The sequence below is a fragment of the Oryzias latipes genome, chromosome 15 (genome assembly GCF_053564925.1).
Source record: "Oryzias latipes strain Hd-rR chromosome 15, Olatipes_Hd-rR_3.1".
Classification (NCBI taxonomy): domain Eukaryota; kingdom Metazoa; phylum Chordata; class Actinopteri; order Beloniformes; family Adrianichthyidae; genus Oryzias; species Oryzias latipes.
The window spans coordinates 24,780,340-24,908,474 of NC_136251.1; the positions used below are offsets into that span (position 1 = coordinate 24,780,340).

Below are 128,135 nucleotides of genomic sequence, written 5' to 3' on the forward strand. Positions count from 1 at the left end.
TACCCTACTGCGCTGCACGCGCTCTCTACTCTTTCTTACACACAGGTGCACGGCCCCAGCACATTCACATCCCCATTCCACAACAGTGGGTGCAGACGATCCCCGTTCCAATGCCTTCTTAAAATGAGAAGATTCTTATTTTGCTGGTTCCTTTGTGAAAATGAATTTAATAATGCAAAAAGAGCTCCGCTGTTGACAACACTGTTGTTGACATCCATTGTTAATGTTAGCTACTTCCGCAAACAACAAGTGACGTTGTTCACCATTGAGTACTCTTCTGAGCATGCGGGTCACTTCTGGGTCATTTCACGTTCACACAGGAGATCACAAAATTTCGGATTTAATTGGAAATGTGAACGGCCTTGCAAAATAAATTGGATTTTTTCAAAAAACGGAACTCAGCATTAAGCCCTGCTGTATAAACGTAGCCTTATTGTCAGACTAACTAGTATTCAGAGATTATTAAGCTTAATTTTAATTTGTTTAAATTAAACTTAATAACAATAACAATTAGTTGTTAGTAGGCTGCTAGAAGTTAAAGTTGGGGTAACTATGGTGCACTGGGGTTCTGTCCTCTTTTTTCATCTACTTCTACCCTCTTTCTCTCCTCTTTTCTTGATTGTTATTCATCATTTAGTTCTCCATACCTCTGTTTGGTGCAGTGCGATTCATGTACTGTCCCTCTTTCCCTCTCCCCTCCGGGCGAGTGGGAGTGCTTTTCAGATTCCAGTTGGCTCATCCGTGCTCCTGTACCTGACCATACTGCTCCTACACCTGGCTGTGGATCCTGTCTCCGGCTCGACTCGCGCCCCCGACTGTCCCCCCCAACTCCGTCTGGATGAAGCTCGTCTGCTGGACTTTAAATATGTAGTTGTAGAATTAGATAAGTCAATTCTTCTCTATGAGTTCTGGTCTGGCCTGTCCGTCCTGGGGGAGGATCCCTCCTTCATGTGTGCACCCCTGAGGTTTCTTTTCTAAGGGTAGGGATGTTCAGTTTAGTATAGTCAGTTTGTAAGTTCAATTTAGTATTTTTCTGTTGAATTCTATGTATTCATGATCCTTTTGATTTTATGTTTTACTTTTTCAATTACCGATACGAAGCCCATCGTGATGACGTTGTTGTGAATTTGGGCTATACATTGGGCCACATTTCATCCTCAATGCTCTCATCGATGAAGGAAGGTTGTCATGATCCGAAGACGAAACAGACCCAGTTGCTGAAACCCGGAAGGAGGACAAAGGCAAGTGGTGTGGTAAGTATTAGATCTATTTTGGTCCGATGTGGTCAGGAGGTTCGGTGTGGCTGAAGGCTCAGGTGTAGTAACGCTCGAGGCGTGGCTTGAGGCTTTGAAGTGGTTTTGGAGTTCGTGGCGTGGCAGGAGGTCTTGGCGAGCGGCGAGGCTCAAGATCTCGAGGATGTAGGTTCCCACAGGCGGTTCAGGAATGAAGCAGCTGCTCGTGAAGTGTTCTGACTCAGGTGACTCTCGTGGCATGAATTCCTGAGGCAAAAACAAAACAGAGTTAACGAGGGACGAGACAAGGGGGCAAGACGTGGATTGAAGGATATATTAGGCACTATCAGGGTTTAACGAACTGGCGAGTTGAGTAGTCACAGCTGGTGAGTCAGGAGCAGAGCAGAGCTGGGAAGGGGAGGAGAGCTGACAGAGGCACCATGACAAAGGTTTTCCCCAAAATATCACCATGCACATCCTTTTTCTTTATATGGCTCACTCAGCCAGTCCCCTTTGCAGAAAAGCAGCCCAAAGCATGAAGTTTCCACCCCTATGCTTCACAGCAGGTATGGTGTTCTACGGATGGAACTTTGTATTCTTCCCCCTCCAAACCTGGCAAGTGGCATTTATAAAAGAAGATTCCCATTTTGGTCTCATCTGACCACACGACATTCTCTAAATCCTCCTCTGGTTCATCTATGTGGTTCATCTATATGGATTTAGTATGTAAACTTGTAATCTTTATTTAATAGCTTGGTAGTATGACTCAACTGAACAGTTTTCAGGAGTTTAGGAGGCTGCTGGATCGTTCTGACCAGCCTGGGAAGCAGGGAAACCAAATGGAAGATCAATGGAGGCTGAAGGTAAATGGAGGCTGGGGTCATGACACAAAGTAGAACATAGAACTCCAGTCCAAGGTATCCAATACAAGCCCACCAGCCTACATCCAAACCCAAAGTACAGAATAAAGGTCAGGCTGACAGGAAAACTACTCTCAGGTCAGGACAGAAAACCAGGTCACCAAACCATGCAAGAACAGGAGACAAAGTAACACACTGAAGGCAAGGCACACATATACACACTGGTACCAAATGAGTAAACACAGGGAGGATTAAATAGATGAACATACAGGTGAAGTGGGAGAAGCCAGGTGCAGAGAGCAAGAATAGTGGAGAAAAGGAAGAGAGCAACTCAGCTAAGACATAAACATTCCATCAGATGTTGCATTGAGCCCTACGTGGAGAGGGATTGTCAGTGATCTTACAATGCTTCCATTTTTTAATAACTGCTCCAACAGTTGATCTCTTCTCACCAGGCTACTTGGTCTTGTTCTTGTGTGCCATCCTGTCCCTTGTGTCCTTTGACACCTCGTTGGTCTTGGTGGAAAGAATGCAGTCTGATTGTTTAAGTGTGGGCAGGGGTCTTATTATACGTTCAGTTCAGATAAGTTCATAAATATATAGGTATTAGTGACAGCTATATAGTATTTCTTTGTTTGTTTTTTTATTAAAATATTCTTTAATTTTCAGATTTGTTCTTGTTTTTAATTTCTAAACCTCTCAATGTTTTTATAGGTTTTAATTTGACTAATTATGCAGGAAACCAATCAATTTCATTTAGTTAAATAATTTAAAAATAAACAAAATCCTTTAAATCTCTATGGCTTTCCATCTCCGATAAGTTAATATTCAACACAACCCTAAAAAATGAATGTGTATCATAAACAAACAGATAAACAAACACGAGCATAAATAGAGCAAGCATTTTGATAGCACTTAGAATATTGACTCTTTCTCTAAATGTTAGAGGGATTGAGATCAATAATGCATTAGAATGTATATGGATGCAGCAGAAGCAGCCGCATCCTGCTGTCGCGCACGCACCCGCGCGCCCGCCCGTGCGCTCATTCCCTCTCCCCGCCGAGCTCTTCTGTGCTGTGCGGTCTATGGTCCAACACAACACGAGTGATCGGTTGTCGGTTTCAGCACGGGACAGATCCTGCAGCCGCTCGGTGCAGCATGGCGACAGAGGTAGGACATCCCCCGCGTGCCTGTTAGTATTCCAGGACGGATCCACTGCGCCCTCAGCCAAGCAGGCGGAAAACGCAGTGCTGAAAACTGAATGTGATGCTTGTTGTGGCGCATGTGACTAAATCAGCTGAATGAATTAGGTGGATATGTTAAGTTTTTAAGGAAATTCGTCTATTATTTTTTTCCTGGTTCTTTATTTGCCAGTTAGCTCTTAACAGCATCAAAGAGTTTCTCCACCTTCTTTCCTGTGATGATGATCTGGTCAGTACCATGGTTAGAGACAACCTGTTCTACTTTGGAATCAGGTTTGAGGCTTTGCTGCTGCATTTAACAGAAATCATGGCTCACTTAGGGCAATTTAACATTTGCACTATTTCCTGTCTCCATGACTTTGACACGGTCAGGTAAATATTGATGTTATTCTTGTGTTTTTCAGGCAGAACGCAACTAGTTGCCTCAAACACAATCAACAGCACTTGCTATTTTTAGCTCCAGTAATGCCTGGTCACTGGCAGGTCAGCAGTATGTCTTTTCCCCCCTTATTTGTCCTTGTTCAGGTGTCTTAAAACTAAAAACGTGGCAGCATTAGTTATAACGGTGATCTTACCGTAGGAGACAGCGACTGTTTACAAAAGCAACCTCCAGCCTGCAGAGAAATGTCTGAGAGAACACTGTGCATGTGTCAGCAGTCCACTGAAGATGTCATTTAAAGATGATGGCACTGCAGGTAAGAGTGCTTTGGACAGGGAGCTGGAAAATATTCATATAAGTTTTTTTCCCCCCTCTTTTTTTGCATGAAATCACCAGAGTCTTCTAAAATCAGTAAATCATGTCCAAGACCGACTTTTTTATGAGTCCATCAATATTTATTGCCTTTTCAAAAAAAATGATAATCAGTTTCCTGTTTGGTAAGCATCACTTGGGGATGAGTTGGTCTGCAGTATCACACGCCAAAACAGCAGATGATAGAATCAAGTGGCTGAGTAGCGATCAGGTTGTTCTGCAGATGGTTTGCATGGATTGTCTCTACATCCAGGACCCCTGACAGATCTACCTCTCAGTCTGTAGCTGGCTCCGGCTGAAGTGTTTCACTGCTGAGGATGAATGTGCCAAAGGGAGACTGGCAGTGGAGGAGCTCCCCAGAGAAACAGTGGTCTACCTTTTTCCAAAAGAAATGTTTCCTCCTCATGCTTTGTGCCCACGGTTCCTTCTATTCCACCTAGATTTTGATTCACAGGACACCTGGCTAAATCAGCCTTTCTGAAGAAAACCTGCTTTTAATGGCAGGGGAGCAGTTATAATAAAGGGAGGAAAATAGAATGCTGTCAGGAAGAAAAATGCAGGAAGAGCTGTGAGATTAAAATGAAAACTTGAGTCAATTTACAACAAACGGTGGCTGTGTACCATTGACGTTTGCCCACTGACAGCACTCACCCACGTCACTATGAGCTGCTTGTGTTGGTGGGACTTAACTAGGAAATATGTTTTGCCACCAAGACATACTATAAGAGCTAGGTATGGTGAATTTTATAGGGTCACTGTTTAAAATCACAACCTATTATGTCTTTACGTACATCCTTGCCCTACATTTATAGTTTCATACAGGCATGTTTTAAAATAGGTTTTGCAGACAAACTCATAGCTTTACAGCCTGACACAGAATAGTGATTTGTTTTTCAGAATCTAAACTTTTAATTTGGCTCTGAATGTGAATAAATAAAAATTTTCAATAAATGTCCAACACATTTGAGACATGATTTTTAAAAATACAATGAAGTCAATTAGACAAACACCAGAAGGCGTCAGTTCATTTTTACAGAGCAGACGTTCGAGCAACACTTTTCCAACGCGGGTAGTTCATTCATTCATTCATTCATCTTCGTTTTGTCCCTTTTGGGGTCACGGGGCTGCCAGAGCCTATCCCGGTCACTTGTGGGTGAAGGCAGGGGACACCCTGGATAGGTTGCCAGTCTGTCGCAGGCCCACTATCACACACCCATGCACTTTCATAGTCTCACCTATGGACAATTCAGAGTGACCAATTAACCTATAAAGCATGTTTTTGGACGGTGGGAGGAACACGGTGAGTTCGAAACATAATCAAACCGGTTACACCTGATATTAGAGAATAAACTTAGCTTCCAGTTTAAGTCAGTACAAAAATACAACATAAGTTTTGAAGAGAAAATATATAAATAAAATACCATAAGCATTTTATATTAACTTGTTTAAAAATAGAAGGCACCTAAAGCTTTGGTAATATTTTTAAATAGTTAACTCATAATATTCATAATCCAAAAACTTCTCTTTGGAGGAGCCTCCATCTTGCACAGAATAGTTCCAAAAAACAAACAAAAAAATAAATGAGGTAATTTCTAAATTCCCAGGGCACAATACAATAAAAAACAGTGTGGCATCCAGAACACCAAACAGCCAGAAGCTTGAACACATTTTACATCCTTCAGGAAGTTTTTTCCATCTACTTTTTTGTCCCTTCTTTTTTATTATGTTAATCAAAAGTCTTTCCTTAATTCCTTAATTTAGATTTTTTTTCAAACATTGGTATAGTCTCATTTGATTTTGTCAAGAATTTGTGGTGTTGGTTCAAATTGTAGGCAACTGAGCTTGTTGACAGAAATGTAAACATTTAACAGAAAACAATTAACATGAGAGAACCAAGAGCATAACAATAGGAACTGAAAACCCGACACTTAAATAGACAGAGGACCATTAACACAATTCAGGACACCTGTGGGTAATTGACAACCTAAACCTGCTGTGAGGAGAACAGATAATGAAAAGAACCAAAGAAATGTTATTAAACTGAAGCACACTAGAGCAGTGGTCCCCAACCTTTTTGTCACCGCGGACCGGTACAACGCGGTGTTGTTTTCTTTTTTTTAATCTTTATAATCTTTTTTTTCATTCTTGAAAAATGAACATTTTAGTTTCTACAACTTTAATTTACTTTATATTTGCCTATTTGTAGATTTGAGAAATAACAAAAGCACAGTTTAAGTCCTGCCTGTATTATGAACAATACAGATACTTGTTTAGAATGGTTGCAGCGCTGCACTCTCTGTCTAACTCTTATAAACGATGCTGAACTGTGTGCTGATGATTGCATCTATTTATAGAGCGACTTGTTCATCACGATGCCCTAAAGATAGAATCTGTCTTAAGGAAGGAAAAAAAGAGATCTGGCTTTGAGACGTTTGTGGTTGTTGGGGGAAGAAAATAGGAACTTGGATACTATTCCTGATTATGAGGGATGTTCTCAAAATAGAGATGAAAGGCTGATTCTGTGCTCACATGGGCTATCTTTGGCTTTACCCTGAGATCCTGACAGTATGAAGGATGTTGGTCAACAGTCGGTGATAAAAACGGAAAGATATAAATCTGCATTTGAAGTTAAACGTTTTTTTTTCTTCTATTAAACTATCCTTTTTATAGGAATCTTAGACTTTGAAATTACTGTGACTTCTGGTTGTTTCCCTCTTCCATTTGTGTCTGGGTCTTTTCATCCCCAACTCTCTATACACCCCCTGTATCACTAATTACCATCCTCTTGTGGGCAGTTATTTAGATCAGCAGGGAATAGATTTTACTGGCTGTTTGGGTGTAAACTGTACCACCAAAGTGCTGTAAAGAGAAGTCTTTGAGAGTGGGATTAAAGCAGCGGGGCTTACTGCTTTTAGAGGAACGCAGTGAGGAAATTTGCACTGCTGTTGACCTGGTATTTTTCCAATCATACTTTGTGCTGTGAATCACTGATGTGTCATTTTAAGTATAAATGCACACACACACACACTCAAAAAAATGTTAAGGACTGTGCTGGAATGGGTTTATGTTTTTTAGAAAGATTTGTTTATCTTCACTTATTAAAGTGCAGTTTGGGGCCAAAAGGGCAATGGAGTTCAAAGGTTTACTAAGATTTGGGGGGAAAAAGATAACAAAGAGCACTTCTCTCATACTAATATTTGATGCTTATCTCCTCAGTTTCACAACCTCCAAGAGATGCAGCACTGTGCATCACTGGTTACTAAGGTCTTCATACAGAGAGACTACAGTGAAGGAACTGTCTGTCGATTCCAAACCAAGTTCCCATCAGAGCTTAACATCAGAGTGAGTCCACATCAATACATTCATAGGCACACTGTGCATATCTTAAAGCTAATTTCACCTAAAACAACTCTCACAACATCCAGCTTTAATGCTTAAATGTATTTAAGGTGTGTGATTTTTCTATTTTATCTATTCATTGTATCCACATTTTATTTGTTTGTTTTTGGCAATTAAAATTCTCAAAATTCACCAAGAAATGTAAGCAACACTGAAGAGCAAAATTCAAAATATGTTGTTCAAATACATATAATCTTCAAAACAACCTAATTTTAAGGAGTTTTATTGTTAATAACACGTGTATCAATGTTTTTTACACAGATTGAGAGAACTTTGCTGGAGGAAACGGTGAAGACTCTCAACTCCTATTACATGGAAGCTGAGAAGATTGGAGGCCAGTCGTACATGGAGGGATGTCTGGCTTGTGCAACAGCTTACATTGTCTTCCTCTGCATGGAGACACGCTATGAGAAGGTACAACATGTAAACACAGCAACATCTTTGCTCACAGGGACCTCTCCCAAGTCTGCAACACAGATGTTGTAAAACTTGCATAAAATGAAAAGAAAACATTAGAACCACTGATATAAAATAAAATAAAAATCAACACTGACTTGTGTTTAAAAGGCCTGTATCGTGCAAAATCAACTTTTTGAGCTTTTAAGTGTATTACAATATCAACTATCTTTTGATCTATTTTAAAAGAGTTCGCAGTGATCTTTTAATTCGGATGATGCTGTTTTTAAGCAAAATCCACAAACCTGTTGTTTTCTAGGACAGTGCAGGAGTTCATTGGAAATTCGCCACTGAGTTATGGGCAGGACCATTGGGGCGGCGTGAGACGGCCTCTACTGTACTTCCCATGATTCCTTTTTTTACACTCTTCCTCACTAGCTTACAGCCCTTCACAACCTCAACCTAACATTACCAATGCAACAAAAATGCCGACCAATATCAGAGCTATCAAGCTCTACAGATTTCAGCTCGGACGAGGAAAACAAAGACTTACATGGATCTATTTGTCTACAACTGGATGCAAAAGAATGGAACAGAGCAGGGAGCTTGTGGCTTGTCGTAATAGCTTTTGCGTCGCACATAATAGCTTTTTCCAACTACTTGTTTTGTCTGCTCCTGATTCACAAGGATTTGAGGTTGTTGTTTTTTTTGCTGTAGTTTGAAACACTACCATTAAAGCTTTTAGTTTGGATGTCTGCATTGGGCAAGCTTACCCAATACCCTCAAACAACATTTTAAAGTTAGACATGATTGCTGTGCACAGCAAACCTAATGAACCTTTGAAGGAATTCTTAGAAGATGGGCTCTACTTAAAACAGAAGGTCCGTCTGCAGCAGCTGGGACCATGTTCGTGTAAAGTAGCAGCATGGCCACTGGTAAATATTTAAACAACAGCTGGTTTAAGAGGAGATTAAATGTTTGCATGTTGATTTGATTGTTTCATTCTGGCACTGCTGTTTGTCTGCAAGGCTTTAAACCTTGAAGTTGAAGTTCATGTTGGTCCACAAAGGAAGACATGCCCCAGCTTGGTTCTGCTGAACGTTGCTGCATTTCAGATCTGTTCATGTAACCAACTTGAGCAAGAGTGGGGTGTGAGTCTGGTTCTTCATTTTCAGATAAATCAAAACATGTTCATGAACACAATAAGCTTGATTAATCCTCCTAAGAGAAAACCGCCTGTTTTCTAGATAAAACCAGAGAGTCTTGAATCCTCAGAGTCGTGTGAGCCACTGCATCAGTCAGCGTCATCTTTTCACATTTTCTAAACACTTTTACATCAAACGTGGAGAAGCAAAAGGAAAAAAACATTAAAGGAGAATTTGCTGCGTTGAAGCTATGCAGAAACAGCTCAGTCTAAATCACCTTTCATCTCCATGTCAGCTATTGATGCTCCGCTGAGATGTTCAGATGCTATCAACTCCACACAAGAGTTGTTTACTTACCTGTTTAACTTTATGAATGTTGCCATGATTGAAGATGATAACATATACCCACCCAAGTTGAAGCTTTGTGGGCAAATACAGATCAGAAAGCAGAATCATGGGAGAACCTGACATGTTGCACTATCAAAGAGAACTGATTGTTTCAGCATGTCAGAACAGGTGAGAACAAACAGTCAGAAAACATCTTTTATGAAGAGTTTTATTTCCCCTGAAATATCCTAAATCAGGGGAAAATGAAATGTGAAAATACAAAGCTAGGTTAAACCAAATTAAAAGAAAAACAGTTTTTTTTATATATATATATACATATATGTATTGGAACTAAAATGATTAAGTTTTGAACTATAGTTTTATCTAATTCCATTAAACTAAGTAATTAGCTAACTGGAATTGTGTTGTTTACATGAAGGATTATTTACCTAAATATTTTTACAGTTTTCCAAAAAGCTTGTCTAATGTTTCACAGTAAGTAGACTGTAAGTAAAAAAATAATGTACTTGTGTTTTTTCTTTTTGACAGAGTGGATTTTTGTTGTCACACCACTGTCATAAAGATTGTAAAATTGCTTTCATTGAGTTTTGATCAGCTTTTTTTCCTGACTCTGACACTGGGATGTAGATGCTGTCGGCCAAAGAGGACTAGACTCATTTTAAAAACCAGTGAACCAAATTTCCTCCTGATATGTGCAGAAACCTGATCATTCGCTGCAAGAAACCTCTGACCTCTGTGCTCGCTAATAAGGCTTTTGCTGCGTCTTTCAAACAAAAGGGTTCAAATACTTTTCCCCCTCCATGAAAAGGAAAATAAATTCTTCAAAGTCGTTTTTTTTCTTTTCCTTTTTTGTGTGTGATTTTCAATCTCTCACTGTTCAAATTAACCTACCACAAGAACGACACACTGTTTTTAAGTGAAAATCAGCAAGGGAAAAACTCAAAAACGTATCTCCTCCACTGTAGGTCATGGATTATGACTTTAGTTTCCAAGTGTGCAGCTATATGCTGGCTGCAAAAGTCAAATTTTAAATACAATATTTACCCCGTTAACTAAAACCAAGCTGTCCCAATTTGTCAAACAAAAGTTATTTGAGCAAATTTTAAGGCAGAACAGCCAGTTTTGAAAGAAAATTGATGTTTAATGTCAGTCAAGATTATTCATTACTTATATTTACCAGTTTAATTTGCTCAGCTATGACATTTGTCTGAATTAGCCTTTTTTGACTAAAAACTAAAGCTCCCAAAAGGTGGAAAAATCACATTTATCCAGCTGTGACCAATGAGTGGTTTGAAAGTATGTGTGAAAAATGATGGCTGTTTTGATAGAATAATGGTATCTTATGTTTGGATCATAACCTTTTGAAAAAATAAAGAAAAGCAAAGACTGGCATTTGAAGGGCTTTTCACAGCTATGTACAAAAAAGACAAAAAGCTCATTTCTTCCAGTTTCTTTACTTTGTTCTCTAAATATGAGACATTTTTATTTCTTAAGCCTTTTAGCCCATGTTGAGGTTCTCACTTTCTCCTGGTTATTACACAGATTATATTGCAACAGATGGATTAAAGCTGTTTTAATTTTACCGTCTCAAAAGTCTAGAATCCCTTTAAAGACAACCTTTCATGTTTTCTCATCTTTTATACTCACGTTTCAGGTTCTGAAGAAGATATCTGGCTACATTCAAGAGCAGAATGAGAAGATCTACGCTCCTCGAGGTCTGCTGCTCACAGACCCCGTAGAGAGAGGGATGAGGGTTGTATCCTTCACTCATCTGCTGCTTTTTCTCTGTTCACAGATGTAATAAACACTTGATATCACCCATCTTCTTTCAGAATTATTTTGTCTTATCTAGATAGCCAAAACAAAACTATCCTAGTCTAAAGGCATAGATCCTTGACATAAATTGTCTTCTCAGCTGGAGGTCAGCATTTTTGAGGACCAGGGCTCAGCGGGCTCCAGTCCCAGCAGCACCCTGTCATCAGACAGCAGTGCTCGATGACAGGAGGGGCAGCGCCAGGCTTACGGGTACCACCACAGGGGCAGCGGGACACTCACCAACATCCGTATGTTGAAACATGAAAGCACCAGGTTCTAGAATATCTGGAAAAGAAAAAGGCAAGGAGGTGATCTGCAGCATTTACACTGTACCTGCTGGGGCCTTCAACTTATCAGGAAAGGCTGTTGACACAAACACACTGGATATTTAGCAGAGATAACAAACACAGGTGAACACACCCATGCGGCTGGAATATATAGGTTCTATCATCCCATTTTTCTTTTTTTTTTTTTCGTTCCGAAATGTTATTTTGCGTAGGTCTGTGTTAAAGAAGACAACTAAGACCAAAGGGAAGAGTTGTTTTTAATTTTGGAACAATTGTCAAGACATTCTGGTGGAAATGTACCAACCATCTTGGAGGATCGTTTGTCCTCCGTTCTTCCTGATTCCTGCATTTGGATCAGGTGGTTGAATCTCTTTGAAAACAAGCAAATTGGGCCTACCGTGAGATTATGCTCCCTTCACATGCATTTGAATTATTTATCCTCCTTATTCCCTACAGTGAATACCAATGATCCAAATCACAGCTGCAGGTCACACTCGTACACACACAGTCACAGATGCATGCATGCATGCAATTCCACTGAAGGTTGATGGCATGTGCACACGTCACACAGACAATTACAATAAGTGGCCGTAACTTCCTGCACAGATATGGGCTCTGCTGGTGTTGCAGTCAGCTCATTTGGAGCAAATCACTGCTCAGTTGTGTTGTATGAGCATAGCTTGTACGAGAAATTGGGAATTTTTCTGCATTTGCAAAATGAGTCAAATGCAGCGAGTATCACCCTCAAACCTTTTTTGACTTAAAATAAATTTGAGGTTTGAAACCTGTGGCTGCTTTTTAACATTAGAGCAAATCACTGTTAGTGTGACCAACAGTGTTTGTCAGCTATTTTGCTCTCCACACAGTATGTCTATGACAGTGCAGACACATTAAATATATACCACGGCAGAATACTGCAGTTTTTTTTAGACAGCACATTCCCAGCTGTTCCCATGGTGACTTTGTATGATCACAAAAGCCTCATTTGATCAAGATTGTGACAAAAAAATACCTACAGAATGCCTTAGACTTGCTGAAAAGTAAACAGAGGGAAGCTCGTTTTCTGTATTTCCCTACTTCCCTACTAATTTGAGGGGAAATTGAGATTTTAAATGTTGAAAGAGAAAAGTTCATGATAAATAATGAGAAAGATATGTTTGACCTTATCTTACACTTTGCTGAAAATCCTATATTTTAAATCTTATATAAAAAAAAAGAAACGATTTATTCAAATCGTTTGCAGCAATGTATAAAGGCTTCCCTGTTTTGTGCTGTAAAGATGCACAGAGCTCCCTGAGGTTTTTACCTTAAATAGCAAAAATGTGTTTGCTGGACAACAGCAACCATCAGATTAGTGTGTCATTGTAGAGTGGGAGTGCAGATGTTAATGAGAGGCCTATGTTGATACTGTAGCAGCTACATAGAAAATACATCAAATCTCCTGAAAAAATTATGTAGGGATTCTCATATTTATATCAAAATTGTTTTGGATCATTATTAATATTACTTTTCTTTTAATTACATCATCTGATTCAGGGTTTCAGTGGCATTTCCCCCAATTCAACCATATCTGTTGTGAGCACATGTGTGTGCCAAAAAACATATCTATACGCTAAAAGCTTCTGACTCAACAAACTGGCAGAACTCATGATGTTTTGCTTCATTCCAGGTGATAGTTTGATTCAAGCGTTATTGCCTGGATGACTGAGTTCAACCGACACTCGTGTTTTACCACAGCAGCTCAGATCAGTTGTGCTTGTGTTCAGCCTCCTGTGCTTTTTTGTTTTGTTTTTGATGCCTTCATGTTTCATCCCGGTGGACTGGATATCCAACCTGGAGCTGATGGTCTGACTAAATAAAAAAAGTATATTACTCAAACGTCAATTAAGATTCTCAAATTTATGTAAATGAACTGTACAGGGTACAGAGTTTTAATATATTCATCATGTAAAAAATGTACATTAAAAATGTAATTACAATGCATCCTTACTTAAGCCTTTTTGGGTGCTGAAAACTTGAGGTTTGAATGTTTGTCTTTAAATTTTTAGCAAACTAGAAAGCAAATAACGTTTTTGAAGCTCCGTCACTTGCCCGTTTTGAAAAAAATAAACATGTTTTCTGTTTATTCAAATTGTTGATTATGTAGCTTGTTATATAGATGGTAGTGATGATGTCAATCCTACTGGCAAAAAAAGAGACAGCAATTGATGAATCCTCAGGGGAACGTTTCACCAAATTTAAAGGACATTAAAGGAAGAGCATGAAATGAGTGCAGCATTCTAGACAAACTCATTACATCTTTTATAAATAGTCAGGAGAGTTTCTGTGACATGTGATCTTTGGGGGAAAAAAAGTCACTTTCATATAAATATGTTTTATACCTGCAGCATTAGTACATGTGTGCACCGTGCAAAAGAGAAGTCAGTCAAATTTAAAAATGTATCAAAACTTCTGATGTAATGAAGGTTTAACCATTTTAGTTAAGGCTAACCATTTTTAAATAAATATTATTTCAAATAAGTGGTAATTTAATGCAAAGGCCTATTTACTGTTGAGGTTTGGTTTATTGCTAAGTAACTATGCATTTCTGTTTGAAGCATCAGAACAGGCTGGGAAATGTGCAAAAGATTTCTTAAGGTGACACTAAAATGAATCCCTTTTTTAAACTCACATGCACCATGTGTTCACTTTCAAGTCTTTAAATATTCAGACACATTTAACTGAACTGCAGAAAAAGGATTCCATCAATTTGTACACAGTTCAGGTATAGGATTTTATTATTTATTCCACCTGTTATCTCAAGAAACAGAATTCTTTTTTATAGAAAGATGTATTTTTAGAAAAAATCTAAACACAGACATTATAGGATGGTTCTAGAGTTTCAATTTTTTCTTTTCTTTAAGTGTTTGCACCGTATTTGCACATATTGGGAAAGTGAGTAATAGCAAATACTGATATTGTTGAGTAAATGTCCTTCGGAGATTATGGGGTAAATTCGATCATTGTACATGTGCCGTTTTACTTTGTAAGATTAACCTTGGTATCCACTTTTGAGGAAAAATCTCAAACCTGAAAGCTGTGCCAAGCAAGAATTGTACAGTTTATTTATTTCACAATGTCCTTTTTTGTGTATTTATCATGTACTGTGTCTGAAAGTCTGTTAAGTCAGACTCTTGGAAAAATCATTGAGCAAATAACGTGTGTTTGATAAACTATGGCTTGACATTGCCCAACAGTGCAACACAAAATGCAAAGTCTTCCTTAAATGTGAAAACTCTGTGTAATCTTTGTACAAATATTTTTGACTGTCTCTGCGTAATGATTTGTTAATTTCAGAAAGACCCAGAATGCATTGATATTTTGTGCATACACAAGGCAGCTCCAGATGAAAGTCTTTCAATGGTCCCGTTTGTGCTGCAGAGAATGAAATTATTTTATACTGTTTATGTGTTTACAGATATTGATGTACAGCACATTTAAAAAGACTGTTGCAATTCCTGTTCAAAGAAAGATGTGTTTGTCTGTATAAAAAGATTAATAAAGTCTGTGAGAAAGTTCAAAAAGGGTTGTAATCTATTACTTGGCCTTTTTCAAGGCTAGCCATAATACATTTAAATCAAGCTTCTGAGACATCATTTGCATTGGACAACATATTTGTGGGTTCCCTTACCTTGATTTTTGTTGCCAAAAGTGTTCATTGTATAAATTCAATTCAAATTAAATGCCTCAGTGAAATTGTTGTATACATCAACAATGTCTCTGGGATTAAATATAATTTTTTTAACCATATGTGATAGATAATCTACAAATGCACTTATCCAAGGCAAATCAACTTGTGCCCAAGTATGTCTTTTGTTTCTTTATTTTTAAATGTCAAATATAAATTTATAGAAGTCTGGTGCAGATCTAGTGTGATCACTAAAATCTGGCGAGACAAGGCATGGCAGCTATTCTTGTGGAGCACTTCTTGTACTTGCAAATCAAAGTTGTAAAATGCATAAGCTTTTGCCGCCTTAAGAGGAATAGAAACAGAACAAAAAAGACAAAGCTATGCTAAAAAAGTGTCATGACATTTTCCCAGGGAGCATACTGGATGAACAGCAGAGGCCCAAAAGTGGTAACCTGAGGCACTCCGCATAACTTCCAGATTAATGATCACAAATGGAAACAACATTAACTATCTTCAGGATAAGATCTGACCCAAGTCAGACACCACAGAATTCCAATAATATTCAGGTCTATGGACTGAGATGGGAATTCCAAAATGTTGTACTTGTTCCTCTGCATAAAGGCCTTAGTAGAATTTGAGTGGTGTTTAGGATCGTTGTCTCATTGAAGTATCCAGCCCTGGCGCAACTTCAACTTTGTCCCTGTTTCTTGAACATTGTGTGCAAGAATCTGTTGATACTGACATGAATCCATGACCTTCAACATCAACAAGATTTCCAGTACCTGAACTGGACTCACAGGCCCACACCATGATGGAACCACAACCAAGTTTTACTGCGAGTAGCAGGTGTTTATCTTAAAATGCTTTGCTCCTCTTGTCCAAATAGCTCAATTTTAATTTCATCAGTCCACAGCATCTTATTCCAAAATGAAGTGCAAGCGACTGTGTTTGGCATGTGTGCAGAAAAGACTTCCGTCGCATTACTCTCCCATACAGCATCTCCTTGTGCAAAGTGCGCTGAATAGTTGATCGGTACACAGTGACGCCATATCATATCAAGATCATGTTGTAGGTCTGTGGAGGTGGTTTGTGGGTTGAGTTTGACTGTTCTCACCATCCTTCACCTCTGCTTATCTGAGATTTTTGTTGGCCTGCCACTCTGGGCCTTAACCAAAACTGTGCCTGTGGTCTTCCATTTCCTTACTATGTTCCGCACAGTGGAAACTGACAGCTGAAATTTCTGAGCTAGCTTCATGTATCCTTCCCCTAAACAGAGATGTTGAACAATCTATGTTTTCAGGTCATTAAATAACTGTTTTGAGCCTCTCATGATGCCATTCTTCAGAGAAGAAGCAAAAGGAGAACAACTTGGAAATTGCCACCTTAAATACCCTTTGTCATGATCTGCTTCACCTGTGTATCTAGGTCAAGGGTCAATGGGCTTACCAAACAAATTTTGTGTTCCAATAATTAGTGCTGAAAGTATTGAAATCAATAAAACAACACAGGTGCCCAAATGTATGCAGCTGCCTACTTCTGTTTAAGCATTTATTGCACACTTTCCTTAAATCCTTTGAACTTCTTCTCACTTCTCAAATATCACTGCGTTTGTGTGCTATATGATATTTTTACCTAAAATTGCTGATCCGGAAACCAATGATTTATGAAGGAAAAACTTGGAAATGATTAGGGGTGTCCAAACTTTTACGCAAGACTGCGTCAAAGGAGACAACTGCGTCATAGTGTACTCAGTGTATTCAGGCCACGGAGCTGCAAGCTCCTTGCACGTGGGAGTGGCTAAATAAAACAATTTTGGGAAATTGTGGATGGGGATTTTTTACAGAGGAGATGTGGATCAAACAACTCTGCATGACACGCTTAACTTTTGATGAACTGTGTAATGCTGTGGGACCTCTTGTGACGCCTCCTGTGCAGTGCCCAAGGTAGCCAGTTAACGCTTGTGCTATCCTGGGCACTTTACCATCGGGAGTTGGGTCATCTAGACCCACTAGACAGTGCGCTGAACCTTTTTTCTTCAATGATTTGTGATCTTCACTGGTGTCCATGGATTACATGTAATATTTCCACCTTCATCCACCTTTGTCATGGTAGGAATAACATGTCGATGTAAGGGTGGGGTCATCTGAGATAGCACAAGGGTTTAAGCACATTGCCATTGCTATCTACAAACTGGCTACCTGGGCAGAGTTGTTGGTCACATGACTCATTACAAGCGAAAAAAGTGTTTCCATTGCAGTTTTGCGAAATATTTCTATTTTTATACGCCTCAAAACCACTTCCACCAAGTGTGAAAACCTTTTTTCGATAAAATCATAGATTTTTCAAATTTGGCATGTTTCCATTAGGCAAATTTAGTATCACAAATCTAATTTACGCAATGTCATGGTCAATGGAAATGCAGCTATAGACTGATTATTATCATGGAAGCAGAAACGCATGAACGTTAGACAGACTGAAACAGCATAGCACAGACAAGCAAAGGCTGGCACAGCTCCTTCACTGCACACAAATGGCCTTTATTGCCTTCAAGACAACTGTTGCTGAAGTTGATTCAAGAGTCTTGGAGAGCTCTAGCTCTTCAACACAGTACCTTTCTGTTATCCCGTCTCCACAGCGTTTCTGCTCTTTCCTAACTTGTTCTTTCAACAACCAGCAGAAGGGAAGTGGTTTGCTTAATGTTTTTTCCTTTTTGTTTTCTTTGTCTGAGATGGAAAGAGTCACTTTCTGTTATTGATAGTTTAAAATGTTTATTCTTAAATATGAGAGAGGATCTGTATTCCATGCCTCTGGTGTTCCAGAAATATTTGAGCTGGCAGCAAGGCCTGGGAAATGGACGACATTCATTACACTAGGCTGGACAACTGTCTAAAATGGATTAAACATGCCGCAAGAGAGTCTCCCGCTATCGCACAAAAACCGTTATTACAAGAAAGGCATGATGACATTTGGATGATGAAACAGACACACAAATGCACTTTTTGTTTCATTTGTCAGAAGAAAGAAAATCTCTTTTTATGCTCAGTCAAGCCTCCCAAACATTTATCTACATCTACCAAAATTCAAGATGTGTAATGATATGATGTCATCCAACAAACAAAATGCTCGATTTCCACTGTTATCTTAAAAGCACAGATATTCTTTTGCAGCCACACAGACCTTTTTGATGGATTGTTTGAACATGTCTGGACATTATAAGGGGATTTACAGAATTGTTTTGAGAAATACCCCAGTGACACTGTAGAGCCGAGATGTTTTGGAGATTTGGGTAAGTATGATTCAGGATTCTGTTTGAGGTCAGAACTAGGGGTGTGTATTAGCAAGAGTCTGGTGATACAATAAGTTTCCCGATGTGCGCCTCACAATACGATACGTATCCCAATATTGTACAGGAACACATTTTCTTTCTTTTTTTAAAAATATAACTTAGAAAAAACTACCAACATTTCAATACGTCTTCCATTGCAATAAAATTGTCAAATTCAGTTTATTTAATGATCACAATGTTAATTCCTGCAACTGTATCTCATATATAAGTTGCTTTTACCCAGGCAAACTCATAGTGCTTTGATTTTGATACCAATGTCTGATTTCCACAACAAAATATTATTCAGTATAAGAAAAAAAATGAAATTAATGTGCCTTAACAAATAATGTTTTAAAAGTATGATTGTTGAAATAAAATGCTTTATATTTTCAATATCGCTTAATGTAGCTTCTCCAATACGGTGTTTCAAAAATAAAAGGGGGGGGGGGGGGGTAATTATTTTCAGAAAGAATAGAGTGTGATGATGAGGCAGCCTGACAGCGGGAAAGAAAGTTACTTTAAAGATGCTTTGTCTTCCCTCCACCGCTGCAGGCCACGCGGAAGTAAACTAGTAACGGTCATCGCCACGATGTTGGCCTTTTTTTTTAAAGTGTTCTACACATCACTCTGATCAATCAGGTCGCTTAACAAGAATCTATTGCTGGGAGGTTCTGCAGAACTTTGGCCCGCTTTGCCGATAGCATTTTGGCTGATGCTCCGTGCATTGGCTGCTGTGAAGCTGCAGCGCAACACTCGTTCTTATCTGAGTCCGCTACAAAGCACCGCAATCCACGTTTTTATCTGATAGTGGCAGGAACCTGGCAGAGTTTTGGTTCGGTACCCTTTCTAAGTAAAAACTAAGTGGTTCAAGTCTCATAACAGCCTGCGTGTCCGTGTAGCATGATCGAAACTCTGTTGCACTTTCTGCACGTATTTGTCAGAACCCAGTCCATGTGTAGACAGGTGTATAGAAGGACCTGAAAGATCCTCACTGCATTTGTTCCTTTAACTTACAATAAATTGTGACATGAGGTGATGATTTAACAAGTCTAACAACAAAATGCATCAAAACACAAACTTTATCACCACAGTTTGTGAAAAAACGTCGCTATTTAATAAATATCAGACATTTTCTCGATATGTTCTGCAGAAAAAGACTAAATTGTTCCTCTCATACTGACTTGAAGAGAAAAAAAATACAGACTCATCGTTTATGAATATTAATTTAATTTTTTTATTTAAATCTTTTTGCGCCCAGCAGCTTTCAGTGATATTGTCCCTTATCAAACTTTTACATTAGCTTCACTTTGAACAAAAACATCAGCATCCAGCTTTCATTGACACTGTACTGTGCTGGCTCACAGCGTGACAATGCATTCACAGAAAGTATCTGATCATAATTTGGGGTGAAGCGTGGGATGTTGAATTACGCTGTGGCACACAGACAGATGTTTGCCAAAAGGTTCAAAGGTTTCGTGACAGAAGCTTTCTTATCTTTGAAGAAACTTGCTTCCTTTTGGTGGCACAGCTTCACTAATCTCACGGGAAGATAAGTCAAACGCTGCATGAGCACCGAAAATGCAAACATCACTGCAGCATAAAAGAATTCATTATGGGAAAATATGATGAACATGCATAAAGAAATGTTTAGTTTAGCTTTCTCCCTTGTTGCAGAAACGTCACAACCTGCTGTCCTATTGTATAAGAATGTAAAATGGCACATTTTCCCTCTAATGCATTTCTAATGAAAATGTAGTTAATAATATAAAACATCTCAGCAAGCAGATGACCATCATTTTTTTACGCTGAAACATCTAGATGTTTCAGTATTTAAATGTTTAAAAGACTGGCCATGTGTCTCCATAATCATTTTTTATGATGAAAGCCTGAGCTCTATATTTGAAACATGATTTTCAGGAAGTTCCACATGCAGAAAGCTTTTACTGTCAGGGTCTCGGTTAGCACATCGACACATTTAAGGCAGAGACTTTTGTAATAAAAAACATTGGATGAGTGGAGAAGAAGACTGTATGAAACACTATTTTCAAAGAGGAGCTATTTAAATGCAGTCAATCAATTTGAATCAAATGTGTTTATGAGTTTTTGATAAACTCATAGATAACAAGCATATGCCTGTGTTTTACAGCGATCCAGAGAAAATGTTGATGCTCTGCTTTTTCATTTTTAACACAAAACAAACTTTGCTTGGTTTCCTTTTAAAAAATATTACCCCTCAATATTCAATTTTTGGTGGCATTTCTGCTAAAAATGGGGCTGCACGGTGGCGCAGTGGTTAGCGCTCTTGCCTCACAGCAAGAAGGCCCCTGGTTCAAGTCCCGGCTGGGGGACATGAAAAATACATCAATGGGGGACCTTTCTGTGTGGAGTTTGCATGTTCTCCCCGTGTATGCGTGGGTTTTCTCCGGGATCTCCTGCTTCCTCCCACTGTCCAAAAACATGCTTCATAGGTTAATTGGCAACTCTAAATTGTCCATAGGTGTGAGTGTGAGAGTGCATGGGTGTGTGATTGTGGATGTTCTACCCTGCGACAGACTGGCGACCTGTCCAGGGCATCCCCTGCCTACGCCCAAGTAGCCGGGATAGGCTCCGGCAGCCCCGTGACCCCGAAAGGGACAAAGCGGTACAGAAAATGAATTTCTGCAAATCCGACTTTCACAATAAAACAAAAAGTTCTAGAGAACAGTTTCACAAATCCAAGGAGGTCATTCCACTGATCTACTGAAGGAACAAAACTCTCGGAAGTTGAAAAACTCTATGAGTTGGAGGGAAAAAAAAGGGGGAAACAATCACTTTTTACAACATGAACCTGTAAATAAATATAAACAAATATCAATAGCCATACAACCTCGTATTGTATTTCAAGGGAACTCCTCATCAATGTCATCAAACATACAATAGAATACAAAATAAAGACATAAACAACTCAAGGTGCTTTTTGTAGGTAAAGAAAAAAAAGGAAGACACGTTTAGCATTACCCATATCTTTTCCTGAAAAACTAAATCAATCGGAATTACCAAAGAGTTCTGCTTTCATACTCAAGCAGCTGCAGCTGCTGTCGATGCAGCAGAACAGTCAATTTTGACGCTCTCAAATTCAGCTGACATTTTTTCTCATCAGACTAATTTTAAGGTAGGTGTGGGTAACGCTAATGCTTGATAATAACACGTGCATTTGCGGAAAGTAGATAAGAGAATTTCCTTCTAGTCAGGGTGAAGATCTAAACACAAATGGGCTTCAGACAAGATCTTCTGCTGGACTCCTCCAAAATTCACACATGGCCGCTGTGTTGCCGGTTTGATTGCACCTGGAAACATCTTGGCTTGACAGCTGGAGTTTCTTGGATACATATTGTAAGATTTGGCACTCCAGACACAGACTGCATCTTATGCATCCCAGGATGCATCTCTTGACAGCAATTTTTAGGAGCTTTACTTAGTAATTATTTCCTACATTCTTTGTGTACTTACTAGCTAAATGCATGATCATAGCATGAAGAATAAGAACAATTAGAAAAAAAAAGGGAGGCTTTTGATGAAGCAAGTTTTGACGGACTTTCTGAAAAACTATCAAAGCCTCCACTTATAGGCTGGTGTGTTTATTTTGCTGACACATAAAGCAGAACAACACCCAGAGCCACGATGAGTGATTTTAATTGTTTGAGTACATCCATCATCGCGTTTTTATTGAACTTTCACGGTCGGACACCTTTTCATTTTCTTGGAAACAATGACAAAAAAAGAAAGTTTGGCCTCAAAACGTTAACTGAAGTGTTTCAGGTCTTTAGACGATTTAGTTATAACTCATTAACCAGCCCTTCTAATGCTACGTACACGGCAGGAACGTGATGAGTGTTCAAGAAGCAGCTGAACGCAGGCTTCATGAACACGCTTTGAGCGACTCTCGTGACCCGACACTAATGCACATGCACACAGTTGGAAGACGCTTGGTGCTAAATGTTAAAGCAGTATAAATCTCGTGCCTTGTGCTACAGGCTTTTCCTTTCCCAGCTCTATTCCGATATATAAGACGCGCTGTAATATAATCCTGTCGAGCCATATTCCTTAATTATAAATTTCTCCTTAATGATCACTTTTTAAACAGATGGCAGTTCTGTGAATTGAAAAGAACGCTACCAACTCCGAATACCCTGATTGGTCAAAGTTCAACTGGTTTAACTTTCAACATAGGTTCAGTGGTCGCTTGTTTTGTATGTAGAGCCCAAAAAAAGACTTAAAACTTGCCAAGCGACATGTGAACGCAAGAGTTTTGATCGCAAAAGCTCCAAACACACGTTAAAGCGCATTTACATAGACTTCTCATTGGAACTGGTTACTTGAACATGTGTCACGTGCCCAGTGTGAACATGGCTGGAGAGGTTGAGTGTGTGAAGCTCTGCCTATAGAGCTACGTAAATCTGCATGAAGTGTATAGATCCTATAAATAAATAGGAATAGATTTCATTGCCAAATAAAGTGGCTACAATGGATACCTTTGTTCTGTTGCAGCAACAACCAGTTGTAAGTCAACAGGTTTTCAACTATATTTAATTTTTATTTTTACTGGTAATTAACCTCATTTGCTAAAAGATATATTTTTTATAAAACATGAACTGTGCAAATTAAAGTTTTTCATAAAAAAATCAAATTCTCCATGAGTTTTTTTTTTAAATCTCCCTACCTTTGTAAACAGCAGAGATCTCATTTAACTTTACCTTTATGGCCTTTTACCTTTCAAAGTCTCACATAAAGATTCAAAGAAAATACCAAAAGAGGATTTCATAAATTGTTATTGTATCTTTAAATTCGTATATTCCCATCATGAACTGTGCAGTACTTCCAATGCTCATCTTTTCTGTTATTCTCCTTGTAGTTGATGGCTGCTCCTTATTGTTGGTGTCTTCAGCGAACTCTTAGAACCCTTTGGATCCATTCCTGCGCTGACTCTAACTTCAGGTTCCATGAGGATGAGTGTCAGGTGATGAAGGGGCCCCAAAGTGACACAATTTTGTCTGATATATGTTGCTCCCCGTCATGCCCGTCCATATGGTTCTTTAAAGTCCAGAGAGGAGTGGGAGCTACAAGGTGACAAAACAGCAGCAGCAACAAGGGGATAGTACTGTATATACCTAATGGATCCTTAGAGAAGAAGGAAGAGAAGTTTTTTTCTATGAAAAATTGTAATTTTAGAGTTTCTGTACATCCACGTTTAGGAGTGGAGAGGAGAAAACTGAGGCAGCTACAGCAGTCCTGTTTGCAGATGGGCAGAGATGAGAGGAAGAGTATAGAGGAGCAGCATGTGGAAAGGGCTGCGTTCTCCAGAAGACCGAGTTCCTCCAAAGTAAGCCACCTGGGCTGCAAAGAAAAGGAAGCACCAGAGAAAAAGTTTTTCAAAAGGACAACTCCTTCACACAAAGAGGTCGGTCATGCAAGACAGCAGGTGCACAGTGGGGTTTTGGATAGTGCAGGGGTCTGCAACCCATGGCTCCGGAGCCAAATGTGGCTCTTTCATCCTTTTGTTGTGGCTCCCTGTGACTTTGGAAAATAATGAGTATTTTATAATAATTACATTTTATTTTAGTTTGTTCATTTTTCATGGCATTTCAAAGACGCTGCTGGTACGAAGCGCGTGCCACGTACAGGTACGAAGCGCGTGCCATGTACGAAACAGCTTCCTTGATGAGCTCGTATTTATCGGGCGAGACCTGCAGAGCTGGTAGCAGGAGGAGACACGCGGGGCGGCTTCAATAAACACTCCGATCTTCTGCCGGGAACTTGACGTGCCGTGGGGCAGAGATCGACTCGCTGATGACAGACTGAAAGTTCGCGCCAGTGTTGCCAGATAGAGTCCCAGTTTTCCAGCCCAGAAGTCATCTGAAAACCGCCAGACCCAGCCAAAAGCCGCCCAACACAACTTTTGTTGATGTTTTTTTTCGTACTGGACTGATTTAGCAAAATAAAATATTTTTCTAAATAAAAGATAGTTCAGACTAATAATAAAATGTGTACAATATTGAATATTTCTTCAGCGGAGCGCCTTCTTCCATTCATTTCCTTAACCCGCTCTATCCCCGCTATAACCTGCGTCCGGCTCTTTCATCCTTGTGCTTCGTTGGAGCGCCCCGACTATCGTGTCATCCTGCTATGACCGTATTTTGCGCTCCCTGTGTAAAATACACTGAGGAGCGCGGGGGAAACAAATCTCAGCTGCAGAGGATATGAACAGGTGAACAGGTAGAGAGGAAAAGCAGGTAGAGAGGCGGGGGAGGGGCTTTGGCTTCAAACTCTGTCATAGATGCAAACACGGGCGTCAGATTCAGACGCAGCTTTCCCTGCGGTAGTTGAAGCAGAGACTTTCCCCAGGATGATTTTATGAACTCAAACATGGAAACATGATTACCAAGTAGAACTCTTCAAAATAATAAACCTGATCTCTCCACATTCTCCGTGTCTACCATGCATTGATGCACACATCGCTCCATGCAGCGATCAGACCATAATTTCAGCCCGTACTTCTCAGTGAGGATTTTGATTGGCTGGTGGATTTTTAAGAAGTACTTTTTTTTTTTAATCTTTTCTGGCCCGCGATCTACACTCATGTCCTTGAAGATCGACGTAATGAGCACCCTTGAATAATATATACATGCATAATATATATAATGACGTAAAATCGGGTTGTGGCTCCAGGTACTTTCTTTTTTATTAGGGGCGGTCCCAAATGGCTCTTTGAGTAAAAAAGGTTGCCGACCCCTGGGATAGTGGGATGTTAGCATCTCAAACTTCACACATTTTCGTCTCTGGCTGCACTTCTTTGTGATGCAGCTGAGTATCTATCTGGATCACTCACCCACACAGGCGGACCCATCATCATTGGGCTCAAAACCCTGGTTGCATCTTCTCCTGGCACGGCACTTATAGCTGCCATAGGTGTTTGTGCAGACGGGGCGTTCAGGGGGGCACACAGAGGGGAACTGGGTACATTCATCTTTATCTGAGGGAGGGGAGGGTCAGGGAGACAAGACTCAAAGCAACCTGAACTAGGAGGGATCAACAGGTTAACGACGGCTCCCAGCTTACCTGTGCAACGGCCATTCTCGTTCAGAGAAAACCCGTGACCACACTACAAGACAAAGTCAGCACAAAGCAACACTCCTCACTACTCTCCAAAGGGAAACAACAATGAACACAGAAGATGTACTTTTCACATTCAAACCAGGTTAAGAGTCACTGTTGAAAAAAAAAGAAAGACAAAATAGCTCAACTAGTTTTGTTTTCTTACTTGGTGCTTATTCGGTTGCACGGGGGTGTAGTGTTAGGACTCACGCAAAACAGGGAAAATATGGATCGAAAGCATATTTTTGAATCCAAATTGCCTCTAGGTTTGAGTATGTGCATGAAGTTAGTGGGCCAGTGATGAACTGGCAACTCATTCAGGACGTACCCCACCTTTGTAGTCAGGATTTGGGATAGGCTCCAGGGACCTTTCAATCCCAAAAAGGGATTAAGTGGATCTGGAAAATGGATGGACGCTACATCCTTTATTTTCTTTGCAAAACTAAAGCATTTTGGTTGCTTGATAAGCCAACAGCATTCATAGTGGGGGGGGGGGGACAGACAGATTTTTAGAGTTCCCACACTTGGAAAACAAACCAAAAGTTAACTCTGAGGCCGGACCTTATTTAATGGCAGCCCTTAACCCTTTAACACCAGAGATGTCGCTGACGACACCTGTATAACACATATTCGAAATGCAACACACAACTAACTAACTTGTGTCAAAAGCTGGTTTATGTGAATTCCAGAAGCTCTTTGGCCCATTTAAATGTCGCATATTACCACAAAGCTTCAGAATCCGCCAGACTAAATACTTGCATCAACGATGGAAGAGTTACGGTAGTCAAAAGAGTGTCAACACTGGAACTAAAGCTCCGGGGATAAAGGGTTCACTCTTGACTAGTGTTTTATGACTGATTGAGTCCAATCCCATTCTACAGAACAAAGTTTAAGTGTTCCCACACATATTCACGTTTCAGTATTCAAATTGGCATCAGCTGACTAGGTGACGGCCGGAAAATATACGGAAACACTGAGGAAGATAATCGCTGAGAATAATTATCATCCGGATGAACGAATGATAGAGGAAACCGGCCTCTTCTGGAAGAAGATGCCCTCTTGCACTGAACTAATGAACGAGGAAGCACAGGCTCCTGGTTTTAAGGGACCCTCCTAATGTGTGTTATGCGCTACAGCACAGTCTATTGCTCTGAATTAAAAAAAAAAACTCTTTATGTTCCGATGTTCTGTAATAAATGTTTTACAAAGCATCTGAAATGTTTCAGAAGTGATTTTGAGGAGTAAGGATCGGTGATGGACATTCTTCGGCTTTGGGGGTGGGTGGGGTTGGGGTGGTTCTCCTCTTTCGCGGATTTTGCACAATCGCAAGTTTCCCTGGTCTCTAACCCCCGCGAATATGGGGGCAAAACTGTACTCTTCTATATCTTTCATCATGTGATTTACCTTCATTTCCACCGTTGGAGTGACTTCCTCCTCATCTCTTGGATAGTGGATCTCCAGCACTGAGTTAATTTCAGAAGCCTCAAGTGGCCGGGCAACTGATCGTCCATCAGGCCAGTACACCTCCACGGTTGTGGCCGTATCCTTACCTGTGCAGGCAAGTGTCAGTCAAAGCAGAGAAGGATGACACAAAAAATATCATCCTTATCTCCCTTTTCCTGACTCTCTTCATGGACAGAGCAGTACTCTTCTTTTTTCCATCAACTGTTTTAATCAACCATAAAGAAAGATCGCCCCCTGAGGCCCCCTCAGTGGCCCTTAATTAAAGTGGCATTTCTAATGTAAACAGATCTTCAGTTGGCCTGCCAGGCAGGTGTGCTGTCTGAGGGCCAGGGAATATTTCAGCTGCTGTGCACCCGAATGACGCACTCTCATGTTAGAGGCGACTCTATCTCAAATTTCCACCACAATCAAAAGAGGCTACAGCACAATAGGGATAGAAGAGAGGGAACAATATGAAGGCTCAATCTTGCTGCAGCTTGAGTAACCGTCCAGACGAGAATTGGCTCACTGAGAAGGGCAATTTTTACCCCATTAGATCAGACGAAGGAAAGTCCTAGCTAAGTGTTTCATCTCTTTTGTTTCTTTTTCAGCAAAATAAAAGGTTTGGCGGACACTGCTAAGTTTTTCAGAAATCCTTTAGGATTTTAAAGGCTATTTTGCACAAATCCTTAGGTTATAATAAGAGAGATGAACAACTCTCTTTGCAAGCCCCTTGCAGGAGCACATGTGGTTTGTTGCGATGTTTGATCTCTGCCCAGTTCTAAGGCTCTTGAAACGCAATCTTACCAAGGCCAAAGTGGGCCACAGGCTCCATCTCACAAAGGTAGCCTGAGCCTCCATCAATAATCCGTGTGTGTGGGCCGCTCTTCTTTGTGTACACTACCACCTTAGCTCCTCTTGCAAAAGCACCAAACTTGGTGCGAGGAATCACTCGCAGCCAGGAGCTGGTGAGACCCTAACAGAGAAGAATGAGGAAAATGAGGGGAAGGGGGGGTGTAAACTTAAAATCCTACAAGGTGCTAACACTCACACCCTCACCTGGTTGACTTTGTAGACAGAAAGTGGCTGTGCCGCACTTTCACCGTGTGACACGATCAGGTCCAGACGACCATCTCCATCAACGTCTGCAGCCACGGCACCTGGAGATTCATCACAGTCACGTGGGAGTCGAACACTTGAGAAAACAGTCTGTACAATATTCATTTTCCTCATGCTGGAAAACGTGCCCATCAATCAGCCTTAATGTGGAGTAGGAAAGTGGAACTCTGCTGCCATCTATTGGTATAATTTGTAAATGGCACATGTGGGTGTAAAGCCCATACATGCAGGACTTATAGGGTTTTTTATGCATTATTGTGTATGCTTCCAAGAGTTTGATATGTGAGTAACTAATGTCTTATTTTGTCTTACCAGTTCCTCGTCCCTCAGGCTCTGCTGCCTCCCCAATATTTAGCTCTTCAATCTGAGGGTCACCATGTTCTCTCCTGCTTACCCTGTTAAAGACCATTAATAGAGAAAATGTTGCAGAAATGTTCAGCATATTAGAAAAGGGATTGAAAATATACAACACATTTTATTTTCTCTGTAAAATTTCTGAGTATTTCTACAATAGTACATGACAGTGTTCTGTTCAGTTGAAATCATTTTTGTAATCCACATTTTGAAGTATTCTGCGAGAAATGCAATGACATTTGATTTTTTTTTTTGTTTAATTTATTTTTATTTTTAAAGTCTCCTGAAGCTGACATCTGCAGAGACTAAAACAATAATTTATTTTGTTTCCACATTTTTTTTCATGTATACAACTTTATATAAACTCTATTACAATCATGTATATTAGGATCATAGCAGAAAAGGCCTCAAATTACCATAACCTCTTTGGGAATCATGGGAAATCATCTTTCAAGTTTACAATATTATTTTTGCTAATTTACCATTTTATTGTTCAAATTTTGAATAATTCCGTTAAGTTTACAATGTAAACTTTTGAGTTTCAAATTTCCAATGTCTTGTTTTCAAATTTTCTTTTTCTTTTTTTCTAAATGTTCAATCTGTTTTTTTCATTCACTTTCAACTGATCCAAATTTGACTCCATACCTGCTCTTTAATGTGCTGTTACAGAACACTTTTTCCTCAGCAAAATATTTATTCTTTTTAGAAAATAATCAAAGGAAGTCTGTTGAGGTGTTTTTTTATTTATTTATTTTTAATCGTTCAGAGTCAGAGAGCAGAATAAATTAGCTAAATTATCTGTATTGGAAAGAATAGAGGAGCCACAAGCCGTGAAGCATTAACCCCTGTCACACCAGAAAAAAACTGATTTCTTTGCACATTGAAGGAAAAGTCTGATCCAGGTAATCTTTCATCCGTTTGACTGAATTTTGCGCCAAAAATTCTGCCAGGTCAGATTCTTATTCAGACAGGGGTGGTTTCATTTTGCCATCAATCAACTGATACGTATCTGACGTTATATTTTGAGCACTGAGTTCATTAATGTTATCTGCAAAAGGAAACCAAACCGTGAGCCAAAAAGAGACCCAAAACTGTCTTAATGAAAGATTCATCCATGTGTGGAGGAGGAGGCGGAACGCCAGACACGATAACTATCCTTAACTGGGAATTTCAAATTCCCCTCAGCTTTCACACCCCTCTTAAGAATATTAAACCAAGACAAAAAAAAGTCTGTTAAGTTGACAATAAAAGTAACAGTCATACTGCATGAAATCTGTCTTGTACCTGAAGAGCCTGTTGGCAGAAGGGCCTCTGTAAGCGATGTTGTTGAAGAAAACCTCCAGCTCGTTGTCATTGTCAAAGTCGGCAGTGATTACAGTCCGAACTGGTGAGGGCATGGAAAACTTCTGGGAGGCTATGTCCTTAAAAACATGTTTCATAAGCAAACATGCATGTTAATCTAAAAGTTTAAGATCAATCTGGTAAAAACAACCTGATCCTGGGAAATCTCCAAAAAATGCTTATTTTCCTTTCTATGAACCTTTGCTTCAATGCATTCATTTATTATACATAATGCATCCGAATCAAAGAGATGTTTATTTTGTCTGATGGAGGTGCTGTCTGTCCTAACAGAAAAGAGGAAAAGCAATTGCTGATTAGAGAAGACATAGTTGTCCTTTTTTTAATCAGTGGTTTTTTGCTGAAGAGTTTTCCCTGGTATAAATAAGTATGTTAATTCAACCTGATTTTATTTACATTTTTGTTTTAGAGCAGCTGCACAGTAAGTAGCATAAACAGATGTGTGCTACAACTCACAGCACTGCGTTAAAGAAACCAGAAGAAAGGAAGTGTGCTTATTCATTAAAAAATGCAAAAAGGTTTCTCCTGTATGATGCTGTATGAGGCGTAAAAGTTGCCACACACAGTACACAGATTTACACAGTAAATCTGTGTTAGCTGCTATCAACGTCACACAAATGTGGTTCACAACATCCCATCTGGAGCTTCATGAAACCTCAACATGTCCGGAATTCTTATCACAAGAAGAAACAGTTGTTAAAAAAGAATATATAGCTTTTACCCCAAAAAAAAAAAGAAAGTTTCAAAAAAGCTCAAACTTTGTGTTTTTTTTAACTAGAAATGCATTTTTTTCTCACAATTTTAAAATCTTTCTCTTGTCTACAATGAATGCATTTCTAAATAGAAAAATCCCTGTTATATAATACAGGTGGGAATAAGGAAGCTATGGTTTCTGTCATAACACTGTTATGCATGTATATCTATTTCTTATAAAGTTACATTTGTAAACAGAGGAGAATATTACACGGCCTGCATCATAACATCATCTAGGTTGAGAGTTTTCCTTATGATTTAGACATGGTTTACTCAGACATTTCAGTCAAAAGCCATGAGTATAACAACAGAGCTGCTTTTCTTTCTGTGGCATAAATAAATGTCCTTCTTTTCTCCTACAAAGGAGTATCTGTGGCAGAGAAAGTTTTAGGCTAAGAAAGTAACAGATATCTTCCAGCTTTGGTGACAAAGTGATGGGTTTTGGTGATTTATAGAGCAGCTCTTAGTTTCCCACAGTATTTACTCCCTGTTTTAATTATAAGGCTCATAAAGCTTTGGGGGTAAGAGACGCCCACGACAACCTCCTTCTCAGGTGAAGGAGAGGAGAGGCCATCTGATTTTCTGAGTGGAAGACGGGGACACTTCTAAATTTTTCCCTTAGTTTTAGACTAGAAGTACTTTTTAAACCAATTCTCAGATGTGAGCATTATATTTGGTAGCTCCTGGTTAATTAGAGAATATATAAATATTTTTAATGAAAACGGAAAAAGAAATGAATGGAAACTAGATATTTTTTGGCCCTTTTTATTACTTTGTTGTACATAAAAATTATTTGAAAATGTTAAAAAGGCAAATTAACATAAATTGTCTCATATCCTCCATACATCTATTTATGTGTATAGAGTATACGTAGGTGCAAGTATTCCTAGTTCAATGAAAATGTACCTAATACAGTTTAATTAAAGAATAAAGAGGCCTAATCGGCACTTTCCACATAAAGGGAAGCTGCTGTTTCAGCCCAATTTAATAGCCAGTTTACTGAAGTGATACAGCAGCTTTATTATGCATGCCAAAGGTTAGCACATATACTGGAAGTGCCAGCGTGTGTGCCTGTAAGGGCTCTTAAATATGTTGTGGGCTGGTGATTTAACAATCTTGTTCAGGAAAAAAATAAATAAAAGAAAACACTCCCGGTCAATTCTGTAAGTGTGCGTAGAAGTGAGTTGAAGACATGTGTGTGCCGGTGTGATGGAACTGTCTCCAGGCTGTCACACATGAACCCCTTACCTGACCCCTATAAAGATGCCTCCGGTGACGTTTATCTCTTGGGTAAAGGATGTGGGCGCAGGCAGTGACGGGTGGATCACAGAGCATGAAACCTCCAGAGATTTACATGGAGCTCTACTCATCTTTGTCGCTGCTGCTGCTCAGGGAAGAAGCGAGAGCAGACGACAGATGTGCACAGCTGGCTATTTTATTTTATTTTATTTTTTTACAGGGGTCTCCTGTCATCCCTGTTCGAGTAAATCACAATTTAAGTGTCCTTAAATACCGCTACAAGCTCGTTTAGCCTTAAAACTGATAACTCATCAGATTGGTTGTGTTTGTGCTGCTTGCTTGTTAGACATTGATTTTAGTTTGAAAGGGCAAATGCGGATCAGCAAACTCTCCCAAATGCATACATCAGCAGCTGTAATTGACTCTCTGACAGAGGGAATAATTAGCTGAACCCACTCAGTTAGTTGTAGTTACTCTGGATTATTCACGGTTCTGCCTGTAAGCATCAGCTATAATAACACATTTAATAAAACAAACTGCCCCACTTGACATTATTCTGCATAAGAAAATACCATCAAAGATATTAGCAATTTTCAGATATCTAGAAATGTGAGATTTTTTTAACTGAATAGTATCCACTTAAATAGAATAAGAACGTGGATTCAACTCAGGGTCGTCAAATTATCTCCTTAATTAAAATTAATTAATTACAGACAAATTAGCACATGTTTTTAATTGCAGTAATCTCATTTTTAATGTATAACTATTATCTGTTATGTAAGGGATAATGACCACCGTTATAAAAAATAAAAGCAGACGTCCAAAGGTTGCTTCGGAAGTCTATAAATTTCTCATAATGGACAAGTAGAAGGGCATTAGCCCACTTATACTATGGTCACTTACGAAAGAAAGAAATATTTAATCAAAAGTACTTTAATGCTGCCATTTTTTTAAGTCTTTTTCTTTTCACAAAAAGCGCATTATTTGATTCGTGGTGGGATGCATTGTCATGGTAACGGCTACCAAGCCTGCATCAACCTCACTCTGCAGCAGCCGAGAAAAGTGGTTTATATCCCGATCCTCGTGAAAGTTAAACAAGGGAAAGTTCATCTCTTTCTGCTGGTTTTTGTCCTGATGATGAAGCAAAGGTTTGTGTCAAAGAAACAAAGTTTAAAGACTCAAGTTATGTCCGAATCCCTTCACTACTCACTACATAGTGCACTATATAGTGCAGTCGCTATTTTGTAGTGCTGTCCAAATCTACAATTTCAATATCGAGTGTCCTAAAAATTTCCCAGAAGTCTCTGCAAAAAAATCTGTGTGCATCGATGTTCACTGGATTGGCGAATATAGACCAGAATGCATTGCATTCTAAGACTTCTAGCAAAAAATGTATTTACGTGTATTTTTTTAATAAACCATCAACGTAATCATCTTCAGAAAAACAGTGGATTTATAAATGAGGTCACAAAACGCTCACATCAATGAGATTTTCCCTTCGTGAAATCAATGACGTCATATTCATCATTTAATTAAAAAGTAGTGAGCCTGGTGTCCGAATTGCTTTTAAATTCCAGGGCTCTACATAGTCCCCTGCACTATATAGTTTTTTAGTAGTTAGGGATTTAGGGTGGGAATTCAATTCCTCTGGTGTCACCTCCTCGTGTCTCATCTCCTCCTTCTTTTCTCTCTTTCTTTTCCCCTTAAATATGATCAAATTCCTTAAATACGTATAAGGAAACTATGAAATAACCTATGTAATTTTCTACCATCTTGCTGTAGTGTGGAACTGTGGAATGAGGTTATGTCAACATATGTATTATAACATTAATAAGAAGTTACTTGTCAACATTTTTTTGATTGCCCAGAAAACTGTTCCTACCGTTTGTTTTTCTGGATTTGTTAAATCAGACCACCCTGAATCTAATGTTTTTTGTTTGTTTGTTTTGTTTTGCTCTTTCTTCATTGGTCAAGACGGAAAAAATCTCTCTTGGTGGCGCAAAAGTGAAGGTTGGAGGTCTGTTATAGTAAAACAAATATAATCAAGCCACTTTTCAGTTATATTTTCATCTTTTTTTAAATGAAAATACCTAAAATTTTCCTTTTCACAGCAAATACTATGCTAGATTAAAAATAAATTAATTAACATTTCATAATTAATTAATCACTCAAAAATAAATCGCATGACAGCACTTTTAAAAATCGATTTGAATGAAAATAATCTCAGTATAAATTGGAACATGGGCAATCCAAACTCAAGGCCAAACCATAATAAATCTGCAAAATAACCCACATTTTATGATGTGCTTCAGAGGTGCAGGTGAGGGCAGAAGACTCCAGGCTGCACCACCTGTAGTAGAATAATAAAGTGATGTGCACCACTCGTTTCAGACCGGATAACACACGTCGGGACTCTGGATGAGGTTTCAAAGCCACACTTGTGCATGTGTGCAGCTTCTTCGGCTTTCACAGCCTTTTCGCTCCACTGTCTGCAGCTGCTTCCTGTTCGGGCAGCAGCAAGAGCGATGCTTGCAGGTCCAGAATATACTGAGCTCGGCAAAAATGCAAACCGTGTGCTTCAGTGTGTTCATTATCACGCTCACAAATCCACATACGTTTATGATCACTTTGATGAAGTTTGTGTCAGACCTGGTTTGATGACTGTAATAATTGTTTTTTTCCTTATGTTGCTATGAGCCCTTCTGCTGTTTTTACAAGGCTAAGTATGAGTATTGATCTGTTTAACATAAGCCTTCAAAGCCAAACATTTGGACCAGATCAACTCATTTGGAGCATTAAGGCCTATTTTATGAACAATGCTGAACCAAGGTTCTGCTTCTGTCGTTAAAAATCAATTATGGTCCACCTTGAATTTCTGCTTGCGGTTATTCAGTTGAATGTACAGTCGGTGAGGCCCATTCCAGTTCCCATAGACGATGTCTGTCCTGCCATCACGGTTGAAGTCTGCCAAGGCCACACCTCTCCCATGCTGCATTGGGTCTTCCACACCTGAGAATTTGAATGATGTTTTTTACCAGTTGACAAAGAAACATTAAGCATTTCTGTCAATACTTGACGAAGCAGAAATCAAATGGATGGACTTTAGGCTTCTCGTTGACAAAACGAAATAATAAGACCTTATTTTGCTTTTCTAGCATAGCTTAAAGACCCACTATGACCATCTTTTGAGCTATTTTTTATGATTATGATTATGCCGTTTTTAACCCAAAAGAAAAATCTGTTTTGTTTTCTGGGACATAGTTTCTGCAGAGCAGCTGTAGTTTAGTAGAAATTTGCCTCAGAGCTGTGGGCGGGACTGTTGGCGGGGAGCGACCCTGCCCCTTTACCCTCTCCATTCCTGACAGCTTTCTGTTTAAGCAGAGCAGGGAGCTTGTGGTCCACCTAGCATATTTTCTACATCACAAATAAGCTCTTTTTACAGACTGCATTTTTTCATCTGCTCCGAATTCACAGTGATATGAATGAAGAAATACTCCGAAATGCAATTTAGAGGATTTTTTTCTTTCATGTCCTACATCACCAGAAAAAGAACGTTAAAAGCACCAGTAATTCAATATTCATCAGAGTGGGTCTTTGAATTGGTCCAAAAGACCAGTCTTTAGGTGCCAGAGTCGGGCCTCAAGACTAAAACTACTTTTTCAGACACAATACCAGGCCCCTTTGAGTCCATTTACACTTTTGCAAGAAAGCCCCTCCTTAAGAGCAGGTGCTCTTACCAGCCTGTTGTGCCACATCAGTAAAAGTTCCATCTCCGTTATTCCTGAACAGGAAGTTAGATCCATACTCATTGTCGCAGAAAATGTCCGACAAGGTCTGACTGACAATGGGTCCGACCACGACTCCTCTTCCTCCTGCAAAGGTGGAGACAGTGGAACGAGGCTCAGCAGTAAGAGAAACTTAGTCGGCTAAACTGAGAGAGAACAGACATCTTTGGAAAGAAATAAAAAGGTAAGATAAGTGAAACAATGAGTGCAACAGAGGGAGAGCGATCAGCTCTATATTAGGCGTGAATGGTGAGGGATCATTACTGTCTCTCCGGGCCATTTGCTCTAAGTGTAGCGGGATTTTCTGCTGACACAGACACCGTTTCTGATGGGCCACACACCCACAAACGCAGGTACAACAATCTACAGTGTAAGCACAGGCAAAACATACAAGCACAGCAATGCAACCCATCAATGTTCTGAATGAAACAACAACTTAGCAGAATCTTTTCCTTTAACTAAAACATCCATTGGAATATTGGGCACAGTTTTCACCTAGAGATTTTACAGGAACTTTCTATAAAGTGAAGTATCTGGATAAAGTGTTTCATTTCAGGCCAGCAGAGTTTAATTATGAAGTTGAAAGGGCTCTGATTGCCCTTCCTGTATGTGGAGGCAGTGCTGTGAGCCAGGACTGATTTACTGGCTCGCTCCATCAGCCCAGACAAATATAATTCGCCCCCTGTGGCCATAAACTACTAATGTCTATCCAGAGATATGTAACCATCAGATATACAACTTCACTGGCCGTCTCTGCGCCCTGATTAACGGCAGTTTGATGGCCAAGCCGTCTGCCATTTATCATTCACATTAAATTTGGGCTAGCTCAGTCTGCACCATTGGTGGATCAGGTGATGTCCTTTATGCAGAAAAGATCTGAAGATGATGAAGATTCATTCTTCTGTTACCGAACACAAAGTCATGTCAAGTTTGCGTAATGTAGGACAGCTTTAGCATTAAGGAATTCTCCCGGATCAGAAGGAAACTGTAGTTTTAGATTTGCTTTGGGTTTTTAAAGGTTTACTTTGATTATTATCTCTGAGAAAAACAAAAATGAAAAAGCAAAGTTACAAGTTTTGCATACTTAAATAAAGCTTTAAAAAGTTATTTTAACTTAAAAAAATTACTATTTGTTGTTCATTGGTTTAGAGGTTTTCATATTTTTTTGTATGTGCAAAAATATGAATAAAATGAAAGCATGGAGACAGACACTAAACAAACAAAATAGTTAAAAATATTGATGCAATTAGTGCATATTTTAAATACCACAATAAATAAAATAAATGTTACAATAATAGACGACATTGACTTTTTCTCTTTATTTTAATCATACTGCATGTTTATGTAGTTGGGATAAAGTGACGTTTACTCATTTTGCACACAGAGAGTATGGAGTTTAGAGTATCACAAAAAATCAATAATTCTAGTCCACTGAGATTTCATTAAAAAAAATACTTAAAACAATTGGCTTGGGAGAATGATTTGATTTTTTTATAATGGCAAAAAAACATCTTAAATGTAATTACAAAAAAAGGAAGGTTTGCCTTTGAAAAGTTAAAGAAATCAAAATTAAATAAAGTTGCTGAAATTTAATTGGTTTGGAAATCAATTGAGGATGTGTAAGACATTAAAAAAGTCCCTGATCTGCATTTCTACAAGAAGTATGAGCAAATTTAGTGTCTAATTTATCCAGTTATAAAAAAAGGAACCCACATAGGCTTGTTTTTACATGCTACCGGTGTGACCTGAGGCGCCATTGTTCAAACTCTATGGGTACAGAGGACACATGCTCCTCTGCAGATGCTGGTGTAAATCCTTCTGACATCCTGTCAAAACGACATCAGCCTGATCCACGCCACACAAACCCGTCAGGTCTTCATACCCACCTATTAGTTTGTTGACTCCAGCCTGCTCCGCCACGTTGGAGAGGGCAACTACGCCCTGGGACAGGTCGCTGGCTGCCTCGTCCATTTCTATGAGGGCGTGAGGGCCAACATCTCCACTGGCATAATTAGCGATGTAGATAGCATATCGGCCTGTTCCCTGTGTGAAAAAACAGCTTAAGAAGGGCAGCTATAATAATGACATTATTGTTTATTAATATTATTGATTTCATCTGTTAAAGGATAACTGAACAGTAAATCAACTTGAAGTCAGCCTCCGATCTGTCTTGTTGTGTTACCCTTTAAGACAGTAGATTCTAATGGTACAAATAATTAAATAATTATATCATTAATCATAATCTTAGTCTTTATTTAAAAAAGAAACAGTTATAGAAATAAAGATAATACACATGCACATTCAGAAAACATATTTTTATATAATCATGGTTATTTCTAGACTTTGCTTTATCTGTTCATTCATCTATTAACCTTTAAATGGCTCCATAAGCCTCAATGGTGCACAATTTGTTTTGAATGCACAGTTTCTCAGTACAAACATCTCAGTTTTAGAGAGATATTTGCTCAGTCAGCTGTGATGTGGGCATATGACTGTCTTCAAGTCAACAGTAAAGCCTTGGTCACCACTGGCCTAACAGCTATTGGGGGGAAAATGGCCAAACCTGTACAGGACAACGTAGGTCTCCCGCATGAAATATTAAGTTTGCAGACCGCTCGAGGATCCTGTAGAGCAAAAATGTTCCTGTATGTTTTTTTTATCCTACAGGCATGTTGTGGGCAACAGATTGTAGCAAATACTCACATGACACGCAAGGGCCAGTAACCCAATAACCCACACCACACAACCCCTGTTTGGGTGCATTTAAGGCTTTAGGAGTAACATCACAACATCGTTAAACTCATGATTTGATCTATTTTAAAATAATTTCTAGTAGTCTTTTAATTACGATTATTCAGTTTTTAGCCAAAACGTAGTCGTTTTCTAGGACATAATTCTTGCAAAGCGGCAGGTGTTCTTCAGAAATTCACCTCTGAGTTGTGGGCGGGACTAATGGCACAGAGTAAACCTGCCCCCTTCCAATCATATATTTGTTTGCATGCTCTCCCGCTAGCTTACAGCCCCCCACTCCCCAAACCTATCATTACCAGTGCACTAAAATGGCAAGTAATATCAGAGCTATCCATTCGTACAGTTTGGAGCCAGATGCCAGCTGGGATGAGGAAAACTAAGACATACATGGATCAAGTCGTCTACAAGTGGATGTAACAGATTGGAATGGAGCATGAAAGCTTCTGGCTTGCCGTAGTAGCTTCACCGCCACGCCTACAAGCTTTTTACAACAGCGTTTTTGTGTCTGCTCCTGATTCAGCACAATTTAAAAAAGAAATGCTCAGAAATACAATTTTAAGGCCCGTACACACCGGGACGAATATTCGCCAGGCGTTATTCGCCAGCGTTTTTCGCCACGTTTTTTGTGTTCACACCCAGGCGATTTTCGCTGACGATGAGCCGAGCGAACATGCAATTTCATTTCCTGACATTAGATGGCGCTTAATGTAAACAGAAATACTCCTGTACACAGTGTGTAAAAACACACACACATGCACACACACACTCTCTCAAACACACATACATGCACACACATTTTGCAAGGAAGGTGGGACCTAGGACCATCTGTCCCCTGCCTCTTCCCTGGTGGGGGGTACGGGCCCCTTTGCAACGGCGGCTGTGTCCCCGGGGTGCTGGCTTCCTGGGCCCAGTGGTGCTCTCTCCGCGCGGTGGGGGGGTTCACATTACATCTGAGCCGGGGGTGTCTGGTCCCTGGGGGGTGGGTTCTGGTCCTTGCTCCTGAGTGCTGGGCCCCGCCAAATTTCCAACTGTGGCCGAGCCTGGTCGGGCCATATTTACAACACCCCTTGTGGGCCCTCTTTTTTCCCCTGGGTTCCCCCCTTCTGGGCGGGGGCGGCGGGCCCCTGCCTCGCTCCTCCCTGGACCAACCGTGGGCCGGGCGGATGGCTGCCTGGAGTGCGGAGTGGGTCTCCCTTGGGGGGTCCTGGCCCGTACCTGGGGTTGGGGCGGGGGGATGCCCGGAACTCCTGGGTGGTGGTGGGGTGCTCGTCTGGGGCTGTGGGCGTCCTTCTCCGGTGGGGCCCTGCGTTGGGTTCTCCCGGCGCGGCGGGGGGGCTGCTCTCCTGGTTGGGCTGGGGCGGCGCCCTCTTTCCCTCCGTGCCTCCCTGCTCTCTGGCTCTGGAGGCCTTGCGGCGGCCCTGCTGGCCCTGGCCTGGGTGGCGGGCTTGGTCGCCCGGGCGGCGGTTGTTCCCTGCCGGTTCCCGTGTGGCGTTGGGGGGAATCCGGCTGCCGCTGCTGGTGCGGTGGGGGTCTTGGGGTGGGGATGGCTGGGCACTCTCCCTCCTTCTTTTCACGTTCCACCATCCATTTTAGAAGAACATAAACACTCACCTGAGCACAGGTGTTAGCTCAACAGACTGAATGACTGAAATATTTCACACTAGTTGGTTTTAAGGCATAAGTATGCGTGTGAACACTATCTGTTTTGTGTACATGTCGACAGGTGGACATTTTTGCAACTAACAGGTGTGTTTATAACATTTGAGTGTGTGTGTGGACAGGCTCCGCCCTTTTTTTTTTTTTTTTTTTTTACATTTGAACCTTACCATAATGATTAACAACCAGTAAACTTGTTGCTTTATGCTGCTTCATGGTCTTATCCCCCTTCCCCTCCTATTATCACCCCCTACCCCCCCTCTCTCTAACGTCCCTCTCTCTTCTTCCCCTCTTTCCTTTTCCGTCCGGTCCAACACCAAAGATTTTCAGACATGTTTGAAATTAATAAAGTTTGGCCTCAATTACAAAAGGGGTTTATTCAGACATACCTTTGGTTTGTCTGAAGATTAATAACCCCTCTTGTTAAAGTAAAATATGTCCAACCCAAGAGGCCCTCAGCTCTCATCTGTCTGCCTAGCTGTTGGACAGGACAAGTTTAAAAAAAAAAAAAAAAAAAAAAAAAAAAAAAAAGAAATACTCCTGTACACAAGGTGGCGCTGCGCATCTTTACGATTCTTAAAGTCGCTTTTCACTCAGAAGAAGAGAGCAAGTATTTACGCGCTTATCAGAATAATACAAAGAAAACATGAATATTTCAAGCATCAGTAGCTCCAACTGGTACTTGGTAAGGGGATATTTTAGAATGTCCGTCATTATTTCTTCGCGGCAGTGTAGACGCTACTTGGCGTCTATCTTCTTCGCTGGTATGTGTGCTCAGCAAGGCAGTTTTGTGTTTGAGCGCCCCCAAGTTGTGTTTTACTGTAACTTCAGAAGCTCCAGACACGTGTGCAAAAGCGCCATTCTCATTGGTCGAATAGATTTCGACGCGACGCGTCGAAAAAAAAAAACGAACCCGAGGCGTTTTTTTTTTTTTGACGCTTTGGCGCGTGGCGTTTTTTCTCGTCGGTGTGCACACTCACATTGGTGCCCTTTGTTTAGTCACGAGGCGTTAAACGTCGGCGAAAATCGCCGGCGAAATTCGTCCCGGTGTGAACGGGCCTTAAGGTTTAATTTTTTTATACATGTCCTCCAAGGTAAGAAAAATGCAACAAAATGTGTTAAAAACACCAAAAATTTGATTTTCATCGCAGCTCCGGTAACCACTGTGCCCTGATCAGACCAAAAGCAGGGGGTGGTTATGGATGGGTGAATGGAATATAGATCATAAGAAAAATAACTTTAATGGATCTCCCTGGTATCTATCACTCTTGCTCATTGTCAAAATTTAACGTCCTAATTTGAGCTGTTTGCCAAATAATCAATACTCAAACAGATTGTGTTTGCAAACAGCATCAACAATTCTAATCTGTTTTTCCAACGTGTAAAAACTTCAACAGCGCTGACATTTTGACTCGACATCATTTTCTAGTTGACGCGTTCAAAGTCATCTCATTGTGCCGGGAGCTTCTCTTTCAGGTAAAGTCATGGCATTTAAAGGGAGAGACTTTATCAGCTCTTTTGGGCTAAAAAAGTCTTAATCGCTTCAGACTTGGCAATCCTGGCATTTTATCCCTGATTACAACATATATAACACCAGATTTATCTTAAAGAATTTTATTTTTGCTTTCTCTTCAAACATTATGAACCTCTTTTGCGACAGACCCTTTCTGTTTTTCCTTTATCTCAGCTTACCCTGTTTCTTGCCCCTTACCCTTTTTCCTCGCCCTGTCTCCGTGGCTCTGCCTCCCTTTGGAGATTAATTTCACACTCCATTATCAGTCAGAGTCCCCTGCAGACACAAACTTACAGACGGAACTACACTAATAGACTACATACTCAGTTTCAATGAGCTTTCCCACCAGGCCTAACGCATTTCCATCAATAAAAGCACATTTGCTGATCCACTCTCAAATAAAAGCCATTCCACCGTTTGTGTTCACCTTACTAAAATTCTACCAGACAAGGAAGGTAAACGAGCCTGGTCGGAGTGAATTTTAGATCACATCCTACTGTGCACGACACACATATGCACACTCAAAGACACAGAAAATCAACGGGAAGAAATGAGCTGGCGGCTACAGGCTCTTATTTAAGAAACTTAAAAGTCAATGATTTTTCTAGAAGTTCTAACCCAGGGCTAATTTCTTCCACTGCGACTGACAGTGTGAATAATATGATATGCATGCCTCAAACGTGTGTGTGCAACATCCATGTCCTTTTTTTTTCTTCGCTGCCATTTGTAATTTTGCTTTTTTGTAACATATTTCTGTTATTTGTGCATTTAAAGCCCGGTTATATCCTGCAGCTGCCAATTGAAAGTGAACTAATTCATCAGTTGAATGAGAAAACCTTAAACGCATCAGCTTTTTTAAAGGAATAATGGGATGCCACCATCAAAGAGACAGAATGGGTGACACTGAATACTTGGATGACAAATGCTTTGTGTTAAATGATAACGTAGCATATTTATGAGTAAACTTTTCTTACAAATGTTCCAATAAAACATGTTCAGCAATAGGAACGGGCACAGATCAGTTCTTTGGCTTCTTCTAAAAGAATTATGCCATTAAAAGGAGATTATCGTTCCAATCTCTTTGGCACCTGCACATCCTATCAGCGAGATAAAAGTGGGGTTTGAAATTTATTGTAATCCTTGCTGTCCTCTTCTCCACCATTACTGGCTTTCTTCCATTCTGTGGGAAGAGGTGAGAGCTGTGTTTGTGTTTGTGTGGAACTGCAGATAACAGACAAAAAAACGGATGAGTCTGTTGGTGGAAAAATGAGGAAGAAACATGGAAAAAAAGCTGAAAACTGTAGCGACTACTCCCTTCACCTTGTATGGTGCACTGTGAAACAAATGAGCCTTTTCCTCCGTAATTACACTTCTATGGACAGAAGAAGGAAAATGGCACACCATTCCCCCAAATGAACTGTCATAGCACATGCTGAGAAGGAAGGCATAAGCATTGCATGAGTTATCACTGATAAAGAACCGAAGCTGTGTGCTTAAGACTCCTCGGAGTGTGTGAGATATCCACACTGTGTTTACTCTACATAAGTGTGGGTTGGTGTGTTACCTTTCTGTCCACACAGGCCACTGATCGTCCCGCCATCGGGTTGGCTACGTCTCTGTGCTCATTGATGTCATCATTTAAAAGATCCTCAAAGCGTCCATTCCTAAACTTGAACAGCTTGTCAGAATATGTTGCTCGACCTGAGACACATGCAGGTGATTTTTATTAAACCATAACGTAAAATAGGTGGAACTGGATGCATAGGAGTTGTTTAGGGTTAAAATGTGAAAAAGGTGTGCAGATCTTTATAGAGCCCCCTAGATGTGGGGCTTTTTATATACAACATCAGACTCAGTGAAAAAACTGTAAAAACCACAGCCATCAACACAAAACAATTGAATTTGAGGATGTTCACAAACCCAAGAATGCTACAGAAATATTTTTTACACGAAATATAGGGTTGTTTTTAGCTACGGTACTTCAATCGTATTTTTACCACTTGAATTAAAAACAAATGATGGATTATCTGCTTTCAAAATATATCTAAATTCGGACACTTGTTTTCTGATCTTGTCTGACTTATCTCATGTTTTGACAAAGATCATATAAACAGAAGGTCAGTCCCTGCTTCTGCAAGTTGACTCCCTTAAAAAGATAAGAGGTCTGTAATGTTCATCAGAGGTACTCTTCAGACAGGATGTAAAAAAAACAATCCTAGGAAACCACATTGTTTGATTTTACAATACATTATTTGTGTAATGGTGCAGAAAATATATATTTGGTCTATAACAAAAGTTCATCTCAATACTTTGTCATGTGACCCTGGTTTACAATGACAGAGGTCAAATGTTTCCTGTAGGTCTTCACCAGGTTTGTACTGTAGCTGCTATTTTTGGCAGATTCTTCAATGCAGATCTTCTCAAGAGCTGTGATGTTTTGGGGATGCCGTTAGGGAAAATGGACTTTGAACTCCTTCCACAGATTTTTTTATTGGATTGAGGTCTGGAGGGTGGCTAGAACACTCCAGAACCTTGAAATGCTTTTTAAAAAGGCACTCCATTGATCCTTGACATGCTGGAAGATCCAGCCATGTTTAATTCCCAATCTTCTCACAGATGAAAAGAGCTTTTTGCCCAAAATCTCACCATGCATGGCCCCATTCATCCTTTCCTTAATACAGATCAGCCGACCTGTCCCCATTGCAGAAAAGCAGCACCAAAGTATAATGCTTCCACCCCTATGCTTTACAGTTGGTGTGGAGTTCTTAGAATGCAACTCAGCCCTCTGTCCATCCAAACACAGCAAGTGGTGTTTATAACAAAGATTTCCATTTTGGTCTCACTTGACCCCATGATATTCTTCCAATCCTCATCTGGATTACCCAGATAGTCTCTGGCAGACTTTAAATAGGCATGGACATGTGATGATTTAAGGAGGGGGACATTCAGAGGACTGCAAGCTTTAAATCCATGACTACATTGTGTGTTATTGACCTTTACTGTGGTACCAGCTGTCATCAGGTCAATGACCAGTTCTTCCTGTGTAGGTCTGGGCTGCTTCCTCCTCATTCTCAAGATAATTTGTGCACCAGCAGGTGAGATCTTTCATGTAGCCCTAGGGGTGGAGGGAGATTGTCAGTGATCTTCCATTTTCTAACAATTGCTCCAACCGTTGATCTCCTCTTATCAAGCTGTTTGCTTATTGTAGATTGGTTCATCAAAGTCTTGTTCAGGTGCCCTTTGACAGCTCTGTGGTCTTGATCATGGTGAAAGAGTTTCAGTTTGACTGTTTAAGGACAGGTGTCTTTTCTACAGATAATCAGGTCAAACGGTTGCTATTAATACAGTTATCAAGTGAAGGTTAAAAGAACTTCTTAGAAGAAGGTCTGAGAAGGACAGATTTCTTGCTTGTTTCTAGAAGCTAAATATTTTCTGCACCCATTATATACTTACAATGAGATTTCCTTCTTTTATATTCCATTTAAAAAATATCGAATTGTTCCTTCGAAGAATAGTACAGACCTCTCATCTTTTCAAGTGGGATAACTTGAGGAATCTGTGTCTAACAAATACTTTTTTACCACACTCTATAGCCCCTGTAGTTGTGAAGATCTGGTACGTCGTTTTGGACAAGAGACAGCTCTAAAAAATAACTTATTATTGTTTGAAGTGGACGGAGAAGTGTTTGCTCTCTGTAATTCTCTACATGATTAATAGTAGCACTAGTCGTATCTGTTATCTGATGACGCCTGCGATAAGATAGACCTAAGTAACTGCTGAAATATTCTCCTTTTGGTTTATATATAATAAAGAATAGCCACTGTGTTGGTGAGTTCTGTATGCATTTACCAGAGAAGGCATTATTGGTGTTAAGGACGTAAATCTCCTCCCGTCCGTCCCCATCTATGTCACAGGCTGTTACTCCAATGGCGTTGCCTTGACGGTCTCTCAAGGCATAAAATGGTGAACTGCGGTCATCTACAGCAATATTTACAAGCTTTTTTCTGTGCTTGTCATACTTCAGCACCAGGTTGGGGCCGTTATAGCTGTCAACAAGTAGAAAAAGGAGGACATCTTTACCACACTAGCAGTGAAGAGTTTTATGTTTTGAAATTTACTTTTATTAATTAAACTGATCTAAATGTTGTATTGAATTTATTTAAGTATTAAACTGTAAATGAATTGACACATATGGAAACAAAGTATTCTGGAGCCGGAATCAAGTTAAACAGAAAGTTCCTATGGTGTAACTGATTCCCTCTCTGTCACTCTTAATTGGTAATACCAACTTTTACAGCTCAACTGGATGGTATGGTGGATTGGATTAAAACTGATATGCATATATATTTATATATATACATATATATACATATGAAACCTCATATATATATATATATATTTTATACATCTGCGTATGTATGTATGTATATATATATATATATATATATATATATATATATATATATATATATATATATATATATATATATATATATATACAACCTTACATATATATATATATACAACCTTACATATATATATATATATATATATATATATATATATATATATATATATATATATATATATATACATATATATATATATATACATATATATATGTACGGATATATACACACATATATGTGTGTGCAGTGCAAGTCCAAGATATCGCAAATTTATCGATAGCGCGATATCAATAAATAAATCGTAACCTTAGATGTACTAAAACAATCTTATGGCAGCTTGAAGTATTAAACAAATCAAATAAATCCCTTTAGGCATTTGACCAATGTGATGGACTCCTTTACATCATTGACCAATCAGATGGAGCCCTTTCATGTTAGATGTTTGCCTTCTATCTAGACGAGGGTCATTTGGAGTGTAATTAGGTTATGTTGACTTTTATTTGAATTAAACTGTTGCAGGAAAATAAAAAATGGCGCATTTAGTTGTTTTGCAATTTGTTAATTTATCGCAAATTACATCGTTTTCCTCACATCACGCTGCCGTAATATATATTAATAAATATATATTAATTGTGACTTGTGAATATATATATATATATATATATATATATATATATATATATATATATATATATATATATCAATTGTGACTTGTGAATATATATATTCTCATGTAAATGATGCCATTATAATTACTCTCCATCATAAAATTACATATTTGTACTTAATGTACTTAATGACGCATTTTTAAGCCTTTCAGTTTTTAATGTTGTAAAAAAAAAAATTACCAGGATTTTTATACCTAGTTTTTAGCTTTTTTATCTGTATATGGATTGTACCTTTTATGTATGAATTTCTGATTGTTTTCTTATTATGTCCATTATAAAATAATTCAATATACATGGAATCCATGACATATTAAATCCATTAAATGGGAAATTTTTATCAAAATGAGTTTAATTATTTGCTTGAAAAAGGACTGGGAGGAAGCGTGTAAGGGTTCTGTAGTTTAGTTTGTTTTTTAGGTTGTTTTTGGTCATGTTCTGAGTTGTTCTTTGTAAGTCACACCAGCTTCAGGTTAATCAAGATTCACAGCTGTCTTCATTTCTGTAAATTGCTCTCAGCCTATATAAGTGTCTGGTTTTCAAGTCTTCTGATCTTTTCTGGTTTGCCACCTATTTGTGTTGTCAAATGTCAGGTTATTTATCAACTGTTTTAGTTTCTGCCACCAAGCCTTGTCTCCTGCATATCTTGACAGTGTTTAAAAAAAAGAAAGTTATATTAGGAAGTATTTTCCTAAAGCCAAAGCATTGCTGGGCAAAAACATTTTGTGAAACTATCCCTTTGGATAATACTGAGAATTGTATTTTATTTCTTAAATCACAATTCTGCTTGATGCATACATATTCTTATTAGTTTTTTTTTTTTAATTTTATCAATACATGAAGATAATTTTAAACTACCTGCTTCCATCATCTACAGTAATGTTTTTCTGCCCTCACAGAAGCATCATATTGAAGCTGTAGCAAATCCATTTTTTCACATAATTATAGAAGCTTCAAACTATTAAAAGGTTAAAAAGCTAAAAAGCAGTAAATAATTAGAATCTTATTTATTTACAAATTCCTAGCTTTTAAAAAAGTCTGTTTAATCCAGCATTTTAAAATCCCCTTTAATTAAAAGCATATACCTTCCTGCAGTATCAGTTTTATTCATTTTAATTCAAATTTAATTTGTACACGTAGATTTTGGAGTGTTAGCTGTGCAGTGAATGCACATCACTGTAAAACAGGATTGAGCGTGACAAAAAATATTTATATTCTTGTAGGATATAAATATTGACGACATTTGGATAGAAGATTGAAATAATAAAAACTTTAAAGTTTATTATTATTCCATGAGTACTGGAGGTCAGCAACAACTATGTAATATAAACTAAATAGAAGCAATTCATGCGAAAGATTCTCCTAATGGCAAAATGAAATTACATCCTCTATGAGGCTTTGGGATGATCTCCTGCCTGGGATACCTGCTGAATAGGATGTTTTGGCTAAATGACTTTTAGTAAGCATGCTCATTTGGTCTCATCTGTATTCTGTAAAGCAATAAGAAACTCATTGCAGCTTCACTGGATTGAGTTAGGCTTGCAAAACGGCTCCCATCAAAGGTCTTCCATTCAATCACATCCATTTTCATCAGCTGTGTGAGTCACGGGGAACCTTATCATTTTGTGTCTCTTTTTTTTTTTTTTTTTTTAGCCTTTACCTTGGAAAACTTCCAGTCCTTAGAATGAGATAATTCTCACATGGTTGTGTTTGTGTAGAATAATTACAATAATAAGTAGCCATCAGTGGCTCTAAACTTTTCTCACCCAGCCACAAATGTCTCCAGGTCCCCGTCTCCGTCTACATCCGTGACGGCCATACCGTAGTTGAGCTGGGTGGGGTTATTTTCGTAGTCTGGTGGGAGTATAGTCTTGGTTATAGCTGAGAACATGGGTTCTGATCGTTGAGCCGAATGAGCAGGAAGGAAGAAAAGCAGCCACCACATTCTAACCTGAGGAGCACAACACGTTTTATAGACTTTACCATTATTTATTTTTTCTTTTGTCTGTTAAATCCATTTTTCAAATTGGATGCCTCCCTCTGAAACCAGTCGACTTAAACCTCAAAGGCCACACTCTTCACCTGAACCACACCTCTTCTGCAAACTGTGTAAAGGAGAACCCAATAAAATCAATTTACAAACAGTGTCTTTATGCTAACTCCACAAAACCAACATGGAGCAAACACCACCAGTTCTGCTGTACTAAGACAAGCAGACGAAGATGTACCACTGCAATCAGCCGTGTTCTGCAGCGTTGGATCTAAAACCCATCACATGTAGACATGCTGAGGAATTTCTGGACAGAAAATCTATACATAGAGCAGAGCATTATGTTGTGCAAAGGAAAAACCAAGATGACCCGATACAACAGGCCCAATGTGCCGTTTCTTCAAAGACAAAGACCTATCGTGCCCTTTTTTTTTTTTTATTCTTTTTGAGGTGGTAATAGGGCTTTGTGATGTATATGTGCTTTTTTTAGTGGAGCAAAAGGTGAACAAAGAGGAATTGATTCCGTGTTTGCAGGCAGGTAGTGATGGTGCCTCTAACTCAGAAAAAGAAGAAAACAACTGCGGGTGAGACAGTAAAGAAAAGGGTCACCTTCTAAATTTTTACGCCACACACTCTCACACTAAATGGTGTTTACAAGCTGACAACTTGATTTTCTTGCGGGTGGATTTATGAATGCAGCCTTAGTCATTCCATTCCTGATGCCATTGAGACGCTCCCGTCGCCGCTTCAGCCCTGCCGCAGATTCTCCCTTTCAGATCCCAGTGGCCAGGTGATATATGGCTCCTTAATGTCTCCTTCAACAATCCCATTTAAGATAAAACTACTCTGCTGTTTGAGTAATACTCTCAAAATGCAGTGATGGGGAGCCCTCTCAGCTGACACCGGCTGATGCTGAAGAGCACGGCGACAATACACTTTGGAGAGGAGGGGTGGCTCTTAGCAGAAGGGGTTAATTAACCCCAGTTTTTCCTCATTGCAGCAGGAGGTGATGACAAATGAGCTGGTCAGTTCATGTCTACAGAAAGCAGTTTTAGAGAGCCAGTAATGTACTGTGTGATAGATGGGAGCAGAGAGTTATACATTTAAGTGGAAGAACAAGAAAATGCAATAAGAGGAAAACAGACGATACCTTTTTTTTCCCCCAATGCTTGGAAAAACAGGAGACTTTTTGTTGAAACAAGATGAAATACACATGTGACTTTGCAGAACATTGCCCACAAAACCTAAACATTCAGCTTAACCACTTGAGATGAACAAGGGAAAAAAATGATTGCACTCCTATGGGTTTAACAACTGCAAGGTTGGTAATAATGATGGGAAACATCCCATAAAGTAATATGTAGTAAACCAGTCAAAGACCGTGAAATAGCCAAGGCTAAAAAAAAGAAAAAGTCATTTGAAGCAGAGAAAGATTTTTGATTTGGTTATTTGTATGGATGATATGAGCCCATTAACACAACGTGCAACATCAGCATGTGCTTTCTGGAGCATCACTATTCTAGCTCTGATCCTGATAGCACTGCGACAAAGACCTGCAACATCTTCACTTACAAGCACACATACTTTAAGAAGCTCTCCCCTGTGAAGGACATCCTCACTGCAGCGCGCGCGCGCGCACACACACGCACCAAGTGATGCCACGCTGACATCAATATCAACTTCTGAACAGAGCAGCAAAGAATCAAACAGCTGTACAAGTTTCAACAAAAACTGTTTGAAATATTTGTCTTCAATTAAACTAAACAAAAACTAACATTTTTCATTTATTTTCTTAAATGCATAATGCAACCATCTATATAATTAAAAAATCGTTTTATAATTGTATCTTATGAACTACAAAAACGTCACTTTTGGAACATCAGATACAATTAAACAGTTGCAGTAATTATGATTTTTTTTTTAAAGATAATCTAGTTTAGATCATCACTATTTCTGCAACTTTAGTTTGAATCTTTCAGACCAAAAAAAAGCTTCAATAACAATCATAAGAGAACAGAAAACGGTTGAATTGTGCTCAGGTCCCGAGCAACTTTCTTTGCCTAGGATCCACAGGCGGAGTGCAACATTTCCCAGATCCCAGAGGAGACGGAACCACCACCACCACCACCACCACCACCAGCAGCAGCAGCAGCAGCAGCTGCTGCAGCTGCGAGCGCAGGTACTCACGGATGGAGCGGTGCAAGTCCAGCAAATCCTGCAGGAACTGACACGCGGGCGACAGACGCGGGAAAGACGGAGCTCCTGCCCGCTGTTAACACCACACTTTTTTTTCTCCGCACTTACTCGCTTTACACAACTTCCAAAAGATTTGCTTTATGAAATCAGTGGTCTGAGACTTTAGCCAATCAGGGAGCAGCTTGCTCAACATCCATAGGGTGTAGGGGCGAATCAGGGAGCGCGGAGGCAGTTGGTGGGCGTGTCCCCAGGTGTTCGTTTCTGTTTTTGAGCAAATAAAAAGTAGTTTCAAAAATCGTGATATTTGGGGATTTTCCTTTCACTTTTCTGTTATTTAACCATAAACAGATTTTTTAAAGTTTGTTTTACTTGTTTCGTTTCAGCACAGGGTATTATAACTCTTTTTTTTTTTCAACTCAACTATTTTCAAAGCGCAAAACAAAATTTTACAATTTTGGTTAGGTTTTCAAAACTTTTTAAAAAGAAATTTTAATTTTTTGTTGGGGCAAATTAAAATCATGGTCGCACACACCTGTTTGTCATGTTTGTTAATTTGTGAGACAACAACTAAATTGGGCCACTTTTTGGTTGATTGTTTGTTTGTTTAGGAAACTGGAAGAAAAAAAGGCATTTGAATGTGTTCCTACTATTTAATAGATAAAATTTAAATTAAAAAAATAATTAAATGTAAATTTTAAATTAAATGTAAAGAGCTGAGATCCTCTAATCTTATGTGGGTCATTTGACCTGATGGCCCGATTTAGTTGTCAACCCAATGCAAAGAATATAAGTATTTTCCTAAGGGCTATGTTTTGTGCCTAAAAGAAAACATTTAAGTTCTTTTTTGTGATGCCATGAGAAAGAAAACACATGGAATTTGATAATGATGTTTGTGTTAACTGTTGAAAAATGCTCATTTGTTGTAAACATGAGCTAACAACCATTACCAATGTAAACTGACTCTTGTTCCAACGAGCAAAGGCTAGTGTGTGACTGTGTTTGAGGGGAGTTTGCAGGTTTACAGCTGCCAGATGTATAATTCTTATATCATGGTTGACTGAGTCCAACTGCTTATAGACCTCACGATGAAAAAAGGTTGTGTGTGCATGTGTGTGTGTGTGTGTTGCGTTTCAGGCAGGTGAAATGAGATGTCCACATCCCAAGGACGTCTCCCACCATAATTTAAACTCACTGGGGCTGGAAGACTTCAAACCGAAAGTGCTGAAGTCATAAAACTCTGCTCATCTGTCTTAACTGTTATTGTCTGTGATCTTGCTGGTGCCAGCCTGCAGGCTGGTGGCTGAATATCCAGGGGTCCAAGAAGCCAAAGGCAATAGGATGAAGCTTGCTTGCCATTAGTCACTCCAAACTGTTAAAGTTATGGAATCAAAGAAAAAACTCAGCTTTTGGTCCGTTTTGCTTGTCACAGAGGTTATACTCCTTAAAAATAAAAACACCAGTTTTGAAGTTGCGCTCCCCTCAGCTGCTTGTTTCCTGATCTACAGTCTCCTCCATTAATCAGGTTATTTATGTGGGCACAATGAGATGTCTGTCAGTCCTCAGCTGACAGACATCACAGTGGTGGTGCGACTTTCAGGTGGACAGTGAATTTTGTTTCCTTCTTTGGGACGTACTTATGTAAATATGTTGTGTTGTAACAAGAGACTGTCTCCATCAGGTATGCATACGCATTCTTCTTCATCACCTCACATCACCTTACTCTGGCTTATTGTCAATGTCACCCCCCACCTCCCCACCCATTAAAATCAAGCTCCTTCAGGGAGAGGATGAGTGTGATAAAAATGTGGGAAGTGATGGGCTTTTACAGCATGAGGAAGAGTCCCCTTTCCTCTTTAAGGGTTGTTGGAAGATGTATAGCGCTACATGGTGATGAATCCCCTCTGCTCTGGATATGAGAACCTCTTTCTCATATCATTACGCTTTAGTAATGCTCCCACCGGTGTGTCCCTCCTTGTAGAGTTGACATTTATTCCCAGAGTTAACAGGTTTGACTTCACCTCTGCAGCTATTCTGTTTTTTGTTTTTCTTTTCTCTTTTATTGTTTGGTAAAAATGTTCAGTAATTTAGCTTTTTTGACACTGTTGTCCAAAATTGGCTCAAAAACCCCCATTAAAAATGTTTTTTTTTTACTTGTGTGTGAAATTTGCAAAAGTAGAAAAAGGACCCTCAGAGTCTCAATTTCAGTGTCTCAATCAGACTGTATGCTCAAACCCATAAATCCCAGAATGCATTGTTTCTCCACACACTGTCTGGGCAGGCTAGTGATTAATGCACACCTTTAAATTCCACACCTTCAATTTTTACTAACACAAGGTTGCTGTTAAAACGTGATAGATCTAAGCTTTGTCCAAGTCTGATGCAATTATGCTTTAATAGATTTTACAGAATGTGTTGCAGTAGTCCAGGGGAAAATCAGCACGTGTTAAAAAATAAACAAAATATGGAAGAAAAACAAAAAAAAAATAAAATAAGTCACAAAGATTTCCTGATGGCATAGTTACTTAATTTACATAGCACCTTACGTCCACAAAAAGCTTTAATGTGCTTCACTGAGATGAAAACAGAAGTTGGAGAAAAAGCAAAATTCCACAAAGAAATTAGCTTTCATTTCTTGTCTGTGTAAAGTTTTGCATAAACTTGAAACCTATCTGAAGGGAATCAAATGAAATAATAATTTTAAGTTGTTATTTTTCACATGACGGATCTGTAATCAATAATTCATTTTTCCTGTGTTTGTTTTTATCATTTGTTTAATCATTTGTCGAGCAGTGACAAGGGCTTATCTCACCAATCTTAACATGGATTTTCAAAGTAAAATATCAAACTAATAGACACTTCTAAAACAAAACTTATTTTCTTTAGTAAATGTGCTTTTTTTGTAGATTAGTCTATAGGGGACTTTTTTTTATTTATTTTTTACTGTTTGTGTTTTGTTTTTTTTTATTTCCTTTTATACTTAACCTGAAACGATTTGATTTCCACATAGATGAGCTTCAGCTCTGAACTTTGAACTTAACACTTGTGCCGTGCTTCATTCAAACCTCCAGGGTGTGCATGCATGTGTTACTTCATGCATTGCTGCTTCTGCAGATACGGCATTGCTTTGCTCTCTTCCCAACACACACACAAAGGACTATAGGTTTTGCCAGGGTCCTTCATAGATCAGCCTCCCCTGACAGCTCTCTTAAATGTCTTTGGCAGCCCTCCAACCCCAGGCTCTGCCCCTCTCTGTTCCTGCACCTTTCCCTCTTTGACCAAGTCTCTGATGGATGCTGTCGTATTTCTCTGTGTCTCTGCTCTGGAGTGTGCCCATAACCACTTGGCCCTGTAATGCAAGGCACAATCTGGATATACCCCATTAAGTGTCACCCTGTGATTGACCCCGTTTCTCCACGCTCACCTCACAGAGGAGCACGCTCATCACGGAGGCTGAGGTTAACCAGCTACTTTGAAGTCAAGACAAATGTTTGGAGGATTCTAAGAAAACCTGTTCTTACTGCTTTGGACTGAACATATTGCATTCCTTTAAGACTGAGTACCACTGCTGACAATAAGTCACATGATCTGCTTTTGTAGCTGCAGTTTGACAAATTGTCAGTCTTCTGTTGCATCCTCTCAACCCGGTTTTCCTCCTGACTGTTAAGAATTGCACTTTTGTGTTTTCCTCACCTTTTCCAGTCTCAAATTTTTTTATACCACACGCTTTTATAAACACTTCTTGCTTCGCTATCAATCACATTTTTTAATTTCATGTATGAATATGTGATTTATGTTGCACAGGCAAGAGATATAAATCTATTTTGCGGCAGGAGGGGGTGGAGGGGGTAGGAGTGCTGATGTCCCCTTATTGATTGGCTAGCTTAATAGTGTTTGTTCTTTATAGCTGATCACAGGAAATAAAGCAAATAAATAGTTGAGAATGAGCGCAGGCACCGTGATGCTCACGAGGATGTGAAAGAGATGGAGTGTGGAGGAAAGGGTGGGAATGGAACGCAGCGGATGAAGAATCAAGAGGAAGGAAAACAGCTGAAACATCATAAAACATCAGGGATACATGGAATATCCGTCGTATCTACTGATGAGCTGACAGCAGTCATTTTGTGTAAAATTTTGAAATCCTTCAGCTCATCCACACACGAAGAAGTAATACTTGAACAAACTTTTTATTTTCTGGTGGAACATGAAGTCACATGATGTTTTCATCACTCGTACAAGATTGAGCATACAATGCTCCTGGCTTGTTTCTTTGTGTGAGAAAAATGTTAACCTTCTTTGACATCTGGGTGCAGAATCTTGACAGAATACCATTATTTATTTATTTTGTTTGTGAATTTAGAAGCCGCACGGTCAGATGTCAGTCTTGAGTCACCCCGTTTCTGTTAATGCAGAATGTCAGGCCATTATTCGCTCTGAGACACTTTTGAAATTGTCAAAGAAAGTGTCAAATTGATTTGAAAACCAAACATTGCATGGTGCCCAACACAAAGCTGTCTTTAAGAATTCTAAATTGCATTTGCTTATTGCTTTAGAGGAACGAAAACAAAAATCACTTCATAAAAAACAATTAAAGTCACAATCATGTTTAGTTGCTACTATGTCATCCTAATTACTGCCGTATTTGTTAGCCTCCAGGTGCCAAACTTTCATCATAACTAATTGAAAGAAATGCTAAAAAGACCTCAGAAGGTGACCTCACCTTCTGCTAACTTGCTCCACACAGAAAGGTGGAGATGAGGGCATAAATCCAGCCCATTAGCTCCCAGCTTTCCCTGATGACAGTTCCCGCCCTGCGGCTGATGTAAACCAAACTTTGCTTCAGGAGATGAAGAAGCCTGTCATACAGCTGCATCCACCTCAGCCTGTGTCACCCTCCCACTGCAATCCTCCAACATTAATAGCAAATCAATTCTAAATGAGGGATGAGAGAAACAAGTTTTAAAGGGGGGGGGGGGGGGTAGACAGAAAATGCTTAAAAGCACATTTAAGGGATAAGAATTTATTTTTTATTTGTTTGCAGGCTGCCGTTGTTGTTTATGTGCGAAAGAGAAGTATCATAAACAGAACTTTATTTTTTTATACTAGACTTCAAATGCAGCTGGTTACTTGCCTTAAAACACCAAAGGTTTTTCCTCAACACAACCCTTTTTTTCTCTTTTTTTAAGACATCGTTTGGCTTAGCCAGCTCTTCACAAATGACCTTATAAAAGATGAAAATTCACATATTTTCTGTTTGGACTGACTGCATAACACATCTTGGTATTGTTTATCAATGAAAGGGTAGGCTTTACTTATTTTATTTTTGCCCCTGCTTCCTCATTTTTAAGCAATTTGTTTTCAAAGAAGTTTGGTCCCATTTTATGTAATTATTTCTTTTTTCTTTTAATATCATTATATTTAGTATTAGTCCTATTTATTAATTTATTACTGAAAATGTGAGAAATTTAGTTTTTATTTTGACAAATCCCCAAATAAATCAATTTATGCTACAGTTTACTGCTTTGAGTGATTGGGGGGAAAAAAGGCAGAAATTATTACATTTTAATAGAAAGTCATTACTAGGAATTAACCCTTGAAGGGTCAGTAATTTTTAAAATTGATTATTAATTTCTCTTATTTTTTCATTAAAAAAAACATTGTAACAAAGCTACATAAAGTGGCCCATCACTGGTCTAGCTCAGTCAACAAGCTGTCCCTCCTCATGTGCTCCTGTCGCCGTCTCCTCACTGAGGTAATCAGGCATTCTCCTGCAAGCCAATTCCTGCTCAGGAGTGCATGTGGCGCTCTCTGCGGAAATTCATCTTTTGGTTTAATTTCAGGCCTATTGATCGTGGACCGCTTTACGACTGCATGACATCCATAATCACAACAATGGGATGACAGCGCAGATAAATAATGTGGCTAAGGCACTGGGAGAGGTAGGGATGTGAGGATGAAGGGGAAGCAGGATTGAAAATAAAAAATAGAGCCAGATTCAATCTCTTACTGTGTTCTGTTTTAATTACTAAACTCCACCCTCATCTGTTAGCTGACTGATCTCCCTTCAGAGATTACAAATTAGTTATTCTTTTAAAGTTATATTATATCTGGTAATAAATATGCTTATTTAAGGGTCTGCTTGTCTGTAATTACCTAAGTAATGTAAAGATATGTAATCGTTACAAGTGGACTTGAATTTCGTCTTTGATCAATTAAGTGCATTCAAAGCTAAAAATAACAGATGCAAATAGTTTGTACAAACTGAACACATGGTTACACAAGCAGAAATATGGGAATATTCAAATATAAGGTGCTTTAGTTATGTAAATTTTACAACACATTGCTCAGGCAGGCATTAATAAAACGGGGAGAAGAAAGGATGCCCTTTTATGATGCATTTACCAGGATAGAGCTGAAGAGAAATTATTTGTTTAGAAAAATCTGTGCAATAATTGCACATATTTTTGTTTTTATTTCATTCAAAAAGACACTGCAGTCATAATCTGTGCATATACTTTAGATTTTCAGCATGCTGCTATGTGAAAATGGATATTTCAGAGCTCATAGGTCAGTGAGGCTAAGTTTAGGTGTAAATAAACTTTACTTGAGACAAGATGCTGAAGGTTTTTCAGATGGGGACACAACAAAGAACTGCTCAAAACATTTTAATTCAATTCAGTTCAGTTTTATTCATATTGCCCACTATTGAAACACGGTTGTCTTAACGGGTTTACACCAGCAACAACACACACACAAAGGACTATAGGTAAGTCAGTAGCAGAAAAAAAAGAAACGCAAGGAATGTACACATGAAGAGGGGATCCTCTACCAGGATGGACAGGCGATGTACCAGGACTGTTAAAGAAGAATTCTTTTATGTAACACCACAACTACGTGTTTAAATAGTGTAGCAGATGGGCTTCATTCAGATAAAACGGGGATGGTCAGGGCACGACGAGCCAGAGGTGAGGTCTACGGCCAAGGACAACAGCGCAGATGAGCCAGAGGTGAGGTCTACGGCCAAGGATGGGAGCAGGAGCACAGACGAGCCAACTGAAATCTGGAAATCACTTTTGTCCGCATTGCTATTTGGACATTTTAAACTTTCATATATATCTATATCTATATCTATATATCTATATATCAATAATAACAATCCACAGAACTAATCTCTAGAAAATAAACAAGTGGCAGGAAATTGTGCAATGGCAAAAATCTATCATTAAAATCAGAATTTCGAAAATAAATGTCAGTTATAAGGTCAGAGTTAAAAACAGAAAATCCAAAACAGTCAAAGTTGTAAAGTCCAAAGAAGGAAAAGAAAACTGGAGATGGTTAAAAACATCCATAAAGAAATAAACAAGGGTATGGCAGCATAATGTTTTATTTTAATTAGGGTTGTGCTTATGTCAAGCCCCTGAAAAGACCAGCAGTATTTTTTAACACCCTTTTACATAAATTAAAGAGATGGAACACATACAGCAGTCGAGGATAGTCATGCAGTTGAGCATTAAAGAACTGTTCTTCTTGTTTTTCGACATGTAGAGTTACTGCTCATAAAGTTTCTCAAGCCAGCTGTAGACGATAAGGATGCTGGGTTAATGTGAGTTGGCACACTGTCTTATTTGAGCAATGCTGGAGAATTTCTGCTCCTCTTCCCTCCCCGAAGGACACTGGCAACAAAGTGGGGCAATGAAGGATTCTTTGATTTAAAATCAGTTGAACCATTTTGACCTTTTCAAAAATATCAAAGCAGCAACTTTGCGTGATTCCTTGTAGTAACTGCAATTCAATCAAACATGCAAGTGTCAGAGCAGATGGCAGATTATAGGATGATTTCCAGTCATGCTTTCTTTTACTCTTTGCTTTAATTTCATTGCTTGGTTCCTTGAGCTGCACAGAAGCTTATGGGTTCTCAAGCTTCTGTGCCGCTTAGGCATGCATAAATAATGAGACAAAGCTTGAAACTGTTCCTTGCAGGTGTTAAGAGATAACAATCATTGAAATAGCAAGAGTTGTACAACAAGGCTCCCCACCACTGATTAACTAAAGTTATTTGTATGTGACTCAACATCTACCCTTCTTCTCTTAGAAAAGGTCGTTGACCCTGTCATGGAGATGACCTGTTAAAAAACAGTAGGCTTGTGTTATCTGTATGCCCTTGGAGTATACGCCTATTGATATGCCACCGTGACTCTATCTTCATGCCAAAATGCTTCCAATTATACGAGCCGGTGGAGTGAGGCAGGGCGTGGGTTTCTGTACGATGAAAACTGGTCGATGTGATTTGATCCTGCTTTTTTTTTTTTCCTCATAAACACTATTTGCTCAACAGTTCCCTCAATTCATCTCTTTTTCCCAAAGTCCTATAGACACGCAGAAGTAAATTGATCTATTTTATTAATTGTACACCAAAGGGACTTTATCAGACCATCAGTGGTTATCTTTAACAGTCCAATATGTCAATAGGGGATGTGGGCATTTTGAGCCTTTCTTTAGGTGCAGCATGTGGTCAAACAGCCTGGATGAGCTGATCACTCTGAGCGGATTTGTCGCTAACAATCTGTCACACAGCTGAAGTGTCAGGCTAAGAGATGGATGGCCCCCAGCAAAATGATGGGTAGATGGAGAAGAGTTAAGTATATAGTCCCAGAATTGTCACTGGGACATTGTTTGTTCCAAAAATATACCTAATGCTTCCCAGGGAAATTCGGGGTGATCTGTCTTCTTCTGTTCACTTATTCTCTTCTCACCTCTCTCATCCAACTGTCAATGGTAAATACTTTTGAGTTTAAAAAAATAATTTCCCTTGGCATCCCTTTTTTTTTTTTTTTTTAAGAAAAATGCACATATTTTCTGTTTTCCAGAAGAGGGCAGCACTTCTTTGCCAAACATCATCATCCCTTCAGTTTACAAAACATTCAAAGCTCATTCATTCTTTTTGCACATCAGACCCCTAATATTTGGGGGTCACAGAAAAGCCAGAGTCTGTCACAGATCCCAAATAAGTAATAAATTAACTAAGTTAGAGTATGTTTACACAAACAAAAAAACACAGAGCATGAGGAATTAAAAAAAAATTCCCATTGAAGCTGTTGAGGTTCATGAAAAACTCTGCAACCCAAAATGCAGTGAACTTCTGTCACCTCTAGTTGCACCTCCACTTGATCTTCTTCACCCTCTCTTCCCTTTCTCTGTCGTTTAGCCTCCCTTTTTGTCCCCCCTACTTCTCCCTCAAAGCTTCGGCTCCACCCTATAATCACGCCAGTTCATGGCTCTCATTTGGAGTGGTATATATAGCAGTAATTGTCAGGGTGCAGTACAGCGACTGGGCAGAGCATGTGTACTCTCTCACAGAGCTGTTTTGCAGTAAATCTCCCAGGGGAGAGGAGAAGAGAGGGTGGGGAGGAGTTGGGGTTACGTACGTGCACAAGAACATGCGCGCACGCACACGCAGACAAATTAATTTACACGTTTTGCTCAAACAGTGCATACGTGCATGGATGACTAGTTGAAATTTCTCGAGCACCTTCAGCAAGAAAAGGCATTAGCAAGCACTTTCTCCGCCTTTGTAAGTCACTTTGTAACACTGCCTATCTGTCTTCACAGCGAGGTTGGCATGAACACAGAGCATGTCTCAAAATGTGTTTTTCCATCAACAGAAAACAATTATTCAAGGAGGCATCTCCTACTTACAGCCACGAGTAAGAGCAAATCAATTATAAGCAGGAGAAAGCTCTAGACATCATTTGTTTAGGTTCTAGGAGCAGAGGCTCATCTCACAATGCGTGATAAATAAATGAGTCACTTTGGGACAAAATGCTCCCATGTGCCCTTCAGGGAAACACAAAAGGCTTTTTAAAATTTAAAGGTTGATCCAAATCCCTCATCGTCAGAGGTGCACAGAACGCAGCCTCCATAGGGGATGATGGCAGACGTTTGTTATGACATTTTGCACATGGGCCTGTGAAAGTATTTTAAAGGGGGGGTGCAGCTTGTATGGACAGGTCTGTCTTTCACACAGCACACACAGTCTCCATTGTGGAACTGTCTGTGGTCCCCATCGACTAAGGGTGGGGTGGCAGGGGGCCTTCTACATAAAAACATGGTCCTGCACACAGAAAGCAAAAACCGTGAGGATAAAATGAGAACTGCGTGGTCATGAACGTGCAGTCTTCAGAAGCCTTTCTCTTTTTGGTTGGATTCACCTCAACACAGCACACGGGTATGCTTGGATTTTCAGATGTGCGTCCTGAGATGTAATCAAAGTCTGACAAAATCACATTCTTTGAAAACTATTTTTAGATGCAAGTGTGTGCCATAGGAGCCTATCGTTCTGATCTCTTCCAAGTTGGAATCGCTTCCAGAATCAATGGATTCCTGTTTAGCTAGAATTTTGAATAGAAGATTCATTCTTCCATCCGTGCTCCGTGCGTACACCTGTGGAGCAGGCTGGAGCCTATCTCACCAGTTACGGGTTGAGGGACGGGGTATGCTCAGATAAGCAGTTCAACACAAAACCCAGACAGACTAGCAGGTACACTCACACTTCTATCTGGTTGACTGAAACCCCCCCCCCCCCTGGTGAAAGGCACACAGATGTTAACAGGAATAGACTGTGCTTAAAGTAAATGAAAGGATGCAGAACACGTGTTAGTGCACTTGATGAACCCAGGTACTCTGCTTTCATGTATTCTTTCCTGTTTGTCCAGTAGCACTTTTATCCCAGCCAGTGACCACTTCGCTGTTTATTTTCTGGGTGGATTTGTCAGCTGTGATCAAATCGTACTTTTGTTGAATTTTTTTTTTTCTTTCATTGCTGATTACTCCACCCAGTTCTAGCAGACCCAATGCGCTTGAGTTCAGGCGTTACATTTGGGCTTGGTCTGTGTATTTTTGTTTCTAGACTAGTTAAGTGATTTCTCAGTTCCCAGGACAGGTTGTATTTACAGAGGATTTATTTCAAGCACATCTAACAGCTTGAAAAAGTTTGTCTTTGCATCGGTTATTCCCAAAGGTTCTTAGGAACACCTGAGGCTACAGGCGGAGGTGTAACCAGTTTTTGGGTAAATTCAGTCTTCCTTTGAATCAACTCAAAGGGGCATCCTTATAAATGCAAAACTTTCCTTTTTTTTTATTTCCAGCTGCAGTCTGTGCATTTCCCAGAGCTAAGGAAACCTCCCCTGACAGTCTGGCATTCAGCACCCCTGTGTAGAAAGGTGGTCTCAGTGTCCCATCAGATCAATGTTCAACAAAGCATTTACTATCTAAAGATGACAATTGCAGTTTATAGGATACTTTTTGATCAATTATTGTTTGGTGTCGAGCATTAACATCAAGACGGGGAAAGAAAATGAAGGCTTAGTGTTAGATGAAGGTTTATTGATTCACAGTAATGATGAGTGAATGGATTGTGTTTTGACTCTGACTCAGCCAGTGTGTATCCACAGTTATCTGAACTTCCCCTCAGGGCAAAAACAAACAAAAGCACATCACATGCGCGCTTTAAATTTTACCTGTGAAAAAAAAAAAATCCAGGGTACAGATTACTTGTTGTAGGATTGCTGACAGTTCACATGGCAGCAGTTTGTTTTGTGTCATCACAGCTAAAAGCAAACTAAATCACATCACATGGAGTGTATTATCTTTAAATATTTAGATGAGGTCAAAATCCCTGAGCACAGCTTTTCTTATGAATATTGACTGCAGTTACGTGTCACTTTTTCATACTCAGCTCTGAAAGCAAAACTGGCCTTAGAAAACAATAAAAGTGCTATGCTCATTGCATAGGATCTTATACACTATAACAAAGAATATGAACCAACTAGAGCAATGGATTGCCAAACAATGTTATGGTAACATACAGCAGACCATGGTATAGTTTATAAACCAATTTAAGAGTAGAACAAAGCAACAGAAATAATAATTTGGAAGAATTCTGACTCAAACGATCAACAACAACTGTGCTGACTGTTTGGAAATATCCACACTTGAAAAAGTTAATTGTAAAGCACAAAAAAGTAATAAAAAACCTTATGATGGGGAAAAAAAGGCTAAAACTGTCTTTTTCAGTGACAGGTTCTGGAAAACGTCCCTTCAAAAGCCATGTAACAGCCACAGCTTCATTAGGATGAGAAGCCAAACACATCACGTACACAAAGGCTAAGGCAACTTCATCATCACATGTTCCATGGTTCAATTAATGAAGTCTAGTTTGATGAAACCTCCCTATTCAGCAAAGTGTTGCGAGTTACAGTACATTTTTATAAGTCTTAGCTTGCATAAAAACAAGGTCACTCTTTATATTGAGTTGAAATGTGAACAGAGGAGTGTGTTTTTTTTCTCCCAATTTTTCTTTTTTGTTGGACAGTCTCACTCGAAAGGGCTGCCTATAAAATGGCAGCTTTTGTAGAGAAACTACTCGTCCGTCAGATACTGTCTCCCACTGTCAAAACTCAGAAAGAGAGAATCTCTTGTCGTTCTATAAAGATAGAGATCCAGATTTTTGCCCTTTCCACCATTCCATGAGTAACAGTTCCAATGGTGTTACTTTATAAAGCCCGTGTTTAAGCATTAATCTAAACCGTAATCTTTAGTCTAACCATACAGACATAATTAAAAGGCTTTTTATATGCCCCAAAAACCCAGCCTGCCTGTCTACCACAGCACTGTGGTTTTGTCAGACCACTTTTCCATCTCATGAAAGAGGCTGGAAGAGAAAAAGCTGCACAGTTACAGCTTTCCTAATGACAAAAGTAAAAAAAAAAAAATTCAAACTGATTCCTCTGAATCATGGAATACAATGTTTTCTAAGAACTGCATGAACTCACTTTTCCCCCTTTGTTTTGCTATGCCTGAAAAATAAAAACAAATCTAATCTTATGAAACTACAAAATATGCTTAATGTGAAATCCATGAATAAATAAAGTTTTAAAATACAACATAAATAGTACATTTTAGCATGAAACATGAGGCTTACATTTCACCTTCCTGGTTGGAAAAACACAATAAAATCATCTAATGTAACACCTAAAAGTAGGAATGCTTACTGTGAACATTATTGTTAAAAAAAACAAAAAACGTAAAGTTAGACATTAGTGTTAGTTAAGTCGATTTTGATAGCTAATCAAAACAGAATAGGAGGGGTCAAAGTTGAATACTGTTGTTTAAAGATAAAGTGCTTATTTCCATAGAAACAAACTGCCCTCCTGTGTATTATAAATGCAAAGCATGACTACGTTCTTTTGTTTAAACCAATGCAGTAATAAAAGAAAACCTAAATCTAAAACGTCCTGTACACCCCGGTTAACTTAAAACGTAGTGAGGTCTATGTCATAAAGTACAGTATTGGCAAAAAGCACCAGTATTTCAGTCATATTCAACAATAATTTAGTCTAAGCACAATAATTCTTACTGAATCTATAAAGAAAAAGGGAAAAAATGGAAAAAAGATGCCAATAAACCCATTTATGTTACATTTTCTCTGAATGTCTGTAGATCACCTGCTACTTGTGCTACAGTGGCATTGTTTTTTATTTCAATATTTTGTGAGGAATATCGATCATCTACATTCAGAATCTCAAATGTTCTAATCTACATTTTGAAACTTCTTATTATGGCGTAGAAACAAACCAAGAGGCAGCTATTCCACTCTTACTGATGTAAGGTTTTTGACTTGAGGTTAGAGATCCTTTGTTGGTTGATGCAGGGATGCGACGTGCTTCTTCATATTTTGACCGTAGCATCTTCTTTCATTGTGGGTTTCAAGGTCCAAGGAGGCTGGAGTGTTGCACACAGCCCCCCCCGAACGGACATTGCTTCCCACTGTGGGGCCATCTAAATGAACAGTCTACACGAAATTGTTGGTGATTTGTCTCTGATGCTCAAACAGGTCTTCAACCTCTGCACTGTAAGCATCACCTGAAGAGAGAAAAACAAACATGTTTTTTAGAGGATCGTAGAATTAAGAGCGCAAAAAAAAGAAAGAAATGCTCACCTGCATGACAACTATACATGTAAACTCTGTGGCCGTCATACTTGCATCGACATCTCATGACATTGTTCATAAAGTCGGATTCAGCCATGTCCAAAGAAGGGTTGACTTCCACCTGCAAGATATCAGCATCATGCATTAAACTTTTATGAGCTGTGCTCATCTCTGACCAAATGTTTTATCACTCCACCAAGTTTGTGAATATTTTGCTCTTTTGCTCACTGAAAAGTGAGAACCGGGCAGCAGCAGCATGTAAAATGTGTGAGGGGCTGCAATTAAACAGCACTCACACAAGCTACTGTTTTAATAGTCAATCTGCTTTTCATCTATAAAACAACTGACTGAATGAGTTTGCCATATGGATTGACTTTTGCAAAGATAAATTCAGTGTTAAACTCATCTTTCTCAAAGTTTTTGGTGTTTTTAAAATGTTCTTGTGGTATTTTTCTGATAACATATTAATATAAATAAAATGATTTCTTTCTGCATAATCATTATATAAAGTCCACTGGGAACGCTTTTTCAATAACTGAAAAGATGATTGGAGTGGATCAAAATGTTCAATTTGTCTGGAGCTGAGAATCCAAACTCAAAACCTTCCACGATGTTGGTACACATAGAAAAAAAAAAAAAAAAAAAAACTGTGGTATGCACTTAAGTCAAACCCATGGCAAAAATATTTTTACAACACGTCCAAAAATGTCACAAAGTCATTTCTACCCACGTAAAACACGCTTTTTTCCTTTTAACCATGGCCCCATGGAACTTTGTTGTAGTATAATGTCAGGTTTAAGCTTTACAGAGGAAAAAAAACAACAACAAAAAAAAACTTGTTTTGATAGATTTAATGTACAGCTATGTTTAAAATGTCCGAAATCAGCGTTTCTCTGAGTGCACACTAAACATACTGAAAGTATGTCATTTCCAGAGGTGCTGATACAACCGTTCTCCTAATCTAGCCTGGTGATAACACTGAGAACCCACTTACTTTAATAGCTGCTCTGTAAACTGAAACACCCACTTTAAATACAGGTTACAAACTTTGGAAAGAAAAGAGGCGATCGCCACAAAAAGAGAGAAAACTTTTAAAACAAAGCGAACGTGCAAAACTGTCTGTAAGTTTCTTTGTGTAAATTACAGCATTGAATGCGAGTATGCTGAGGGCTGCTCGGTGGCAAAATACAGAGTTCAGGGAAAAGTGGATATAAAGATAAAAATAGAGCAGGAATTTCTTGCTGGTAAATTAGCTGTTCCTAATGGAAGGGATACTAGATGCTGTTTGACTAAAGGGAGCAATAGTTAATTTAGATTAATTGGAGTTTCATTAGCTGGAGGTGGTTCAAGGGCAGGCCAGCTAAACGTTTCCATAAAGGACAGTCATTGTCTACACTTTTTTTGATGAGGTAACACATACGGTAGATGGTTCAGCTGCAGTGAAGCTGTTTTTGTTTTAAGATTTCTGTGGCCCTGAAGAAAAACTGCTTCATTCCTTTTCTTTTCATTTCTTCTGGCTTCACATTTCAGAAGAAGACACTGACCCTTTCACCTCCAGCAGGTCTTTCTGTTTCTTTCTATAACTCAATTTTTACTCTCCCCTGTCATTCCTTCCATCTTTATGACTCTATTTGACACCACTTTATAATTGAGCGTCTGAGTCCTGCTGAAAGTACATGCAAACGGCTCATGGCTTTGTGTGACGTATCATTTATGGGTAAATCAAAAAAACTGATTAGGGTGTTAATAACAAAGAGTGTCTGGCCATTTATGGACCCCGAGTAACGCCAATAACTAACTAATCTTTTGAATTTCAATTTCATTTTTTGTAAAGATTACACGTAAAAATTTGAATGTTAAAGACCAACTCCAATGAAAATTGTGTTTTTGGTGTTTTAAATATGTTCTTGTGGTATTTTTCTCACGATAGAGGACATAGATGAAGAAAAAAAAACAAATGGATGATGGGAAGGAGCTGTGCTAACTCCATCCCAACAGTTCCAACCACAACTCACAGGTAAATTTCTAATAAAACTGTTCTTCTGCAGAAACTATCCTACAAAACGACATATGATTTTTGGATTTTGGCCAAAAAAGACATAATCATAATAAAAGACCACTGGGAACGCTTTTACAAAAGATCAAAAGCTGATTGGAGAGGGACTTTAACTAAACGAAAGGCTAACAATGGTTTATGGGTCTGTTCGAGTCTACCCTGAAGAAATGGAATAAGTTTTAAAAATGACTTACCTGAAAGATGTAGTCACCTGGACGAACATCCGTGACATCCACCCACTGACAGTCGATATCATGGCGGTAGGTGTCCCAGCACCCCACAGAGATTCCTTGATCTCCCATATTGTAGCAGGAAAACCTCTTGTGGAGTCCTTATACAAGCGCACAACCAAAACATCAAAGTTTATTCAATCCTTCACATCTTATAGTATGTATGCGTCATTCTTTTCTGATTTAGAAACTATGTATTAATAAAGTAATTGGAAAGATGAAAGGATTACTGCTCAGCATTACCATCAGGGCAGTATGTGTCCTCGAGACAGAAACTGGCCTTGTGTCCCTCTGCAACCCTGGTGCCATTCAGAGTCAGCAGGTCGTAGTGCGTGAACACCTCGATGCTGTGGTAGTGTCTGGGACGCCAAAGGGGAAAGACCAGGTAAGTGTGTGTGCTGAGTGTGGGCTTTTTTCACTGGCCGAACACTGGCTCCCTATGACTCATATCCCTATGACCTCACCCCCAAACATGGGTGTCACCATAACACCTCTCACAAGGGTTTGTTTTAGCATCAGCGAGGGTTAGCTGTGTACTCGTTCTAAGTGAATGGAGGGCTTTGACATTCACATCTTGAGTTCTGATATCCTATAATAAACTGAGGTAGACTTTACTGCCGTGGCTACCCTGTCCTTTGTACCAAACCAGAACTGGGGAGGCAGACATGTTAACTCTCAGATTAGTATTCACAGAAAGCAAAAACTGTTTTAGGTTTTTCTAGGAAACATTATGTCTCATCTCTGAATTACATCCTAACCTTAGCACTCCAGTGTTTTCCATATTTTCTTAATTCCAGCAATTAAGCAACTAAAACATGATTACACTTAATGTAATTTAGTCATGACTGGCAGCCTCTGACAAACCAGATCCAACAGCAGACTATAACATAACACCATCCACACATGTAAGAAGCACAAAACCCAGGATACAGGAAATATATCAACACTTCACCAACAGTATGGATGCTCTACCTGTGGCACTGGTGCCACGTCCAGCTATCTTTCGATGCTTTGGGTCTGAAGTCGGACCGACCCAGGTTCATGATGCGGGAGGAGAAGCGCAGCAAACGCCGATGGCCATACGGCCAGTTCATCCTTGCAGCAGATGACGACAGACAGTTCTCTTCATTGGCACAGGTCAGCAGGTGAAGAGGTCGGTCTTCCAGGTAGGCTGTCTCTTGAACCAGCTGAGCATCCACAACTAGATCCGGAGCCGCTGAGAGGGGTATAACAGGAGATGTTAGGAAAATTCAAAGGGAAAGAAGATGAAACAGCAGAAAGATGGTTCAACGTACTGTCTGAACAGCTGACTCCTGCAGCCTTTGCTCCGCCTCCACGAGGACAGTGGACGTAGCTATTGCGGCGGCACTGCTGAATAGACAACTCTGTGCCCACGCAGTGAGTTCCACTGAGAATCACATCACTCGCATTTGCGTTACCAGGCCAGTACCACGTTTCCTGTTAGGACATTTTATTCTCTCATCAATAATTTAAACACTGAGAGGATTTTAGCAAATTTATAAGAAATGACAATATACATCCAAATGAAGGCAAAATCACTTTGTACTTTAAAAAAGAAACGGTGGGTTCATGATTTAAAAAAACTAACTGTTTTGTCAGGAAGCTTGTTACCTGATGAGCATTAGCAGCAAAGCCCAAACCGAGCTGTCGGCACACCACCATGGCTTCATTGATGCTCCAGTTTTCACTACAGACCGATCCCCAGCGTTTTCGACCTCCAACCTCCATTAGGACCTCCACACGACCTTCTGATGGGACTCTTCCTCCACTGAGCCGCACCTGAAGATCCATTTGTTTATTCTTTTGTGTTATCATTGAGTTCTAGTAAAGAAATTATGATCGATAGGGGGCTTTTTTACCGTCTTCTCTGTGCCAGTTTTTGGGATATTGCAGCGTACTGATGCATCTTGGGTGTGTTTAAATGTCCATGGTTGGACCTCTTGGAAGTAGCAGTCCAGGATGGAGCGCTCAGACCCCATGCACTGCACTGAGTTCATGTGTATAGGTCCAGTACCTAAAAATGCACAAAGACATGCTGTAAGACCGTCGGCACTTAAAGGCAGAAAGGTATGGAAACATAAAGAGCGGGGGTAAAAACTAAGGTGAAAAAGTTCTTGTGCCTGTCTGGAGCCACCCACTGTGGACAAAGCCAGACACCATAAGAAGATTTTATCCAACAAAAAGGCTCTGTGTTCTTTTCACGGGAGCTTTCACTCCAACAGAATCAAATCAGCAACAAAAAGTTTCAATCTTCCTTGACAGAATGCTCCTGCAAAGCAAAAAGCAGCAGCAAAGCCATCTACTTTGGGCATCTGTCTCACATCATTACCGCCATTCTGTTGTCTCGGGCACCCCAGTAACAACATTGTATACAGTCCACCCTGACCGAACAGACAAGGCCAATTCTATGTCAGCGACGCTTAAACCCTGATTATCTCTAAACAACATAAGAGATGAAAAAGCCTTCAAAGTTAGTCCGCACAAACATCCTCTGACATAATCACCAGCAAACTCTGGTTTTGTTGTTTTGCTAAAACAAAAGCTGCAAAAAGCAAATGTGGAAATGTAGCAGGGTTCAAACAAACAGTCCAAACCACACTGACTGTGGGAGACAGTCAAATCTAGCGGAGGACGTAAAGACGGTAAGCACCAAGAGTCAGCTCAACCCAATTCATCTCTGTTTTGGTTTTACTAGATTGTAGGCCTGCTGCCATAATGGTCACCACGAGTTGGTTTATATGTATCAAAAGGGCAAAACTCCACCATTCCCACAACCATCTTCAGGGTAGATCTGAATTCCCTGTTTAACTTATCAGGGCAAACCCATTGGATAAAATGTTGGTCAAAAATAAATGCCACAAACCCTGCCACACACACTTTATATACACAAAAATACAAACAGACATGAGGGTCTGTATTCAGAGCTCTACCAGTGCACATGTTCTTTGACTCAGTGAAATAACAATGTTGGTCAAAGAGGAAATAGAAACATTGTCCCTGTAATTTAACTCACTGATAGTTGGTTCTTTCAATCTTCCTGACATCGACTTTCTAAATTATCAAACCACAAACTTCGGCACTAAATGTTTGAAAGTGACTGTAAAAAAACATTTTTATGAGAAATTACAAGGCATAAAAGTGCAGCCAATTTATAAATAAATGTAAAGTTGAATTACTAAGAGATCAAACATTCTTGTTCAGAATAGCACCGATTGTTCGGGAAACTCTCTCACTGAAGTGTAAGTAGTGTTTTTGCTCAGGGGCCCTTCCTTTAGGCCCAATCAGGTCCTACCTTTGAGAAGTGCAACAATTACCTGAGTTTCAGAACAAACATGTCCGCCTTAGGCTGTATTGTTGCTAAAAGCCAACCATCATCAAAATCATTTTTTCTTTGTCTGAGAGATTTCAAAACTCCAAGCTTAAAATTACAAGTTTTAAAGGTGACACTTATTCCAGTGATCTGTACGTGCCCTGAACGTATAGAGGTAAATGCATACGTGCAAAAACCAAAACCTGATTAAAAACTAGAGGTTCTGTCTGATGGGCTTCCCACAATCCTTTGCAGTCAACTGCATCATCAGAGACAATCCACTTCTTTTTGTAGTTTGCTGCTGTTTGAGACTGATGACTAAATCGATAATATAGAAACAGCTTTTTTGAGTTATCTCATTTGCAGTTGGACCAGTTTGTGTAAAAATAAATAAATACTATGTTCAGAATGTTTGTTTTCTGAAAAAGCTATTACTGAGGTTTTTTTTCAAAGTCTGTAAAGTAAAGTCTGTGTTTATAAGAACAAGCACATGAACAATGACATGCCTTAGTGAATGTGTTTGCCCAACTGCCGCCATAAATAAGAAAGGAAGTTAGAAGAGGGTTTTGAAAGGCAAGCGGCGTGAAGTCTATCTGTAAATGCGAGATAGAAGATTGCTGTACTCTGTGTTTTTGCATAAATCTGAAAGAAAAAGGATTCTGCACTTGCCTTACTTCATGCCAGCACTCATGCAAGTAGATCCCCTTTGTGCAGCTTAAAGCAGTGATGGACAGATACTGTCAAAATCACTAGATGAATGATCTACATACAAGTATGATATAAATGGAATTTTATAAATGTTTTGCACCTTTTCTTAGTACCTTTTTTTCTATTGAGATTTTATTCAATTATTTCAAGCTATGGATACATATAAATGTGTTGCCAAAGTAAAACTCAAGTTCATTCTATTGGCCATATCATGTGTTACGATGTTTTTGATGCCAATTTCTGAGGGTTTTTTTAAATCATGCCATTATGTTTTGAATCTAATTTAAAGTGATAATTAAAGGTAATGTTGTAATTCTCTTTTATCAAACATTTGACATTTTAGATGAATTTTTCAATAGGATTAAATGTTTCAACTTGATATTTTATCACCAAATACAAACACCTCTCATAATAAAACTTTCCAGAAAAGATCGAATAATAAAAATATTTATTAAACTAAAGTAATATATATAATGTATATATAAAGTTACAAATAAAAACCTGTACCTTAAGTTTTTTTTTGCCTATTTCAAAAATCAAAATAAGTTACTGTATTTTAAATTTAAAAATGATGATGGGTAACAAATAACTTTTCTTTTTCCTTTTTTTGGGGGAGGGGGGGCTCAAAACTTTTTTAATCTACCTGTAGATTTTGTTTATGGTATAGCATCATTTCAAAGTCATTGTCAGTTAGATCAATATTCCTCTGCCTGCTGCACTCAAGCTAATTTCAGAGAATTGTGTCGGTGGGTCTGGCTGTTTGAGATAAAGGAGGGCTGGCATAACTCAAAAGAACTGATCCTGAACTTGGCAGAACTCATGTTTTCATATAAACACAGTTTTCAAAGACGAAGACAAGTCAGCATTTGGGTGGTTTCTTTGTGTTTGTGGAGGAAGGTTGGTCATAAAACTCAGCAGCTGAGGCGAAGAAAGCATGACCACACTGTTGGATCTCTGAATTTACCACCAGAATTACTCCTTCTTTGCATGTATACCTTTATAAAGTGGGCAAAAATAGATGTAAAATAGGGACTTGGTCAGTTTTATAAAGTTCAGCAAAAACAATATCAAGTGGGTGATTTGTTTGTTTGTTTTGCTTTTTGGGACAAGTTAAGACTGGAACCAATTTTACTCTAAACTTACCCAATTTATAGGGACAAAACATTTTTCTATCTGTTTTCCTGAATCAAAACAGTAGATCATGTGATGTTTAAAGACTTAGAGGTGATCATAACTACCTTTGATCCTGTTTAGGATCAACTTTATTGGTCAAATGTATTTCTTGACGGTTTCATCAACCTGTCTGAAGTTTTGGAAAAAATTCCTGTGTCACCAGAGAAAAAGCAAAAAAAAAAAAAAAAAAAACTTGACATGACAGATAATACATACATTAGGGAGCCACTGCTATGAGTCTATAAATCCCTGCATGCATTGCAGGCACCTAAGTGTATTGTCTTGATTTTCTTCATGCAGAGTCAGCAGTGTTTTATGAGTTTGAATCTAATCATTGAAGGGCACAACATAGGTAAAGAGCCTGTTATGCCTTACTGGAGTTTGATTTTTGTGAATTTTTTGGTTTAAATTTCCCTGACATTGTGAGGTTTCATAGTTCCCAACACTCTTTCTTGTTATTACAGACTGAGAAGTATTGTAATTTTACCCTGCTTTTATTGGTCTTTACTTAGTGGTCTATTTTAAACCATATCATTTCTCATTTAAATGTGAAATGCTCTCTGGTACATTTTACATTTCAGATTTCATGTTACAAATTAAATTCATACATAGATCATGTGACACATTTCAGTTGTGAGACAACAAAAGTCCAAATTAAGGATATTACTTTAAAAAGCATAAACAAGTAATGTATAATGTATTACAATTTCAAAGAAGCTTGAATAACTCTGGCGCTTGAACTTGTTTTTATTTTTTTGCAGGAAATGCTATTTTTAAATGTTGAAATGTAGAGTTAGATACACAAATCTTTCGTTATCAGTCCTGGTACATAATCTGTCCGTCCTGGGAGAGGATCCCTCTTTCATCCCTGAGATTCCTCATTTTTTTAGGAGGGTCTAGGGCAGGAATGCCCAGTTTAACTTTGCTTAGTTTAGTTTAGTTTAGTAATCAGCTCTTTTATTTTATAACTGATTTCAAGTTTTGTGTAATTAGTAAAGCCAGTTGAAACAACTGGGTTTTAATATTGGCATATAAATAAAATTGAACTGAATTGTATAAATTATACTTATTTTCAAGATTTCCAGTGTAAAAGATGAAACATATAGACTATTGACTTGCACAATGAAAAGATTGCATTCACAGCAAAAATAAACCAATCAACAGATCAGTTTCAAGGCTTTTATCTTTTTGTAGCTTCATTTTTCCTTCATTGTTTCTGTGGAAGAGAATTTACAAGTGTTCATGTTTTTAAATGTTTTTCTACTGTTTAGTTGTTTGTTCCTCTTTTCAGATAAACATCTATGTCTTATGCATTAAGTATCCAGGTGCGGATGCTGGTCCTGTGAGTGAAAAGTTCCGACATAATTGATAGGTAATTGGTCATTTCTTTTTTTATTATTTATTTTAAGTATTGATACTTTAGGTACAGTTTCATTGTATAATGTAAAATCTTCTCATTTTCTACTTAATCAAAATCTTTTTATTATGATTTCAAAACAACTTATATTCTGGTATTGAGTACCTTTGAGCAATGAAGTCTGCATAAACAGTAGTATTCTTTAGTAGAATTCTTCATTCTTTAGATGGTACAATAACAATTAAAACAGAACGATTGCTCCAAAAAAACTCAAAGAACACGATGATGACTCATCCTGAAGGTCATAAAAAGGAGCAGGACAACATAAACTGTCGACCTCACCCATCATTCAACATTCAGAAAGAGGGAAAATTGTGTAACCCTTGTGATATCAAAGGCACTTTAACTTTGGGAGTTGGGTCATCTAGACCCACTAGACAGTGCGCTGAACATTTTTTCTTCAATGATTTGTGAACCTCACTGGTGTCCATGGATTACATGAGATCATTCCACCTTTATCCACCTTTGTCATGGTAGGGAGAACACGTCAATGCAAGGGTGGGGTCATCTAAGATAGCACAAGGGTTAATGGGAGAGACCAAAAAGAAAGATCGACAGAGCTGACAGAACACACACGTTTAAAAGAAACATCTGTTCTTCTTTGCCGTTATCTACGTTTTCCATTTGATTTTTCTTCATTTGAAAAGATGCCACGTCTGAAAAACTAACTAATGTAAATGAAGCCTAATGTCTTCACATAGCATTTTCTGTCTTAAATAATAGAGCTACCACAAAAAAAGGTAAGAATATTTTCATTTGATATTATTTCGTTTTTATGAAAAGAGAATTAAGTCTGAAAATATTATTTACTTATACTGCTTTTTTACATGTTTGTGCAGGACTCCAAAATGTCTTGTATGGAAAACTTTATTAGCAGTATTTTACTCAAGCATTACAATGATGCTGCTAATAAAAAAATAAATATTTTTCTCGAAAACAAATTTTTACGTAAACAACAGGTTTCTTTTCCATTAATAACATGAATTATTAAAAATTGTAATAATTAGAATTTTATTTAAAAAATACAGTAAAGTACAAAGAATATATATTAATACAGAATGAAGTAGTTCTATATCATTTAATTACAGAAAGGATAATGAAACCAGGCATTCCTCCCCACCAAAGTGGGCCTAGTAAAGACCCCTGAGGTGCTCCTGCTTTAAGAGAAGCACCTCAGCTAATTTTAGGTGGTATATTAGCGACTAAAAAGTAAATCTGTAACGATTCATTTATCCAGGATGGTTCCATAACAGAAAAAGTTTTTTTTAAAGTAAAAACAAATTCACCTGCACACGGTTTTCTTAGTCATCAGCTGAAAATAAATGCAGTTGACACCACAAAATGCACAATCTGTTCCCGTTCCCAGAAAAATTCCTTCACTCACTCATGTGCGGTTATTAAAGGCAGCTATTTACTGCAGTAAAAAGCACAAACTTATGAAACAACACAAGGGAAGCCTACATTTCTATAAGCACAACTAAATACCACAGGTCTTGAAATGGAGTAAATGTGAGGGTTGTAAAACTGCTGTTTGCTAAACCCATTTAAGTCTGTTGAACAATGTCATGATGTTAAAGTCTGAGGCTGGTTTTATGGTATCTACCACCATGAATCATGCAGACTGGTTTGACTGGAGCACATGCACAGATGTAGCTTTATGGTCACATCAGAGGAAACCTGTTTAGAAGTTTAAATCCTTTTTGTCCCTTCTGACTAATTGAACACTTGAACCCTGCTTGAAAATTTGCTGATCAAACCCAGATGACAACGTTTCAGAACAACGTTAAAATGCTCTCTCAAAAAGGCCAACTCAATTCAATTTTCATCTGCAAGAACAAACTCGAAACAACAGACAGACATCCAACTAAAAGGTGACCGTTAGAATGTCGAATCCATAACATCTAAAATATGCTTCTTTTGATTTTATAAACTGCTAAAGCAGCAAAAAAAAAAAGATCTAACCACATTTCATCTCTTTCAACATGCTGTGAGACTACACCCAGCCTGAGGGATCAGGAGCTGTTCTATCTCACATCTCCTCAGGGTGGGGAGACCGCTGGTGCAGCTGGATCCCAAATTAAAGTGTGTGACACCGAATTTGGACGTTTAAAACTGGAGAAGGAAAAAAAATGGGTTTCACTCTCGTTAGTTTAGAAAGCGATCATGTCCCAGGCTTTTGTTAACAAATGCCAAAGTAAACCATCGCGGCTTATAGTACTTTCATTTGGTGTGTGTGCGTGTGTGTCGGGGTGTGTGTATGTTGTTTGGGCAGCTGGTAGTGCTGGCACCGTGCTTACACAATCACAGCTGGAAATACTGCAATCAACACGTTTGCAGATCACAAGGCAACATACACAGACAGAAAGACAAACACACATGCCTGCACATTATCTAATCAGTCAGGGCAGACGGGTGCGCCGTCTGCGATAACTAAAAGATAAGCAAAAGTCTTTCTGTCTTCCCAGGCATACCGTGATGCATAATAAACATTTTCAAACAACCTGACTGCAGACTTAAACAACTTAATGAAATGTGAAGTTTCCCTGAATTTCAAAAGCCCGAGCTTTGAAAAATGCTGCTGTTTCTCACCTTGACCCATAAAGGCTCCCTGAAGGGCATCCTTGGCCGTACCAAAGCCCAGCTCCCTGCAAACTACACTGGCTGCGGTCCGGTCCCACAGGTGATCCACAATGGTCCCCCATTTTCCATTTCGGAGCACTTCCACGCGCCCCTCTCCCAGTCTGGGGCCTGCCTTCAGACGCACGGGCTGTACAGGGCAGTGGAGATTGGAAAAGTTCATTTCACACACAAACTGTTTTAACCTATGTTTAACATCACAAGTACAAAAAGGCATGCAATGTTCTTAACATAAAACCCTTTCATAAGAGGCATGTTTATGATTGTTTGTCTGCTGCGGCTAATTTTTAAGCACTGCTAGATTCTGAGTTTCTGAATTGACTTCTGACCTCCAGGAGGCGGACCGACCGTAACAAATGTTTCTGCTGAAGAAATTGGCACTTTTGGGTAGTGCCCCTTTATCAGTGGGCTCTGATGCCTTCCCACATCATCAGTGCTAACTGTATGTTACTATCCTGCAACAGCTTCCAGTATGTCCAAAACTCTCTCTTTTTTTTACAAAGACCCATACATTTAAACCTTTAGAATATGTTTCTTTACATCAGCCTTTGACCCATTTATCTATGACCTCAGATCTGGCAGTGCTTGGATATTCTGTCATAATTGGAATTAAGGATGTGATTAGACAAAGAAATGTGTGGAAACACATAAAACATGATTAAAAACAAACTTTTTATAGACTGAATTTCACACATCTTACCACCACTGGATAAGGAGCTTGTGGTCTTCCAGAAGAGATGCGAGCAAACTGTGGTCCTGGTAAACACTTGACCACAGCGTGTCTTCCGTTCTTACATGGGGTGGGACTCCGGGGGATTGACAGTTGAGCGTGGCACTCGGACAAGCTGTTCTCTGTACCAAGACAGTGAACTTTTTCCATCCAAAATCCCTTCTTTTTTGCCATGTAACTTAATCTAGAGAAAAAAAAACAAAGTAAGTGGTTCATGTATTTCTAAAGTGTTAAGTCTCAAATGTTTTTTCAATATTTTTCCACAAGAAGGAAAAATCATAAATTCAGAAAAAATATTTACGCTTTATTTAAGTTTATATATATATATTTTTTTAAATAATCGAGATAATATTTTTTACCATTGTGGAAATTTGGTTCATCAAATTTGAAACATACATTTTTTTTCAACACATGAGTTATTTCAGGGTATCGTATTACCTTGTGGTTGGATCTTTAACCTTGGAATCCCAAATCTTCCTGTAAGACAGCAAATAAACAAATGGTAAACATGATGCTTTCTTCAGTCTATTTGTCTTAAATAAAATCTAGTATAGATTTGATCTTTTACAATACAAACTTGAACAGCAACTGGTACCAGACCTGCCAACATACTCACCATTGCAATGATGATCAAAAAGGCCTGACAGCTGTGTGTATTCAACCAAAATGAGAATATCTCTCATTGCCAGCTTTAAAGACCTGCTCAGATCATCTTGTGATCTATTGTAAAAGAGTTCCCAGCGGTCTTTTATTTATGATTATGTCGTCTTTAGCCAAAACTTAAAAAACCTGGATCATTTTCTAGGACATAGTTTCTGCAGAGCGGCAAGAGTTCATTAGAAATTCATTTCTGAGATATGGATGGAACTGTGGATAAACTGCAAAGTAAGCCCGCCCACATTCCCCTTCCCATTGCTGAGAGTTCTCTGTTTACAGACTCTCCTGCTAGCTTACAGCCCATCACAAACCCGAACCTAACATTACCGATGCGACAAAAATGGCGAGCAATATTGGAGCTGTGGAGCTATCCAATATTGGCATCAGTGTTCTACAGCTGAGCCGCCATCAGTGTATGAATATGTGTGTGCGTGGGTGAATGGGACTGTAAAGCATTTTGGCCCTTGTAAGAAGGTAATAAAGGGTAATATATGTATATGCCATTTACCACTTATAATGATTTGAATAAAGAAATACTCAGAAATGTAATACAAATCGTTTTTCTCCATCATCATAAAAGACAACAAGAACATGTTAAAAAAAAAGAAATTCATCTGAGTAGTTTTCTAAATAAAAATTTGCAGATTTCCTTATGTATCGTTTTTTATTAAAACAATGGGTATTGTGCATATTGAAAAAAAATGGGCGACAGTGGCTCAGGTGGTTGTGCAGGTAATTCAATGATCACAGAATTGGCCGTTTGATCCCCCCAGTCAACTGCTGTTGTGTTCTTGGGCAAGACACTACCCCCTCCCTGCCTCCAGGGTTGCTCCACTGGCGTGTGAATGCGTATAAATGTCCCGGTGATGGTCAGAGGGGCCGTAGCCACGAACTGGCAGCCACGCCCCTGTCCGTCAGCCCCAGAGCAGCTGTGGATACATCAGTAGCTACCATCACCAAGCATGAATGAGGAGTGAATGAATAATGGACATGTTAGAGCTATGAGCATCTTAAAAAGCGCAGATAAATCCAATCCATTATTATTAAATAAATGCGCAATGTCTGCAGCCTTAATAATATAGTTTTACTATGCAGCAAGTGCATTTCATTAGCCTACAGGGGAAATGTTTGTTCTAGAGTGCACCAATCTAATCAATGATGTCCTGAATAAAATGCCATCCCTCACATGTATTTATTGCAAGGAACTTATGCATAAAGGCATTGGGATTGTGTGTTTCAATAAAACAGATGTAGACACGAATAAAAGAGGAAAAAGTAAATGAACAAATAATATTTCTAAACTCGAATGCCAGATGCAACCCAACAAGCTGCTGTCATGCAACAACAGAGAAGTCTGCAGGGAAAGTAGCTTTTCTCCATGAAAGTTATACAAACCACAACTCGACACTGGAACCAAACAGTAGCAGCTAAACTGGCTCACTTGTGAAGAGCAAACCCCTTTGTTCTCTTGGAAAACACACAGTGGTAAAATAGCATGTCACACATGCCATGTCAGCCCATTTCAAAGCACTGGAAAAGACATATTTCTTCCCAAACAATAACATCAGTAGGATTTAAAACTCATAGAAGCACCACAAGCAAACTAACATTTACACAAGCTCATTTACACACTTCAAAGATTTAAACAAAAGTCAAAACTGTGAGAAAAATCTTGTTTGCTGGACTGGTTAATTGGTGCAAACCTAGATTTGCAGGTTTAAAACACTGATTTCATTCACTTTCAAACAAACACAAATCTACATTTTTAGTGTGACAGCAACAGAAGGTCAATATTTGTACTTCTAACAGGAAACTCCAGACATTCCTGTAAAGCTCAAAGCTTGAAAACAAACTGAGGATGTTGGAATCAAGAGACTCGCTGTCAGAGACATAATGCTATGTTGATGGTTTGCATGAAGTCATGGACTGCTGATTGTGCACTTTCCAGGATCATATAATAACGCGTTTCCTGATGCTCTAAGTAAAGAACTGAGCATTGACACATTTGGCTCTTAAGCTAGAAATACAACCGAGGCAAAAATTGTTTTCCAGTTTTTGAAAAGTGCTTTCATTGAAGCAATTGGTACTTTGTGGAGGTTATTTTTGGAATGCAAGTCTTAAACTGGGTAATTTTCAGGCCAATTTGAAGCACAAATCTCCAAATCCACCAAACACAGGCTTTGTATTACTAAAATTTGTAAAATGGGGTTCCAGATGTTTAAACTGCTTCAATTTCCACATTTTCAAACTCTATCAAGCACGGGATGTGATAAAAATGTGCATTAAGGAATATTTAGAGGGCATTGTGTCTGGCTCAATGTAGGCGGTTTAATGTTTTAACTCTTGGATTACGCTTAAAATACTTAATATTTGTCAGTCGATCCTAACAAGAAAAACCCTGCACATACACATTTTCCCATGGAGAAAAAAAAATAAATTCATCTGACTCGTTTGCAGCCTCACCACAGACAAACCAGCTAACCAATAACCCTCTTCAGAAGGCAGTGGGACTACTGCGCAGGCTGTAAATGAAACCCTCAGGTCTCTCATTTGACTGAATTACAGCTATATTAAACCCCATTCAACAAGCGATAAAACATAAATTGCCGATGAATTTAAAAAATTATCACCAACTCAGCTCAGTTATGATCCCAGATGTGTAGCCATGACACTGCCTAACAACTATTTTTCTAGATTTCCATCCATTTAATCAAAGTTTTTAATCAAATATCTGCCGATTCTATTCTTTTTCTCCATTCCCTTTATCTCCTTTCACCTTCCAGCATCTTTTCTGCCTGCTCTGCTTCAGTGTGACACACACACACAGCTGTAATTGGCGGTGTGTTTTTTTTCACCCTCAGCAGAAACCATGAAAAGCTCCACTCCTGACCAAGTTGTAATTACAGCATCTTCAGAGTTTCAGCCAAGACACACAGACAGCTGCGAGAAATGGCAGTGTCTGATTTCGAAGAACAGGCTGAGAGACGGGAAGAAGAAGCAGAAGAAAGAGGGACCATATGGTAACATGAAAAAAACATTACATTAATGAATTAACAAACAGCTTTGGAGCCAGATGTTTTAAAACTGTGGATAAATATTCTAATAATATTACTCTTTTTCCTATTTTCAAATCATATTCACATAAAGCATAGAAAGAGGAGATAGCGGAAAACGTGCACTCATGGAACCAGTCTGAAGTCAGTAGAGAAAGAAAATGTGATCTAATCTTTATACAACCACATCTTTTTGGTTCAGACTAGAATCGTGCTTAGACCTCAGTGAAACACCAGGTCATGCAAAGGCCAAGTCATGGCCACGTCTGTGCCAAAGCCTGGTAATTTACACACCCTCAATGAAACATTTCAACGTAATGGCAAACATTTTGCCAAAAATATCTAAGTTCGCTTAGAAAAACAGTGTTTACCACCTTTTTATGGCTTTGCAAAAAACTACTATTATTTAAGCTCCTTTACTTGACCCAAGAAGCAGTAAAAACAGTAATGAGCAGATTCCCTGCAGGCCTTTAACTCATAACTCCAGCCAACAGCAGCTGTGTGTGAGCAGCTGTTGAGTATCTCAAAACTTGACTTTCACTTGCAATCAACAGTTTTTAGCATCTTTGCTGTCAAGTCAACGCAGAGACCAAAGGTCGAGCACAAAAGTGAAGAGCATCACAGCCGCAATGCGGGGAGGCTGTAATAATAAATGATCCTACTCAGGAATCGCAGGAGTCAAGCCTGACTGTGCAACAGCAGCTTCTTCTGACTTCCTTTTAATACATTTGGTGCTGGATGAGTCCTGGCTCTAGCAGGAGCTTGTTAAACCTCCACATCATTCCTATCATATAGGTTTTAAGCGAATTTGGCATTTTGGCAAACCCAAAACAAGTTAGAAAAGTGAATATGATTAGAAAAAAACTCTGTTGCCCTTTAGCTGTGCCAAACCTTTTGAAAGCATGAGGCGTTTAGCACCCACCCTACAGAGATGCTGCGGTCTCGTGCCAGTTGAGTCACGTTAACTGTCGCCAAGAGGAAGAAGGTACGGCGAAACCATGAATCCCCTTAGCAGCTTTCCAGGAGCTAAATCCAGTGGGTTTCCCTCCAAAATATGATCCAACACTCCATCTTTTAAAAGCTGAGTAATTATCCACTAATATGTGGTCGTGTTGTGGCTTTAAAGAGTCGTCTCCTAGAGGCTTTCTCTATTTCCGTGCAGGGGAAAGTGTATCTGTGGCGAGGAGGAATTCAAAGGCAACCCACTGCAGCGTTTTGTTCCTACTCAAGTGGGGTTGTATGAAGTATGAGTTTTGGACAACGATCCGAGTATTGGAAGCTTGAAGGAATTGAAGTTTAAAGTAAGGAAGCGCTTTTGCCATTTTAAACCACTTAAAAACATTTCTCTGGCTACTTAACAACTCTTTTTATGACATGGGTTCCAAATTTGGAGATGCTATTGGCTTCATTTACTTTTAGAAGCTGGTCATTTTTATGTCTCATATTGCAAAATCTGCAAATTGTAATACATAAGCTGTTACTAGAAAACATGTTCTTTGGTCTTTATACATCTTTCCATTCCTTGGCTATTTGCAAAAAAAAAAGAAAACACATAAGGCCCTTCAAGAAGCAGAAAGACCTCATAAAGCCTGAAGGTGGCATATCAGAAAACCTTGAAGGAAGAGACAGGAGCTGAAACAGCATGCTTCAACCCAAAAAAAGGGACTTCAGACAAGCTTATCCAATAAACATAACAGAATTTGAGTCACACGATTAATACACAGACAGCAACCAAGGCTGGACATGATTGGAAAAAAACTGAAAAACGATTTGATTTTCATTCACAATTTCATCATTTAATTTATTTCAGAATTTCCTTTTGTTTCAATTTGTTTCAAATTTTTCAAGTCAAAAAACATGTTGTTTTTTGGTAACTAAACTTAATAGGACTTTTAATTTAAAAGAATTATAATTTCCAACATTAAAAACTGACTTAAAACAGTTCCTTGCAAGAATTACCATAAAGAAATATTTAATTTGTGTAATTGATAAAAGATTTGTGTCTGTAATGATTGATTTACTTATACTAAATCAGTATTTTAACCCAGCCCAACAACATTTGCTATATTTAATTGAATTAAAAGGTAGGATGTAATATTTGTTTACTTTACTTATTTATAAAAAGTTGCTTTTTCACCTTTTTAATTAAAAATATGAATTAAAGAAATAAGATGTCATCATAACTACATTTAGTTCTGTATATAGAAATGTTTTGTTAAATCCACTGAACTCAATTTGTGTTAAATAAATTAGTTATGTGAATTCTAAATTACAAGCATTAAAAAGTTCAAGTAAATTGCACATTAGCAGAATAAGTGTATGCACAAAGAGTGGCAGCCTGCTTCATGTAATGATGTTGGAGTACAGTTAGCAAAAAAATGTAGCTATATTTTGCCTAAATAAGCTTCACTGTGAACAGGAAAAGTAACTCCATGCAGATCCTTTTCCACCCTCAAATAGCTACCCCAGTCTCACACATGGTATTGATGGGAACGTTAAAGCCCAATCAGCAGTGATATTACACCTCAGCATGGGCATAAAAGTGCTGCTCTTTTTTTTTTTTTAAAGCAGCGCACTGCAGATAGCATCAAAAGGAGAGGGAGGGAAAAGAAAAAGAGAAAGCCAATGAGGTGTGCAGAGGTGATTTGCTAAGAGAAAAGTGCAGAGAAAGGGCAGCAGAGAGGGGACAGGGAACCCTTTATCATCATTGTGATGATGAAAAAGGGGTGTGTGAAGGGGGACACACGGAAAAAGTGGCTGGGGGAGAAAGATAAGCCCACAGAAAGCCTTTTACTCCAGGTTCTTTTATATAGGACACTACAGCTTTGTTTTCATTCTTCAGAGTTTTAAACATTTTTAACAGCAGAAGGAACCCAGTATATTACATCTTGAGGTCGTAAAGAGTTTAGTGGAGCTATACTCACTTGTACATTTTGACATTGTGCTGAGTAGCTTCTGGAAAGCCAAGCATCCCGCACACAACCCGGCTGCTGTTTAGACTCCAGCCTTTGTCACAAACTTGCCTCCATCTGCCAGCATGTTTCACCTCTACTGCCCCCTCTGCGATCAGGGCCTTCCCCTTAGTAGCCATAAGGATGGGGCGTAGACGGACCTCTTCGATCTGCACCTTACTGTGACGCTTCAAATGAGGCACACAACATGTGCAATTCAGTTTCTTTCCGAATATTACAAAGAAATTGAGCCGATGTCTTACGTTACCTGATAATGGTGATGAGGTCTTTGGAGTCTGGGGATCTCATATTCATGTCCGTTTCCATAGTATCCATACCCTGGATGCCTCTGGGTTGCCACATGGCCACCCCACTGAGGTGAGGTATTGCCATGAGGCCTAGCAGCAGTAGTATACCCCCTGATGGGGGGTGTCAGATCAAGCCTACGCTGTGTGGTGCACACCACCCCTAAATCTTCAGAGTGTTTACAGTCATTCACCCCCCATCCATTGTGTTTGCAGTCCTTCAGGGATTTCTCTGAGCCATCGCAACGCACGTTATCCATCCATATAGGACCTTTTAGAAAGGGAAATTCAAAGCGTCATTCACGGTTTGAATTGATTGTTCAATAGACAGTCTGGACAGTGCATCTACACTAGAATCAGGTCATCAACGCAGAACACTTGACATTTATGGGCCAGCAGATTTAGAGTTGCACCTTAGCATAGTGTTTAGCAATATACAGTGTATTTTACAAGAGGACAGGACCCAAGAGATCCTGCTCCCTAAATCCACTCCACAGCCTCTTTAATTTGGATTTAAAAGCAGCAGTAAAGAATGACCATAAACCATAGAAAGTGTTGAACAAGTCCAGAAAGCAAATTGTCATGATTCTTACACAAGTGTCTCTTCACAGTATGCTAACTGCTGTCCTGTTAGAGTGGGTGTGGAGCTACAACTCAACATTTGACTTTAGTGGCTTTAAGATGATTTTTACTTTGGGATGTTTAAATTGATGGTCTTTTAAAGAAACTATGGACATGACTATGGGCCCAGACAACGACCAGAAAGACGACGCTGACACATCTGATTATTTTTGGGTTCAAAACATTACAAAATAAATGCTTTTTTATTATAATTAGATTTTTAATTTATACAATAATTTATTCAAGCATTTCTTTTCTACAGTGGCTTTTGGAGAGATGCTTTTTTGCAGCTACTGCCCTCAATAGGTGAATTTTGGTATTGTCATAGCCTATTATTTAATTAAATTAAGGACAGAATCAAAGGGACATTTTGATAACTATTCATCTACTTTGGCCAAGTCATCAGGTAATTATTTTTAATTATTTATTTTAATTTTAATTATCTTATTTAAAAAAAAAACAATTTGTTGAAATGGGTAGGAACAAGTTACATTTACTTCTTTAAACATATAAGTAGTTTTTTGTAAAATGTACTGCTACTTTTGGGTGCATGGTCACCCCAGTGCAAGGCGCATGCGTCTTAGACAGATAATACTCTCACCTGTCCCTTCCCCAAACTTGGCGCTGTGGGCCCACGTGACACCTCCCTGGTACCCCAGCTCTCGGCAGACAACATTAGCCAGCTTGATGTCCACTTCATCGTCGCAGACGGTTCCCCAAGTGTTGTTGTGCAGCACCTCCACGCGCCCTTCGTACGGCTCATGCGCGAAATTGCCCGCTAAACGCACCTTTGCAGCTGGGGCGCGAGCCGTCCTGCGCAGAGAGGACACGGCGCGTGGAGGGTCAGCACGTGCCGGGCACGTGAGGGACAGCAGCACGAGGACGGGGAGGCAGAGGCCCAAGCAGAGGATGCGGGTCATCGTAGAGCAGGGAAGTTCTGCAGAAAAAGATATGACTTTTTTTTTCTTGTTTGAACTTATAATCATTTAAGTCAAACAAGAAAATTAATAAAATATTTAAACCTTAAAGATGTTTTGATTTTAATGATAAACCATCATCTAGACAAAAATGAAACAGTCTCCTTCTAAATATGTGTTTGGAAATGAGTTTGCCATAACTCAGCTGTTGACAATACTCCAAAGTGAGAGTTGGAATTTGACATCAGTCGAGGCTTTGATCTGACAGTGCTGCAGCTACACCACATCCCTTTCATTCTTTCCCCTCTTGTCAAACATAGGCATCTAATTACAGACAGAGCAGTAACACTTCAGGGATGCAATATAAGTGAACAAACATCCCTGAAAGCAAACTAACTAGCAAAAATATATAATGCATGTTTCAACAGGTGAATTAAAAAAACTTACAACAGGCTAGAGGACAACAGTTATTTGACATATTTGTTTGTCATTTCATGTTAAAACCTACTACAAACCAGTAAGTCTAAGAAAAAACATACTTTTTTGTATTAGATGATAGAAGATGCAAGTATTTATACATAAATGTCTTTATGCATAATATAGAAAAAGAACAAAAAAAGTATTTTGGAAGTGAAAGGATGTCCACTTTTCTCAAGCATCCTGCTTCCTCCCTAAAAACACCTGCTATTCTTATAATTTCATCTAAATCAGAAGGAAACTGAATAGATTGAATGCATAAAAGGAAATCCCAAAAAACATTTGAAGTCTGAGAAAAGTAAGCAAGGTGAAAATTCCCTCACCTGTCAGGCAGCAATTATTGCAGAAGTGAACGTCAGTTGCAAAGGGAGTATGACTGCGTGGAGCGTGTCTAAAAGCTACTCTTAGTCAATCCTCCCCTCTTCCCTCCTTCTCCATTTATCCCTCCCTGCCTCCTTCATTGCCTCCCTCCTCTTTGTGTCTTTCTTTAGGTTTGGTTGAAATGCTAAAGTGACTTTTGATACAAAAATAATAATCAAACTGTGTGTAAAAAGTCCAAAGGTTGCTTTCCATGAATAGTTTAATGTTTAATTAAGTATAGATGAAATGTTCATTTAAAAAAAAAAGCTGATACTTGTAAATCTTTGAAGATTATTATTCAGAATTTGACCACTATATTTCTAAGTTGATTTTGGAATGTTTTAGCCAAAATCCCAAAAAATTCATAATCTTATGAAACACATTCAATTAAAACGTGTTTTTTTATTCATTTATTCTCACAAAAGTAAGCTACTTCACGCCTCTCTCCCCTGATAGGCTAAAGATGTGTTGCACAACTGTGCCCCTTGGAGCTTTATGCAACTTTAGGGGGAACGTGTGTGTTTGAACGTAACCAACAGGAAGGACTTTGCGTCCAGAATAGTTTTAAACTACAAGTTCCAAGTGTCTTAAAGAAGCTCCCTATACCACAGGGTAGATATTTCCTTAGAGGGACGGCCACAAACCACCAGTTCTAAAATAGGCTTAGCTTTGCAGTAGTCATGGTAAATGTAACTGATGGGAATATATATTACCACCCCTGCTCGGGAGAATGTTACGTGTTGGTGTACAAAATCATTTCAAGAGAAATGGATGAAAGGAAATAAAGATGTTTTGGTCTTCCCAGCAGGTTCCTGACAGAACCTGGTTGTTTTTTTTAGATTTCTACCTAAATGTTGTTTATTTATTCTTTCAGCCATTTTGGGAAGACTTGGGACAAATTTATCTGCACGTGCATTCCTGACCTCAGGGTGTTGTGTATTTTTGTTTTCAAGTAAACTTTGGCGGGTACCTCGTTTTAAAAAGGTGCGTTCACAGACATGAATAATGACAAGCATGAAAAGCCAGATATAGGAGCCTAAAACGTTCACCACGACCATTAAAAACATTAAACCTATGTAGATTTCCATTCCAGGAAGCAATCGAATTATACATTACTAACTGCATGTCTGCATTCATGTGTCCTCATGTGTCTCCTTTGAAGCTGTAATAAAGATGTTGGTGCGACCCAGAGATGGTGTGACTGGGTGGTAAGGTGGTGGTCCCTCCCTAAGTGGTAAACCCGAACAGGAAGAGCAGAGCCCCTATTATCAGCTCCAAATCAGAGGGATCGCCAAGGCCGACAGAGAAAAGGAGAAGAAAGCAAGCTCACTTATATATTCCGATATGCAGATATTCCAAAAATAAATGTAATTTTTGCTCCTCTATGATGATTTAGTTTCTTAAATTGGGGCTAATTAAACTAAAATGTGAAATGGTCCTGATTGCGGTTCAGGGGGGGTCTGGGTGAGTGAAAGTGCGTCCCATTGAGCTCACATGGCCGTCTGAACCGAGCAGGTCTCTGCGGCGGAGTGCGTTCTCTCTCCACCTCTCTAATTACGCAGACCAAGCCGGCTCTGCCCTTACCCGCAATCTGTGAAGGCATGAAATAAATACATGCTCTCCAACAATAAACAAGTGCCTTTTCAAATGACAGCACCTCCTCCTGCATGCTCGCCCCACTGCCATCTCTCCAAGCTTTCAGACAACTCTTACTTTCAACGTCTATAGGAGCTCGTAAACTCTCATGGTGGGATTTAAGTCACAGAGACAAAAACGTAAGCCCCAATTGATTTTGAACCGCCTTGCCTTTGTAGATAATTTTGAAAAATGGAAAAGTCACGTGTGGCATGAATGGAATGTCTGTTTTCAGCAAATATTTTATTGGGTTAGACTTTCTAAAAATGACCCTTTTAAATTGAATTGTTTCTAATTTTATTCTTTGACAGTAATAAAGAGTCTATTTAAGACTCATTCATAGGTTTTTAGTTTGGTTTTGATGCAATTTCGCCACTTGATTAGGCGCACTTAATTCGTTTTTTAAGTTGACAGTTATGCTGACATTTTTATTATTAAAGCAACCTAAAAATGGAACAAAACAGAGCTCAATGAGGGCTGTGCACCAGATTAACAAACTAACAAGCACTATAAGTAAAGGTCAAACATTAAGAGGTACATGTGTCAAAGAAAGCATCCAATGAAAAAGGCATATTTAAGAAGTTGACCATGTTAGGTAGTAAGCTGGAGTGAAATATCTTTAAGAGCTTCTAGAAAAGAGGGACACTCCTGAAACTTTTCCTTTTTTTCAGTTTGAACAGTTCTTTTTTAACAAACCTGTATAGCTTACTTTGAATGTACAGAAACATAAGACATGAGACCTGAGACTGCTTTATTCAGTGTGCGGCCAGAAGTCCCCCCGCCCAGTTAAGTTTAGTTTTGCTTTTGTCTTTTTTTCTCCGGTTTACTTTTCTTATTCACTGAAAAGATATTCTCTGGTGTCTCCCATAGGTTTCTAGCGGTGAATGAGGTCTGAAGTGGGTTGAGTTTACTCCGCTCATCTCAACATTTTCAAAATGATGGGGTGCCAAATTAAAGTGAGTTTTGTCCACCCACCTGCTTATCATAAAACGCCTAAATCTGACTTCTAATAAAATCAAAACATCTGATTTTTTTTTTAAAATGATCAGGAAAAAAAGTGTTTAAAAATTGTTAAAACAACCAGAATGTACATCATTTTCATTTGGTGCAAAGTCAGGCTTTTCAACACGGGAGTCTTGGGGCCTTTTGAAACAAGTCTCCAGTGGTCATTTAGGGAACTGCAGCACTTCGTACTTCCATGTTTGCTTTAACTTTGGCAACTGAAGGTGGAGCCTGGTTCCGTGCCACCCCTTGCCAGTGTGCCGATTGCCTACAGAATTCCTCTCTGAGGGCGATTGTGAGTGACAGCTGGCAAAAGCCTTTCAAAAATAGTAGATAAGAAGGGGCCGCTTGAAGAGAATCTCCTCTAAAATAAATGATCTGCATAAACATGCCCCCCTTAAAGGACTTCAGTATCACAATTTGGTTGGTCACGCTAGATTTATTAATAAGGTTCTAAGTCATGCCTTATTCCAAATCCTCCGTTCAAAACCAAGCGGCCGCTATATAAGATTTATTTCTTGGATCTGTCATCCATTTATACACAGGTCTTCACTCCTCATGAAGAAATTTGAACGTTTTTCATTCTTCACATGCAGTAAGATGTTGGATCAAACTAAAAATACTTTAAACCTTTTTGAAAATAGAAGCAAAACGTTCAGATTATCCCTCCTCTTATCAGATTTGTCAGAACATATGTTTTGCCGTTCTCATTTTAGGGTGCAGGTGTAATGCAAGCCCTAACTGTTACCAATGGACTTGTTGGATTATCACTTTACCAAATTCATATATTGTGTCAAAACTTTTTTTTAAAGTTGGTGGCATTGCAAAAGTCTCGAGTCCACCCCGCCTTCATTTGGGGCTGGGTAGGTTCCAGCATCCCTGTGACCCTGAACAGGAAAAAGCAGATATAAAAAAAGGATTGATGGAAAGTTAAATACAATGCTGATAATTTATGTGAAAAATAAAGAGACTGAAAGGCTGTTTCTTTTAATAAAACTTAACTGGGTGCTCTTGTACTTCATTGTACTTTTAATCATTTTCAAAGTTGAAACATTCTGCTTTCCATTGGAAGAAAATAGCCTATCATTCATATTTCAATTTTGGTTTTGCAACTAAGAACTGATGTAACCTATTCTTGTAAAATGAGGCTGTGATTTTGACATTTAAATAAAATATGTGCAGTTTATATAAATGCAATTTGCAGTCTTAACAACTGCAGATCATGCAAATGCAAGAGGCATCGGGTCTCAGTTCCTGTATTTAAAATGTCATTTTCTGGCACATCGGTTGCTGTTCCCACAGTTTCAGATCTGCTGCCATCCTCCAGCGTGGTTACAGATCCCGTCGTGTTTCATGTTGGCCACATAAGTGTCTCTTACAAATGATGACTTTCCATACTCCTTCAGCAGCAGAGGCTGATTTTCTACACAGCAAGGATTTAAACATAAAACAAATACTATAAGTGCAAAGCATCTGGTGACGTTTGATTCTAAATCATCTTGGTTGAACTCTGCCACCTTGTGGTCATCAGGAAAACAGCATTTTCAACGTTTTAAGCATCAGCAACAAACTTTGTTTCAGATTTTAAAGCATTATGTGGACACTGACATACTGGTTGTTAAGATATATTTATTAAATATAAAACACCTTTATTTGCAGTGCACGAATAATTACAAAAATATTAAGGAGATTAAAGTGTACATACAAATTTGGATTACATTTTACTGAAGGAAATCGATTCAGGAGACAAACCGTTTCATATGAAAAGTCCAATTTGAAACATTCATACAAGAAAAAGTGAACTGCACGACAGTAACACAAGTTGTGGGTCTGCAAATTTGAATGTAATGTGGACCGCATTTAACAGAACCAAATAAACAAGAGGTGACCGAGTGCTCTAGAAAAACAAGTGAAGTCATGAAATGGGAATAAAAGCCGAAGCCTAACAAGTTTCGACCACAGACAGAAAATAAGAAGAAAAGCAGAAGTTTTAACATGTGATAATAGGCCTCTTTTAAAGTTTGTCTGGTAATACCAAAAGTGTGTAGGTTATAAGTTAAAAAAAAATCTACTTTTTACAGCAAAAAAATAACTAAAAACAGCTTAATTTGATTTGCAATGTGTTAAAAACAAACTTTTGAGGGAAAAAAAGCCTATATAAATAACATAAATACTCTCTGCATTTCATAGTGTACTAGAAACGTAGTGTGGCCTTCACTTGTAGTTGTTTTTTAGTGAATGGTGACAAAACACGTTAGGTGGCTGGTATTGTACTATCTAGTGTCAAAAATCCTTCCTTAAATCTCACCAAAATACTGAAATGAAGGCCTTAACAGTTTTAAAAAGGTACTGAGATGATGTTTTAGCAAAGGTTTAGTGAACGGGACAGCTGTGAGTATGACAGGCACATCACTTTTGCATAGACGTTTAGATTTTTGGGGTTTACGGAGCCAGTGTTTGAAGACAATAAACCCGCACCTATACTTTTGCGATGAGAGCGACTGACTGACTGAACGCTCCACAAACACATCTATCCTCCTACAGTGTGGGATGAAACACCTCAATTTCCCAAACATAAAACAAACAAACAGCAAATACTGTGCAGTAGTCTTAATAAAAGCAGTATTATCACGACTGCATTGCATAATGTTTTCAGGTGCCGTTTCTGCCATCACACTCTCCATCATTTTTCACAGCCTCTCCTTCAAAACACAGACAGTTGAATTCCATCTTTCAACACATGGGTTGACAGTACATTTAAAAAGTGACATATGCAGCTAATTCTGCATGTTTAAACTATCTTATGATTCTTTGGTAAATTACAAAAATATCCTCCCCTCTGATTAAACTCCATAAACCATCATTAAGGCACTTGTCTGGAGCCTGTGTAGCTGTAACTGCATAGAAGTGGCTCCTGAAATGTCAAAAACATCAGCAGGTCGTTTCCTGCTTCATCTTTTCAAGCCAGATATTTGACTATGATCCTTTGAAAATGGTGGCCCATTCTGTTACAAAAAAAGCACTTGCAGCCTGGAGATCCTGACCCAATAGGTACCACTTTGTTTGGCATGTTTCACTTCCCTGCGTGTCGTTCACACCGAGCTCACGGCTGCCACGGTTTCCTGTCCTTGCCTTTCTGATCGGGAATGTGTTTGTAGCGACATTTGTCTCCAAAATGACAACCAGTGGTTCTCCAGAAGTAACATTCATCTCCATTGACTGGACCGCGTCTCCGAGGACTGTAGAGAAAGAAATGGTTAAAAAACAACATCCATATATTTAAAATGTTTCCTGTGAGCATAAAAGAAATATTTGGCTTTTATGAATCATGATGAGAGTATATACACATATTGATATGTATTTTTAGTGTAATAAACTTTTAGTGTCTTTCAGCGCTTTGAACTCTAATAGTTTGCAAAACCAGCATTATTATTTCCCTTTTATTTATTTATTTTAAGTTTTTCTTTTCAGTTTTCTTTGAAAAGAAGCTCCAGTTTGTGCTCAGCTGCAGCTTTGCTAATCTTTACTCACATCTTAAAATAATCCAGAATGGTCGCTGGCATTGCGAGTGTTCAATCATCGAAGAGCAGTAGAAATAGCCGCGGACAAAATGTACTTGCTGCCTTTTATTAAGGTTGTATACCCCTTTGTTTTTTTTCTAGTGCATGTGCATTATGAATGGACAGACGTGGGCAGGATGGGGGGGGGGCACTATGAATCATCCAGACACGGTGTTGTCTTTGTTGTAGTAAAAGAGGCTTAAAGATAGATAACGCTGGGTAATGTAGTACCTACCCTTATGTACCTTTTATGTTCCTTATTTTCTTTTTCCAAGTGGAAATTTAATGCAAGTTTATAAACACAAATATTTCATCTTTGAATTTGGAAATATGACTCTACAGTGTTTTAATTTTTCACTTTGAAATGATGCATTTTAATTCATGACCAGAGTTTAACCTTTTACACTTTCAGCATATTTTTTTATTCAGGTTTCTGAACAGTGTAAAAAAATTGCAATAACTCTTGCAATACCTATTAACATTATGTTAAAGACTTTTAATTGATTGGCAGTTGTAGTAATTACGTGCTCAGTATTTGTGTTTCAATGGCGCCTCTCTTACCCCACAGCTGCCCCTGCTTGCTGTGACACAGGGACACTTTTAAGGGGTACGGGCAGGATCCTCTGCGCACGCCGGTCAGGATAGCGCACCACTAAGCGTGTGTTCTCAATGCAATGACCCTGGAAGCAGTAGCATATATATGAAGTGATATTTGGGCCGCCACATTGCAAACTAAAGTCACAGTTTTGAGATTAAAATTTCCTAAACTGTTAACAAGTTTTAAGAACAAAACTTGAATTTGCTAATGAAAAATGTAAATATTTGGTATGAAAAAAATTTTTTTTGCGTTTGCAACACAAATGTTTTCAGATTTGACGTCTCTCGTCTCGTTTTCTCCCCATCTTTGATTTTGCGTTCATAAGTTACGGTTTAGTGCGACATATGTGCCACCAAACAGCCAATCACAGACAAGAGGGTTCATGCTGATTGGTCTAGAGATTCTATCCAATAAAGTGTCTTAGCCTTGCATTGATGGTGCCTATATGAAACCAACCCAACAGAAGAGTTCACTACCAAAATGCAGGACTGCTCGTTGTTCCCAGAATTTCTAAAAGTACAGTTGGAGTTAGAGCCTTTAGCCCCCAAACCCCTGTCTTATGGAATAAGCTCCCAGCTCATGTAAGAGGAGCCGACACAGTTTCTACACTGACTTCTACAAACAGATCTTACAGAAAATTTAACTATTAACCAATATTTTTGCTCCGGAGGATTTATAGATCACACAGGCCTGTTCCGTGTAACGTCAGTAGATAAACTTTACTATTTATTTTACAGTTTCAGGAGATCTTCAGCCATAAATTCACAAATGTGAGTAAATAAAATGTAAATCAACGCTTAAAAAAAGTGTGAATTATTTTTAAAATGATTAAAAATGATTTTTTTCTTCAGCCAAGGAGGTTAAATCGAGGGTAAAAGAGCCTGTTAGGCGTTTGAGCCTCGTTATGACTGAAACCATGTTAGATAAATATGGTGATTTGATTGGATAGAATCTCAACCAATCAGGAGGCGGTTTGGTGGCACATATTACGCAAAACTGAAATTTAGGAAGGCAAAAATCACAGAGGGAGAAAACGAGATGAGAGACAATGCAACTGAAAATATTTGTGTTGCAAATGCAAAACAAAAATGTAATATTTTCATTTGCAAATCAGTAACTTCATTCAAGGTAAAACTTAACATTTTGTTTACAATTTTGACCACAAAACTGTGACTTTTGTTCGCAAAAATCACTTGATACATATATACCAAACTGAAAAAATAGAGCAAAAACACTTGAGAAGACTGGGAGAAACAAGCTCCTACATTTAGTTTTTCCATAGCGCGGGCCGCCATGTTTGCATTCCTGAAGTTGACAAAGGCACAGAACCTCTCATGCAGCACACGGATGCTCTCGATCTCACCGTATCTGCAAAGCAAAACACAGGACAGACAAAACAGAACTCAAATGTGTTCAAAGTACAGTTAATCTAGATGCATGAAGTGTTTGAATCCCTCCATACATTTTAAAGAGGTCCCAAAGGTGTTTCTCCGTTAGCTCCGTGGTCACATTTCCTACCCAGAGCGAAGGGCACGGGCTTCTAACAGAAAGATGAGATTGTGTGATTTAAAGGAAGAGGTTTTAAAAAAAGAAGCTCCAAAGCCAGCTTCGATTGAACAAACACTCACCCTGGTTGCACAACAGATGGGTCTTGACTCCCGGCTACAAAGCAACAATAGCAAACCAGCAATGTTTGAAAATGGATTAGAAATTAACGCCTCGCTCCCATAGTAGCACAGAAAACATGTTGGGTTGTTTCATGAAACATTTACAACGCCAGTCACCTTTCGCAGCATCAGAGCAAGATGCCAGAACAGCCTGCACCGTCGAGAAGCTTTCCAGCAGTCGAATACTTTGTGTCTCCTCAAAACCAAGTTCCTTATGGAAAAATCAAACATCGATGTGAGCAGCTGACAGATTAAATGTATCAGAAAATGTTCTTTCTCCAACGATTTGTTGAAAAGTGCATTATAACTTTATCTTGGTTTACCATAAGCTGCTGAACTTTGCAGTAGAAAAGGTCATTTTCGGCTTCCTCACAGTCTTCATCCAGTTTCAGGACCTGCTCCATGGCCTTCTCTGCTTCACTGTAGCGCTGTGACGCACAGGCTACAGTTTAACGAGGTACTCGACATGTTTTCTTGCGACACCATGACTACTGTGCCCCGCACCCACCTTCAAACCCATAAGAGCATTGCCTTTGCGGAAATAACCTTTGGGCCAGCCTGGATCCAGCTGAATGGATCGTTCGGCGTCTGCCAGAGCCTGAGAGTAAAGCTCCAAGCAGCAATAACAATAAGAACGGTTCCCAAAGAACCTGCAGGAAACACGCACAAAAAGTACAAAAATGTGTAAAAGAATGAATGCGTTTCAATAATAATTTGATGGCTTTTCTGAAAACGTGCCTGTAATCTTTTGGGTCACACTTGATGGCCTCTGTAAACATACTGGCTGCTTGTGCGTACTCCCCCTGCTGCACCAGTTTGATCCCTTTCTCTGCAGAACACAAAGCACACCTGGATTTCTTTCGCTATTTTCTATGACTGTGCTACATTTTTTTATGCAGGAACGTAGCATCAATGATCTGCTTGAAGCTCTTATTTCCTTATAAGTGAAAGAATAAGATTGTTGACTGAACACGCTCTGCAAAAACCATTTCTTACCCGTCAGCGAGGCGCTTTTCTTGGTCATACTGTCAGTCCCATTTGTCTGCAAGTACAATATTTGTTTCATCACTTTGTTTTTATTCATAAAAGCAGCAAAAATGGCCATCGTGGATCAGAGTCCAGTTGTCAGACTTTGATCATGGCGGCGAACACGCTGCTGCTGTGAGTCCAAAAAATAATAATGCTTTTAACTGACAACTCTGATCTGACAGTATCAGCATTCATTCACCTCTCTTTTGGCTTCATTCTCTTTGTTTTCTTTGGATTTGCGACTCGCTCCTTTGGGTTTGATATGGCTCACAGCATGAGCAAAGAAGGCACTGCTGACATCCCATTCTGGCTCCTTCAAAAAAAGCCAAACCCAATTGTGAAATCATGAGCTATTCTGGCCTTCAGATTAACGAGATTTAAGAGTTTGATGACAGAATTGTAGAAAACAGTCTAACTTTGAGCACAGGAGAACGCTTTATGTCATCACAGATCAGTACCTCTTCCGAGGACTTGGTTTTTGTTTTCTGCTGTCCTTTGTTTTCTGCAGGTGATATTACTGTGGTCGGTACTGCTGTTGGTTTGATCTCTTTTTTCCCCTCTTTGTGCGCCGCTTGTTTCTCATCTTCAGGAACAACGTCTGCTTCGGATTCGCTGTCATCTAGTTCCGATTCGGCGGCGCAGTCCTCTTCATCGTCCTTAGAACCATGTAAGTAATTAGTTTCTCATTATAGCGGCAGTAAAAAGGGCCTTTAAAAATGTGTGTCATTACCTGTTCAGCACTGTCCGTTTTCTTGATTTGTTCCTGCTTTTTTTTTTTTCGACGGCGCTGAAACAGTTAAAAAAAAAACGTTTTATTCATCGAGGGAAACAAAAGGACTTAGATTAAAAGAAGAAACATCTGATGAGGAATTTATCCAGCTTCTCACCTTTCTCTTGGCTTTTCGTCGCTCCACTTTCCTTCTGAGTTTCTCCTCCTCGCTTACGTCCTCTTCTCCATTTAATGCATCCTTGACATACAATAAATGAATAAATGGCGATCTTAATGTCACCCATACACTTATGGTACTGGCCGGTCAGAATGACATTATCTGTTTACCTGTGTCAAAGTGGCATCGTGACCGGGGTCAAGGGTCGCTGCACTGCAGTCCATCTGCTCCCCCGGCGGCTGCATAGCAGAGCCTACGGAGATCATACAAACAAATCTTTTATTTTACAAAATGTCATTTCTTCCTGAAAAGGCCCAGTATTGCCAATGAAGAATACTAATTGCTCACTTTCATTTTTACAATTACTATACTTCGTCCACAGAAAGAAAAAACTCTCCAAATGTATGAAAGTGAAGCGTTTTAAATAAAGGCAGCATACAAGAGCAACGTTTACAAAACAAAGACAGCTGGGAACATCAGGCAACAGGAAGTTTGTTCCATCGGCGAGCAGATAACAAAGTTTCAACATGTCTGGTTCCGACTTTAGGATCGACCAGCTGATTGTTTCCTGCTGGGTATGTGAACCACAAATAGATCTGAAGTATTTGGGCCCCCAGCATTAAGTAACCCAAATTAGCAGCGGTGTTTTTAAATCATTTTTTTTTTTTTTTTATTTGAACTCCTTTTGATTATTGGAAAAAGGTGCAGCAAAAAAAATAATACATTTAACCACAACTTTGAATCAAACTTACAGAAACAAAGATAATAGCAGTTTTACGTTTAAATACAGAGAATTGTTTAAATTTAAAATAAGGAACTGAGGAATCACATACCGGTAATAAGGAATATACATGTAATCCATTTGATTCCAAATTTGATCAATATTCAATATCCCTCTGCATTCTAAGACAATCATTTTTTCCATTTATAACATTTTAATAGTTTTATATTCTTCTAAAGATGGTTGGGTTTTGTTATTCATTTCCTACTGGCTGCTAAAAATGCTAGCAACAATTTTCTAGTTGTGGAATTATGACTTGACCCAAATATAGACAGTCAGAAAATATATATGTACCTTTAAGACTGACTTCATCGTTATCTGGATGCCACTCCAGTATCGGTAGAACTTGGGACAATCCCAAAAAATCATGAAAAGGATTTGCTTCCACTGAGCTACATTGTCTCCAACATTAGCATTCCTACGTTTGCTCTGGTGAGGAGTTTTCAAGAATGTCCAAACATTTTTCTAGCAGTGTTTTTTCTAGCAGAGAACCGTCCTTCCAGTCTCCTTCATCTATATTTGTTTCCCTTTCCCACCCTTTGCATAAAGTGTGTTTGTCTTGTTTAGCATGGAGTGGAGCATCATAAAGCCTTGAGAATATTTGGTAAACTGTTGAGCTTTCGACAATTTCATATGTGATTCATTTGACAATAAATGCATTGATTAAACTAAATATTTCAGCATTTAAAGGAATTTGGGGAAAATAATCTTTTTGTTTTGTTGGAAACACGATCTTTGCAATGTGTCTGTGTGTAAAGGAAAAATAATGCTGCAAGTTCTTCCCTCATGCAAGATTTTAAAAAAATTATATCATTTCTGTTTGGATTAAAGTCGGTGATTTTTGGCGCCCTTCAAGAAGATTTTCAAATCACTTCTATACTGAAATGAGAGCCAGAGTGGGGAAAACAGGTGTGATGTGGTCAGGTCTCCTGATTCTGCTCCAAATTGTCAAGAGGGTTTTGAAAGAGCTGCAGATTTCTAAAAGTTTTCTTTTTTCTTGGAAACACATTGTAGATCCTCGGGTTAAACCCTCCCATGAGATTGTTCCGGCAGTCTAGCCGGGAAGAGATAACGGCCCGAATCTACTTCATTAAATCTCAGCGACCTCATTGTCTCATTATTTAATGAACAGAGAGGCCCTCATCCTCAACAGTAATGTTAGAAACACCTTCTTTGGTCAAAACCAATCGGTCTGGATGTGTGGGTTTTAGCATACGCAACACAACACATCTAGCCGATCCAGCTTTCATTACATTCGAAGAATAAACAGGAAATATTTATTTTCAAGCGTGACATTTACTGAGTCGTAAAAGCACGTCTCTTGTGAAAGTCTCATATTCTTCTGGTTTGACCACTTTCACCATGAGGAGCAAGTAAAACTTTGTAAACTAAACAGTTTTTTTCTTCCTTTCCAATTCACTGGAAGCATCAGAAATTGCCACACGTGGAACAAACCTTGGCACCGAGACACAGAAGGCCGCTCAGTCAGACTGATTCAATGAGCTTCTTTTTGGTGTTAAACACAGAAACGTTTGCCGTCTCAGGCACTACTGTGTAAAAAAAAAACAAATCCTTCCCCCCCCCCACCAAAAACAGGGCTAAATATGACACAGAAAACAAACACGTCTCTGAAAGAGCGCTAGATGCATGCGTGTGAACGGGAATCACAATAAACCGACCAGCTGCTGTAAATTTAGCCTTAGAGGAAGGAACACCTCATAATGAAAACATATATATGCCATCAGGTTTCCATTTACTCTGCACAGATTTCCAGGGAATGTCAAATCCATACTTGGGTCTGTGACTCGTGTTGTGGCTTGTGGGCTGGTGACGCATCGATGGACGAGGTAAGTGATGATTGGCTTTTCCAAACGCAAACTGTGTGCACTGCAAACTGACACAGAAGAGGAAAAAAAAAAACACCATCGTAGGCCTGCACTTCCTCATATCTATATGCATATATGGTTTGGGTTTCAAGAGCTCAAATCATGTTATAAAAAAAGTAACGCATACAAAATAGCTTGCAACTAAGCTTAAAAAAATGTATACACGTGTTATGCGAGTATGGTTTGTTCTCCACTACAAAGTGTGAGGTAATGTCTGCTGTTCAGGCCTATTTATTTCCTCAAATATCAAGAAAAAACAAAAGGCTCATCTCATTCTGGTTTTTCTATAGAATACACTGTTGCTGCAAAACAAAAAACAAAAAACCTTTTGAGCAAAAACTGAACTTATCTTCAGAGGAAGCAAAAGGATGCAACTTTTGCTTGAACAAGAATAGATCTAAATGACGGCACTTTTTCAGCGGGGGAGCTATAATTAAATTAACCTGCATTCCTCTTCCATTAAGCCACAACGCTCATCTGTTTTTGGATGTCTAGAACATTGTAGAAGCTCACATGACATGAGAAAACTAAAGAAACGGCTGTGGACTTTATTACACCCCAACTTGGCCTTCACACGCTGGCTTCCTGTGTATTTTAGAGTTCATTTAAGGATTACTTTTGTTTGTTTTTAGACCTTTAAATGATTTTGTCCCTGCAGCCCAGAGGCACAAATCAGCTGATTAGCTTCTGTAGGTACCAAGGCCTTGAGGTTTATACATTGAACAATTTTACAGCCGAGAATTTAGAATGATTTTATTGCCTTAACGCTGTGGCTTTTAGCCATTTTGCTCAGTTTTTGTACAAGATTTTGTTTCAGTTCCAGTTTTAACCCATTGAAACCTAAGTGTATTTCCAACTATTTAAAAACAAAATTCCCTGATGTTTTTGGTTTCAAGTAGATGCTAAATCAAGGTCATTTTTGAGCCGAATTGGTTTGATGCACATTTGCATCTATATATGTGTCAAGGGAATAAGGTAAATAAAGTCTGAGTTTATCTGAGACCTATTGCCATAACCAAAGTCCAAAGATCCTCTTTACTGTGAAATAACCTGTATGGAAACATCTAAAAAAAATAAAATAAAGAACTGATTTTAAACGGTAAACGTCTTACAATTCTTGGGAGTGTTAAATGAGGCCTTTCAGCATGTTCAGCTGTCTCTGATGCCACTTTATCAGCAAGCCCATAAACTAACATGCTGCTGCCTGTAGCAGCAGGAAATTTACCACAGAGTGAAAACAAAGAGGAACAAACTTTGGCTTGTGACATTTAAAGACACACAACTTGTTGCCTATTTCTCTTGTCAAACTTCTAATCATTCCCAAACTCTATAGTGACACAAACAAGCAAAAAGAGTTGGTGTTCACTTTGTGTTATAACACACGCGGTAGGCAAAATAGAATTAAGTTGCTATAATCATGGTTTGTTTTAGTAGAAATGTGTCTTCGGTGGAACTTCACCTTCTTGTTGTTGAAACCTTTTGGGCAAACCTAAAAGAAGTGCGAGATGGGGGGGGGACTAGCTAGTTAAAACTTTTGTGTTAGACTGCACTCGCTTAGCTTCAAGACAAACACACAATTAAAAATATAACAATAACTTTACGAACACGCCCGAAAACAGTTCACGTGTTAGCTACGTACGTCACCGTCCCCACGTTTAATTGTTGTTAGTTCGTAAAGTTGTGAAAAAGAACAACGGTTTCTTACCGCTCCCCAGTCCCAAAAGTCTGCAGATATCTCTTGTGAATTTCATGAGCGCAACCATTCAGCATTATTGTCCCATATATACTTTGAACAATTGTTAAACTGAATTTTTTTGACTGTGCGAAAAACTACAGTAACGTTGGGACGACGAGGATGAAATCTGCGGTAATCTTTGGTGGTTTAATCCACTTCCTGGGCGTCAAAAAAACGACGCACGGTCCACCCCGAGGAACGTCTTAAAGGCACAGTACACCCAAAAAAATGCCTGCAGGAATGCAAAACTACTGATTAAACTTATACACATAAAAAGATTTGTGCAACAGTAAATGCACATTTTAATTTCTATCATATGTTTTTTTTTATTCAGGGGATACCTGACTATCCAAGATATCTTGGGGCAGAAATAAAATAAGAATCTTGTTTTTCAAACTGTCAAACTTGCTTTTGTGTTGTATTCAGTACATGTCTTTTTATTACTTCATGAGAGCAAAAAAGTAAAAAAGAAAGAAAGAAAGAAATCTTCAGAAAAAAAAAGCATCAGATTTTTAAAGCAGAGCATAAAACTGGAGAGACATATCCTCATAGCCAAAACAAAGTAGCCTAATAAAAATTGCATATTGTATAGTTATTTCTTCTTTTTGTTGCGTTGCCTTGCTGCAGGACAGATTTCAAACATACATTTACAACTGACTTTTTCTAAATGCACGTTATTGAGATCAAGTTTTCAATACCATACATGCCTCTCATTGATCAGCGGAGGAAATAGTTTATTTTCTCTGTAGAGTTTCAAATCTGAGACAGACTTTACATGACTGTCTTATAGCTGATCAATTTAATCCTTTAAAAAGCCCACCCCCAGAAAAAACATAAAACCCATTTTTATGTAAACCATGGGTGAGTAATTTAGTCAATATTTTTAAAAATACATTTTTTCAATTGCTTAACTAAACAAAGATAATCGGGTTTTCCCCTTTCAAATATTGTTGAAATTGAACCAACATAATTGAGCCTATAGTGACATGAAGCCAGCACAAGGGTTGGGATTCTTACAAGGGTTTTTCTTTTTTTTCTGTCAGGTGAAATAGAAAATTGCCTTTGAACCACTGTTTTGAATGAGAGTCTTTGCTCGGTGGAGTAGCTTTGTCTACAAACTTCTGATCTGTTACATAAAGACTTCTTGCTTGAGTAACTTGAGCAGCAGCTTTTGCCTCTCTTGTGGCAAACTAACAACTAATTTTTATTGTTAAAATTAATAACAATAACAATTAGTTGTTAGTAGGCTGCTAGAAGTTTGAAGCAGGGGTAGCTAGTGCACTGGGGTTCTGTCCTCTTTTCTAATCTACTTCTACCCTCCTTCTCTTCTCTATTCTTGATCATTATTCATCGTTTAGTTTTCCAGTCTCTGTTTGGTGCAGTGCGATTCATGTACTGTCCCTCTTTTCCCACTCCCCTCCAGGTGAGTGGGAGTGCTTCAAGATTCCACATGGCTCATCCGTGCTCCTGTACCTGACTGGGAACCTCGTCTCTGGCTTGCCTCTACTACTGCTCCTACACCTGCTGTGGATCCTGCCTCTGGCTCGTCTCTGTACCTGGCCGTGAACCTCGTCTCTCCTCCTGCTCCTACACCTGGCTGTGGATCCTGTCTCCGGCTCCACTCACGTCCCCGACTGTCCCCCCAACTCCATCTGAGTGACGCTCGTCTGCTGGACTTTAAATATGTAGTTGTAGAGATAGATAAGTTAATTCTTCTCCATGAGTTCTGGTAAATCGCCTGTCCGTCCTGGGGGAGGATCCCTCCTTCATGTGTGCACCCCTGAGGTTTCTTCGTTTTTTCCGGAATCCGTTCTTTTAGGAGTTTTTCCTTACCGCAAAGGGGGGTCTAAGGGCAGGGATGTCCAGTTTAGCTTAGTCAGTTTGTTAGTTCAATTTAGTATTTTCCTATTGAATTCTATGCATTCATGATCCTTTTGATTTTATGTTTTACTTTTTCAATTACCGATACGAAGCCCATCGAGATGACTGTTGTTGTCAATTTGGGCTATACAAATAAAACTGAATTGAATTGAATGGAAAGCATTTCTATGCACCCCCCCTCCCAATAGTTTCAAACTATTGTTAGCTAATTTGACGTCAGTCTATAGCATTCTGTTTACTATTACCTTGACCCATTTTTAAAAAACTGAATAAGATATTTGCTGTAGGCTTCAGCTTTTCTGGCTCTTCACCATTTCCAACAAATTCATCAAGTAACTTGGTGGTTTCCACCACTAAATTATACATTTCTTTTCATACTTAGCCAAATTTGAATGCTGGCTTGTTTAGGATTCATGCACAACATCTTCAGTTAGCAGCTTCTGCATTCAGTATTGTTTGCATTAATCGCAAGAAATGCAATTATTCCAGACTGAGATGCAATTTATAGATAAATTCTCTGACACGTCTCTGGGAAACTCACAGGAAAAATTCACATTACTCCTCAGTCAATGGTACAGTTGTTCCGTTCTTTTTGACCTGTACCATGCACTGAGTCCTGAAACCTTAAATTTGAACATTTCAAATAGATCCATTTTCATTCTATGCTTCAAGTGGACATTTCTGCAATAATGTTTCTGAATTTTAATGTCTTGTTGAAAGCTGTTTGGGTTGGTACAAAATATAAAATGAAAATTGTACAAGAAATACTGTTTGAATAATAGACATTCTTGCTGTTTTATAAGCTTACATTTTTTGGGGGAAAAGATCGTATTACATAAAAAAACAAAAAAAATACACGTCATATTTTAAAATAAATGTGAAATTATTCAAACAATTTTCAGTCTTTAAAAAATGTGTTCACATTATTAAAATTAAATTAAATTATTAAAAAATAGACTAACCCTAACACTTGTGGTGGTTAGCAAGGTTCTGTGCTCAGCTAAATGACTATCTTTACCAGTGGATTTTCAACTTAGATAACCTAATTATTCCGAAAAGCTGCTCTGTTATGTATCCTTTCAAATTCACATATATTCATGAAAAACTACCTATGTCTCTTTGCAGCCATGATTACACTGATGATAAAGACAAAGCAATTCAAAGCTTAAAACATTTTTGAAAACGACAGACGTTGTTGAGTATTGCTGAAGAAACCCCGCTTGTGCCGTTGTGTTCTAGTGGGATTTCAGGTCAGCCATGACAGTGACTGCTGCATTCCAGCCGGGAGAACCCATCACACCACCACCTGAGAATCATTACACAAAGGAAATCCCAATGTGTTTACTCAGTCACCAACATTACCAACATTTATCAGCAGCAGAGATGATAAGTGTGCATTCCAAGCTCCAAGGTTCAGCTCATAAATATACTTAGTACTCCACTATGACGGACCAACCTGGATGACATCCACTACCACACAGATAGAGCCCTTTAATTGGGGAGCGGTAGTTTGACAGAGAGGGCAAAGGCCTTGCAAGATAGAGCTGGTCCAGAGACATTGAACCGTGGAAGATATTCTGTGAAAACAAGGGAAAAAAAGTTAGATTTTTAAAGCTGTTCTATTTATTGAAGCAAATCTTCACACAGAAATAAGAAGGATACAGTCAGCAAATACACTTACACTCAGCATAACCTAGCTGATGTGTTATTTGATTGTGAAATATGGGTTGTGATAAAGTATTTGTAACCATTGACTGCTCTCAGAACAAGCAGAGTGAGTATGATGGAAATGACTTCCTCATCCAGTGAATAGCTGAACGTGTCAAACAAATAAACTGCATGGCAGCATTCAAATTGTTCTTGGGAGGTCTACGTTGTCTGTGGCGTGTTTTGTACCCCTCCAGTGAGTCCAAAGATCCTCTCCAGATCTGGTGGGGACAGGATGTCTCTGCCCACTACTGACTTTTTAAACCCTGGGGCGTACTGTTCCACCCAGTCAAACACTACAAACAGAAAAGCACACGTGTGTGAATCCATATGCACGAAAATTGAAAATACATACTTCAGAAGCTTTCATTTACATAGCTCTAAGTCTTAAATCAGCATTTTACCAGTGTCAGCAAAAGCCTCTCTGTCTTGGCTGGTCCACTCTCTACCCTCCACGTGGTAAGGGGTGAACTGAGTGAAGAGTGACACTACATGACAGCCAGGGGGAGCCAGAGTGGGATCTAACACAGAGGGAATGGTCATTTCCAGCATAGGTCTACAGGAAGAGAGGAAAATGTAGCAGAGAGTGAAGGTGGACATAAATAATTAGCTAAAGACAATTAACTTGTCTTTACAATTCAACAGTCCAAGTAAGGGAATGAGACCAAACAAGGACAAAAACTCTTTAAAAAATGTATAGAAATACAAATAAAACCAGTATGTTCATATTGTTTGAAATAATATCTGTTTTACTTCATTTATTTGCAGTTTTGATAGTAGATTTTAGAAGCAACTTAAAAAAAAATTTGTACCAGAAAGCTGACATATTATGAAGACATTTTACCTTGTTGAGGGACGTCCGTTAGTGGCTTCTTTATATGCAGTCTCCAACACTTCCACACTTTCACAGTTCAGATGGATCGAGCATTGATGGTGGGGTCCAGGTTTACCGTCCGGGGTGGGCAATGCTAAAAAGTTTGGAAGCTTGTCCACTGCCACTGTAAACATAAGATTTTTAGTAAATTCAAAACGTGAAACTTGTATTTAATATATAATGTTATAACTTTTTTTTTTTTTTTGCTTTAGTTTTGATCATTGAAGCTTTCAAGTAATGGGAACCCAAAATTCTGTGATTTAAAAAATCTGAGTCTTGTTAAAAAGGAAACATTAGAAAACCATTGAGTCACGTCCTAGTCAGCAAATAGCTTAAAAAAAACTGCAAATGTTTCCTGAGCCTTTAGATAGTTTCTCAGTCTGGGTCAGTTAGCTACGCAATCATGAGGAAGACTGCTGACTTGACAGATGTCCAGAAGAGTCATCTTGCAAGAAGGGCAAAAATAGTTCATGCTAAACAAGCTGGTTGCTCACAGAGTGTCCAAACACAGAAAATTCAATGAAAAGGAGACAAAGGTGCACCAGTACCTACAACATCTATTCAATTATTTAGAGGAGCATCATAAGAAGTGAACTGAGGCAGGAGTCAGTGCATCAAGAGTCACCACCACACAGACAAACACCACACATAAGTTTCAATCAAAAAAGAAAAACCGGACAGGCGCTTTTTTTCAGATTTTCACTTTTATTTTATAGCCCAATTTACAATAATAGTCATCTTAGATAAAAGATAAAATTTGGAGAAGCACAGAATCCCCAATGTTTGAAGGCCAGAAATAAAGAACGTCCTCATTCACAGATATGGGATGCCATGTCACTTTGTTGTGGCAATACAAATTTGATTATGAGTACACCCATCCTTTTCACATCCTTAAGACCTGGTGTTCCACGATCAACATAAAACCTTAACATGTTTCTAAAGTTTGGCATAGCAAAGGTGGGAGCCTGTTTCTTACTTTCAAAACGGAAAGGGAAAAACATGAGGAGAGAACATTTCTCAGATCTGTAGCATACTTATTAAAATCCTCTAAGTGTCAAAGAAAAATAAAAATAAAATCAGTTCATCTCCGCTTTGCTCATGAAGAATAAACCTGCACTTTACAGCATTTAGGAAGGAGTGCCATCTTGCGATAAAACTTCATGACCTGCAACTAACTGCTTTTGTTGGTTTGGCCACAAAACTCTTTAAAAAATGTGGAATAAGAGATGGAAGGAAGCAAAAACAACCAAAAACTATGTGAACAAAAGCAAATTAAAAGTTCTTTTCATAGAGAAGGTAAAGAATAAATCTAAGAATACAGTAATCTAAACCAAGTTCCTGTGAGTAAATTATTCTGTGATTAGTGTTAAATGCACAATAATGTTGTACATAAAAAATACATGTTTGGAAATACTTAAATTAAGAATACAAACCAAGCAAAACTCGAAGTATGCAGCAACCATCTTTTTAAAAAGTGTAACACGTGCTTTGTTGAAAGAAAGGTTTCACACATCTGTGGCTAAATTGCTCCGTAGTTTAAACAAGACAGGCTCACCATTTATCTTTGTGACAGGCGAGGTGTAGTCAATCTGATCTACTGCTCTGATAAACTCTGAAGAAAGGGCAGCCTATGGTGGAAATACAGATCAGTATAAAATTACGTCATTTGCAAACAGGAAGATCTGAATTTATCTTTTTTCCTTAAATTGCCGAACGTCCAATGCATCCTTAAACCAAAAGCAAATGGAACCCCAGAAAATAAGTTCATGGTGTGGCCACATTTTAAGGTGGCACACCAAACTCGTTCAGTGTCCTTGATTCAATTCAGCCTTTATTGGTTTAAGAATATAAGACAGTAAATTTTAAAAGCATAAAAACTTTTGAAAAGCACGCAACCTTTTACATTTTTCAATCAAACATTGCAAAAACTAATTTCAAGTAGTTTTTAAGCAAAATCCCAATTTAAAGACTTACCTGTGGTGTGAGATTCCTAAAGGTAACATATGGGGTAGCATTTGACAAAACAACTTTACTGTTGATCTCTGTGCCGTCCTTTAACGCAACTCCCTTAGCAGATCCATCAGAACCGACAAGAATCTGCTCCACATCCTGCCAAGGACATTTTAAAAATGGGCTTAGCATACAGTTTCCTTAAGAGGGCCTCACATTCTTCTCAAACATTCCTCCAAACATTCCTCCACATAAGCAGATTTACTCAGAAATCCCCAGAAGTGATACAGTTACAAAGAAAACATTTGAAATGTTGTAACAGACTTGCAGGAAAAATCAGTAGTAATACAAAAACAATATGAGTTCAATTTATTAACTTAAAATTTGGCTAAAACTGTCAAATCATATTTCAATGTCTTTTCAAAGCGTTTCCAGTGGTCTTTTAATGGTGACTATGCTTTTTTTTTCCAAAATCTAAAATATTGCATCGCTTTATAAGTCATATTTTCTGCAGAAGAGTAACCGAAGTTACCCTGTCCGCCCTCCCCATCACCCTTAACTGAGCTATCTGTTTACAATCTTTTCCGCTGGCTTACAGCCCCCCACACCTCCAACCTAACATTACCGGTGCAACAAAAATGCCAAGTAATATTGGATCTATCAAGGCATACAGTTTTGAGTCAGATCCCAGCTCAAACGAGGAAAACAAAGACCCATATGGATCTAGTCGTCTACAAGCGGATGCATCAGAATGGAGAGGAGCGGGGAGCTCGTAGCCCACTCGTTGCATTTTCTATGACACAAATGCAGTCTTTTATAAATGGCATTTCTTTAATCTGCTCCTGATTAAAAACATTTGAATAAAGAAATACTCAGAAAAATGCTGTTTTAAGCTTAATTTGTATGTCCTTCATCAGACAAATGCCACAAGAACATGTTTAAAATTACAAAAATATAGTTTTCATGTGTATGTAGGTATTTAAAAAAACTTTTTCCACTGAATTTAGAGACTAAGGATGTTAAAAATTTGAAATGAATACTGTGAACTCATAAATAACACAGAAAATCATCATAATCCATAAAAAACATTACCTTCTCAGTGAAAATGTCAACACCATGAGATCGAGCTGCTCTAGCCATCGCCTGAGAAACGCCTCCCATGCCTCCCTCCACATAGCCCCATACGCCCTTCTCCTTCTCCAGCTCCCCCATCACATGATGTAAGAGAACATACCTGTAAAGCCAACAAATCAGTGGCAGGGTATAAAGAGATCATTTATGTTTAGAATTGTTTTAAGAATATCTCACCCACTACCAGGATTACTAGGACTGGTCATTGCTCCTATCACACCATCAGTAGCCAGAGTTGCCCTTAGGGGCTCCGATTCAAACCAGCGAAAGAGAATCTTTGAAGCACAACTTAAGTTAGCCATTTCAAAAGCAAAAAAAGGAATATCTCATACTTTTTTGCAAACAAGGAATGGCAAACCTTCGTAATTGGTGCAGTTAAAATCTCGTAAAAATCTGGAACATTCCTCCCAAGTTTTAAACCTTTGAGGAACACCCAAAAAAGGAATATATGCTTCAAATGTATCAAAGGAAAATGCAGTTTTTGAAATGCATTTCCATTAACACACCACATTTAAGAATTGGCATTAGAGTCTTGGCTGCAGACAGTCTTTTCTTCAGGGATCCAGTTGTTACACCTGGAATATCTACAGGTGAACTGTCCAGCAGAGGGTGGATAGCTCCTGCTAGCTTTTCAAGATGTGCAGTGAACTCTGGGTAAACCTGTGAAGAATGTGGATGGGCAAAAGATCACAAGGAGGTGGATTTATAACATTTTCATCTGAAGTAAAAGGCACATATACAGTCCAAGTGCAATGCAAAGTTATGAAAAATACTTCAAAAGCACTGTTTGATGACTGAATCACCTTAGCATCCTTTTGTGAAAACTTGCCAATCTCCCTCTGGTTGCTGGCCAGATCTGAGCCCAGAATGAGGGATCGCGGTGGGGCGCCTCTCACCCCATCTTCCAACATAGGAGTGAAAGCATGAGGGTCTCTCAAGTACACCTTAAGCCCGTGTTTCTATGTATTTGAAGCACACACACACACAAAAAGTAAACTTTCACCATCACCTGGACAGAAAACAATGTACTTGCCTTTACCTTCAGCTCTAGGTCTCTAATTATGTGAGGGCGTAATAAACTGAGCAGGTAGGAGCACCTGGAGAAGTGGAATCCTGCATACAGACGTGTTATTACTCAGAGAGAGCAAGTGGAACATCCTAATCTCATCAAATTTAAGTTCCACGTGAACTTTGAGCTTCATTCATGTCAGAAAGTGTAACCAACCAGGCAGAAAATGTGCCAACATGATGGGAAATATAAACTGCTGCTTGAAAAAAAATGTTGCATAACCAATGTAAATATTAACATAGGGGGGTATAATTTAAATGTTTTTAAATAATCTTTGTCTTGTCTTAAAGAAATGATCCGTTATGTGGAACCTGTAAGATCCATACCAGGGAAGATCTCCTCTGTGACAGCTGCTCCTCCAAGCACATGTCTGCGCTCCAAAACAGCTGTCTTCACCCCTCCTTTCTGAAGATACGCTGCCTGCGCACACGCTCATCTTTACTCAGTGATGGACAAAACGTACAGTGAGTTTTGAAAAAGTAGTGCTTGAACTCACTGCCACGAGTCCATTGTGTCCTGGAAGAAAACAAAACAACCCCAAAATAATCAGTTTTCCTATTGAATAATTATATTAAAACATTTTCCAGTGAAGCAGAATAAAAAAGTTGCTTTGCGCAAAAGTTATTTAATAACAAAGGCCATAGAGTTCAGAGTTGCGTAATGGCAAGTTGAAGCAATATGCACCAAAATCTTATAACAGAACCAGTTTCTACATATTTTTAGACGTTTTTCTGTCATTTTGTTGATGAAAAAGTGCCCCGATGGTCATCAGCAAACGTGTTAAACATTCATTGTGCAGCTTCTTCTTTCTTCTAAAAGTGGCGCGCAGCTGAGCTACCACAACACAGCGGCATCTTTTCCCCTCAATGCAGTCCATGGAGCTCACCTCCTCCGACGACCAGCGCGTCATAACGGGATTTTGGCGTGGTATGTGTTGCCCTGCATCCCGTCCCTGTTCCCAAAAGAGACACAGACCTGCGTCCTCGATCGATGCGCGCCGCTGCTGCAGCCATGTCGACGGTTTGAGACGCGCTGAAAAGCCACAGTCCCGCCTCCATATGGAGCCCCACAGAGAAACTAGTGCAAAAACGATCACATAGAGATTTTTGTTTTAAATAAATGATTTTGGAATTTTTGGTTATGGAAAATAATTAGCTTTTCATGGAGCAGGATGCAAAACATAGCGAAGATAAGCTGCATCCAACTTAATTTGCATGTTTTAATCCGACACAGATAAAAAGTTAAAAAAAATAGAAGAAGAAAATAAAACATTTAGAGGTCTGCTCAAAACAATTTTTTTTTAAATTCCTTATCATTAAACGTTGAGAAGGAGACAGAAATCAGGTAAATCTGTTATTCTGCTTTTGACCACAGGAGGGCGAAATTGACCTTCTGACACTGGGAAACCATGTTCTGATCCTGAGGCCGGATCGGTCAGTGGGACTGATGGAGGACAGTTAGACAGACAGACATGCATAGTGAAAAAAAAAATAAAAGCAGTCTTAACAAGGAACAAACCAGCATTCTGCTTGTGCCTGTCCCAAGCCCGGTAAATGTAGTGTCAGAAGAGCATTCAAAATAAAACGTGTAAAATGGATAAATCAAATGATATGATGATTGTTTGACTTGCACCCCCCGATGTTCTACGCACACCCCATAGTGGGGCTGGCTATATCCGGGCCAGTCTGATCCAAATTACAAGGGAACTTGCACTTTTAGCAAAGCTCCAATTAACCAATAACCCCAGACAAAAAATTATGAAGTTAACAGGCTTTAATAGAGGAGTTCTGCAGTTTTATTGCCATAGAAGGAAAGACCTTCTGTGGCCCTCAGTTCTTGTTGAGGGGAGTTTTTAGCTGTCTGTGTACTCCTGTAATGGTCCAGGAGCAGGCGGAGAGGTTGGGTGGAGTTGTCAAAGACACTTTGCAGTTTTTGAAGCATCCTTCTCTCCATCCCTGTCTCTAAGGAGTACAGCTTCATTCCCAGCACGTCCCAGGCCTTGCAGAACAGTTTATTCAGTCCGTTTGAGTCTGCGGCCCTCATAACAAACAAGATGGCACTAGACACCACAGACTCAAAAAACATCCTCATCATAGATGTTAAATGACCTGGGCCTCCTCAGGAAGTAGAACTGCTCTGACCTTTTTTCCGCTGTTTCACTGTGTTCAAGGTTTTATCAGTAAAGTCTCAAGACAAAGAAAGCTCTTTGATTTTATACAGATCAAGCTTGGGAGAACCATATTTAAGGAATGCAGTGATGACTTCAAAGACTATATGTGGTCTTTTACTCAATGTGTTTTCCTTTTTTTCCCACTGGTTTGAGTTCTATCAAGGTATAAGGACCTGTCTTAAGAGCTTTAAGATGAGCTCTTAAGGCGAAATGGTCTCCTAGTGTTGCTGTTGAAGATGTCGTGTTGACCTAGTGGTTCATCTTCCATGCAATAATGAGTTAAGAGGCCATACATCAATTGTGTGGACGGATAAACAGAGATCCATAGAGCGGACGGCTTCAGAGTGGGAGCTCGTTGGCTGGGATAACAGGAATAGAGGATGATGATTAGAGCAAAAACAACTAAACACAGCAGAACATTAGTAAATTATCTTCTCATCTTGCCTCTATAATGTGGATTTTTAACTATGTTTTGCTTAGACAGTGTAAAACAACTCCTGGGGTTTGTATAGATTGTGCACTCTCTTGGTAGGGAGAATGAAATGGGGTTTTATGATGATCTAGAGTTTCCTTCGAGACTTAAAATTCCTTTCTCCCTTGGCATATTAGAGTAGCATTACTTTCAGAGAAGAGGAATGATCCTAATAAGCTGTCTGCTTGGTTTTCCTAAAAGGAGTGTCTGCGGAAAATAGGCAATCAACCATAACAAGATCACAGAATACAGACTGGAGATTTTGTTCTTGTAAGCAGAAATTAACACTTCATTCCCCTTTGTCTGCAGAAATTCAACACTGCAGCCCTTGAAGGCCCTTCCAGGCAATAAAACAGAAAATTCAATTAAGCTCTAGCAGCTCCGGACCAAGATGCAATTAACCCTTTTTGTGATAAGATAGCATCAAAGATGTTGGCTCCCTTAACACCATTTTTAATAAAAAATGGCTTTTAAATCCCCAAAATATAGTTATTCTGTTTAATATTTATTTAAAAAATCACAAAATCCTTTTTATTTCAAAATGGCAGTTTTTGTTACAAATATGTTTTTTTCTGTGGATGGATTTGTATCTTTAGCTACTACAGTTGTCTATTCCAGTTAGTCCAGCATTTTTCCATTGAAATCTTAATTGGCTGTGGTTGTAAGCTTTGTCCAAAAGACCTCTCACAGGCTGACCGCCAGTCGGAATATGCAAAGAGTTGGTATAATCTATAAAGAATAATTTACCTTGTATAAATGGTTCCATATTTGAACTGCTTGTTTTGGCAGATGACTCGCAACAATCTGATGTCTCTTATACCCCAAGATAAGTAGATTTCCTGTGATGTCAATAAGATGGGAGTTGTTTTAATAAATGCTGATCTAAAAACTAGAGATCAGAAGGCTCTTGAATGTCAGTTCTTTATGAAAACTGCTGTAATTCTGGAACTGTGTCTGCAGTATATAAACTGGTTTAAAGAATTAATGAATTTTATTAAGATTTTTGTTCAACTGTTCAACTTAAAATCTTGAATATTACTGGACTTGATCCTAAACTATTAACATAAAGTTTGAGTTTAATTTTGCTTCTCATGTAAGTTAATATCTCAAAGGGACATCCAAATGGGACACTTGATTCCAGAACAGCCAAATGTAAAAAATTATTTGTATTTGAGGAAATCCGTTTTTTACTCTCCAATAAATCTAAAAGTCAGTTAAACAAATAACTATTTTAGGATCTCATGTTGGGGGATTTTAGTTGTCAGAATGCTGCTGTTTATGTCTCAACCAGCAAAAGTTTGCTTGTGAAAATTATACATATATCTTGAAACAAATTGAATTTCTTTTTATACATTGCTGAAATAGTTGGATAAGTTTAGATTTTTTGCTATAATTCAGCAGGAATTAAAATGAAGTTGTGGTTTGGGAAGATTGTTTGAACAATAGCCTCAAATGATTGCTTTATTTTGTAAGAAATGTTAGAAGTATGACAAAAATAATAATACTTTTTTTCCCATCTTCCCTGTTTTTAGTTAGATTAGGTGAATGTTCAGAGTATGATTTTATATTTTTTCTAAAATATTCAAAAATAGGTAAATATATATTTTTTAAAGTATTAATCACATATGGATGTGTATCGGTTTTGTTGCTTTTGACTTGCTGTTGTGAGTGAAATTCTCTGCATACACTCAGTCAACAGTTCGTCTTTCATCACATTATTGAGAAGAAGAAACTTGTCAGTGTAAATTCTCATTCATCCAGGTAGATTCCATGTATGGAGATAAGGCAGGTAAAAAAAATACTTGTCAAGATGATTCTTGGTTGGTTTACCTATTCTCTAAGGTGCTTTTTAAACTCTAAAGTGTTAGGACGACTACTTATAACTTCTTAAAAATGTACATCATATTTTCGAAGGTTAAACTTCTCTACTAATTATAATTTTTAAAAAATCGAGTCCAGTTTTCTGCGTTTTATCTACTTATTTTGTTAAAAGAAAAAATATTATTTGTTGATATTGAGAACCTGCTGTGTCAATATGTAATTAGAGTTTTACTTTTTTTTTACATTTAAATTTACAATGACTTTCATTCTTGCGTTCAAAATCAGAAATCAAGTGCTGGTAAAATGATTGACAGGGGTATTATCCAATAGCGTGGGGAGGATGTGTCGATTTCAAGCAATGATAGATCGATTCTGGGTGGTGGGCGGGTCTTAGAATGAGTGTGCGTGTGTGTCCGTTACGGCCTCTAAGGGCGCCGGCTGGCAGAAGATGGGCGGGGATGTACCGTTCCAGCGGGGAAGATTCTGAACAGCCCAAATGAACCTGAAAACAAGGCCCGAAGACAACAATATAACAGCGTGTTCGTGAACGAAAGACGTTCACTGACTATCTTTTTCCCCATGGAAGCAGATGGTTTCGTGAGGAAGCGGCGGATGACAACGGAGACCACAGGCGGAGATCCCGGGGTCGCAGGAGCCTCTGCCGGGGCTGAAGTTCGATGGCTGGGGGGCAGGTTCTGGGGAGTTTCGGAAAGTATCGTGGGAAGTCTGACACCCCGGATCGGTGGGGAAACAGAACTGCAGAATGTCGGTTGTATCTGTAGTGTTCAAGATGCACAAGCAGAGGACTTTGAGCCGGACTATGAGGCTCTTCCACGGGGAGCTTCCACTAGCACCCACATGTTGGCCGGAGCTGTGGCCGGAATCATGGAACACTGTGTCATGTTTCCCATCGACTGCGTAAAGGTAGCTTAGCCCTCTAATTAATTAACTAGGAAGGACCTCCACTCATTGCCGACTAATTCACTTTATCTGCCTTTTTATTTATTATGGTAGCATTTCTAATGTAGCTCATTAGCTCTCAGCTAACTCAACACGCTGCATTGACGGCTGTGAGGACAAGGTCAGTCAGCAAAGCTAACGTTTCGCAGCCTTAGCTAAGCCATTAGCATAGTTTTGTAGCTCAACGTGTATTATTTTAGTCCAAGATTGAGTTTCATAACAGCATTTAATTATAGAACGAGTTATTTAAGTATATGCATTTAAATATAAGTTCGGGAGTTCAACACTACTATCAAAACTTCAGAGGAAATTAGAGGATTAAATGTTACGCAATGTTATAGTTTCAGTCACTTAGCATACGGTGGCCCGCGAGGGGCGAAGTACTTTAAAAGATTTGTTTTATTTTAACACGCAAATCAAATATTACATTGAATATTAAAAACTCAACCAGTTCCTTTTTTAAAACAGAAAATGCAAGATGTCTGTCTGTCAACATACAAATGTGTTCGAAGACAAGAACCTTATTTTGAAAGTGCAGTTAGAAATTGGATAGTTTATTCCAAAAGTTACAAAAACTATTATCCATTTCTTTCTATACATGTTTTTTTATTAAAGATACCAAGTCCATTCCGAATGTACTTTGCCACAGAAAATGATGTTTTATTGCAACCTGCACAGTTTATTACATTGCATTTGTTGCTTTGTTCCCAGATATCAACATAAAACTCTAAACTAACTAACATGTTTTGGCAAATTTACAATGCTTAGTGTATCTCTAAAAGGTAACATACATATACTAATTATAAATCGCTGAAGGTAGGATTTGCCCAACTTCCATTACAAAGTTTTTCTTGTAAATTATGCAAATTATTGAGTGTAAATTCAGATAAAAAGTTTCCCTTGTTATTCACCTAAAAGTATGCGCATAGGATAGTCGTTTTTTTATAGCAAAAATAAACAGATGTACATAAATTCTTATAAAATCATTTAAGGAACCCATGTCAGGCTTAAAGCTTGTTGCAAAATGCATCCTCTTGAGTGGTCTAAACACACAAGACCATTGACTTTAAAAAGAGAGAAACAGAATTATTTACAGAGGCCTCACCTACAGGGAAATGGCTCCAAGTGGGCCACATGAAGTCAAGGACACTGTTAAAAACAAAATCAATGGTTTGAACTTTAACACGCTTCTGTAAACTGGAACATCCATATATAAAGGTCAGATGGGGTTGAACTTCTTTTTATTCAGATGCAGATTTTTGTAAGGCTCATAAGGCAACTTTTAAATAAGTTTAATCATTTTATATTAATCATTGGTGAAAAAACACTTCAAAATGAATTTTTCTTTTATGTTTAAAGCTAAAGGTTTGGACTTGAAAACAGTGAAATTTGAGACATGAAACTTTTTTTTTTCTGTTGAAAGTCATTATTTTTATGTATTTATTATTGTTTGTTTTGATGTTTCAAAGGTTACAACCCAGATAAACTGTCATAATTTGTTTTCATGCACACTCTTCACTCATTCTTTAAAAAAATGGTGTGTGCTTGTAAGACAGAGCGCAAGGTCATTCCTTTTTTAGTTTTGCTGACGCAAGTTGGATAAGCACAGCGGACCTATAGCTATGATGGCCCCTCCAAGCATGCATATGTTATGGACCACCATAACATATGCAGCAGAACACAGAGTTCTGCTGCTGTAATAAAAGGTGATATGATGCCTGTTTATGCCTTCACTGTGCTGTGTTCTTGAGGTTTTGGCATTCACAGATTGCAGTGCTGTCAGAACCTCAGGCAGATCTACTAATATTAATGTGTCTTAAGGCCAACAGGGAGGGGCGTTCAGGGTCATGAGTAAGAAGAGGATTAATGGAAGTCAGCTAATGTCCCCTTGTGACCCTAAAGCTTGTAACTGCACATTTCCTTCTATTCAGTCATTCATGTACACCGACATGAACCACACCCAGAGCCACACACCTCATTTCCTCACCCACGTTTTAAGCTGCAGCTCGTTTATGATCTCTTTTTGGATCAAAATCTCTTCATTACCATTTACTTGTAAGATGTTGTTTTATTGTAGTTGTAAAAATAGATTTAGGTAACATCATGCTTTTGTTTTTTTCCCAGACTCGCATGCAGAGTCTGCAGCCTGACCCTGCGGCTCGGTACCGGAACGTGATGGATGCCCTCCGCCGAATAGTGGCCACGGAAGGAGTATGGCGTCCGTTGAGAGGCCTGAATGCGACGGCGATTGGGGCCGGACCTGCACACGCCCTCTATTTTGCCAGCTATGAGAAGCTCAAAAAGACTTTGAGTGATGTCATTCATCCAGGGGCTAACAGCCATGTGGCTAATGGTACCACATAACGCGCATATATACAGAATCCACCATCTATGTTCAGATCGTCATGAATGTGAGATCACGGCTAAAAGGTCGAAGTCTAAGGATAGTTTAAAAAATAAAATAAAAACTCCAGCTGATTCTACTGAACCTGCCCTGCAAAGAAACTATGGCAGTTATGATCAGCTTAGCCTTCAGGAAACATTGCAGCTACAAATTAGATTCTGAGATTTTCTCTGCTATTGTCCAACATGCTCTTTTGCTTCACCACTGCTGCTTTTTCCTTCTCTGTTTTCCAGTTTAGAAGGAGGCTGGGTAAGTCCTCTTTTACCCATTTCATCTCATGATGATTTGGGGTTTGAGTTAAAAAAATTGTCATGAGATATTTGTCCACTAGATGGCTCTCTATTAATCTGTTTTGGCTCTATTCTTGTCGGCAGTGATCTCATTTCTGTTGTGGCATGTTCTGCTTCCTTGTCTTGTTGTCCCACTCGCCGTGGTGGTGTTTGGTAAATGTTGTGTTTGTTTCAGGAGCAGCTGGGTGCGTGGCCACACTGCTTCACGATGCTGCAATGAACCCAGCAGAAGGTGAGTGGGTCATTTTAACATTTACTTGGATGCAGAATAAAGATACATTGTGTGCCCCCCCTCCCCCCCAATAAAGAGAAAGTTGCAGGTGCCAAGCTTGGTTGAACTGTCCACACTGCCTTTGCTTTTCACAGCTGTCTCTAGCCCATCTGTCCAAACACATCAGTAGAAGGACACTGTTCTTATTCCTCTGGTGCAGCTGTCTAAGCCACTGCTTCTAACGGATGATGTGCGCTTGCCTTGTGAAAGGTCTTAATAACTTGTTTCCTTTTTCACGTTTTCTTCGTTGGTGGTGTGGATCCTGGATACAAACCTGCGCATGACCCTTTCCAGTTGTGAAGCAGCGCATGCAGATGTATAACTCCCCGTACCGCGGCGTGCTGGACTGTGTACGCGCTGTTTGGCAGAAAGAAGGCCCGGCTGCATTCTACCGCAGCTACACCACGCAGCTCACCATGAACGTGCCCTTCCAGGCTCTCCACTTCATGACTTACGAGCACCTTCAGGAGCTCCTGAACCCCCACAGACAGTACAACCCTTCGTCCCACATGCTCTCCGGGGCATTGGCTGGGGCTATCGCGGCCGCAGCCACCACACCGCTAGACGTCTGCAAGACCCTGCTCAACACGCAGGAGTCGCAGGCTCTCAGCTCCTCCAGCCACGAAGCCCACAGACACATCTCTGGCCTGGCCCACGCCTTTCGGACAGTTTATAGGCTGGGCGGGCTGCGGGGCTTCTTCAAGGGAGTTCAAGCCAGAATCATCTACCAGATGCCCTCTACAGCCATCAGCTGGTCGGTCTACGAGTTCTTCAAGTATGGACTCACTGAGCGTCAACACAAGAAGAGGAAAACACACGGAGGCTGAGATAAAGTTGTCTCACTTGCTTAAAACTCCTCTAACGGTGTTCTTCTGAGCTGTGAGGAATTAATGCGCACATAGAACCTCTGCCAAACAGCAGATAAGACCTCTTCACGGCAGTTTGAGTAGTTCTGTCTGAGACGCAGTTTCAAGAGTATTTCTAACTTCAGTTGATCTCTTATAGGAGAAAAACATGCTGGCAGTTTTGTTGAGCTTGCTCATCATCCCCCCCCCCCCCCCCCAAATTGATCCACTTTAAGGCATTAAGAAATTGAAAAACAGCCTGCAGGGGGCAGTGTTGTTGTTTTATGTCAGCTTTTGCAGCATCTGCTACTTGTTGATCACCAAACTAATCCATTTCCCACATGAAAAAAACAACAACATCTTTGTCATTTATATTTCCTGCTGTGCAGTTGTTCAACCAAAGTTAATTAGAAGAAAATTGAATTTGAGAAGATGTTTCTTACAATCCCAATTTGTCCCCCCCCCTGATTAAATATTAATGTCCAGAAATGTGGAGTGAAACTGGATAACTGTTTCACTGATGTCATCAGTTTATATGCAAGCTCCTTACTAGTCATTAATTTATTTGTTTTCCCCTTTATCTGAATTTAAAAAACAAATTGTTACCAATTCAATTGGGCAATAAAAATATAAATATATGTAATTTAGAGCAATACAATTTATTGTTTCTTTTTTACTGTCATTTTGCAGTCTGACAGAGAACATTAGTGCAGCTTTCTCTGCAAATGTTGTGCACATGTATGCATGACATGACAGTCCTACTTATAGACAATTTAGTTTTTTTGAAATGTCATTTCCATGATTCATTGACACTGAATTGCACTCTCTGAATAAAGTCTCTGCAGGAGGACTCCTACTCACTGCTCAAATAAAACAAGTCTCCTTTTTCTGTGTACCTCTGGGTGTTTCAGGAATTGTTTTGCATATTTGTAAAGTAGTTTTCCCCTTTTAGGACAGAAATCACATGCTGACGGAGCTGAAACAAAGGCAGTCCTCCTAGTCACATCTGTGCTGCAAGCAGCGTGTTCGTTTATGTGCATTTTCTGGTATTTATTTTTCATTCGAGGCAGGTACAGTTGTTTAGTCTTGGACCACAGGTGCAGATTTCAACTTTGACCCTGAAGATTGGAGCCGAAACGTGAACTCGGGCATCCGTCGCCCGCATAGGAACAGCTGGAAGAGGGAGGCTTTGGAGTTCTGCAAATTATGCATGTCGAAGTCAACTGATGGAAGTGCGAGAAGGTGACGAACAAGGAGGTGAACTGTATGTTAATGAGTTAATGAAGCTGAAATCTATAAACTGAGGTATGAAATCAAGAATTGCATAAGAAATTATGATTAAAATGTGATAGTTGTAATTATTTTATTTAAAAAAATTAAATACTGCAATAAATAACTTAGGAAAAAAAGTGATAACACTTAAAGATAAATGGAGGCTCACTTATTTTATTTGAGGTTTATGCTTAAATTCATGGGATTACACTAGAAATTATTCTATTTAATTTACAAAATTTACAAAAATTGGTTTTGTAACTAAATTGCTTTTTTCATGCCATGGGATGACTGCAGTTGGGATTTAATACATCTGAAAGAAAGGAAATTATAACAAAATTGACCTGGATGTGAACCTGAAACCCTCCTCTTTTTTCTGTAAATAATAATGAATAGAAAACAGGTGATAAAAATAAGACGATGTTTCTTGATTTACCAGAATCATTTTATGATGTCAGAAGTTTAATCTTAAGAAGAAATCACAATGCATTCGGTTTTTGGTTTTTTTTATAGAGGAGGGATGGGAAACCAAGGTAAAATCTTGAACCAGAATAGGTGATGCGGTCTTGTGAGTTTTAGTAAAGCAGAGTTAAAGCTCCTACAGATTATGGTGAGGAGTGACAGCTCCCCCACTGCCGTCTCTGCATACACACACCCACTCACATCCATGCTTGTCAGGTACACACCTGTTCAAACAGCGAGAGTTAATGAACTGTCTCTGCCGCTCACTCTCTCCTGTTGTGTCTGCATGCATGTACAGTTTATGGGCTACGGTTTGTGTGGTCTGCAGCGGCTTTTGGAATTGGGTTTTATGGCTGAGTGTGTGTGAGTGCACTTTGGTAAAGAGCAAAGGGAAGAAAGACAATGCAAGAATTTCATTCACTGAAAACATGGATATTAAAAAGATCCTTTCTACGTAAAAAGTCATTTTTATAAGTTTATTAATTACAAAAACAGCTTTTTGAATAGTGCTATTATTCAAAATACTATCATTTTTTATAACAATAGTGATTTTTTTTAGAAGTCATGTAAGTTCAAATAGTGTGATCTCTCTCTGTTTTCCCATTTTTTTCAATTTTTGGGTTTATATTACAAAATTTGTTACAAGAAAATAACAAAAATGCAAAAGGAACCCTTTGCAATGGAAATAAACCTCTTATCTTTGTGAGAATTGACACAAAGAAACTAAATTATGTTGAAATAAAGGACTTAATGTTTAGCAATTTATAATTGGATAATATTTTGGCTCTCATGGGCAAATTTTGTTATATCGTCTGGAAAAACTATTATTTCTGTATTTATGATTTTTATTTACCAGTACTTATCAATATTTATTTATTTATTTATTTATTTATTTATTTATTTATTTATGCAAGATTAATAAAAACAATAATTTTATAAAAATCTTAAAATTTAATTTCATTCATGAAAATGAACTAAACTTTAGTTGAACTTGTTAAGTTATAACTTAAGAATAAGTCTTTATTTTATTTGAAGCTCTTAAAATTGGAAATCTGTCTTTTTTTTTAACCACATATCTCTTTACTTTTTCTCTTACTCTTTTTACAAGATTTTGTTATTTAGAAAACCTCTTTGGAGACCCTCCATGTGGTCCCCTTGTGACAATCTTCCACTGGCTATGAGGTTTGTTATACTTTTATGATGTTAAACACCCAAAAAGACATGATATATTTCCTTTTTCCTTCTGAGTCTTTGGTTTCCACCCTCATCAACACCCACTGACACATTGTTAACAGGGATGCAGATAAAATAGCGGAAAAACACCCAAAATATTATGTACTTGAATGCAAGCTTGAATTTAAAAATTAATATGTTGCTATAAAGGGCATTTGTGATGTAAAAAGGCATATCTCAATAAATAAGGCATGAAAAAAGCTGTATAACCTTATTTAGGCTGAATAGCAACGGATTAAATGTTTCATTCTTCACTTTGAAGATTTTATCTTGTCATAAAGACACGGTAAATCAGCAATAACTCAACATGAAAGACAATTTGTCTCACTGAATGGGCATAAAGTAGACATTTTTGGACACTCTGAGCTGTAGATGCTGTAATCTAGTGAGCAGATTTGAATCTGCATCAGAAACTGCCCCAATCTAAGTGGTCCCGTGGGGAATCCACTCATGCGTAATGATTCTCCAGGGATGATTGTGTCAGACTGGAGTGAGATGATAATTGTATATAAACTTGCACAGATGTACACTGTTGTATCATCTATCAACATAACTCATATTACTGCTACTTGGCTGACCTTAACCTGACCTCAGACCACATTTTCTCTTTATGTTTGAATTGTTTCTTTTGTGTTTTGCTATTTGAGAAGGGTCTGCATGATGGGACTGTACCACGGGCATTTTCTCTGAAGCATTGGAAGCACATGCCAGGATTCCCTTGTGGATTGGTGAACACCATGTTTTGGAAACTCAAACTGCTGGTAAAAAGCCCTCAGAAAAAGCACCTGGGTGTTTTCATGCACATAAACACACACTCCCAAAAAAAAAAGCCCATCAGTGGGTGTTTTGGAATGTGAATGTCTGACAGACAGAGCGTTTCTTTCTGAGTCACTCACCGTCTTTCTCTCCCTCCGTGTATTTATGCTTCTTTCATTGTTTCTCTTATCAGATCTCTCTTCATATTTAACGCCAAATCATGACTGAAGCACTCAGCGTGACTTATAATGTGATAAACGTTTACGCCATAAAACCCACTTTATCCCATCTTGGCCCTGCAGAAAACGGATGAGGTGTGATTGCAGACTCTTCATCAAACTTGCTGAGATTTCTCATGCAGACACACACTGGGTGAGATCTCACGCTCTTCGGGGTGATGCTGGATAAGGGGGCTGTTGTAGTGATTCTTTGGCTGCTGCTGTCTTCCCAGCTGAGGCAGATTTAGGACGAAGAGAGAATTCAAAACTTTAGGTGAGTGTTTTTAGATGGTTTTTGGGATTCTTCAAGAAATGATTGGGTTCAACCAATGAGCATCAAGAGGCAAAGTGTCATGGTCAAACCGTTGGTCAACTCTGATCTGTTGTGTTATTTTGTTTTAGATGACTTGTCTGGTTTGTTGTGTTTAAGGGGTTTCAGGGAACTTTTAGTTGAAAAGTGTTTTTTTTATCTTGGTTACCTCATGTTAGGTTTGTCTCCTGATGATCAGTGCTGCCTTCATGTCTTTGCCTCCCAAAGGTTTTAAGGTGGACAGGCCCCATCGTGACAAAATATGCCAGAGGCTTCCAAATGTGGGAGCTGGACTGACATCCATGCTTTGCAAATAGATGGATGTTTTTCCAATCCATTTTGCTGCTTTCACTCACATTAAATTCAGAAGTTACAGTTGGCTAAATTGGGCATACTGTAGCTTGTGTGTTTGATGTTTTGCCATAGTCTCTGTGGTGATTTGTGGTAGCACGAAAACACGACAGACCGCAGACAGGCTGAGAGGAACGTACACACTTCAGTAAAGACACAGAAGAACACGACATGCAAGACAAACCACACATTTGTCTTTCTTTTTGTCCTTTGACATCAAAGCAGATGCAAGTTGAACTCCCACTCCAATCTTATGTTGCATTTTAAGTGTTCCCAGTGTACTTTTAATTATGATTATGCCGTTTTTAGCCAAGATGCAAAAAGAGTGCTGTTTTTTTAGAACATAGCTTCTGCAATGCAGCAGGTGTTCGTTTTTAACTCTGCATCTGAGTTGTGGGCGGGACCACTGGTGTGGATTAAGACAGCACTCATTTCCCATTATCCCTTTGATACACCCTCCGCTAGCTTACAGCCCCTCACACCCCCAACCTAGCATTACCGGTGCAACAAATATGGCAAACAAAATTGGAGGCTATCCAGCTGTACAGGTTTAAGCCAGATGTCAGCTCAGAAGAGAAAAATTAAGACAGACAGGGGTCTATTTGTCTCCAAGAGGAAGCACCAGAATCATTGATGGCTTATAAGAGATCTGGACTTAGCAAGCTTTTTGGAACATGAGGCGGCGGCGGCGGGGGGGGGGGGGGGGGGGGGTCTCTTGTACAGTCAATGATCAGAATGAAGCAGAGCAGGGATTTTGTTGCCAGCAGATTGTTGTTTGGAAGTACAGTAGCAGCTACATACTATTTTAAACTGTATATCTTCATCTGCCCCTGAATCCCAGTGATTTAAGTAAAGAAAATACTCAGAAACAGAACTTTAGTCTTAATTCTCCTTATATATGTCCTCCATCATGAGAAAATGCTACAAGAACATGTTAAAAACCTTGTTTTCATTGGAGTGGGTCTATAAACATAAACATTAGACACCAAAAGTGTGACAAGCAATAAACAAAGAAAAAGGAGCAGAAAGTGTGAACTTAATGTATGAAAGTGTTTAACCCTTGTGCTATCTTAGATGACCCCACCCTTACATTGACGTGTTCTCCCTACCATGACAAAGGTGGAAAGATTTCATGGAATCCATGGACACCAGTGAGGTTTACAAATCAAAAAATAAAACAAGTTTAGAGCACTGTCTAGTGGGTCTAGATGACCCAACTCCCAATGTTAAAGTGCCTAGGATAGCACAAGGGTTAACAGAGACAACATCCCAACAATGTTTAAAATCATCTCGAGAAACCAAACACAGCTTTCGTCTCACAACCTCACATCAAATATCTACTGTGTTTCCTGCATTTGGACAGAGCAATTTTACAAACTAAAGCCAAGATGCAAATAAACTAATTCGTTTTACATATTTACAAAGCCTGAAATGAAAGTTATCGATCTAATAAAGCTGTGCCAAAACTTTTTAAACTGGGAAATCCATCAAAAGGTTATTTGTTTGTAAGCTCCCCAAAAAGGTCAGAGCATAAAGTTTTTATAGTTTATAAAGTGACATATGCTTCCTGGCTGCTTTTTGTTAACATGACTCCAAACATGGTAACATTAGGCTGAATTATGAAGCATACCGAAACGTGAAATCCTGATAAGAACAAGTCAGCTAAAATGGCAGGGAAGTTTTTAAGCAGCTGTGCCAGTTGTAGCTTGGATGTCTCCCATAGCTGTAGAGGTTTTGGATGTGGGGGAGACGTCCTGTCATCACTTAAGAGAACAAGTTGGAGGAGGATTTTTCCCACCACCTCCAGGGATACAAGACGATCACAAACGCAGAAGCAAGTACACTCACATGCTCATTCTTGCAGTCATTTATCCGTCAGGGAGGAAAAAGCAACAATGAGACGAATTAAAAGCATTTTGTTGCAGCGTTAGAACAGAATGAAGCTGTTTGGATGGCGTTGACATGCTTGTTATTTTGAAACAGGATTCTTTTCACTTATGATACAATAAAAGAATATCTCGCAAGACTTGGATTGAATGGAAAGCTTCTTGAAAAATCCAAGTGTTTAAAGTAAAAGGCCAACGCTAAGGAGCCAGAATAGAAAAATGAGATCCTACCATTCACGTTTTTAAATGTCAAAGTATAGGGATTGGACAAAAATAATCCAAAAAAAAAAGGTTCAGGGGACTTTGTGTGATTCTTAAACTGTGTGTACGAGGAAAAACAAAACTTTCTTTGTCTCCTAAGGAGGGTTCTCAGACTGGAAACTTACTCTGCCATCCTCCTCCATGATCAAAGTAGAGGCCACATGCACAGAAAAGCACACCACAGCCTTGGGCATTTGGGAGTAAAGTGCTGGACAGGTCTGATAAACTGCAGCATTGTAACATGACTGCAGGTGTCCACAGCTTTCTCTCCCAGGCCTTTCCTTCAGTTTCAAATGTTGTGACAAATTCCTCTCAGAAACAAACAAGGTCAGAGACTAATGCTGCCCACATCCCGCCTGCCTGCCAGCACATGGCTGTCAGTGGATGGGAGCAGCGAGGACGTGTTTTTTTTCCTGCACGCGTGTGTAGCAGAGCGACACAGGTGCAGTCAGGGACACTGAGGCAGAGAAAAAAAAAAGCCTCCTGCCCTTTGAACTTGATCTTGAAAAGACAGCTGTCTTTGCTTCCTGTCAAATAAGCTCAACGGGCAATGCCTTCGAGCTCCAGTCCACCCGAAGCGTTGCAGCGAAAGCTGAGGCATTAGTGCAGTCACTAAAGACACACACGCAGACTTTGACGATCATGTATTTCACCAGAAATAATTGTTTTGTAATTCAGTTCTGTTGATCTTTTATTCAGAATTATTTGTAAAATCAAAATTGTTGTTTGGGTTACTCATCAGTAAGTTTTGCTTGTGGTAAAAAAATCATGGTTAAGGTGTATGTTCTTTCTCAATCATTCTTATTCTTTAGAAATGTATTTCAACCCATGAAAAAAAAATGTCACTTAGGTTTTTGCTTTCAGGTAGGTCATTTTCTAGCCAAAGTGGCTTGATTCACATTTGCATCAATAGACGTAAAGGGGTTAAAAGCGACTTTGATTTAACAAAAAAAACCTAAGAGACTAGACAAGGGGATTGTCAAAACAGCTCCAAGCACACTTTATCCACTTAGACACAATAAGTGTTGGGATTGTAACTAAAAAAATTGAGATGTGGATTCGCAAAAACTTTTGGAAATGTTTTGTTTTCCCTCAGGAATGATGAGGGTTTCCTCCACTGGAGGTGTAGAAGGATGAGGGATGGTTGAGAGGCCCTAAGTGGGGCCTGAGTAGTTCCTTTATCAGCTCACAGATAGGAGATGGGAGTCTGTGTGTGTGTGTCAGAGCGGCTCAGTGCTTCCCTTGTCTCTGCTTATCACCACTAATTAAAACATTTGGATTCCTCTGGTCGGATCTGGAGGAGCGCTCGTCTGTCTGAGCTTGTGTGTGGGAGACATGAGAGCTGAGGGGAGTCAAGGAAGGATAACTTGGAAAACTTCCTGTTCACCTATGGAGCTCATGTATAATACAGAACTGATACATGCAATGAAAAAAACACTTTTGTCATGGACACTACAAATCAGCTTAGAGTAAGAACAGTAAGAACATGGTATTTGCTAATGCAACAATTTTTTCACTATTTAAAGAGCTTGTTGGAAATAGGTCAAAAACTATTTAGTTCCAAGTGTTTTGAGCTAAATGTGAAAAACAAAAAACGTTTTTCTGGCACAACCATGGAAAAAAAAAAGACGAAAATGTAATTTACTTGCTTCAGATTTTTTTGTTTGTGCTTAAAGGTGTTTACATTACCTAATGAAATGAATAAAGAAAAGAAAACTAGATTTATTGTTACTGGCTTTCTTTTTTCTCTTGTAAAGCAAAGCAGGAATTGGCAGTGTGCATCACAAATGTGCCAAGATTTCCAAAAGCTTTATTGGCATTAAACAGACAATTCTGTGAAAATAAGTATAAAAAAGTAAGATAAACCTAAAAAGGGTTTGTTTATATTTATGGGGAATATAATTTTGATATTACTATTATATTTCAATATTTTCCAATACCCTAAACACAATGAGTTCATGTGATAACCTGGTGTCCAGGTAAACTAAAACATTTAAAAGGCTGCAGATTAAACCACAATTAGACAACCTCCTAAGTATGACAAAGCAAAAAAAAAGAATAAATAAAACATAAGGAACTGGAGCCTCTGTCATGACTAGGATTTTTTGTTGTCTACTAATTCCAAAATAAATAAATAAATGTTTCAAATTGACCCAGATTAGAATCATGAGTAATGAGCTCAGCATTAGCAGATCACATAAAGACAATTGTTTAAAAAACACTTCTTGATAAAATTGAGTCCTTCTAAAATAAGGTTTCCTGAATTAAGCAAACGCATGCAGAAGTTTTGCTTTTAGATGTACAAATGTGCTAAAATTGATTCTGTAACCTTGTCAGGTTTGTTCCCTGCCTCAGCTGCTG

At 38.9% G+C, this 128,135-nt stretch overlaps 6 protein-coding genes and 1 long non-coding RNA gene across 17 annotated transcripts in view; 2 read left to right on the forward strand and 5 right to left on the reverse strand.

Annotated features, from left to right (window-relative positions):
- The window catches only part of LOC144984060 (uncharacterized), a 10,290-nt gene extending 7,036 nt beyond the window's left edge, over positions 1-3,254 (reverse strand). The window contains exons 1-2 of the long non-coding RNA XR_013647687.1: positions 3,116-3,254; positions 1-1,499 (exon numbers count right to left, since the gene is read on the reverse strand). The exon at positions 1-1,499 is cut by the window's left edge and continues 4,521 nt beyond it. This is a non-coding gene — a long non-coding RNA (uncharacterized LOC144984060). The remainder of the gene's footprint in view (positions 1,500-3,115) is intronic.
- On the forward strand, positions 1,122-14,998 carry golga7bb (golgin A7 family, member Bb). Of its 3 annotated transcripts, XM_078931438.1 has the most exons (7): positions 3,125-3,262; positions 3,699-3,777; positions 3,875-3,989; positions 7,262-7,387; positions 7,706-7,858; positions 10,988-11,089; positions 11,249-14,998. In XM_078931438.1, the coding sequence occupies exons 3-7, from the start codon at positions 3,975-3,977 to the stop codon at positions 11,330-11,332; spliced, it is 480 nt and encodes a 159-aa protein (XP_078787564.1). In that variant the 5' UTR covers positions 3,125-3,262; positions 3,699-3,777; positions 3,875-3,974; the 3' UTR covers positions 11,333-14,998. The 3 variants fall into 3 exon arrangements, with proteins under 3 accessions (XP_078787563.1, XP_078787564.1, XP_011482762.1); XM_078931437.1 differs by lacking the exons at positions 3,125-3,262; positions 3,699-3,777; positions 3,875-3,989 and adding an exon at positions 1,122-1,253; XM_011484460.4 differs by lacking the exons at positions 3,699-3,777; positions 3,875-3,989 and having other exon boundaries at positions 3,129-3,262.
- An 8,227-nt stretch (positions 14,999-23,225) lies between these two features.
- crtac1b (cartilage acidic protein 1b) lies at positions 23,226-50,914 on the reverse strand. Of its 5 annotated transcripts, XM_011484461.4 has the most exons (15): positions 50,785-50,914; positions 48,374-48,558; positions 45,383-45,579; positions 43,098-43,234; positions 37,500-37,656; positions 35,566-35,700; positions 34,695-34,837; positions 29,762-29,898; positions 28,436-28,518; positions 28,064-28,164; positions 27,812-27,980; positions 26,966-27,111; positions 25,526-25,568; positions 25,296-25,439; positions 23,551-23,803 (listed from the first exon to the last, which is right to left on the reverse strand). In XM_011484461.4, the coding sequence occupies exons 2-15, from the start codon at positions 48,550-48,552 to the stop codon at positions 23,688-23,690; spliced, it is 1,887 nt and encodes a 628-aa protein (XP_011482763.1). In that variant the 5' UTR covers positions 48,553-48,558; positions 50,785-50,914; the 3' UTR covers positions 23,551-23,687. The 5 variants fall into 5 exon arrangements, with proteins under 5 accessions (XP_078788321.1, XP_078788322.1, XP_078788323.1 ...); XM_078932195.1 differs by having other exon boundaries at positions 23,226-23,803; positions 25,296-25,568; XM_020709591.3 differs by lacking the exon at positions 25,296-25,439.
- Positions 50,915-62,151: 11,237 nt separating this feature from the next.
- Positions 62,152-86,485, reverse strand: loxl4 (lysyl oxidase-like 4). Its single transcript, XM_004077381.5, has 15 exons — positions 86,364-86,485; positions 85,248-85,583; positions 83,989-84,296; positions 83,694-83,908; positions 77,498-77,536; positions 77,030-77,243; positions 76,282-76,459; positions 68,944-69,098; positions 68,696-68,863; positions 68,359-68,521; positions 68,036-68,279; positions 67,307-67,422; positions 67,028-67,164; positions 64,787-64,898; positions 62,152-64,710 (listed from the first exon to the last, which is right to left on the reverse strand). The coding sequence occupies exons 2-15, from the start codon at positions 85,564-85,566 to the stop codon at positions 64,640-64,642; spliced, it is 2,439 nt and encodes an 812-aa protein (XP_004077429.1). The 5' UTR covers positions 85,567-85,583; positions 86,364-86,485; the 3' UTR covers positions 62,152-64,639.
- Positions 86,486-90,646: 4,161 nt separating this feature from the next.
- On the reverse strand, positions 90,647-101,359 carry zgc:123010 (uncharacterized). 4 transcript variants are annotated; one of them, XM_020709593.3, is made up of 17 exons: positions 101,151-101,343; positions 99,352-99,453; positions 96,949-97,031; positions 96,779-96,859; positions 96,622-96,678; positions 96,350-96,547; positions 96,091-96,204; positions 95,859-95,904; positions 95,601-95,691; positions 95,371-95,512; positions 95,186-95,290; positions 94,980-95,073; positions 94,824-94,857; positions 94,658-94,732; positions 94,461-94,563; positions 93,159-93,277; positions 90,647-92,276 (listed from the first exon to the last, which is right to left on the reverse strand). In XM_020709593.3, the coding sequence occupies exons 1-17, from the start codon at positions 101,206-101,208 to the stop codon at positions 92,141-92,143; spliced, it is 1,638 nt and encodes a 545-aa protein (XP_020565252.1). In that variant the 5' UTR covers positions 101,209-101,343; the 3' UTR covers positions 90,647-92,140. The 4 variants fall into 4 exon arrangements, with proteins under 4 accessions (XP_020565252.1, XP_020565251.1, XP_078788325.1 ...); XM_020709592.3 differs by having other exon boundaries at positions 94,658-94,735; XM_078932199.1 differs by lacking the exon at positions 99,352-99,453 and having other exon boundaries at positions 101,151-101,359.
- Positions 101,360-103,748: 2,389 nt separating this feature from the next.
- Positions 103,749-110,852, reverse strand: pyroxd2 (pyridine nucleotide-disulphide oxidoreductase domain 2). 2 transcript variants are annotated; one of them, XM_004077383.5, is made up of 16 exons: positions 110,679-110,852; positions 110,289-110,308; positions 110,119-110,212; positions 109,763-109,836; positions 109,527-109,682; positions 109,230-109,383; positions 109,082-109,143; positions 108,901-108,998; positions 108,685-108,826; positions 107,617-107,751; positions 107,198-107,270; positions 105,613-105,766; positions 105,173-105,324; positions 104,958-105,064; positions 104,518-104,638; positions 103,749-104,367 (listed from the first exon to the last, which is right to left on the reverse strand). In XM_004077383.5, the coding sequence occupies exons 1-16, from the start codon at positions 110,848-110,850 to the stop codon at positions 104,297-104,299; spliced, it is 1,785 nt and encodes a 594-aa protein (XP_004077431.4). In that variant the 5' UTR covers positions 110,851-110,852; the 3' UTR covers positions 103,749-104,296. The 2 variants fall into 2 exon arrangements, with proteins under 2 accessions (XP_004077431.4, XP_078788324.1); XM_078932198.1 differs by lacking the exon at positions 109,763-109,836 and having other exon boundaries at positions 110,679-110,817.
- Positions 110,853-114,640: 3,788 nt separating this feature from the next.
- Positions 114,641-119,902, forward strand: slc25a28 (solute carrier family 25 member 28). Its single transcript, XM_004077145.5, has 4 exons — positions 114,641-115,179; positions 117,340-117,568; positions 118,085-118,141; positions 118,475-119,902. The coding sequence occupies exons 1-4, from the start codon at positions 114,835-114,837 to the stop codon at positions 119,005-119,007; spliced, it is 1,164 nt and encodes a 387-aa protein (XP_004077193.1). The 5' UTR covers positions 114,641-114,834; the 3' UTR covers positions 119,008-119,902.
- The last annotated feature ends 8,233 nt before the right edge of the window (positions 119,903-128,135 follow it).

Excerpts from the sequence above, each read along its gene's own strand:
- golga7bb (XM_078931437.1), top strand. The coding sequence starts at position 1,161 with ATGCTCTCATCGATGAAGGAAGGTTGTCATGATCCGAAGACGAAACAG. Across the intron at positions 7,388-7,705 it reads CATCAGAGCTTAACATCAGA|ATTGAGAGAACTTTGCTGGA; the intron begins GTGAGTCCACAT and ends TTTTTTACACAG. Across the intron at positions 7,859-10,987 it reads TGGAGACACGCTATGAGAAG|GTTCTGAAGAAGATATCTGG; the intron begins GTACAACATGTA and ends CTCACGTTTCAG.
- slc25a28 (XM_004077145.5), top strand. The coding sequence starts at position 114,835 with ATGGAAGCAGATGGTTTCGTGAGGAAGCGGCGGATGACAACGGAGACC. Across the intron at positions 117,569-118,084 it reads TAACAGCCATGTGGCTAATG|GAGCAGCTGGGTGCGTGGCC; the intron begins GTACCACATAAC and ends TGTTTGTTTCAG. Across the intron at positions 118,142-118,474 it reads TGCAATGAACCCAGCAGAAG|TTGTGAAGCAGCGCATGCAG; the intron begins GTGAGTGGGTCA and ends GACCCTTTCCAG.
- pyroxd2 (XM_004077383.5), bottom strand. The coding sequence starts at position 110,850 with ATGGAGGCGGGACTGTGGCTTTTCAGCGCGTCTCAAACCGTCGACATG. Across the intron at positions 110,309-110,678 it reads CGCGCTGGTCGTCGGAGGAG|GACACAATGGACTCGTGGCA; the intron begins GTGAGCTCCATG and ends GTTTTCTTCCAG. Across the intron at positions 108,999-109,081 it reads TAACTGCACCAATTACGAAG|ATTCTCTTTCGCTGGTTTGA; the intron begins GTTTGCCATTCC and ends TGTGCTTCAAAG.
- loxl4 (XM_004077381.5), bottom strand. The coding sequence starts at position 85,566 with ATGACCCGCATCCTCTGCTTGGGCCTCTGCCTCCCCGTCCTCGTGCTG. Across the intron at positions 84,297-85,247 it reads CAAGTTTGGGGAAGGGACAG|GTCCTATATGGATGGATAAC; the intron begins GTGAGAGTATTA and ends CCTTTCTAAAAG. Across the intron at positions 64,711-64,786 it reads CATGTATAGTTGTCATGCAG|GTGATGCTTACAGTGCAGAG; the intron begins GTGAGCATTTCT and ends TTCTCTCTTCAG.
- crtac1b (XM_078932195.1), bottom strand. The coding sequence starts at position 48,552 with ATGTGGTGGCTGCTTTTCTTCCTTCCTGCTCATTCGGCTCAACGATCA. Across the intron at positions 37,657-43,097 it reads TGGCCTGTGTGGACAGAAAG|GGAACAGGCCGATATGCTAT; the intron begins GTAACACACCAA and ends TTTTTCACACAG. Across the intron at positions 34,838-35,565 it reads TGATGTGGCACAACAGGCTG|GTGTGGAAGACCCAATGCAG; the intron begins GTAAGAGCACCT and ends TCAAATTCTCAG.
- zgc:123010 (XM_020709592.3), bottom strand. The coding sequence starts at position 101,208 with ATGGTTGCGCTCATGAAATTCACAAGAGATATCTGCAGACTTTTGGGA. Across the intron at positions 96,548-96,621 it reads AAACGGACAGTGCTGAACAG|GACGATGAAGAGGACTGCGC; the intron begins GTAATGACACAC and ends CATGGTTCTAAG. Across the intron at positions 95,692-95,858 it reads GAAAAGCGCCTCGCTGACGG|AGAAAGGGATCAAACTGGTG; the intron begins GTAAGAAATGGT and ends TGTGTTCTGCAG.